We start from the raw sequence: 135066 nt of genomic DNA, 5'->3' as shown, positions 1-135066 counted from the left end.
TGGTTAGGCGTAGTTGCATAACACATTGCAAAGTGAAGGTAAGAAAATCATTACTTAGGTGGATTTCTTCCCAATTCTAATCATGTGAGATAGGATATCTCATACGGACTGCAGCCACTACTACAAAATTGATTTTTCTGGATGAGACCCTTTTTAGGTTGTAGACGGACCATAACTGCTTCCGCATGCAAAAATTCCTCCCACGGGGTCAGTTCAAAGCGCTGCATGCAAAATAACATTTGCATGCGGCCTCTTGAGAGATCCACCTATAAAAATGGAGTAACCTTTTCAGGCGAGCCCCCTAAGTGGCCTCATGCGAAAATCAGATTTTCATAGGCGCCTCCTTAAGATGTCCACTTGGAAAAATCATTGCAAACTAAATATAAAAACCAAATCCACTCCACTCCTCCACCTTCTCTTTTATCCTCTCCCCCCCCCCTCTGTTTCCCTCTCCCTCTTGTGCACGCAGCTGGAGCAGCAAGCGGGTCGGCGTTTGGTCGCGGGCAGGAGTGACTAGCGTTGGGCTGGAGTGGTAGTGAGCTCGGTGATGTGGGATCCAGCGTGGAGGACGGTGTGAGAGGCGGTGCCGGCACACTCGTATTGGGCATCGATGCCCTCGGCTACGGACTCTGATGCGGAGTACGGCGGGCTCGGGCGGCGGTAGCAACGCCCTCGGCTAGGAATTCGGCACGGATGACGGCGGTAGCGGCGGCGGCGCCCTCAGATTGCATGGTGGTGCCCTCGGTTGCAGGATGCAGAGCTCGGCCGCGGGATTTGATAAAGAGGACGGTGGGAGCGGCGGTGATGGTATCGGGCGACAATGGCGGTGTCCTTGGCTATGGGATCTGGCCGGAGTGATGAGCTCGAGGGCGACGGATCTGGCCGTGCCGTCCTCGGGGGGGACGGATCCGCCACCCTCGGCCACATAAGAGGTAACCACGACATTGGCTAGCGACAATGGATCCGATGGCGTCATCCTCAGGAGGGGCAACCAACCACCCCTGGCCCCAAGAGGGTGGTTGTCACGCCCTGAAGTTTCCCCTTTTTCTTGCTTTTAAAAAACTGGTTAAATAAATTGCCCGAAGAAATTGTTTAATTAACCTAGAGTTGAATCCCTAATTAATAAATGTAATTAATAATCGGAAATAGCATGGTGGAATTTTTCTTGAGTTCCCATGCCCTAATGCATTAACAGGATTTTTAGTGGAATTTTCAGAGCCCTATAAATAATTTTAACCAATTAAAATTCATTAACCGCAATATTTAATCTCAGGAAATCCTTTTCCTTTTTCTTTTTTCTTTCCCTTCCTTTTTCTCTTGATGGGCCGTCGGCCCATCTCTCTCCCACGCCCCTCCCTCTTGCTGGGCCGGCCCAAGCCGCCTTCTCTCCTCTTTGGGACGCTAACAGGTGGGGCCCACCTGTCAGGTCGTCCCCTACCTCCAGCCGCCCACGCCCCGGCGCCAACCGCCGCTCCCCACGCCGCCCACCTTCCCTGCCTCCCGCGCCTCTCCCGTGCCCTGAGCCCACGTTGCCGCCCACCTCCTCCACCTCTCCCGCTCTCGCGCGCACCCGTTTAGAGGCCGGGATTCAAATTTGAATCCCCCTCCTCTCTTTCTCTCTCCACCCCCACATCGCCGGCCAAATAGAGGGCCACCCCGGCCGTTTCCGCCCCTCCCGAGCCCATAAAATCACTTCCCCGAGCTCTCTCTCTCTCGTTTCCCCCATTCACCGTCCTCTCCCGTGCCCCCTACCGCGCCCGCGCCGTCACACCGACCTCCGCCGCCTACTGCCGACCTTCGGCCGTGCGCCGTCGCTGCTAGGCTCACCACCGCGCCGCGCAACCGCCGCCGCTACCTCCGCCGCAGCGAGAGCTACCTCGGCCGCCGCTCGCTTGCCGCCAAACGTCGCTGAAGCGCCGTTTCCCTTGCACGCCGGTGAGCTCTCCATTTCCGCCCAACTCCGGCCGGCCGCTCTAGTCGCCGTGGTCATCCTCCCCTCCTCCTAACCTGGTCATCGCCTTTCCCAGATTGTGCCCGACCCCGTCTGCCGTTGTTGGAAGCGCCGCCACCGCTCGTCTCTTCCCGCGCCGGTCGCCGTCATCGCCTCGGTCTGGAAACCCCTCTTCTCCTTCCTTTCCTCTCACCCGCGAGCGCCGCCACCCTCCGCGCGTGCGCCGTCGTCTTCAGCTGCCGCCGCCGCCTTCGCGCCGGTCGCCGCTGTCTCCCCGCGCCACCAGTCACCGCCGGTGACTGCGCGCGCCTCCGCCGCTAGCCATGGCCGGCCAGCCGGCTTTGTGCCGAGCCGAGCCGTGCCTAGCCGCCGCCCGCGCCGTCCGATCGGCCTCCCGGCTGATCCGGACCGTTGGTCCCGTGGACCGGCGGTGGACCACCCGCGTGGTCCCGGTCCACGGTGGACCGGTGCCTCTCCCCTCCCCTTGAGCCACTGCTCGTGGGTCCCACATGTCGGCGCCGCCCCCCCCTTTGGGTGACGTCCGCTCTGGGGATTTATTGCGCAATAAATCGAATAAGGACTTTTCTTTATTAGTAAAAACACAGTTTATCTTCTAAAATTCATAAGTAATTCATCCGAGCTCCGTTTAAGTCCATTCAAGTCTCAGTAAATTCATAAAAATCCCTAGAATCCACTAAAAATGGTTTTGTTTCATGTTTCAATAGTCTTATAGTATGTTTTTCTTGTGTGCTTTGTTTGTCGCGTAGATTTCGGCCGTTTCGTCGACCCGCGGTTTCTCGAAGACGTTGCTGAGGTCTCATCAGTGCGAGAGCAAGGCAAGTCATGCATTATAATTGATCATATTGTACCCAATTTACAAATATCCCGCATTTCTATCAAATGTTGCATTCTTTTACAATGTCATGTGGGATGGGTCCTACCACTCAGCCATTTATTGTTTGCCCTATGCCATTGATAACTTGGGTATCAAAATGGTTAGATGTTGATTTAGGAAATGCTTAGCCATGCCTAGTTCAGCTAGTACACAAATGGGGATCACATTATTACATAGACTTTGACTATTAACATAGCTTTCGATTGGTGCCACCGCACTGGTGTTAGTTAATTAAAATACACTGAATGGTGGGCTGTGGGTGCATGGTTTAGCTGGTCACACCCATGGCAGTTAAGGACCAGTTCACGGGAAACCCTGGGAGACTTACCGTGCTTACCACAAGCGGGAGTGGGTAACTTCTTGATCTGAAGTATAGCTCGACCCTTTCCTAGGCACTGGTGGCGAGGGTAGGCGTGATGGAGTTGGGTCGGCCGGGGTGTCCGGTTGTCTAGCTGCGGAATTCACCGCGGCGCAAGAGGGGACCGCCCACTGCCCGTTGGGGGTAGGGGTGAAACCTTGGCGTGGTGTGGATGCTTAGGGGAGGGTTATGCAGAGGGTCTTGTCATGATTTCCCCCTTTGCAGTATCATGGTGATACTTCGGGGCATGGCGACATGTGTGGAATCGTGTCTTGTGGGTACAGTTGTACACCTCTGGCCAGAGTAAAACTATTCGAATAGCCGTGCCAGTGGTTATGGGCGATCAACCAGATTCACCGTGATTAGTCTCACCCCTAGTTTAGCTTAATCAACTGGTGTAGTTCAGGTGGTTGGTTGGGCCTGTTGCAACGTGGTGTAGCGTTGGACAGTGATTGGTCAATATTGCTTAATTACTACAATTGTTTTACTACTTTCAACTGCTGCTTTTAAATGCTAGCTTTGTGCAAATGAACCCATAGCCTCCTTTGGTTATATCCTGCATCATACCTTCTCTTCCGGTATGACTTGCTGAGTACAGTGGGTAGTACTCAGTCTTGCTCTTTTTTCCCCTACACCAGAGCTGAAGATCTTCCTAGTGGGAGCTGTTCTGTTGAAGTTGGTTTCGTCACTGCCGTCAAGGATTGCCTGTGGAGTGGAGTCGCCCGCTGCAGAAGTCAAGAGTCCAAGTTTAGTTCGTTTTATCTTTTCCGCTGCATTTGTAATCTTTTATATTTTTGTAAGACGTGGATCTGTATGTCAACAATTGTCGTTTGTGTACCCTGGCTGGTCCTGGACAGGGATTTAATGCACATTCAGCTTAGAAATTCTGGTTCGTGAATTTCTGGGCGTGACAGTGATGACGGCATTGGGTGGAGTTTGAGGGTAGCTGATCCATCCCCCCTCCCCCTGCGGGTTGATGCGTCTTCTTTATGGATGGGCAATAAAATTTACTTTCACTTCTGACAAAGCTACGTAGTAAGGTTGTACATGGTTAGGACTATTACTAGCCATTTTTTGCGTGAGCTGCTCAGTTTTGTGAACTTCTCCTTCATGCTTGTAATTCTCTTTATAGTCGAGGAGTATCCAGACGGTACCTTGATGCTCTCTAGGCATTCAAACATACTTTCCTTCTCTTCCTTACTCAAGTAATGCTTCCTTTCTTCTTCGGTTCTGGATGATGGCCACCACGTTGTTCCAAAAGCTTGAGATCATTACGTGCTTCAAGTGTATCTTTTGACTTCCTATATACACCTAGGAAGCCCAGCAAGTTGACGCAAAGGTTCTTAGTGAGGTGCATCACATCGATTGCGTGGCGGACATCCAAGACTTCCCAATAGGGTAACTCTCAAAAAATAGACTTCTTCTTCCAGATCGCCGCGTGAGCATCTTAGCTCTCTATAGGTTAGCTGCTAGGTCCCTTTCCAAATATTACTTTCAGATCTTTCATCATAGCAAACACGACTTTTCCATTGCGATGTTTAGGCTTAGTACGGTGGCATGCCTTCTATTCGAAGTGCTTTCCTTTCTTCCGTGCAGGTGGCTTGCAAAAAGGAATCGACGATGGCCCATGTACACAATCTACCTACAATGTTTAAGAAACGTACTTTCAGTTTCATCCATGTAGTGGGCCGGTGTGTTAACAATGGAATTTTGCATCAGATCCGGAAAAGAAGGAACAAGATCGAAACGGATTTGATGAATGATCAAGTTGTATTTGAAGTCGGACCGCGCATCAGCTGGGCATAGTATCGGCTGGAGACAGAATAGAAGTTTGGCTTAGCCGATATGGCAGGTGGCCGATACGATATAACTTGGACTCGGTTTGGGTCTAGATTGGAATAATTGTCATTGTCAATTAGAGATAGAGCTCGATTATTAATTAGGATATTTAAGTCGATTTCTTAGAGATTTGGCAAGAGACTGCCACGTGGTCTTGTTTGTATCTTATCTTTAGGAAAGTTTGGGTCATGTTCATAATGGACTATGTTTGTACTCGGGTATAAATATGAACTCAGACCATTGTAATAAAGGAAACTATCCAATACAACTTCGATGCATCATCATCCTTTTTTGTTCTTCTTTTCGTTGACTTCTCTCGACAAGAGGTAACTCGTCTCGATGGCTTGTGCTATCGGGGCTACTATGTCATTTTAGATGTTTTAGTCCTTTTATCATAACCATCTGCTATCATATGCCTTAGTTAATTTAGTCTTAGTATCTCAACTTAGCTCTATCGGTTGGTACTCGTTTTGGTATTGGCTAAATCGTTTTACTAGAACTAATGCATCTACCATCTTGAAAAGTAATTAATTCCTTAATTGTTTAGAGTTTAGGTTTCTTTACCTACTTTGAGATGCATCATCCCTGGTCTTGTCTAGAACCCAAAAAACTAACTTGAAATTAATTATAGTTAGAGATAGTATCAGAGTTTCAGCCGATCTTTTTTTAATATACATGCTACTTTACTTGTTTTATGTATATTTACCACTTATATAGATAGATCAACATAGATAAATACATCAAGTCTAGATCAGTAATCAGCTAGGTCATTATCTTTACCTGGTAATTGATCTCTAATTGATATATTTCTGTAGATTGATTTGTTTATATAAGTTTGTACTAGAGTTAGAGTATTAGCTAGTACATTATCTTTATTTACCTATCTTGCTGTAAAAAATTTTCCATCGGCTATTCTCATGATATCGTATGAAATCTATTTTATCAAACTAAGCAGATGATATTTAGGGTTTTATATTCTTTGATCTACTCAGTCTATAGCCAATTTGGTCTAACCACATCGGCTGAGACCATCAACGATATGTCATCGGCCTATCGGCCGATCGGCTATCGGCTAACTCACCTTGTTTCTTTTTTCCTTGCTGGTTGCAGGAGGAAACCAGCTGGCACGCCCTTAGCACAGTCGAGACAAGTCTTAGACCTACACTGGAGTTAGGCAAATCCCCCAGGCCCGTGTTTTCCGTAAACAGGGTGTAAGCCTTATACCCCTTGTTTGACTGTCCAGATAGGTTGTTAATGGTAACAAACAACAATGCTTGTAGGTTAAATTGATTCTGTTTCTGTTTGACCTCATCCCAGACGAGGACACCTTATTTCTTCCACGCAGTTTCAGATCTTCAACCAATGGTCTTAAGTACTCATCAATGTCATTACCAGGTTGCTTTGGGCCTTGAATAATATTGACACCTTGATGTACTTCAGCTTCATTCATAGCCAAGGGGGGAGGTTGTAGATACACATGGTCACAGGCCAAGTGCTATGGCTGCTGCTCAGCTCTCCAAATAGATTCGTACCATCCGTACTTAAACTGAACCTTATGTTTCGTGTATCCTCTCCGAAGTCTTGAAATGTTCCGTTGATGTTTTGCCACTGCGACTCATCGGTGGGGTGTCTCAGCATCCCGTCTTGTTGACATTCTTTTGCGTGCCAGCGCATCATTCTAGCATGCGCTTTGTTCCTGAACCAGCGCCTGAGCCATGGTATTACAGGGAAATACCACATCACTTAGCAGCAACTCTCTTCTTCGAAGGCTGTCTGTCAACATCACCTGGATCATCTCGTCTAATCTTGTATCGTAGTGCTTTACAAACCAGGCATGCTTCTAAGTTCTCGTACTCCTCATCGTGATAGAGGATACAATCGTTCGGACATGCATGTTTCTTCTATACTTCTAGTCCTAGAGGACAGACTACCTTCTTAGCTTCGTACGTTGTTTCGGGCAATTCGTTTCCCTCAGGAAGAATGTTCTTTGCGAGTTTCAATAACTCGCCAAATGCCTTGTCACTCACACCAATTTTGGCATTCCATTGCAAGAATTCCAGCGTGGTACAACGACATTTTGTGGTCCGTTAACATACGCTCTAATTTTGTGCCTACCGTGGTACCCAACTTTTTGTGCCCCTGTTTGCATCCCGGGTACAACGACGTTTTGTGGTCCGCTGACATGCGCTCTAGTTTCTGCACCTTTTTTTCATTTTTGCAGTCCTCCTTTGCGTCACGCAATATCTGAACAAGATCATCTGCACCATCGTTATCTACAACAGCCCCGCCCACCTTGCCTGTTGTATTTTCATCATATCCACCTTATTGAGCCTAGTCCGGAATGTTCTCATCTTCTACTTCATCTTCGTCCATTGGAACACCTAACTCTCCGTGCGAGATCAAACAATTACAGCTAGGCATTAACCCCAATTGGAACATGAGGGCATGAATAGTTCTTGATGTAGAATACTCCTTCTGGTTTTTGCTCTTTTTGCATGGACAACATGTACAACCCTTATGCTTGTTAGCATTGGCCACACTCAAAAAATAATGCACGCCTTTAGTAAATTTTGCCGACCGTCGTTCCGCGGTGTACATCCATTGCCGATCCATCTACCTGAAATGCACAAAAATTGTAAAAGTAAAATCCACGAAAGTCAAACTAATTAAATAATCTTACAATAATCCAACATATTATTCATATTTTAATTATTTTTAAAGTTCTAATCATATGTTTAATGTATTGTACTTTTTTCTAACTATTTTATTAAGTTAAATTTGTTTTCTATTCTTTTTTCTTAAATTTCTATATTTTTCCTTTATCATCTATTTTATAACTTTTTTTGCTTTTTCCACATGTTTCTAATTTTAAAAGTAACTTATTTCTCTCTCATCATTTTCCATAAACCTATTTAGATACAATAATGTATAGAACCTTGGCTGTAAATATAATATACTAAGCATGCATCACTAGAGGATGGAGTTGCTAACCTTTTGGATTCCTTCGATTTGTATATTATCACCGAAACACTTTCACAAAAAAATTTGGCAGCACCTCCCTTCCTCCTCCAAATCTTTGTAGCAATGGTTCAGGTTGGAGGAGGAAGAAGAAGTATAAAAATGTTTTTATCTTTAGCCCCGGTTATCTTTAGTCTCGGTTGGTAACACCAATCGAGACTAAAAATCATAAAGTCCTATTGCCCTTTTTAACCGGGACTAAAAATGTTCTTTATTCCCGGTTTCTATTTTGTAACATACCCAAATTCTAGACCTTAAAAATTTCCTATCAAAATAGTTGGAAGCTAACTTTTCCATTTATGAGAGCTAAAAATTTCCATTTTTAACCTAGGTATGGCCAATCTAACTTGAACCTAAGTAAAATTTGAGAACAAATTAAAACTTTTTCATTTATAACCTAGGACATAAATTCGAACACGAGTAAAAGTATGCATACTTGCATAAAACATGTTTTGACTTGAGTCCTTCATGTGCATTTGAATCTTTGATTTGCATTTCATAATAGGTCTCATAAATATTAACTAAGATCTAGATAAACAACTAAACCATTAGGGCCTAGTGCTAGCTAGAGGAAGTTAAAATAGAAACCATACACCTTAAAATATATCAACATGGCTAATGTCAAGCCTCACAAAACTAATTTGGACATCCATCTGAAGACATGTCATGAACATGAAAGTGAACAAATAAATTATATCATATAGGGTATATTCTATCTTAATCATCTCTATATGCATTCTCTTAATTTAATACTAAAGTAAACTTATGCATAAATAGGTAAGGAGCTTATGACATGTGTAAGGTAAACTATAATTCTAACATATAAATATCACCTTAGGTTAATGAGAGTCCAAATATAACTTTTATAAACATTTACATGTATTTAGGAAAGGGAAACACATATAAGACATAAGTCTTGCGAATTATCTAAAATAATTCGTGCAAGATAAAATCATGGGAAAATTCATGTAGGCTCTACTCAGCACATACAAATCACTGTAATTTTGGTATAATTTAATAACTAAATTTGGTACCTCAAATAAATCAGTCAAACTAATAAAAACTAGATTAACTGTAGTTCTTAATTGGCTAAAACCATACTTTGTCTAAAAGTGCATTTAACTTCATAAAAGTGTATACGTAAAATAATTTATTCAAATACTAGGTCATTTATCATGAATAAAAATATTTTTTCCAGAATTTATCTTCTCTGTTTAGGTCTCCTAAAAATTTAAACTAGTTTCCAAAGAACCCATATTCCTCTAATTTCTGTGAGTAATCTATCCATAAATTTTGAGTGCAACCAAAGAAAATGGAATCTAGGTATCTTCATCTACCTTCAGAAAAATCCACACTAAATTATTCTACTTACAAATTAAATAATTGAATTACTAAAGTGGGAGAGAGAAATAATCCTGAAAATCATTCAAACCTTTTGTTCACCCACGTTTCTGCCCAACCCTCTCACCCTAGCTTAGTTTGCCACGACCTGGACCCACTTGCCAGCCACTCTGGCTCGTCCTCACCCTGTGCAAATCTTCTAGCCGACTAGAGACAGCCGAGAGAGAGAGATTGGCGCCGGCTGTGTACGACGCGTGGCCACAACGTGTCGACGCCATCAAACTCCTATTCTAGCCTTCTCCTCCTCCCAGCGGCATCTCCACACATCATTCTCCACCTCTAAGCCGAAGAAACCGAGGGAGGAGGCTCTCAACTTCTCCGTCGCCCTCATCCTTGCCGCCGGCCGCGAAGAAGACGACTATCGTACTCGTCAATAAGCCAGGGTAATCCCCATCTCTTTCGCGTTCCATACTCTCATCACCATGCTGAGGATTTATCCTTTTAATTTCATCCTCTATCGTGCAGCGGATCGACGGGAACGCCGTCGTGCCTACGGCACTCCGGAGCGTGCTCCAAGTGCCACCGCAGCCGACATCGTCGTCGTTCCGACCACTGTAGACCAAACCAAGCCGAGCCGTCGCGCCAACATCTTCTCCTTGAAGTCTTCCTCAAAAACCCTCAAAAATCCTAGGCAATGGCGCAGGAAGTGCGGAGATCAGCTACCGTCTTCTTCACCTCCTGTCGCCATCGCCATTGTCGATTCCGGCTCCTCCGGTGAGCCATTGTCCGATTCTTCGCGTATACACCATCCCTGGGACCTCACTAACCCCATGAAAACACATGCATGTCAATTCGATGAGTGGATCGAGCTGTTGCCGTCTTCCCGGAGCTCTACACCGTCGCCGGACCATCTTCTTCACCGCTGCCGCTGTCCAGACTTTCCCGCGCCTCGTTCAAGGTTCGGTGAGCACCCTTGAGCCCATAGGATTGCATTCATGCATTTCATTCACTTAGAATCGAGCACCAACTCAACATGCAGTAGCAGCCTAAGCACAGCCACCGCTCGGACTCGCCGCCGGCGTTACTCTGATGTCCACTGACCGAGAAAAGTAGAGGAATGGAATCGCAATAGCATGATCTTCATTTTGTCTGTTGGTCGCACCCTCAAACGAGCCACCGTTTGCCGCTGGCAAGCTTGAGATCGAGCTCAGCCTTGGCTTGATCTGCTTCAGCTCGAACCAGGGACCTCCTCACAAGAATTTAGGTTAATATAGGGTCCTTTCTGCAAAAGCTCATGACACACAGAACAGTCATAGGAGTGCGGTTTGATTTCCTGAAACCCTAGGGGCTTTTCTGCATATTGGCCTGAGACCGACAGGTGGACCCCATGAGTTTAAAATCTAATAATGTAAAAGATAATACTAAAAGCCTTTACTTTTTAACAGCAAAACACCTAAACTTGTAAAATCCATATAAAATCAAATATAACTTATTTTGAGATGATTCAAATTTCTATAGGTTCACAAAACTATGAACTTTAATGTGGTAACATTAAGCTTGGCACCCTCAGCACAGACCTTGTCTCTAAAATGGGTCTAAGATAAATCATACATAAAGCATACACAAACTTATAAAACGCATATAAAGTACATCTCAACTCATTTTGGAGCAAACTCAGTTTCTACAGATCCACCAACTTATGTTCTCCTATAAAGCAAAATGAAATAGTATACATACTATACATCAGATGCCTCTAAAACTATTACCTTTAAATGACTAGTTTTAGATAAGCTGAATTTTAGAAGTTCATATAAAATTCATCTTAGATCCTTTTTGAGTAAACCCAAGTTCTGTAGAATCACCAAAACATATACTTCCAAGTTATAAAATAAAATTATATACTTACTGTATGATAAAAGCCTCTAAATACTTATGTAAGTAATAACCATCATAGAGTAACCTTAAATTGTAAAATTTGTAGAAAATTCATCTTTAGTCTAAATGAAGTGAACCAAATATCTATAGAACCAGCAAACAGTGGGCTTCAACATAGTAAAATAAAATATGGAACCTTCTGTACAGGTTATAGCTCTAAACTTTAAATTTATAGGATAGGTGCTAATCACATAGTATCGATTGAGCAATATGTATATATATAAATGTATATAGAAATACACCCTAGCTATAATGAAACCCAAATAAAACTTGTTAGACCAGTGAATGCATAGTTCCATCCCCATCCACCAAAACTTAAGGCATTTAGCTCATATAATAATTTCTAGGTTGATATAATAAATTGCTAGCATGGACTAGAGCTCCCCTAGTTTATAAAATATGAACCTTGATAATAAAGACCATAAGCCTATGAACTAAGGTTAGATTAGTTAACTAAAATACTCATTTTATACATCACTAGCTAGATGAGGCAAGTTCTGGACCTAAACCTCTAAAGCCATGAACCTATAGAACACTATACACCTATAACACGTTATAACTTGTAAAATACATAAAGAATTCATATTAACTCTAAAAATTATGAAACCAAATGTGTTAGTCTTAGAAAACACATATCTTCACCCCAGCAAACATAAACTTAATAAGAATCACCTTACAACAGCATTTCACAATAGTACCTAAGTAAATCCTACAATACCGACGAAACTTCTAAAATTCATAATTCTCAAATGAAATGAGATAAAATAGAAATTCTTCCACCTAAATTCATTTTAGACCAGTACCTATTTACTGTGCACAAATCATGCATTTTAGAGCATTTTGGATTTTTCGTATATTTCGGTGTTTAATTGCATAACGTGTACTTTGTATAGATGATTGCTTAAACGGTGAAGAAGTGATTTAGGTGCTGACATTTTCCTGATTCAAGGCAAGTCCCACCTCCCTCTCTTTGATCACTTTGAACCTATGTTTTGGAGGTTATTGAAAATGTTTGCAAATCTTGCATGTCGATTGTACACTAATAAATTAAATTTTTTGTTAAACTTGTTAGACAAACTCCTATTGTTTGCATTCACCTTGACCCCACATATATCCATATCCCTCATTCCTAACCTTAGGAACAATATGACTATACCACTTTATATATATGAGTTTTGGAGTCACTAGGTTACTATAATGCTTAGCCATGCTTAGAATGGTCTTCCTTGTCATTATGGGCTCATTACAAACATGAAGATTGATTTTTAAATAATCTGGACAGAACTTTAATACTTGTGATTTTGATAAATAAAATGATGGAAAACATGGATTTTAGGTTTGGGCCTCAAGTGGTGCACATATGGTGATTAGTTGTGTACCGATAGGGGGAGAGTGTGCCCAAACCGACCTAAGGACTTCACTCAATGTCAGTTCATTTCATATACAGTGCAACCACATGTGCTAGTATGGGATAGCCCAGGCTTAGTAAATTATTTATAGTTTAGCCTTACATTCTGGTAGGCCGGTGTGTATGAGTTCGTATAATTCAAAGGAGCTTCCTATTTACCCCGAAGTGGTAGTTTAGGTGACTAAGCGTGTCCAATACAACGGTATTGTGCCACGTGGTGGGTTCCCGTTGTGTCCGCCACCACGGCGTTAAGTTTAAGGCGTGGGCCCGCCACTTAACGGTTCTAGGTCAAATAACGTGTATGGCTTAGGATGGGGTAACACGTATCGTGCTGGTGTAAGGCTAAATCATGAATTTTGGAAAAGCTTTGTTGTGGGTAATAAATCGGGTATTTATGTATCGCGTGCCATGCTCTTGCATGATTATTATTTCGCATCATGTGGGTAAAGTGTACAAACTCTGCAGAGTTAAAACTAATCGATTAGCCGTGCTCGCGGTCGTGAGCGGCGTGTGGATATGTATTAAGTATAGACTTGTGTTTATTCTTCTAAATGCTGAAATTTACCTTCAAATTGTGATGAGATTTAAGAATGATCTCCTTGCTGCCATGGAAGGCAATGAGGTGCATATTTATACATGATTAATGCCTACCTTGATGCCCAATATGTCAAGTACTAGCTTGCTGAAATTTATTTGAAAGTAAACCTGATTTAGAAATGTTTTATGCAAATAAAACTTGCTTTATGCTAAAAAGAACCATATTATGCATTCCTTGATTATATGTCTTGCAAGTAGGGAGTTAGGCTTGTCTTGGTGCTTGCATTCCTTGAAATAACGTACTGACTCTTGCTATTGAATTAATCTTTTGCTTGCAGGTTTTAGTCTTAGTCTTTGAGTGATGCGGGTAATCGATTGCTTCTTCTAGGACTTGAACTTAATGGGGTAAACCCCTAGTCGGTGTGCTTGTGGATTGGGTAGACAAGCTTCCGCTGTTCTATATATTTATTTGGCCGGTCGGCCAATGTAACTGAAGTAGATGTAGTTTATAATCGCTTTCATCTTATTTGTGTTTGCTATGTATAATCATGCTTGAGATGAAAGTGTGAATCTAGTGCACATCCTGGGAACTAGATTCACATGAGTATGAGTTAAGAATATTTGAGATGTTGTAGATCTTTAGCCATTTTTGTCAAATCTCCTAAATGTGTAACACATTTGGTCACCGCCTTCGAGTGGTTTGACGGGCACATCTTAGGCTGAAGTTGACTGGCAGGCTAAAGGCCCAGCAATGTCTCCAATATTCTTCTCTCGAGACGTCGGATGTTTCATTATGTTTGTTTGATGACTTGAATTATTCACTTCATCCCTCAAATATAATATTGCTCCAATATTCTTCTCTCGAGACGTCGGATGTTTCATTATGTTTGTTTGATGACTTGAATTATTCACTTCATCCCTCAAATATAATGGAAGGTCCGGAAAGCCTACGACATATTTGAACCGGGACTAATGTGATTTTCGCCGTCCCGGCGAAGATAACTTCAATAGTAGTGTTGGTAAATCGGGACTAATTTGATTTCGCCATCCCGGCGAAGATAACTTCTACAGAGTATTGGTATTCGCCATAGCAGCATTCACCGGCAATCAGGTGAGATTAGATTGGGGTTTTGCTGTTGCAGGAGGAATGACACTAGGAGAAGAGGGGAGCTTTTCTTTTACCCAAACTATTTATTCTGAGACCCGACAGATTTATTAACCAATAATAACCTCCGTGCTAGGGCTTAGGTTTAGAAAAGGCCCATGTAGGATAAGCTTGAGAGCAAAACTACCTAATGCGGCCTAATTCAAAACACATATTGCATCTAACCTACATCTTACAAGACTGAACAAAATGGTCCAGGTCCAAGTAGTGATAACAAGCAGTATCAAAAGAATTCAAATTTGGAGTACTTGTTGATTGCATATGAAATAATTGGTTATGATTTTTTAAAAAAATATGACAATATAGAATAATAATAATATATCACTCTAGAAATATGTAAGTTTAAATGCAACTTCTGCAATTTGTAAAAAAAATAACAAATTCGACTATAAATATACATATACTTATTAGAGTTTAATTTTTCGGTAACGCTAATACGCTCGTAGCGCTCAGAATAATAAGTCGAGCGCCACACCCTATCTCCTCTTTTTCCGTTTTTCTCAACCTCCCTCCCTTGGATTTTGTTATGAAATATTTGGGTGATCTCATCCATATATATGGATGGAGTAACAACCAACTCAGAGACACAACGGTTGGTCGTGCCCAACACCTCTTCTCGCCTCACGGCGATTCTAGCAACAGACGCGATGGTTCCCAAACCATTGCGCCTCCGGTTGCCGCCTCTCTTCCCCTATATATTATAACACTGTTATCAATAAAGGATCGCTCATTCATTCCCCCTACATTCTTGTGTTAAATTCTCTCTCTCGCTCAATCTCTCTCGCTCAATCAATTCTATTCACAATACGTTATCAGCACTTTCACTCAGGTAAAGGAGATCGCGAAGTGAAAGAAGGAAACATCACTTTTGATTTCAAGAAAAGCGAAAGAAACAGAAGAAACTAAAGGAAATCGCGTAAGGTACGTCTACCTTGATTTCATCCTCGATGCTGTTCTCGGCCTCCATCGCCGAGATCGCATTCATCGCCTTCGCCACCTTCTCCGTCGATTCGATGGAGTCACCACCATCGCCATGCCGGGCGCCATTCTAGGGTTGGTGGCCACCGCCACCATCCTCGGCGCCGCATTTGCCGTCGCTGCCGCCCCTCCGACTCCACCACCACAAGCGCCCGCCACGAGTGCACCAGCGCCCCGCCGCGTCCAGGTCCAAGCTTCATAGATGGACTGCGGTGGTGACGCCCGCCGGCGAGCAGTGCTCCCTACCACTGGAGATGGAGTCGCCGCCGGCACTGTTCCCCGTTCGCCGCTCGGCCTCCCCGCTACTTTCCACGCCGTTCCCCGTGGATCCCCGGTCTCCCCGCTACTTTCCGTGCCATTCCCCGTGGCTCCCCGAGCTGCACGCTCCCGAACGGAGTGGGGGAGGGGGAACGGCGTCCGAACCCGACCGGCATCTTACTCCGATGAGGAGAATGGGCCGTCGGTTTAGTCTCACCGGCGGACGACGGGGACTTCGGCTGCTGTGGCGGTGGGGGCGGCAGAAATGGAGGTGCCGGCGGTGGTGTAACAGGGGGAGATGGTGGCGCCGAAAATGTAATCGGCGGTGGATGAGGGAAGTGGTGGTGGAAACGGCGGCGAAAGTTGTGGAGGAGGCGCCGAAATGGACGGCGGCGGCATACAAGGTAGAGGAGGCGGCGCCGTCTCGGCGGCGTCATGTGCGGCGGCGGCGGCTCAAACTGCGGGGCGGTTAGGGTAATCCTAACCCCCCCACGCCCCCCCTGCGCCCTTTTCCCCTTGGGCCTGATGGGCCGGCTGCACTGTAGCGGTGGTGGGCCGAATCCTATTGATTTCGGCCCACCACCCATTTACCCCTTTATTTTAGTTTTTAATTTTATTTTAGCAGCAATTTCATATTTGTCCCTGTATTTTTATGTAATTTAGTGGAAATAGTTCATCAGTTCTACAAATTATGTAATGGTCCTATAGACCACTGATGTTATGTGTTAATTAACATAGGTGTTTATTCAAATACCCTGTTTCACTAAATTTATTAGTTGTCTTAATAAAATGCCTTTTGCATATTTTTTTGAAGACACGCTCTACTTTCTCGCTTTATTAATTTACAAAATTCTATAAATTTTGTAATTTAATTTAGCAAATTCTCTTAATTATGTAGTACATAATTAATGGATGATTTAATGCATGTTCCACTTCACACTTTGACTTGGAAATTAATCACATGTCGATGGAGTCCTATACTTTGGTCATCGTGACCATAACTTAGGTAGCGAGTATCTCGCCCATGAACAAGTGGTCTACATTTTGAGATGATTACCCGATGGAGCCCTACAAATTGGCCGCACTGGTTATAACCTAGGCAGCGAGCATCTCGCCCATCTCACAGAGGTCTACATCTCAGGATGATTACCCAATGTGTTATTTTCCGAGAATATGTTTTGAAAAATGAGATTATTTGAATTTTGGTTGAGCACAAGGTAGTGGAGTCCTAAACATTAGCTGTGGTATATTCACTAGAATATATTTGCCTGGAGACCGTGCTTTAGGCAGCAAGTATAACTTGCCCACTATTAAGAGATCTACTCCACTGTTTAATTACTTAGAGATTATCCACATTGTGCCACCTAATTTCGAATTCTAACTCAAATTGTCAGGTCTATTACCTGCATTTTTTCGAAACATTACAAAATATGAAGTCTTACATTTCGCATTGAGATTACAACCATAATGTCATGTTTTTATTAATTTACCTCTGCAAATTAATAATGTTAATCATGATTATAGGGACATGGCAACTATAGAGTTCGACGAACTCGCCCTCGATGGGAGTAACTACCCAATTTGGGCTTCCGATATCAAAATAAATTTTTCTTCTAGTGGGATTTCACATACAAATTAGGAACCCAATGATTGGGATCCACCAGTTGAGAACAGAAAACTATATATTGCCCTTTTCCTTCTGAGGCTCTACATCTATAATGATCTTAAACATGAATACATGTTGGAGACGAGCCCTCTCAACCTATGGAAAGCTTATGATCAGCAAAAGGAACTCATTTGGCCTGAGGCTAATTATGAGTGGATTCATTTACGCCTACAGGATTTTAAAAACTGTGGCAGAATACAATCATGCTGTTCATAACATTTGCTCCAAGTTGAAGTTTTGCGAAAAAGAGCCAACGGAAGCAGAGAAGATAGAGAAAACTCTATCAACTATGTTTCCGGAGGACATGATATTGAACCAACAGTATCGCACTCAAAGGATTCAAGGGAAATTCCTCGAATAACCCTAAGAATCTGACTGATAAACGCAAACGCAACAATAAGGCGCAAATCCAATGGTCGACAGAAAGGAAAAGGGAAGGGTAAGGCACCACAACCTCATGGCAATAGCAACAAGCATTGCAACAGGTGTAGATCTGACTATCATGTCGCTAAAGATTGCCGCATCAAAAAACATCTTGTTCTCCTGTATCAGAAATCCCTAAAGGAAGAAATAGTCTTCTGAGGAACTAAGATTTGAAGCTCACTTCAATCTTACAAAAGAAAGACCTGAGGTTGAGAGTTCTCACCAGGCTGCTATTGAACTAGAGAACAACCTCGCTCTTCTCCCAGAGGATACCGCTGCACTTTCTGCAATGGATGACATGCTCATCGAATACTGCTCAACGGACCCACTTGAAGATTAACAATAATCTCGGTGCGTCCCACTTAGAGATAAAGCTGCTTTAATATCAGTGTGCTTGAAACAGTATATTGATATCCTATAAGTTTGCCAAACAATATTGGTTGTAATAAGTAGATAAGTACGAACACCCTTATATTGTAAGGTTGTATGGCTTGCTAGTCATTAGAGTATGTACTATTAACATATGTAAACGTCATACTATGTATCTGATGTTTTAATTATTGTATGTATGTATATATATTGGATAAATAATTCTTAATCAAGTAATTCTTCTTTCATTATAGATGTCTAAGGATATCGCTCCGATTGGAGAGGAATTATGTCTTGTGGACAGTGGTACCACAAACTCTATACTTAGGGAGATCAAATACTTTCAAACTCTCAAAAAAGAGAGAAGGCAAAGTTTTGACTATCACTGGGCGCGATATTGTGATAGTTGGCTCAGGACGAGCAATTATTACACTCCCAATGGGTACACAAATTACAATCGAGGATGCTTTGTTGTATCCTGATTCAACCTGTACCCTACTAAGTTATAGAGATATCCGTCAAAATGGGTTTCACATTGAAACCCATATGGATAATCGAGAAGAATTTCTTCTCTTAACCAAACAAAACGGATATGGCAAACGCATTTGCGAGAAAATTCCATCTCTCACATCGGGATTGTACTATACATACATTAAGCCCATTGCACATGTTGCGTACAAAGTAATTTTTCAAAATGTTGATGCATTCCACACTTGGCATGATCGACTTGGGCACCCCGGTATTGGGATGATGAGAAAAGTTATTGGCAACTCTATTGGTCATCATTTGATCACTGATAAATTTCTCAAATCCTCTGATTTCGTATGCACTGCATGTGCTACTGGGAAACTGATTTTGAGACCATCTTATCTCAAAATTAGAGCCGAACCACTTAAATTCCTTGAACGCATTCAAGGAGATATCTGTGGCCCTATTGTGCCAAGATCTAGACCGTTCAGGTACTTTATGGTTTTGATTGACACATCTACTAGATGGTCTTATGTGTGTCTTCTATCGACACGAAACCATGCCTTTGCCAAATTAATATCTCAAATTATAAGGCTGAAGGCAAATTACCCTGAACATAGAATTCAATCAATCCGTATGGACAATGCTGCCGAATTTACATCCCATGCTTTCGATGATTATTGTATGGCATTGGGAATTCAGGTTCAGCACTCTGTTCCATATGTCCACACACAAAATGGTTTGGCTGAATCATTGATCAAAAGAATTAAGCTTATTGCTCGACCATTATTGATGAATTGCAAATTACCTTCGTCGTGTTGGGGTCATGCAGTTCTGCACGCTGCTGACCTTGTCCAACTACGACCAACTGCATATCATGAAACTTCCCCAATGCAGTTAGTATGTGGAAATCCTCCAAGTATTTCCCATTTGCGTAAGTTCGGTTGTGCTGTACACATACCGATCTCACCACCACAACGTACCGCTATGGGCCCACACAGGAAAGTGGGGATCTATGTGGGATTCAAATCTCCGTCGATCATAAAGTATTTAGAACCCTTAACAGGTAATCTATTTACTGCCCGATTCGCTGACTCTATCTTTGATGAGGAACATTCCCTGGCATTAGGGGAGACTTCAAGTACCAAAAAGAACGCTAGGAAATTGATTGGGATGCCCATGGTATTCCAGCCTCAGATCCACGTACTACTAAAACTAAACTTCTAGTTCAGAAAATTATACATTTGCAAAGACTTGCAAATAACCTGCCAGATGCATTTACCAATTATAAAGGTGTGACTCAATCTTTCATTCCCGCTCAAAATGCGCCAGAACGAGTGGAGGTACCAAATAAAACCACTCAACTTCCACTCACTAAAAAGAGAGGAAGAAGTATGGCCACTCAGCGAGAAACAATTGCTAATAAGCAAAGAAAGACGGTAAATGCAAACCAACCTTTAGTTGGTACACACCAAATTGATACTATATATCAAGCAGATCGTGATAGTCTGCAACCTAGCTCAGTGGTGCACAATGCTGAGACTAGGAATTCGGAAGACCATAGACACATTGTTTTGGGAGATCACAATGAGTCTATAAGGGTTGATGACATTGCCATCAACTACTCTGAAACTGGAGAATCTTTTGATAGAAGAGCAACAATTGTCGACATTAATTTTTCTGAATAAATTGCTGATTGCCTCCAAGTTGATCCAGAACCTAGGTCTATAAAAGAGTGCCAAAAGCGCTCTGACTGGAACAAATGGAAGGACGCAATTGACGCAGAATTAGCCTCGCTTTACAAAAGAGATGTATTCTCGGCTGTAATGCCTACTCCTCGTGGTATCTTTCCTATGGGATACAAATGGGTTTTCGTCCGGAAACGGAATGAAAACAACGAGGTGGTGAGATATAAAGCAAGGCTTGTAGCACAAGGTTTTATGCAAAAACCTGGCGTTGATTTCAACGAAACTTACTCTCCAGTTATGAGTGATATAACTTTCCGATATTTAATATTATTGGCAGTACAAAATCGTCTATTTATGCAGTTGATGGACGTAGTGACAGCATACCTTTATGGGTCACTTGATTCTAATATTTACATGAAGGTTCCTGACAGAATCGACATCCCGAATCAGAAGGTAAATCGTAACATGTACTGTGTTAAGTTGCAGAAGTCACTTTATGGCTTAAAACAATCGGGCAGGATGTGGTACAACCGATTAAGTGAATTCCTTTCACTAAAGGGATACACTAAAAATGATGATTGCCCGTGCGTCTTTATCAAAAAGTCCCCCACAGGATTTTGTATTATCTCGGTATATGTCGATGATCTCAACATCATTGGCAATACACAATATATTAATGAAGCACATCATCATTTAAAGACGGAATTTGAGATGAAGGATTTGGGTCAAACCAAATTTTGCTTAGGTCTACAACTTGAGCATTTACCTTCTAGAATCCTTGTGCACCAAAGTGCATATACCCAGAAAATTTTGGAGAAATTTAATATGGACAAGTCATATCCTTCCAAAACTCCTATGGTGGTTCGATCTCTAGACGTGGAAAAAGATCCATTTAGACCAAAGGAAGATGGAGAGGATGTACTTGGTGCTGATTTTCCATATCTTAGTGCTATTGGCACACTTATGTACTTTGCAAATAGTACGAGGCCAGATATTGCTTTCTCGGTAAATCTATTAGCAAGATATAGCGCTGCTCCTACCAAATGCTATTGGACTGGAGTTAAGAATGTCTTTCGATATCTTAATGGCACAAGAGATCTTGGACTTTTTTTAAAAAAGAACCAGGATTCAACTTTAATTGGGTATACTGATGCTGGCTATCTATCTCATCCCCACAACACCAGATCACAAACAAGATTCATATTTTTACAAGGTGGAACTCCTATTTCATGGAAGTCTTCTAAACAGACTCTGGTAGCCACTTCCACAAATAATTCTGAAATAATTGCATTATATGAGGCATCACGTGAATGTGTATGGCTTCGTAGAATGGTTAACCACATATTAACATCTTGTGGTATTGGTTCATTGGAATCACCTACCATTATCTATAAAGATAATGCTGCTTGTGTTGTTCAGATGTAAACTGGTTATATTAAGAGCAACATTACTAAGCATATTGCTCCTAAATTATTTTATCCTCATGAGCTTCAGCAACATGGAGAGATAAACATCTTGCAAACTAAGTCACGTGATAATCTTGCTGATTTATTCACAAAATCTCTACCATACTCCACATTCTTTAAATGTGTCGAAGGAATTGGTACGAGACGACTTAAAAATTTGCATGATTCAGGGGGAGTATCTTCCTCTGGAAAATAACCTATTTTCGTCGTATTATACTCTTTTTCCTTTGTATGAGTTTTACCCTTAAGGTTTTCTCATCCAAAGTTTTTAATGAGGTAATATCAACACAAGTTATATGTCTTATCATTTGGCTTTTCCCCACTGCGGTTTTTACTAAATGATAACCACAGACATTATACTATTTTTGGATCATACTATGAGCTTTACTCATTAAGATCTAAAAATAGTCAATAATATATCACGGTTCTCTCCTTATTTTTCTCACTGGGTTTTTGAGAGTTTTACGTGATGTATTTAACTATAATTATTTCTAAGATTATCTTTATAGATATCTGGAACACTAAATGAGCAATGATCAAAGCTGGATTCAATCAAGGGGGAGTGTTATGAAATATTTGGGTGATCTCATCCATATATATGGATAGAGTAACAACCAACTCTCTTCTCGCCTCACGGCGATTCTAGCAACGGATGCGATGGTTAACCATTGCGCCTCCGGTTGCCGCCTCTCTCCCCCCTATATATTGTAACACTGTTATCAATAAAGGATCCGCTCATTCATTCCCTCTACATTCTTGTGTTAAATTCTCTCTCGCTCTCAATCAATTCTATTCACAATAAATTTTTCCTCCCACCCCGTTTCCACCTTTTCCGTTTCTCTCAACCTCTCTCCCTTCCAAATTTTCCTCTCACTCCGTCCGATCAAAATAACTAGACCTCTGGCTCGTAGCAGCGAGAGTAACAACATTAGTGCTTACGAGAAAACACCGGGAGTAACAAAATTACTTATGTTCCGCCGATCCCTCCTGTTCTTTGCTAGTTGTAATATCAGGTAAGTGAGACCATGTAATTATGTAAAAGGATTATTAACAGCCTTTGGTAAACACTGAGAGTAATAAGGGCATGGTCCAGCTCCAGCTCCACCCCTCCTGGAGCTAGAGCTCAGCCAAACAGTTTCAGCTCCACCAAAACTGAGAGTGAAGTTGGGTGGAGCTCTCTCACAAAATGAACTAGAGTTGTGGAGCTAGGTTTAGGCATCTCCACAACTCTACTCCAAACCCAACTCCTGAAGCTAAATTTAGGAGTTGGATCTGTACCAAACAGGCCCTAAAATTACGTAATACCATGTAAGTAATACAGGTAAAAAGATTATTAACAGCCTGTCAAACACTGAGAGTAATAAAATTGCTGATTTTGATTTTCGCACATCCCTCATGTTCCTTGCCGGTTGTAATATCAATTACTCGCTCCGTCCCAAAATATAACAACCTTTTAACTCTCAGAATTTGTCTCAAAATATAACTTCTCCACCAACATTCTCTTTCTAACCAATCACAACCCTCCACCATCCAGTTTTTCAACCTACCTCTACTACCCATCCAATCATAACCCTCCACCACTCACTCCTATCTACTTTCTTAATAGCCATATCTAACCCTAAAATTTCTTACATTCTGGAACGGAGGTTAAAAGGATTATTAACAGCCTCTCCCGTGTCTCAAAACTACTTAGGGCTAACCGCCTAAGTAAAAAATAATATGTACACGGTAAAAAAAATATAAACACGTTAGACGGTGCCCGCAGTTTAAAAACATTGCCAGTCCCGTTGATAAAAAAAAAAAGCATCCGCTCATATTTTCTCGTTTTCTCGTCCCCTCCATTCCATTAGATACGAGAGGTAAAAAATTTACCAGATTGCTCGACATAGAAAGTAAACGATTTACCAGTCCGCTCGATATAGAAAGTAAAAAAAAATGTCAGTCCTATTGATTATACAAAACATCTGCTACCATCTATTTATCCTCGGGTAAATTTTTTAATCCTTATTTTAAGGTTATATGTTTTCATGGTAATATTTTTACCCTTGATAGTGATAACAAAACTTTGGGCTTGGCCCATGAAGGCCTAGCCCAAATACACTTATTGGATCTATCACCGAACTTTCCATATATTGGATTGCACTGTATAAAGAGAGAAGGCAGTTACTCATTGTACAGTGGATTGGAGGATTGAATAGTGAAGAGAGCCCACCCTTAAACTTTGTGTCTCCACTTTTGTAGAATTATGGGATCTCTTGGGCTACTCCGTGTAGCATGAGGGTTGCGTAATACGTTATCAGTAGAAAGCTCTACCGGAGACAAAGGTAGAAGAAGGGTAAGAAACTCGGGAATCCTCTTTACATCTTGTAGATTGAATTGCAAAAATGAATTCCTTGCATCTTCCTCGTTCCGTTTGTGTGACTCCCGACGAAAACCGCCATTGCCAACTTGGAGTCGCCGGCGTCTAGCCGATTGGGGTTTTTCTCGGCATCCTCCATCATGGTAGAGACGAAACTCGCCTATGCAAACAAGGATCGGAGACACGCCGCCGCACGGCATCACCACGCGACGTCGACCACACCCTGCACGGCGTTGCAGCCGCGCCACCGTCAGCCGCGCCCGCAAGGCAACCGCGCAGCGAACTGCCGGCCGCGCCATGGCGCTGTAGCCGCACGGCGCTAGCCGACGCACGGCATCACGTCGCCTGCACTGCCGCGAGCCGCCGTCGGCCGCGCCCCGCACGGCACCGCCGCTCGCAGTCGCGGTCATCGCGTGCACTGCTGTGAGCCGCTGCCGGCAGTGCCCAGCACGGCGCCGCCGTGGCAGCCGAGCACTGCCGTGAGCCGCCACGGGCCGCACCCCTCACGGCGCCGCCAGCCCAACGCCCAGCACCGCGAACCCCATACGGCGCCGTTGCGAGCCACCGCGTCCCACGGCCGGTCGTCGCACGCCGCCGCTGCCCGTCCCCGCCTCCCCACCCCCCCCCCGCACGGCGCAGCCGCCGCCGTCGCCCTCCGCTGCTGGCCGCACGACGCAACGGGCGCCGCGCGCGCCACCACACGCCGCCGCGCACCACCACGCAGCGATGCCGGCCGCGCCCCGCACGGCGCTACCGCACGCGCCGCCGCTGCCGGGCGTGGCCCCCACGCGCCACCGCGTGCCACAGCCGGCTGCACTCGGCATGGCGCCGCCGCACGCCCCCGCGACCGCCGCGAGCCGGCGCCGGCGATCACGCGAAATCTCGGGAGAGAAGAAAAGGAAAGAAGAAAGAAGGAAAGAGATTGGTGATGTTGCGAAAAAGCCCCTCGATTTTCTGAAAATTACGCGCATATCTCCCAGCATGAAAATCTTTTGCGCATAGGACCCTAGAATTTTGGAAACGTTCATTTCTAACCATTCCCAGTATGGAAAACTTATTAATAGGCCCTTGAATTTTGCTAATGTCGCTTATATTCCATATTTAAGCATTTTATGTCTTTCGTTTTCAGTATTTATATGAATATATGCAACCTTTGCACCTTTTTTTATGAATATGTGTATGCATTTTAATATGAAATATAGTATTTCTTTATTCAAAATTGCATTTACTATGAATAACATGCATTTCTTTGAATAATTAGCAATTCCTTTGCATAAGAAATATTGGAAAAATCATGAAATATTTGTACTCATATTTGCAACCATGATAGTAGCAAGTAACACTTGAATACTTTGTCGTCTTTGTAACAGAATGTCAGGAATCACGAACAAGGAGTTCGCTGAACTGGCCCCGTATGGCCAGAACTACCGGACCTGGGCATCCGATGTCCAGAATGTCCTCAGGGCCAAGAGGCTCCTCAAGACAACTGGGATGGGCACAGTACAAGAACCTATGCCAACACCTAATGAGAACGATCTGGCGATGTACCTCCTGTGACACCACCTTTGCACCACACTCAAGATTGAACACATGGCGACAAAGGGTCCGCTCGCTCTTTGGACCACACTAAAGGAGCGGTTCGAGGAGCGGACTTGAGGTTTGCCAACTACAAAAAAAGCGTTACCGAATACAACTCCGCCTTGCATCGGATATGTATCAACCTCTCCCCTAGTGGCAAAGTAGTCACAGACAAGGAGAAGATTGAGAAAACGCTCTCCACCTTCCACCCTAGCACTATGCATAGCGCTCGTAACTACAGGCGGATGACATACAAGAAGTATGATGAGATAATCAACATCCTGCAGATGTTTGAGTCCCATGACAAGGTTCTTGCAGCCAGCTGGCAAGAGTGTTGGCCTTGAAGTCAATGCTAGCAGTTACAAGAATCGCAAGCCCATCCAAAAGAAGAGGGGCAAGCGAGGTGGGAAGAAGGCACCCAAGAATATGCAGGAAGGAAGTTCAGATGCCCAGGGAGCCCAAAAAGCACATGAAAGCAAGGGCAAATCGAAGGCCAAGGCATCCACAGAAGCACATTTGGTTCCAAGCAACAACACTGCAATAGTAGATGCCATGGCAACCCTTTACATCACCACTCCTATTGACATCCCCGCTCCTGCCATAGTCGTAGCGAGCAAAGAAAATGTCATATTGGAGAAGAGTTTGCAAAGATAGACGCTTCCCCGAACTCCGTCTTAGTCCTTGATGCAACCATCTTATTTTGGTTGCATTATGAACATCTTTGAATAATGGATATTGTAAACTCTATGAGAGCATAACATTTATTTCGTGATTCGCCATGCATGGCTAGACTTTATTTCCAATATTTTGTTGCATTTTGCGCTATGATAAAGTTTACTCCTTGTCTTGACATAGTGATGTTTTATATATGCCACTAAAAATCGGCTCTTTCCCTCTATGCCACTAGTTCAAAATTATCCACCCTCATGTGCCACTACTATCACTCCTCCGCTCTTCACTGTTAATAGGATGGGGTTAGTTGTCATTTTTTTGCATAAATGACAAAGATGCCCTTTGGCCCAAGTTGAGGACATGGCCCAAGTGAAATCATATCAGATCGAACTCACAAACCCAAACCACACCAGCTATCCCCAAACCTTAGTTTGTTGTCTCGTATCGACGGCGGCGGAGGCGAGGTGGGAGGTGGCTAGGGCAACGGCCAGGGCTCGCGCTCGGCTCGAAAGCGGCGCCTGGAGGCAGCGGCTGCTGCTGCGGCTTGAGGCGGTGGCTGCGGTTCCCGTGGCGGTGACGGCGGACGGCTGCTGCTTCGTGGTAGCAGCGGCTGCTACGGCTTGAGGTGGTGGCTGCGGCGGCCACGGCGGCTGCTGCTGCTGCTGCTGCACCTTGAAGCTTTGGTGCCCGCCGCGGCAGCTACTGCTGCCCCCTTGAGGCGGAGGTGGCGGTGCCCACGGTGGCGGCCGCTGCTGCGGCTTGAGGTGGTGGCTGCAGCGGCCACGACGGCTGTTACTGCTGCTCCTTGACGTTGTGATGGCAATTTATGGTATAGTGATGCATTTTGGTGTTATATGCACTATGAATCTGTGATGTGATGAGAGATGATGCACTCTGTGAGGTGATTTCAACATTTATATCATGACTACGTAATATTTACAGACCTCAATATTTAATGCATGTTCAGGCTTTTGGTGGAAAATTGGATTTTTCATGCTTTTGTTGGAAATTCATATGTCCTGGTACTGCATGTGGAAAATCGGATTTTTCATGCTTTTGTTGGAAATTCATACGTGATGGTACTGTATGTGGTGATGCAAAAATTCATTTTTCATATCCAACAGCTATATTAGTACTAAAATGCTACATACATATGCATATCAACCAACTTTATTTTGTCATGCAAATAGCTTGCCAAATTTCACCTAATTGCTACAACTAGGCAAAGACATCTTTCTAACATCCTATTAACAGTGAAGAGCCGGAGGAGTGATGGTAGTGGCACATGAGGGTGGACAATTTTGAACTAGTGGCATAGAGGGGAAGAGCCAATTTTCAGTGACATATGAAGGAAAGAGCTAATTTTCAGTTGCATATAAGGAATTCTCCCCTATTTTTCATATGCAGTTTGGCTCCCTACACTGATGGAGAAACCCTTTGTACTCCCGGTTCGTAACCCCCTTTAGTCCCGGACTATGAATCTGGGACTAAAGATCGATGTACCATTTTTTTTATTTGCATGGTCCTGTTTGCTGCATGGTTAATTATATATATATATATGCATATATATATGTATATATATATATATGCATATATATATATGTATATATACATATATATATATATATATATATATGCATATATATATGTATATAGGCAACATATCCTATGCACACAGGCCCTCACGTGTACACACGTGCACACCAACTAAAAAATGTCACCAAAAAATCTAGAAAAAATCATACACATACTTTCAATTGTATTACACCTAGGGTTAAAATCTTAACATCAAATTCATTATATTTTAGCCGTAACAAAAAAAACAAAAAATCTGACAGTTTTAAGGTTGCAATTTTGTCAGAATTTTATCTTTTTTGTTATTCTCTATGTAGAATGAATTTGAAGATGTGACTTTGCACGTAGATGTAATACTATTGAAAGTACATGTATGAATTTTCCTAGAATTTTTTGTGATTATTTTTAGTTGGTGTACACGGTGTGTACACGCGAGGGCCTGTGTGCATAGGATACGCTCCCATGTATATATATATATATGTATGTATGTATATGTGCATATGTGTATATGTATAAATACATATATTACACACGTGTATAATTTAAAGCACTTAACATTTTATGTGCATATATGTTACCAAAATATATATTTACACTAAAGTAAATGTGTACATATATAAATATATACATGCATGTATAGTACAATTCATTTGCTCGCTAGCTAGCTACGACTTCGACGCCAGCGTTATGTCAGAAGAGGAAGGACTGACATTATGAATTGTCGATCCGTTGTAGTAGAATTCACCAGATTTTGGGCTTTCTAAAACCTACCATAGCGACTCCCAGACTCACATATCAGCAACTGTAGCTGGATCTATGGGCTACATTGACCTTGAGTATGAGCTTCTTTGAAAACACTCTTACTTTTATGTTGTGTATTCATATGTTTAAATGATTCAATGCAATGTTATCCTTAACCACTTGGTGCAATCATCATGTTTATCATTGTGGGCTATTTTTTAGGTACTATGTCACCGGTAGGCTCACTGAAAGAAGTGGCGTATACAGCTTCGGTATTGTTTTACTAGAGGTAACTAGTGGTGAACCTCCCATAATACCTGGAAATGGTCACATTATTCAGCGTGTGATGCAGAAGATGGTCACTGGCAACATCAGCTCAGTTGCCGACGCACGTCTGGGAGGTTCTTATAATGTCAACTCCATGTGGAAGGTTCTTGATGCAGCCATGATGTGCACAGCAGATATTGCTTCTCAAAAACCAATGATGTCCGCTGTGGTAACGCAATTGAAGGAAAGCCTATAATTGGAGGAAGCTCCTGGGAACAAGGGTGACATGGAAAATGTAGCAAGAGATGACACGTCTTCGATGTTCATGTTTAGTCCGTCGGAAAGATGAAGAAACCATTGATACATGGATTTAGGACATATAGTTGATGCTGTTTCAAGTCTGAAATAAAACTAGTTTTCATAGACGAATTTTTGTGTGTTAAGACATAATAGTTTATATAGCTTGTGTTCATAAAACAGAGCCGACAGATCCTTTATTGGTGCCTGTATTGTGATGCAATAGTTTGCTTCAATGTGCAACAGTAAGCTATTTGTGAGATTCCTAACTCTAGTGTCATTGCTCAAATAATATGTACCAAAGATATTGAAATGTTTACACATTTCCTTAATATTTCGATTTTGTGTTGATTTTTACATGTCATTAGGAATTGTTTACTTCAAATTCTAAGTCAAAATAAAGAAAACTACAAAACTTCAGTTCTTTGGGTGATTTGCCACTTCCTGAGTTTCTTTATTTTTTAAAATCAGTGACTGACATGTGAATCTGCGTTTCGGTGAGATAAGCCCTGGAAAGTCCAAAATATGCTACTTTAGCCGATAAATTTAGACCTAAGAGAATATTGCCAGACTTCACATCTCAATGAATTATTGGCACCTTCGACACCGCCAATGACGCAAGCATGGTGTATAATCTTGACGCCTTATGCTCCGCGGCCCTGGATCCCCCTCCCTCACCCATCTCTGCCTCACTCGCATGGAGGTCGGGCAAGCTCGCTGGCTGCCTCCCCCTCCCTCTCCTGCCTCCACCTCCCTTGGCCATCTGTTAACGGCAAAACTTGGCAACAGACTCGGACATGAGAGAAAGAGGTCAAGACGGATCCGGCGCCAAACCGTGGACAGACTCATGTTTGGATTATGCATTGGCTGAAAACAACATCGGTTGGAGATGAGGGCTGAAGATTGACTCGGCCAAAAGGACGAAAAGCTAATTCAGCCGATGCGGCATAACCCGGGTTCGGCGTGGGACCCATCTGGAATAACCGTCATTGCCAATTAGAGATAGAGCTCGTTGAAGGCAATTGTATCTATTAATTAGGTTAGTTATGATATTTTTGGTAAGTTTTGGCAAGAGACCGCCATAGAGGGTCTCGTTCGTATCTCTATGTTTTAGAAGGTTTGAGTCATGTCCATAATGGACTTAATCTGTAACCGGGGTATACATATGAACCTCGTAGCACTGTAATACGAGAGACAATCCAATACAACTTCGGCGCATCGCCACCCTTTTTACTTTTGCTTTTGTTTTTTACGTTCTGGTGGAACTTGGCACCTGATGCGGGGCTGCATCGGCTTCGATCTCTGGCGAATGGGTAAGTCCTACGTTCTGCCGGGCTAGGTGATTGTGTCGGCTACATCGGCGTCGTTCAAGGCTGCATCAATACATTAGATCTCCCTGATTACACTGGTTTGGTTTACATGCTTTGCCTAGTTTTATCATATATCCTGTCTAATCTAGCTTGGTTGCTTGATTTACTTGTATCGGCTGATATTCGCTTTAGGTTTGATACTGGTATCGACTAAATCGCTCTACCAGATTAGATTAGCCAGGGTATCTACCACACTGAATGCTGGCCGACAACTTGATCGTCTATACCTTGTGTTTCTTTTCATACTCAGTGTTGCATCAGTTATGTTTGATTTGCTAAGTTGTGCTTAGAACCGTAAGATATAGCCTGTCTTCGGTCAGCCCTAGGGGTAGAGTCAGGGTTTAAGCCGACCTTATCTGATATGCTTGTTTCATAGATCGTCACTGGTGTATCCGCCACCTATACAGATAGATCTTGCTATAACATTGCACCGAGCCTATGTCGTATCAGCTAGAACTCTATTTTGACTATCGGCTTAGTCTCAACGCCTTGTTATAGCTTGGTCTGCCTGTATAGGTCCGTGCTAGAGTATTAGCTGGCATGTTATCTTTCTACTCTAATTTTATCGTATCGGCTATCCTTACTAGTATTGTCTCAGTTTCACATGTTTAATCCTTATGGACAGTGCTGCAGCCGACAGGGCATGTTTAGGGCATTTATATTCTTTGATCTACACAGTCTGTAGCCGGTCTAATCGGCTAAGGACCACCAATGATACGCTGTTGTCCAGTTGGCCGATCGGCTATTGGCTGACTAACCCTGTCTTTTGTTTCCTTGCTGATTGCAGGATCAAATCAGCTGGCACGCCCTTAGCACATCGAGGCAAGCCTTGGACCTGCACTGGAGCTAAGCAGATCTCCCAGGCCGCGCCTTTTTTCTGCATTGACATCATCCCCCAAGGCGGCCCATAATGGTGGCAGCCCGTGCCTCGACGACCTCTCCCGTGCCCTCGCCTCCTACCACCCACCATTGCCTGGAGGCCAGGCGCCTAGGCGCCACAACTCCAAGAAGTTGGGAACAAGCTAGGCCAAGGCGCCGTCACCGCCGCGGCCGACTCCTCCAAGCTATGAAGGCCACTCTTGTCAACACTGGCTCGTTAACCATATCGCCTGCACTACACCAACCGTGCTCGCCATATCTCCCAAGCTGCGGTGGTCGCGCTCGCCGGCAGCGCCTGTCGACCCCTGACCTCGACTTTGGAGAGTAGAGAATGCAAGGAAAGGAAAGGAAAGAGAGAGGGGAGGTGGCCACTTCCATGTGGGTCCCACATTTTTTTGTTATTATTTTGCTGATGCCACATCAGTGAAACTAGCCATCCATACTGTCTTGGGACTTAATTTGAACAGTTTTGTCAAGATGGGTGGAGGGTGAAAATCTATGGTATTACGGTTTAGGGATGACAATTAAACTGGACGAAAAGATGAGGGTCTGCACGTGGACTTATCCCCCTTCTTGTATGACAGGCTGTAAAATGGTTGGTAGGTAATGGCCTCTTGTGTGCATAGTCGCATCCGAAACCGATGGGATGAGGAAAAACAGTGTCATGCGTTTAGACTAAATACAGTACTATTTATGCACCAATTATATTCACTGCTGCATAAACCCTCTTTACCCCCGGTTTGTAACCCCCTATAGTCCAGGGTATCAAACCGGGGGTACGAATCTGGGACTAAAGATGGCGGTTAAAATACCTGGGACTAAAGATGGCGGAGCCATGTGTCGGACCAATGCTATGAATTGTATATTCGTCGTAGTAGAATTCACCCTCGAGATCAAGAATTTGTTTGTTGATAAATCCTATCAGTTGTTCTTGAACATCATTGATAAAATCTGTGTGGGTGAGGTTGTCCCTCATGTAAATAATCTATCATTTGAAAAAAAAATGAGATATGAATATATAAAATAAACAAGAAATCAATACATAACTAATGTGGGCCGCCATAAATTGGGTCACTTCTATTCTAGCAAGCTCGTCGTCCAAGGTGATCCTAAATGGCAGGGCAGGGACCGGCCTTCAACATGACCGGGGTTTACGTCATGGCAACCCTCTCACTCCCTTGTTACTCGTCCTTGCGATAGACCTGCTGCAAAAGCTTTTATCTGCAGCCCAACAAACATGTATTCTACAGCCCTTGCACAATCGAAGAACACGGTTCAACATAGCCTTATACACAGATGATGCGGTGGTGTCCACAAGACCGGACAAACAGGAACTCCAAGCGGTACATGCCATTCTACAAAATTTCGAACGTGCTACAAGGATGATCACGATCTGGAAAAGAGCAAAGTCTATGCATTCAGGTGCGACGACCACAATTTGCAGGATATTCTCTCCCTATTCCCAGCCCAACAAAAAACTTTTCCCAGCTCCTACCTCGGACTTCTGTTACACATCAGGAAACTTCGTAAGTTGGATGTCCAACCTTTAAAAAATAGACAGGTTCGCAGCCAGACTACCGACGTGGAAAGGGAGGTTGCTTCAGAAAACAGGTCAGTTAGTGTTGATGAAGTCCACCCTTTCAGCCTTGCTGACATACCACCTCACGGTTTCCCGTAAAGAAGTGGGCAGAAAAAAAGGTGGACAAAATTCATCGAGGTTTCCTCTAGACAGGTTTGGAATAGGCGCACGGTGGGCATTGCTTTGTGAACTGGAAAAGGGTATGCTAACCAAAAAATTAGGGGGCATAGGTATAACTGATTTGGAATGTTTCGGCAGAACTTTGCGACTAAGGTGGCTCTGGTTCGACCGGACGACAGATTACAAACCATGGTAAGGTTCCATCCTACCTTGTGATGAAATGGACAGAGAGTTTTTCAAGGCATTGACGACCATCACTCTAGTTAATGGAGGTAAGGCCAACTTCTGGCTTGATAGATGGCAGGTCACCCAAGGAGCTAATCCCATGTCTGGATCAACTCACGACCAGAAAAAAAAAAGACAGTAGCACAGGAACTCCAAGGTCATCTCTAACTCGACTACTCAAGTTAGAGAATTCATTCTCCTGAGGCAACACATTCAACAGGTGCACCTGGACGAGGAGAGAGAAGACAAATTAACATGGAGGTGGACATCAAATGGCGCTTACTCAGCCAATTCTGCTTACCAGGTCCAATTCCTAGGAAGCATACATGATGATAGGTTCAGATACATTTGGAAAGCGAAGATGGAAAATAAATGCAAATTTTTCGGCTGGCTCATGGTGCAAAAGAAAATCCTATCCTCCTACAAACTATAGATCTAGGGTTAGGAAAGCAGCCCAATTTGCTCCCTCTGTGGGCTTGAGACAGAGACAGCTAGGCACCTATTCATGGATTGCCCTTTCGCGAAACAGGTTTGGAGCATGATTTGGCTGAGACTGGGTCTCCATATGCCAGCCACATCTCTATTTGATGGGAATTTATTGCACTAGTGGGAAGTGTGCCAGAATGAGATGATCAAAGAGCAAAAAAGGATTTTCGATGGCATAGTAATATATACTACTTGGAGTATCTGGCTTCAGAGAAATGCGAGAATTTTCCTTGTGCTTACGGCATGGTTCAGCAGGTGGTGGATTCCATGATCTCAATGTGCAAGTTGTGGGAACAGGCCCAGTGTAACACAATGTAGATGATCTGACGCCATTTGCTGATGTTAGTTGCTTTCCATTTCCTAAAACTCCCTGTAACCACTCTGCTTGTTACCCTGTTCAGACCTCCTTGAGCAGATCTGAAACTGTTGTATTTTTCTCCCCTCTTTTCATTGAAATAGCAGAGCTCCTGCTCGTTCATAAAATAAAAAAGAAGTTTAGGATTGTGTAAAATAGACTTTTCTAGAATAATAGCACTACTAAATTAGTTTTCGGTTTATACATCTGTGTTTATCTCCTGTTTTAAGATGGACAATTATTGTAGGAAAATGGTGCATCCAAGTGGCACTACTAGATCTGTACCTGTAACTACTACAATTAACACTTCAAAAACTTCAAAACTGCCAACTTGACAAATTGCCAAATAAGATATAGACTAAGGATTTTTAGCTGATGCGAAAGGGAACCTAATCCTCCGACTTCAGATGGGGAAACAGAGAGATGCTACATTAACATGTAGGTAGCATAGTATAAATTGCACTATATCAAAATCGGTCTTGTCTGTTTGTTGTGGATGGGATCGTTACAAATGTGGATAGATTAAATGGTTAATTACAAACTCTTCCTGAAGTGACTACACTGTTCACATTATTTGCCTTTCCGCTGTTGAAGTTAGACTTTGGATCTGAATTTATTCGGAAGAGTGGTAGATCCAGGTAAGGCTTCATTCCGTTTGAAGGGGCTTAAGGTAAAATAATTCCACATCATAATAGTTGTAAAATAAATCCCTCTAATTCTTTTCTCTTAGAAATTAACCGAAAATGGCTTGAACACCGGTTTCCTTGGTCAGTAACCCTCCCGTGGTTAATAGTTGTCACTTATGAAGAAGAGTGATCAAATATGAGTAATACTGCAAGCAATCACAAGAGAAAGGTGTAGAGATCTTTCTCAAATATTTATTATCACACTACTGACAAAAAGGGATTTATATTTAAATCAACATAGTCTATCAAGTACTTAGATACCAGGGATATTTATGCTAAGAACAACCATCCTAGTTGTGATGAAATGGCTGTGAAATTGCTGGAGATAGCTAGTTCTAAGGTCATCCCGAAATCAATTCGCATTTGGATTCCGTGAAGCCATTCAGTAATTTGATCTTTACTGTCGAAACAAGATTTCGGCAATACTAAAAGGGGGTGGCTATCAAACTAGAAAAGTGGATGAGTTTGAAGACAAGGGATTTTATACTGGTTCAGGCCTTCTTAATCAAGAAGTAATACCCTACTCCTGTCCGGGGATTGATCCGCCGAGTGTATTATTAACCGTATGATCTGGGAGAAAATCGTGTCCCCAGAGGGACCCGGACCCCTCCTTATATAGGGGAAGGGGTCCGTATTACAAAATACAGTCCATATCCCTAACAGGATATGTGATTACAGATAAAATACAATCATAACCGACTAGGATCCCGGATATTTCCTTGACATACAAGTTTAGAACCTAACCCGAGTCCTCTTAAAGATATTCTATCTATATCTGGTACCCCGTACCCAGTCGGACTATACATGCCGTGTAGATATGGGGTATCCATAATCTCCACATTTACTTCTTATTGGGAAATCCAAATGACACTATTTGTTGCATTGGAAGTAAACTTGACAAGATTTTCAGTGATGTGTATTATGTATACTACTCCCTTCGTCACCTTCACTAAGATGCACATATATCTTATTAAAATTCAACTCTTTAAATATTTGACCACTAAATATATTTTTTTGGGGGAAGGGAAAATATATTATTCAAATCAAAACATCCGCACAGACAAGCTGTGAAATGAAATTACAACCCCCTTCCAGCCAGAATTCATTTAGAACCTCAGACCGGGCTTTATTGGCTAAGCTATGACTAACCTGGTTCTGAGCATGATGGATCTTCCTGACAGAGATTTCCCTGTCCCCGTCAATGAGCCTCCTTATCTCCATGACTAGGTGCGCAGAGGCCGACAGGTCTTTTTCTCTTGATTGCAGCATCTGTGTCAGCGTTAACCAATCAGTTTCTACTTCAAAAGGGAGCATAGTCCAGTGAAGCAAGCGGATTTTTTAGTCCGCTTATTTTACTTTTAGTTTCTTTTTTTCTTCTAAAATTTATACTACCTTGTGAGAAATGAACTAGTGGGTTTTATGCTGGTAGCAGGACTACCCACTTACATCTCTGCCGCCATTACAGCGCTCGATAAATCTGCAGGCAGAAAAGACCATGGCCCCATTGTCATCTCTCAGGATCATACCGATTCCCCCTGCTCTTCCACTGGATCAAAAGAGCCATCAATATTTAGCTTTATCCATCCCCTTTGGAGCTTGGTGACAAACCGAATTACTCCCTCCGTCCCAAAATATAGTAATCCTTGTACTGGATGGGACACATCCTAGTACAACGAATCTGGACAGGGGTATGTAATCTTTGTGTAATCCATCCTTATCTTGATCGTCAAGTTCTTCGTTAATTAACATCTAAAATGTCCACTTTAAATGTGAACACAAATACGATCAAAGTCCCAGATTTAAGTATTATATATATAATTCTCACCGATATCAAAATATGTTTTAGATAAGAGGGAGTTCACCTTTTGTTGTAGCTTGCTTACTTGGGTGTGTAAATTGTAATCGGTCAGCTCTTGGGTCTGCGTAATTGAATTGGTTGTTGAGTATGCGTGACCTCTCCATTTGATGGTTTTGGGCAGCGACCATGTTTCTTAATTTACACGGCAATGATGAATGATTACTTCGTAAAGGCAGAGGTGTTGGCGGAGTAATCTGTATCAACAGCTCTAAATATAAGATAGAAAAATACAATTTATTGTCCCTTTTTATCTACTCGGTATAAAAATGAGTAAACCTCGCCGAAAACTATCAAAACTAGTTAAAAAAAATAATCTCTTTCACCTATTTAATGGCGATATTGACCCGTATAGATGATAATTCCACTTTTGTTAGAGAGTTGTTAACAGTGAAATTTGGTAAAACCCAAAGAGAGTTATCACGTCGTCAATAGTCAGATTCCTGCTATATTCGGTTAAGGAAATTAATCTGTTAAAGTAAGCTTATTCAGAAGTGACCGAGTTTAAGGAGGATGCGGCATGGCTATTAATTAGGCACCATTTGTTAGTTTCCTTTTATCTTTAGGAAATTATGTTTAGTGTCCTATGAGGACTTTATGTTTTCTTTTATCTTTTAGGAAAGTTTCTTTCTTGTCGTACAAGGACTAGTATCTCCCCATGGGTATAAATATGTATACTCGGGGTCATTGTAAACTATCTCTCGATCAATACTACTCACGGTGCATCGCCACCCTCTATCCTGAGGTTTTTACTTATCAACCGGCGGAATTTGGCACCTGACACGGAGCTGCATCGGTTCAGTTCGATCTCCGGTGAAGGGGTAAGTCCTACGTTCCACTGGCCCAGGCAATTGTCTCATCTACGTCGGCGTCGTTCAAGGCTGCATCAGTGCATTCGACCTCTTGAATTGCTACGGTTTGGATGATATATTTGTCTGCCTATTTGTCATATGTCTTAGTTAATCTAGTCTTAGTATCTCAATTTAGCTCTATCGGTTGTCTCTCGCTTTAGGGTTTCTGCTGGTATCGGCTAAATTGTTTTACTAGATTAGATTAGCTAAGGTTTCTACCACCCTGAAAAATCAGTCAACGGCTTGATTGTCTAGATATTATGTTTCTTTTCATACTTAGTGCTGCATCAGTTAAATTGGATCTACTAAGTCATGTTTAGAACCATAATCCCAAGCCTGCTTTTTGATTGCCAATAAAGGGTTTCATCGGGGTTTAGGCCAATGAATTATCTGGATGTTGCATTGGCTTACAAGGATTGCATACAAGTTGGATTTAGCCGATGGCAACAAAGATTTCTTTGTTTAATCTAATCTTGTGGATTTTATGACATCGGACTTCCAGCCGATGCATGCTTTAACCTTTGGATCAGTGCTTATTCTATCGTATCATTATTAGACGATTGGTTTCTATTGGATTATATTATTGTTATATTTTGCCATCATCAGCCGATTGTCTTTATATAATTATCTACATTGGAAATATCGCCGATTACTCAAAACCCTATCACTATCAGCTGGTATCGGCATCGGTTGGAATTATCCCATCGGATTGTCGGGTGATCGGCTCATTGATCTGCTATTTGTGTATCTTGTCGGTTGTAGGATCAAACTGACTGGCACATCCGCACCTCACCAACCTTTGGTCCTGCACTGGAGCTAAGCAGATCTTCCAGGCCAGTGTGTGTTTTTCGCATCAACAAGAGTAAGAAACAAAGTAGAAACAGTGCACTCGCATAGCCAATGGCAGCTTGGGGAGCTATGGCTCATGGATAGGAAAGATTGACCTTTGTTGTTGAAAGACACGACAATTGTCCTTAATTAAAACACTAAAGTATAATATTGAATTTCGAAACTCTGTTCTTACAGCCTACCCCTTCGGAAATTCTTTGGTACCTTATTAATTGCTTTGACGAGAAATGGAACCCCCATTCCCATTTCATCGACACCGCCGCCCGCCGGATCTGCACTTCAAAATACTACAAGAAAAACGTTTTCATAGTCGGCCAAAACATGGCTTGAACATTTTTTGACATACGACTAGTCGCGACTATCGACGGTCCTTAAATCATAATATATGACCATCAATACCTACATATAATAGAATAAAATATGGTATTCAACTTAGTGGTAGGGTTTATAACTAATCATTTCCACTAGCGTTGGTATATATTTGGATGCAGGTGACAAACAACTAAAGTTGAGAGGAAATATACAAGAAGAAAGAGGAGAATCAAACACATATCCAAACTAATGGAGTTTTGGACCTAAAAACCCAGTTAAACACCTCCAAATGGGCCCAACCACCATGCTCATGGACTAAGTGCCTCAAAATTAGTGTCCTTGAGGGAAAACAGGGTCAACGGAGCCGTCCCAGGTTCGGCCGAACCTATCTAGAGGCCGTTGATCACCATCTTCCATGTGGACGCTCCTGATTTCATCTCAACGACGGTTGGAGGGTAGTTTGGTCATTTCCCATGCTGTAACCGTCATTTGGAGCCTTTAAAAGGAGGAGCTCACTCTCATTCATCACACACAACTTTGAGCTGAATTATAAGAGACTCTATTGTATCTTTTGTACATTAGAAAAGAGGTAGAGTGTGAGGGGAAGCTCTGGAGGGGTGCCCGGAAGTTTGGCACTCTCTCGGACTTCTACCTCGACGAGTATAGCTTTCTAGGAGGAATTCGGGACGAGTACCTGAGCTCGGTACACTCTGCTACGGGTTCGAAAAACTTTTCTATAAAGTAAGCATTCGTGATTCTTTCTTACGTTAATTTAATTATTTATTCTAAGTGAGATATATTTACATCATTGCAGGTTCATTATTTAGTATTCATACTAAGTGCTCTAGTACTAGGACTCTGGATAATGAAGGAAGTTCATGCATAAGTATTAGAGTAGTAATTAATAACTTAGTTGTGGTGTCTAGGTTAGAGATTACCTTTGTTTGTTGTGTATGCCACGGATTCGTCAGAGGTAGACGGCAGGTGGTGACAGCCCTGAATCCCATCGTTGAAATCCTCCACGTTCAGATACATCATAGAGCTATAGCTGGAACCATGCTGACAGACCAGCAGGGGTCGGTGCTCGAAGCAACAGATAGAAAATTACCTTTAACTTAGCTCAGATAAATAAAATACATAGAAAGTCCTCCCTAGCCTAACTAGCTAACCTATAGTTGTTGTTCTTCGATAGTCTTAGCCTTAGGTAGATTATACACGTTCCCTAAGTTCGATATCCTTTTGGGTCACCCGAAGATGAAGTGCTACTGTGGTATTCCGTGCACTTGCGGATTTATCTGTAGTCTTAAGAATTACCAACAAGCATTTCTAGCGCTGTTGCCGGGGAACGGTTGCTAATTTATCCGAGTTTAGGTTATCCTCGTATCTTTATTTTATTTATTCTTCTTTTATTCCTTTCCTCGATGGAGTAGCCCACAATTCAAAAGCTTTCTGCTCCTCGGCTTGATCTTTGTGAGCCATCATGTTCTTCAAAACCAATCCTTTCGGATGGTTACGAAATCAGCCATTGCTTTATAGCCATAATTCGAGGGCAAACCTTCTATGGTGGTATTCGTGAAAACACATACGTCCATCTTCGGGACTTTAAGATAGTGTATTCATCCCTATCCATCGTAGGCATGATACAAGAAACTCTAAAGAAGAAATTGTTTCCTTTTTCTCTTAGAAATGAAGCGAAGCAATTGTACACTCTGTTTGTCAAGAAATTCCATGGAGAATGGGAGGAGCTAAAGTGCAAATTCTGCCTTGCTTTCTTTTCATTAACCCGTGTAATTAATCTTCGATTAGACATCTTCTCTTTCCAACAGAACGAGAAGGAACCTCTAAGTGCTTCCTAGGCCAGGTTCTCACTGTTAACTCTGTCTAGCCTAGACTTGTCTTTACCCGACCATGTGTTGTTACAAAATTTTCGATACAGGTTAGACAAGGAGTCTTCCAAAAATCTCTATATTTCCACCGGAGGATCGTTTGCACACAAGATAACCACCGAAGGAAGAGAACTCTGAACGATTCTTTTTGCCAAAGCGAAGCCGTCCCAGAGGTCGAGATTATCCATGAGGAACCTCTGCACGTGGACTTGGAACCTGACTCAACTGCCAAATCCTCATTCCAGTCGCTGGAGCCGGAGGAAGAAGAAATTCATCCTCCGGAAATTCCATTACAATTTAGGGATGATCTTAACGAAGATTATGGAAACACGCTGAATTATTCTAGCAAGAAGAAGCCTCATCCCAGGCATGAGCTGTTCGAGGAGGTGCTGTTTGTATCTTCGTTCGTTTCTTTTGAACCTATTGTCCATCTTCATGAAACTGAACAACCCTCATCACCCTTAATCAAGCCTAAGCCTTGTCCCTCTGGCCCTCAGAACGTTGCTCTTATTTATCATGAAGAAACGACCCGGTTCTTGCATGAAGCATCTCTTGAAAAGAACCTTCATGCCATGGATAAACTAGAGACATCGACTCTGGAGGACGAGAGAAAACATTCCATAAATGAGCATGAAAGTTTGTCTTTCAAAATTCCCCAGGGTTCATGATCACATAAGGAATCCCTAGAGTCATGTCCGATTAGTGACGCTTCTGTGTGCGAGGACCACAACCACCTTACAGTCCCCATTTCTAACATGTTTAGAAGTGTGGTTGTGGATGCTTATATTTATCATAAATACTGCAAGTCTCGTATTTGTTTGTAGCACTAATCTTGCAACACGATATCCCCATGGTCGAGCTTGTGACCATAAACAAAGCATTGCCGGGAGATAGCCCGGATTACTATGGTATGTTTTCTTTCTAATAAAAGCAAAAACCAGTTTTTAGGATAACATGCACCTTCGGGTATTCTATCGCTAACCATTTCAGGTTGAGATTAAGAATGAGGGTCATGCGATTCCTAAGAACATGGTAGCTGCATCAACTTTACATTTTGGTGATCCTCGATGTTGGAACACATTCTATAGGAGAATCCGACATCACACACTTGGTTTGTGGTGTCTTGCAATACAAAAGTCCACATGTGGGAGGAAAGATTGACGAGCTTGTCATGACGAGTTCCATCAACCAAGGCCATCTTGGCTTAAAGTTGGTGTTAGCCCCACCTTGCTAAAAAAAGAAAAACAAAGAAGTTAAAAAAAAGAGGAGAAAAGAGAGACAGAAGAAGAAAAAAGATGGGAGAAGAGGAACAGAGCAAGAGAGCCGATGAGCTGTATCTAGCTACACCTAGTCCCTCTCTCGAGCTCATGTGCCGCCTTGGCTTAGCCTTTATCCACTCCCAGCTGTGCACAACTTCTCGCTCCCGTAGCATCTACGCGCATACAAGCAAGATGAGATGCCCTATTCTTTTCTAGGCGTTTGCTGCTGCACTGCAGTTGGCACTTGCACATTTGACCAAGAAGAGATGCTTCCTTCGTCTCTACAGCATTGTGCCAACGGATCACGCCTTCAAGGCACAAGGTTCTTGCACTCAAGATGTGTGCATAACCAAACCACTCGCCTGAGTTAGCATGGTCAAGGTGCCTTCCTCCGCTACAATCCACATTGAAATGGAGGAGAAATCACCAATCATATGTGACCATGCCACTACCCCAGAGATTTTAATAAATCCATCATGCAAGTGGTAAGTACACTCATGTATGCGAAAGATAAAACATGATTCTCCAAACCTTTACTCAGTAGTACCACCATGTGAATATGGCTTGATCATGTATGATTATATTTCCTTTGTCTATTTTCATATACTCTGGTTTGGGTGTTTTCGCGAGACACCCATAGACTTTTTAAATTAAGCATGGTGCTTAGGTTAAAATAGTTTGCCTTAATCAAATTAGACATGGAGTCGAGTTTGATTAATGAACCAACAGAGTTAATATGTTCATGGATATTGGATGTGTATCTTCTATGGTCTAACTCCTACAGGAAAGTTTTTCATACCGATGGGTGAGACCTCAAGTTTAATTCGCACTGGAGGTACGTCAGGGCTCGTGAAACAAATCAATAAATTGCTAACAAGCAAAGGAGGAACACATCACCTTTCTAGGTGGACGGTGAGTATATTGTCAAATGCTCCTTTGATTATTTTCGTGCAATTTTACCTTAGCCCTATATGAGTTTTGCTTAAATGAAAATTTGGTGAACGATAAAATTTTTTAAAAAAATGTTTTCAGAATAAAAGAACTGTCTCTCAAAAAAAATGATGGCAAACTTGTGGGATCCAATTTATCTTTAGCATGGATGTGAACAACTAATCTTGAGGCTATGATAAAATATGTTCAATCATTTGTAGTCTCTCAGGTATTTGTTGTCCACTATTCTTTTGCAATAAATAAAATGACAATAAAGGAGCAGTGTATAATAACATCAAACACTTATATCATGCTCCTTGGACTCATGGGAAAGAGATGCATAAGGAACCAAGCAAAACAAATGCAAAACTTGTTGCATTTAATTGAGGTCTAAGCTTGGTAAAGATCTATCGGTAAGAATGTTCAACAACTTGTGCATCCTCATCCCATCCTGCCAGGATACCCACCATATCCATTGTTGCCACAAAAAAAGAGATAAAATAAAATAAAATTGGCTCCTTGGTCTTCCAACCAAGTGAGTCTTTTTTGCTTCACTCTTGTTTTTGTTTTTCTTTTTGTGTCCAATAAAGAGTCCCAGGTATAAAGACAAGTGTGGGGGTGATCTTGCACATCAACACCGTAACCAAAGCAAGATCACTCTAGAAGTGATGAGCCATGAAAAACCACACAAGAGAAACCGATCCAGTCATACCCAATGAGGGGTCGGCCAAACCACCCGTTCGGCTGAACCACCTTTACCATGAATTGTTCTCTGTTTTATATAGAGTGCAGGTTTGCACAATTTTTCCTTTGGACATCCATTCTATCTTGAGTTTAATTTGATTATCAATTCTAAAATATCGAAGATAATTAAACTCAAGCTATGGATGATACAATTAGAGTTCATACTTTCATGGTCAAGATCACACACTCTCCACATACATGCACATATTGTTGACTTCTACACTGAAAGTTAGCATTCATCATTTGCCATTCAATTCATCCATCGTCCATAAAATAAATACCCCACCGTCATTTATGCCTATTCCTCCAAAGTTCTTTCAAAAGAGAGAGAAAGATAGAGAGAGAGCAGGGGGGCATGGCTATGCAAAATGAAAGAAAAAGTCTTGCTCATACAAGTATGGAGCATCATGATTAAAAAAAGAAAAAGAAAAAAAGAGACAGCCATGCATTCTCCCTAATTTCGAAAAAAAGAAAAGAAATGGAGGAGAAGGTATACAAAAGGAGTTATTATTATTAGTATTTTTCCTTTTCCACCCACAAATTTACCATACATACACACATGCACATTCTTGACCAGAAAAGTATGTTTTGTATTTCCGTGGATACATTATTTGACTTTGCAATATATGCGATGCAAGTAATGCTCTACTCTTTTCCATACCCTGAGATCCACATAAGCCTTATTAAATGGTAGGAAAAGAAAATGCACAATCATTTGTCTTTGTGAGGAACCATACACCTTGAGTGATCGAGAGAATCAATTGAGGAGCAAAGCAAAGTTATAATTTTTGTGCTACTTGAAAAACTCCAAGTTGTTCTTCATGAAAAGTTAGGATGACTTGAGTCAAGATTGTTCTATTTCTCAATTGCCGAGGATCGCATGGTAGACACTACAAAGATCCACAAGTACATATATGGCTTTGAATAATTTGTTTGCATGATTTTTGTAGGGAGGTCATAACTCTATTGTAGAGTACATAGCCTTCACTTGGGACAAGCAAAGGTTAAGTGTGCGGGTGTTGTTGACGATGCTCAAATCATAATATATGACCGTCAATACCTGCATATAATGGAATAAATTATGATATTCAACTTAGTGGCAGGGTTTATTTCTAATCATTTCCACTAGTGTTGGTATATATTTGGATGCAGGTGACAAGCTACCAAAGTTGAAAGGAAATATACATGAAGAAGGAGGAGAATCAATCACATATCCAAACAAATAGAGTTTTGGACCCAAAAACCCAATTAAACACCTCCAAATGGGCCCAACCACCATGCCCATGGACTTAGGGCCTCAAAATTAGTGTCCACGTGGAAAAATGAGGCCAACAGAGCTGTCCCAGGTTCGGCCGAACCCGTTTGGAAGCCGTTGATTGCCATCTTCCACGTGGACGCTCCTAATTTCATCCCAATGGCGGTTGGATGGTAGTTTGGTCATTTCCCATAGCTGTAACCGTCATTTGGAGCCTATAAAAGGAGGAGCTCACTCTCATTCATCACACACAACTTTAAGCTAAATTATAAGAGGCTCTATTGTATCTTTTGTACATTAGAAAATAGGTAGAGAGTGAGGGGAAGCTCTGGAGGAGTGCCCGGAAGTTTGGCGCTCTCTTGGACTTCTACCTCGACGAATGTAGCTTTGTAGGAGGAATTCGGGAGGAGTACCGGAGTTCGGTCCACTCTGCTACGAGTTTGGAGAAACTTTACTTAGTCTAAGTGAGATATATTTCCATCTTTGTGTGTTTATTGTTTAGTATTCGTTCAAAGTGCTCTAGTACTAGGACTCTGGATAAAGAAGGGAGTTCATGTGTAAGTATTAGAGTAGTAATTAAGAACTTAGACGTGGTGTCTAGGTCAGAGATTACCTTTGTTTGTTGTTTATTCCATGGATTTGTCAGAGGTAGTAATCCTCTACGTTAGGTTACATCATAGAGCTATAGCCAGAACCACGCTGGCAGACCAGCAGGGGTCGGTGCCCAAAGCAACAGATACGAAATTACCTTTAACTTAGCTTAGATAATTAAAATACATAGAAAGTCATCTTTAGCCTAACTAGCCTACCTGTGGTTATTGTCCTTGGATAGTCTTAGCATTAGGTAGATTACACACGTGTGTTCGATATCCTTTTGGGGTCACCCGAAGGTGAAGTGGTACAACAGTATTCCGTGCGCTTGCGGATTTATTTGTGGTCGTAAGAATTACCAACAGCGACGACTGTAATTTAAGACGTAAAGTGATCTGCCTAAAAAAATGTTTTTAGAGTGAAAAAGAAATCCCGCAGATTCCAAAATATCCCCTATGGCAGATCCAAATTCCCCTAATCCCCTTGACACTCATAATCCATTCACAAACTTATCACAATCCTCAAAATCCATTCAATAAATTTATCACAAAAAGAGATCAAAGAGTAAAATCACAAGGCTGGTGAGTGGATCCGCGCTTCCGAGGCCGGTGGGTGGTGGATCCATGCTCCTGAGGTTAGCTAGCGTGGACTCGAAGCCGTTGGCAGACCCGCATGCTTGGGGGTGGGGGTGGGGGTGGGTGTGGAGAGGCAGCGGTATCTGTGCAGAAGGGGAGGGGGTGCCGGATCTGTCCCTCCTGCTGTTGTCGGCGGTAGGATGCCTCTCACCCAAGCCTGCCTCCGCCGGAGCCCGAGCCCGCTGTTGCCTCATTGGGTGAGGAGGTACTTGCACCAAATCTGCACCCGTCGAGGTCCCCCTTGCTGGATCTGCCGCCTCCAACGAGCTCCCCGCCGCCTAATCCGCTGCCATAGAGCACCCTGCTGTTGGAGTCTGCCAGTCAAACTATGTTTTATCTGGTTAGACCAATCATTTGTAGGCGGTCACATCGGGCCTATATAGGTGATCAGACTAGACTCTAACGCAGAAGTGCCTTTCCAAATTTGGCTTAAGCTTGATATTATCTCGTCCAAGTGTCAAATTTTCTCATCAACACGAAGATGTAGGGAGTGGATAGCGGGAAATGGAGGATGGCTTAGGACGGGCTATTCTCGTTCTGTTCCTCCTCCCCTCTGTCCCTTTAAAACCTTCTCCTCTCACCCTCTCTCATAGATCTATGAGGAAGAGGAGTAGGGTCGGCGGTGTGGACGCCTCTAGATTCAGCCTACGCAAGGTCGGAGATGGCTAGATCCATTAACCATGAAACTAGGGATTCGTCAACCATGAAACCGGTAGCAACATAAGTCCCATGATTTTTCTCACCTTTTTCTTATCTCTCTCCACTCTATACCTTCTCCTTTCATAGATCCAAGCAGAAGATAGAGCAGATCTGCACGACAACGGTCTCGAGTAGGCGGTAGCAGTCTAGGGCGGATTCTGGCTAAGTAGTGTCAAAGAGACATCGGGTGCATAACTAGGTCGCAATTCGGTTGGACTTGGCTTTGTGACATATAACACGTTACTCGTCCTGGTAACATAGTTCCTATCCTAGGACCATGCGAACTATCTCATCCCTCCTGTGTCAAAACCTAAAAAAAATTATTGTCTCACATGCATTACTCGACTTTGTGACATAGAGTAACACTATTTGCCATATGCAGTACTCCCACCATTTCATATTGTAAGACCTTTTGTCTTACCTAGATTTATGTGTTGATCGATGTATATGTTTTTTATATATGTCTAGATTTATTAGTAACTCTATGAATTTGGATAATGCTAGAAATTCTTACATTGTGGAACGGAGAAAACAGAAAGCAAGAGTCAAGTCTGTCAAAGTCCAGAGAATTAATGCTTTAACAAAAACTCCAAGAAATCAAAAGCCAATCAGCTTGGGCACCAATGAGGTCGACAGTGAAGTAATAATGAACCAGGGCTTGAACCAATAATGGATGCAGCCAATATATATAGTGACCGAGATGTACGCTGCGGCTTGTAACAAGTAAACGTACGCCAGTCGGTAAGTCTCAACATACCAAGTGTATGCAGTGGAGATATAGCTAGTTATTGGTCACGGTCGAAAGTCCGATAGATCGCTCCTGGGTTAATTATCAGGAATTCAAGACTCCATGGGGCTCTTGGCTCTCGTTGTTGTACTACTCGTGCTGGAATCAGTGGTTCTTGCAGTCGACCAGCCAGCAGGTCTCTTCTTTCACTTCTTTTTTTTTTTTCACTAATGCGTCTGTTGATCGAAACTCCTAATGGGCGATCGATCGCCCCTAGCGATCGGGTCGCCCCCCTCTCCTCCACGTGGTTTTCTTTCTTGGCACCGCATTACTTCCTATTTTATTAAATTTATGTACCTAAAGTTTGTACACCTCAAATTTACACATATAAAGTTTAGAGATCCAAAGTTTACAAATCAAAAGTTTATATATCCGATTCAAATTTGAATTTGAATCCAAATATTTTCATATATAATATTTGTATACATCTAAAGTTTATATCCTAAAGAGGATGGAGGGAGAGGAGTGTATAGGGGGGATGGGGATTGCCCATAAGCCACGCCCGTTGTTGATCCCACCGGCAATAATCCATCTATCTTTTAAGGCTCGATTTATCAAGCATGGTCATTAAAATTCTAATTTGACTTTATTAGTTCCTCACATGATATTTTTTCTACGTACATAAACGTTGATATGTTTTAATTTTGAACAGCCTTTCACTACTGCAAAGAGCATTTTTTCAAATAGTCAAAAATGTATTTTCACATGCAGATCCGTGGCCTGCCTGTAACTGAACGATCATAAAATTTCGACATTTTTTAGGCGGTTAAGCACATGCATGCATGTGAAAATCATTTTTGACGCGCATGCCAAAATAAAAAATAAAATAAAAAACTAGATCCTACAATATATAGGCTCCAATTCAGAAATTTACAATACAATTCTACAATCAATCACCGCTGCCGAATCAGTCGATTTAGCACTGCTTTCCGATTCATCAAGAAGCAGGAAACCAACCAAAACTTAAAGCCGCAGATTAGGGGCCTCAAGGCCCAAGAAGGTGAGCACGCGCCATTGTTAATTGACGCTGCACCCACGCAAAACAAAACTTCAGCAATGTTAGACCCTATTTAGATTGGACTAAAACTTTTAAGTCCCTATTATATTGGATGTTTGGACACTAATTATAAATATTAAACGTAGACTATTAATAAAACCTATCTATATTCATGGACTAATTCGCGAGATGAATCTATTGAGCCTAATTAATCCATGATTAGCTTATATGATGCTACAGTAAATAGTATCTAATTATGGATTAATTAGGATTAAAAATTTTGACTTGCAAATTAGCTTTCATGTATGTAATTACTCCCTCCGTTTCACAATGTAAGACTTTCTAGCATTGCCCACATACATATAGATGTTAATGAATCTAAACACATATGTATGTCTAGATTCATTAACATCTAAATAAATATGGGCAATGCTAGAAAGTCTTACATTATGAAACGGAGGAACTAGTTTTGTAGGTAGTCTATATTTAATACTCTAAATTAGTGTCTAAATATATAGAGACTAAAGTTAAGTCTCTGTATCCAAACACCACCTAATTTAATAGCACCGCGATCGACAAACGTAAAAATTGATTTTACCCGAGCAACAAAAAGAAGGAAGAGAAAAGCCAGCCATATATTTATATCTTTCGTATTTTCTTAGCAGCAACAGCACACGACTGTGTGTGTACGTGCAAGTCGTCGTTACGCGGAGGAGGCTCCTCTAACTTATATTATAGCTCCTTCTCTACCTATTAAGGACCTACGTCTCTCTAACTTAAAAAGTCAGAGGATACCTTCCACGTTACGCACACAGTCCTTTCAGAAGGAGCACAATTTGTCAATTTGCTAGAGTCAGTTAAAACCCGTACGGAAGGTCATTAATAACCTACGTTTACATATGATGTACGCAGCTGAGAAAAAAAACAAATAATTCAGTCATTCGATGCTCCACAGGGTTACTCTTGTAATACGTAATTTAATACTACTCTTACATTTAGAAATGGAGAGTTTATGTGTGTGTATATATATACGGTGTAAACTCGATAGCTTCGCTCCAGCATCTTCCCAGGTGATCACTTATCAGGTCTCCATGGCGCTCCTGGTTTTGCTCGCTGCAGTACTCGTGTTAGAAGCAGCGGTTCGAGCCGACAGCCAGACAGGTCACCTTATTTTTTATATTCTGTTGTCCTTTTCACTACAAAACTCTTAGTATTATCTAATTTTGCAAGGCCTGGTTTCATCAAGCATGATCTTAAAAAAATGTTCTATGCACATACAAATAAATCAGTAAATTTCATAAAACAATAGATATTATTTTATAGATATTTTTTGATAAAAAAAATACAAATTAAAGATTTAAAGTGGTGGTGTATCACGAAACTATGTACATACATATTTAACATTGAGTTCATCGTGAAAAGTCTCTCTCTCTGTGTATATATATATATATACGGTGGCGCTACATAGCGCCACAGACGCGCTACGGAATTAGTAGCGCTCCTCCTCCTGGTTTTCCGTTTTCTCTGACTAGTCCATCTCCTATCTCTTTCCTCTATTTTGTTCCCACCCTTCTCCTATCGAGTTAAAAAATTACCGGCTACCTCACATAGCACCGCATTTCCGGTTATTTTGGTTTTTCCTGCCAAAGTACTTCCTTCTTCTAGTCTCCACGTGGCCTTCAATATCGGTTCCCACCATAAGTAAAATAATTACTGACTAAAAAAGTTACCAGAGTAAAAAAATCATGTCTATCTTTGCATGGAGTAAAATTTTTACTCCCGTAATTACTGAGCAAAGTCAGGGCTCGATAATAGTAGGAGTATAGTAAATTTTTCACTCCTGTAACTCTTTTACATTACTCTCAATTTGTTTGCAGTAATATTTTTATTACATCAAATTTTTGTAGTTATTTTAGTTAGTAATAAATTTGCTTAATCATTCCATATTGAAAAATATGTGTAAAATTGTTCAGTCATTAAAATACGAGTATCATGTTCCTTTTACGTGCATATTAGCACATACAATCAAGATTATGATGCATATTATTTTTACATTCACTCATCCATATCGATCATTAAAAAAATATCTCCCGGGTAAGAAACTACATAACGTACAAGGAGGAGAAAAAATACGCATCTCCCATGATTATATATACAAGTGAATATATGTATATAAAATTTCAATTATTGCAATATGTGGATAGCATTTTTTTTACCACGGACTTTATTACTATTAAAAATCAAAATCTCACCGGGTCAAAAACTTACACAGATGAAATATGAATAGTTATTTTTTTACTGATAGACATGAGTACGGAGATGTCTATTGACCACGACGTAGCATGATAGAATTGAACCATTAAAAACAGTAGTTATGTTTTTACTCCACTGTCCACTATTATACGAGGGAAAATATGTGTTGTAAATTATATGTGTAGTGGAAATTTAAAAACTACTGTTAGCTTGAAAAATAGACATTTGAGATTTGTCCATGTTATTATGAGTAAAAATTTTACTCGTAAATTTAGTTATGAGTAAAATTTTATTGGCAGTTAAACTTTTACTCATGGTGACGTGGACGAATCTCACATATTTATTTTTCGATCCAATAACAGTTTTTAGGCTTTTATTATACATGTGGTTTGCATTACATATTTTTCAGTCACATGTGGATTGTACAGTGAATCACATGTATAAAGAGGGTTACACGTAGTAAATTTTTTTACTCCACTGTGATGAATCACATGTATACACACGGGAAGAACGAAGGCATAGATGGCTCTCAGTGGCGTTCAGAACGAGAAAGCAAAACCAGCGGCTGTGGAGCTGTCTTCCTCTGTTCCCAACAGAGAAGAAGATGAGCAAGGCAGACCTAGTCAGCGCGGTGATGAGCGAGGAGGCGACGGCGCCGGTCTCAGCACCGTGAGCATCCCTATCGCTCCAGCGCTGCGAGCAGACCAGATGCCCCTTTCTCTCCCAAGCAGGAAACAACGCCGGTGGCGAGGAGGTGGATGTGGATGGCACAGATGAAGGCGGGCATGGGCTGGATGGGTCTTGGCGGCGGAGACTAGAGACAGATGCGGTCGGAGCTCCAATCCCAGCTCAGCCATGAGCAGTTGTCGGCGTCCAATCAAGAGCAGGGCTCGGTGGGGGACTTGTCCCATTTGGAGGGGCAATGCGCGGATGTGCACGCCGACGACTGCGCGGGGCTGCGTCGGGGGAAGGTGACACCGACGATCAGGATAGGCTTCCTCTGCACCCCTGATTCTGTTGATGCCGGCGTCGCCCATCGCAACACGGGTGAGGAGTCAGATCCGGCGGTGCGCTGTCTCCGTCCACGAGCTGCCGCCTAGGCTCACTCTCTCGGAGCAAGCCACGTCGCTGGTGTAGGGAGGCGTTGTCGCCCCGGTGGCCGATGATGCTGCCGGCTGCCCCTAGATCCGAAAAAAAAAGGATTGAGATTGGAGAGTGAATGGGGACCAGTCCCCGTCTAGTGCCCGGATCCACCGTCGATCGCCGGCTCGCCGCCTGCATATTGGAGGTTTCCGTCAGCCGTCGTTGCCTGCTCACCGGAGGCCTCCTTGTCGATGTCGCTGGTGTCGCTCCTCTCATCGCTGCCGTGGATGCAAATTGCTAGATCCGAAAAATTAGGATGAGGAATGAGAGAGAGAATAGGATATGATAGATCAGCATTAACAACTAATATAAATAGACATGCATCAGTAAAAAAATTACTTATAGGAAGATGAGCAGGATGTGTGGGTGGGAGAGTTAGTAGAGGAGTAAAAATTTTATCCATACAAATAGTGAGTGGTTGGGTGGTGTGAGGAGAGCCATTTAGCTAAATGGCACGTTAGGGTGCCATATAGTAGTTCTATTATATATATATATATATATATATATATATATATATGTGTGTGTGTATGTATGTATGTATGTATGTATGTATGTATGCGCGCGTGTGTGTGTGGGGGGGGGGGGGGGGGGGGCTAAAACTATAGATCGAGCGTTAATTTATGAGAAAACTGCAGTGGAGCTGTTCAGTGGGACTAGTTGCAGCTTCCTGGCTCTGCTGTTAAGGTGATGACTTCAAATGTAAATGTTAAGGGTTATCAACTATAAAATTATAAAACTATAGATCTTACTTAGCTGTACAATTTTGATATAGAGTTTGTGTCTATTTCAATTCATTTGAAAATTTTAAAGTATTTATCAATTAGATCTGATAACTTCTATCACATATATGACCATATAAACTATGTCAAATAAAAAATTATTCAGCAACCACGTTGTAGATCTTGTCGAGAAACATAACTTCCGCATAAAGTTTATCTTCATCGACTTCATATAAAAATATTATTATTAATTTAATTATTTTTTACTTCAATACTCCGTTAATGGTGGGCCAGATTATGTGGTCCGTTAAGCATAGTGCCAGTTTCTATTATGAACCAGCAGTGATATTTTCAATTCATACCATTGATGGTTGGAATTTTCAAATCATATCATTCTTGGTTCATATTGAGAACCGACCGTGATAGTTGAAGTATCATTACTATTTATTGTTATGAAACGGCAATGATACATTAGTGTTGGCTCGGAAGGCCATTTCTATGCTATAGTGAGGACATGTTAGTAGAAAGAAGGAACTGTACCGGCGTTGATGAGGTGGGAGAAATCAGTACCATTGAGTTGAGACCTAACATCTGGAGAATGTAGAATTAGAAGAGTATTAGACCTATATTTGTGACATTTTGTACAGAGGCTGCCTTAAGAAATTAAACAAAAAAAAGTTACCCCATTAGCTTCTATTCTAACAGGTGGAGGTTAAATTTTTTTATGCCATTTTTCTTTGGTGCGCGCAATAGGTTTCCTAAGCATTGATTGTGGCTTGGAGGCAGACGACAGCTATCCGGACGACCTAACCGGTCTCACTTACGTCCCAGATGGACGGTACATTGACGGCGGCGAGAATCATAAGGTAACCACCGTATATCGCAATAAATGGTGGGGCCCTGACACACGCACTCTCTACACGGTCAGGAGCTTCCCATCTGGCGAGGGTCAGCGCAACTGCTACTCGCTACCCACCGACATCGGGTCCAAGTACTTAGTCAGGCTGGAGTTCTTGTATGGCAATTATGACGGCTTGGACAGCTTGTCGCTAAAATTCAACCTTTCCCTTGGTGTCAACCACTGGGACACCGTGAGTTTGGACACCATCGATGGAAATGACGATGGCTATAATGTTTATGAAGTGGTGTTCGTGGCATGGGCGAGTTGGGCGCCGATTTGCCTCGTCAACATCGGCCAAGGCACACCGTTTGTGTCCACGGTGGAGTTGAGGCCTCTCGGTATCTTGCCCTACCCGGCTGTTATGGGCAATGTGTCACTGTCCATGTATGATCGGTGCAACGTGGGATCGAGCCCTGATGATGACGAATTAGTAAGGTATATATGTTCTGAATTTCCTTGGATCTTGTACATTTTGCAGCTCAGCTAGCCAGTTATACGTGAACCAATATATCACTTGAAGCTGCTTTCTGATTTTATTAATTTAGCTAAACAACGCACTACAAACTGGGGATTACTGCCGGTTCCACACATTACCAGCTATATATGTTTGGGAGACGACCAGCAGCGATACTGAATTTTACAAAAGAAAATAAAATGATTTTAATTCGTACAGACAAAAAAAAACAAAATGCACACTGATTCAAAAATAGATTCAACATGAAATTAAAGTATCAGTCCCGTTTTTTCGTGTGAAACTGTAGTTGCACTTCGTTTGAATCATTACATATGTCATCTTGATTTAATAAATCCAAATTTGAAAAATATAAAAAAGTAATAATCTAATACCAAATATCGATTTCTTGTTGCTGTGGAGTAATAATTAGTTTTTTTATGATTCAATAATTTGAAGTTTAAATTAACACATATTGTGTTGTTCTCGGTTCGGCAACTCAATTGTCATGTTTGCATGATTTAATAATTGCAGTCTGAATTAGTAAATACCTAAAACAATGGAGCTCGTGCGCTGCATTGGTTAATGGCTAGTATTCCTAGTCAATTTGCTTTTCTATTAATTGGTAATCGTCTTATATTCCAAATTTCACACGTAATACAGGTACCCTGATGATCAGTACGATCGGTTCTGGTTCACAGATGCATACACAGAAGCTGATCCCTTGTCGACAAACATTTCCACCCAATCTACCATCCAACCTAGCACCGAATTTGCGGTGCCCTCGCCTGTTCTCCAGAAGGCCGTTGTGCCGAGTGGCAACTCCACAAAACTAGTATTCTTTTCGGACCAATTAGACGCCCTCCTTCATGACCACTTTGTGATCCTGCATTTCGCTGACTTCCAGAACAAGAAGTCCCGGGAATTTACAGTTTCCATAGACAACGGTGTGCAGAGCAGCCCATACAGTACACCGTACCTAAAAGGTTTGTCTGTCACCGGCGGCTGGTCCAGCAATTCTGAAGGAAAGTATAACTTCACCATTGCTGCAACTGCCACATCAGCTCTGCCCCCGATCCTTAACGCTTATGAGGTCTACGGTCGCATCATCCATGATAATCCAACAACGTTCTCCCAGGATTGTAAGCTAGCTGTATCTATTGGTCTTTAGTGAGGTACACTAAACAATTAAACATTGTCAACTCTCCCTCTTGAACTCCTATTTTTTCCTCATATATATGCTAGTTGATGCGATCATGGCTATTAAATATGAGTATGGAATAAAGAAGAACTGGATGGGTGATCCGTGTTTTCCACCTGAATATGTTTGGGATGGTGTGAAATGCAGCGATGCAGGTGATAAAATCATGAGGATAATATCTATGTGAGTATAGTATGGATGATCTAAATGTACTAGCATTATTAATTGTATACATTTGCTAAATTTTGTTGGATTATTTGAAATTATTATGCAGTGATCTCTCCAACAGCGAATTGAATGGGTCGATATCTAATTCTTTCACATTGTTTACTGCCCTCAAGTACTTGTAAGTATATCTGAGTGCCCTCTGCCTTTGGTTGTTCTGCATTTAAAACTGCCAATCGACAGGACTAGGCATCATATCTTCTATTATATACTAAAAGTCCATTAAACCTCCTACAAACACTCCTAAACTGCCACATGGCATCCTACAAACGCTCCTAGGCTGCCACTTGGCATTATTAAATCTCACCGTCGATTTTCACTTAAATTGGTGGACCCGTTATTTTATACCATTGGATTGGATCTATTATTAAAAAATTTCAACTTTCTCTTTATATGATTTAAGCGCTACTACTGTTGTCATGTACGTACAGGTTTATACGATGTCTTCTCCTGTACGTACTTACGTGCACAAAAACAAAACAATAGTTTACGTACTATTCGCTGGAAAGAAAGAAAAAACCATACGCATATACATAAAAAAGACGACAAAAAAATACATCATAAAAATCGATGATCTTTAAATAAAATATAATTTTCTAAACTATATTACATCACAAATATAAATATATATAGTTAAACTAAGATCTATAATAATAATATAAAATATCTAATCAATGTTCCTTGGACCATCTTCTAAATTATTTTTAAATTATATATCTAATTTGTGATTCCGTTGTTTTCCTTTAATTAAATTATAAGTTATATTGTGGTCTTAAATATATCACGACAAACACTCTTATATTGGGGCTGATATATAATAGTTAGTTTTTGATAATCTATTATATACTAAAAGGCTATTAAACATCCTTAAAACGTTCTCAAACCGTTATATGGCATTCTACAAACACTCTCATCTCACCATGTGTCACTCTAGCAAATTATAGAAAAAACAAAACATCTAGCCATCGATTTTCAATAATATCCGGTGCACCCATATTTTCTACCCTCGGATTTACTTAAAGAAAAAAAAAAAGAAAGACCCACACCCCACCGCTGCCATCCATTACGTTACGTTAGGTACATGTATGTAGTTACGTACTCCCTCCGTTTCACAATATAAGTCATTCTAGTATTTCCCACATTCATATTGATGTTAATGAATCTAGACATATATATTTATCTAGATTCATTAACATCAATATGAATGTGGAGAATGCTAGAATGACTTACATTGTGAAACGGAGGAAGTATCATATATCCCTGCCCTCACCCTAATACATAAGGGCAACATGCCCTCCTATTCTCAAGCATTTTCTTAATTAATATTGGAAAACATACTTTCTAATAAATTATTTTAAACAACTAAATCATCTAAATAGCTATTTTCTTATCCGTGCACGGGACGAGATTATTTACAATAAAATTTAGAATTCAATACCTACATTAACTACATTTTAAAAGTAAAATAAATGTATTTCTTTGGGTCATATAATGCTAGAGACTACCTATTGGTCACTTGATACATATCAAGAAAAATCACATAGATTTTTAAACTATATGAGTGGCAACATTTAGCTTATATTAGTAAATACAACACCCGACACATTTTCTAATAGGTCTAAAATTATATCTATATTTTAAAAATAGATAACTAAAGACTACGACCCGTTGGAATATGCCTCAGAAAAAAAAATCTCCATCCCTTGTCCTGCTGTACATATAACTCATTTGATCCTCTCGCCTTATATTTTTTAACTAACAACCTAATATTAAAAAAAACATAGCTAAATGGCTTATAATTTCTAAAATTATATTTGATTTTTAATTTGTTTTAACTATTGTTTTATTTACAGTTAATTAAATAATTCAATATCCATTATAGTTGTATTTTACTATATAGAAATTAAAATACTCCTATGCAGGGCAACTGAAAGAAAATGAAAAATTATAACAGAATGAAAACATGTATTATTTCATATTAAACAATCTACGCAATGAAAACCAATTAAACACCTTTAGAGCACACTTAAGTCACCATATGTCACATTTTAAAATTATAAAATATTTCAATTAAATCGATGGACCCATTATTTTCAACCATTAGATTTAATTTACGAAAAATCTTACGCTGCCACGTGTCATGTCCTGAAAATCATAAATAATCTTAGAAATTTTGAGAAAAGATTAAACGTATCATCATTGGTTTTAAGTTACATTATTTGGAGAAGTTATAAAAATAAATCGCATCTACCTCCTCGCCCCCTTCACATGCACGCAGACCACTGCCAATCCCATCCCTATTTTTGGGTAGGAGTAAACTAAAAGAGAAATAATCAATATGTTAAAACAACCATAGTTTTTAAGCTACATGTCTGATTTCTAATATAATTGTTGCTCTATTTATAATTAAACTAGGAATTTAAGATCCGTATCCTTATATTTTCCTATATACAAAATATGGCATTCGACCACATTGTTGACGACGAACCCAAAAGTAAGATTTAGGACCTGCACTGGAGTTAAGCAGATCTACCAGGCCATTGTGTGTTTTTCACATCAACACACATTCAGCCCGTGTGCTTTGCATACCATCCAAATATGATTCAAATACCTTAAACAAGTTGGGTGCACATATTACATCACTATACATAATTCTGCAAACATGTATAGCTAAATTAAATCAATAGTTATCCAAACAAAAATTACAAAGTGAACTATGAAACATTTTTTTTATTAAGGAAGAACACCCTGCCCTTTTACGTGCCATTTGAATTGCTGTAAAAGAATTACGAAATAATCCAATACAGGTTGCATCATCATACGTTGTTTGTCAAACATGCATATAGCTAAATTAGATGGCAACATATCCTATGCACACATGCCCTCACGTGTACACACGTGCACACCAACTAAAAAATGTCACCAAAAAATCTAGAAAAAATCATACACATACTTTCAATTGTATTACACCTAGGGTTAAAATCTTAACGTCAAATTCATTATATTTTAGCCGTAACAAAAAAAACAAAAAATCTGACAGTTTTAAGGTTGCAATTTTGTCAGAATTTTATCTTTTTTGTTATTCTCTATGTAGAATGAATTTGAAGATGCGACTTTGCACGTAGATGTAATACTATTGAAAGTACATGTATGAATTTTCCTAGAATTTTTTGTGATAATTTTTAGTTGGTGTACATGGTGTGTACACGCGAGGGCCTGTGTGCATAGGATACGCTCCCAAATTAGATATACACTGTCTAAGCAAATACAACTAACTAAAATATGAAGTCCAAACCACCAATGCATAGAAAATCCAATGGCTTTAGTTAGAGAAAATCCGATTACTTCATGATTTTTTTTAAAATATGTGCTAAAATAATCCAAGCAAGCTAAATGATCTTCCGTGTATTTGCTTTAAACTATGTTACCATCTAATTGACTTTAGATGGTGCTTAATGCACTTTTAGTATACCATTGATATATGTTCAAGCGTGTTGTTTTGGCCTTCTAAGCATTTCGGGTAACTCCGTTTATTTTCTTTGTGCACAGACCATTCAAAAGGTGAATCATCCCTATATATGAACATTAATCGTCTGCAAATATATTTTGTTGTATATATATATATACTTAAATGATTAACTTTGGAGTCCATTTAGATTTTACGATATAACAAGACATGGAAATAGGAGTAACTAAGCTTGACCAAAAATGTGATCACAACTGCGATGAATCACAAGGCAACCTCCGTAGGTGCAATGATCACATCTCAACACGGTGACTAGGAGCTGCATAAAACCGTATGGCGGGAGAAAAGGAACAATGAATTTAGCTAGGTCTTACATTTTCATCAACAGGGCCCAAAGCATTCAACAAAAAAAGAAAAAAAACTACCTTGCTTTTAATTTAATAAACATGTTTTCTAAACAAACTAGGCCTAACTCCTTTTTAGATGATGATGAAGATTATATATAATTGCTTATAAATATTAATTAAATACTATATAGTATATAGCATAGAGAAATTATCGAAGTGATGCAACAAAGAATATTTTATGAGGAAATACACTTCCAAAACATGGCGAAGGCTATCTGATAAATATGATCTGTTTTCAAATACAGTGCACGATACATGCCTGCGCGAATGCGCGGGCTACCTTCCTAGTTACATTAAAAATGAAAAACACGGACTAAATATTATCGAAAGTGATCGCAGCTTTACTTTCATAAAGTGGTAAAAATGAACTAAAGGTATGATAACTAGTGGTGAGGGCTAGTGGAGGTATTTTGCGTGTAAATTAGACATTCGCTGGCTCGCTGCTCTTGGGCTACAAGCTACCCCCCTTAGTGAAGGAACATGGAATTAAATTTGAAAATATACCACTCATATATTCTTTCTTAGAAATATTAGGAATTCAAATTGTTTGGCACAAATATACTATCGATATCACTTAACCATTGTGCGAGAATGACGTGGACCGTCTCGCATGGCCAAATACCGACACCGTTTTGAAAATTGATTAACTGTCATGATTACCGATTGATTAATAATAATTAGTGATTAATCCACCTAATTAGCAGTTAATTAATTATTGATTAACCACTAATCAAGATAATTAATCACTAATTAAGCCATTTGAAATGACATGATATTCGGTCTCGCTGTTAGGTTATGCCAGACCACTCGGTCTCGCGCCTGCGCCGCGCGAGAGCGAGCAGTCTCGCGCATCACTGTGTGACACCGCCGGAGTCATCACGTCCACGTTACGCGCATATGTTGAGCGATACCAGCGGTATATCTGTGCCAAAAAATTTGAATCCTGAATATTTCTGAGAAAAAAACAAGTGAACAGTATATTTTCAAATTTAATTCAAGGAACATGTTGTTTTGGCATTCAACAAAACTCTATGCTTGAGACTGTACCACTTAGTATTTATTATTTTTCATTTAGAATCATTAAATCAATTAAAGTATATAATTGAGACTTCAAACCAAGTACATGCAGATCTCAGACATAGATATGATAGATGGACACATATAATTTTAATTAAGATAATTTTTTTTTTTTACTTTTCTCACTAGTGTGGGAATTTCTAGCTTTTATTTCCCAATTAATTTGGGGGTTTTCAGGAGTGCCACTAATTAGTATATATAAATATATGTGTCTGTAGATAGTTTTTTTTTTCGAGATCGTTGATTAGGTCAATGTGGTGTTGCAAATCATGCGGCTTCATGATACTCAGAGGAGTGTGTTACATTGTACTGGGCCATTTTAACTTTTACCACCAAATTATGATATATAAAATTACAACTAAGCCAATAATAATACATTTGACAATTATTTCAGTATATCATACTCCATGGTGAAAGTTTAGCTTTCAAAGATATACATTTCTAAATAATAATAGAAATGTTTTACAGCCCTGGCCTCTCACAGTTACACAGTCAACAAGTTCTGTCCTTAGGGAAAAAGGTTGGTATAGAGTGATAATACAAAGCCCAAGTTCTCAAATAAGTAATAGCTGACTAAGAAAAAAAATCATGAAAACTAAAACTAACTAGTACTCATCTGTAAGACTGTTATCATAGTTTTTTTTTTTAGGTCATTCATTAGGTCAATGTGATGTTGCAAATCATGCGGCTTCATGATACTCAGAGGAGTGTGCTATATTGTACTGGGTCATTTTAACTTTTACCAGCAAATTATGATATATCAAATTACTACTAAGCCAATAATAATACGTTTGACAATTATTGAAATATAACATACTCCGTGGTGAAAGTTTAGCTCTCGAAGATATCCAAGTCCTCAAATAAGGTAAGAGCTGACTAAGAAATATCGCGAAGACTAACTAGTATCCACCTGTAAGACTGTTATCATAGTTCTTCTGAACCTATAAAAGAAATAGTATCATTTGAAAAACAACAACATCAGTAGTTTGGCCACGTGGTACTTGTCTTGTCCAAATTCGTGATACTAGAATGTGTCAAATATCGTAGTTTTTTTTTTATGGGACAAAGCTAGTAATTCTATATGTACTACCGTATCCAAAGCTGAACATAAAGACTCTTGATACTTTTTAAAGATATCTGAGTATCTGACGGTAATTAAAGTGGTTTGATACTTTATACTTGGAACTTTACAGTGTTGTTATCAAAGTTTGCAGATTGTCAACAAGCCATAGACTTATTGCTTAATCCGTAAATTGTATATCACTTTGTACAGAAACTTATCATGCAATCAACTTAATGGGACAATTCCAGATTCCCTCCTCAAAAACAACGGATCAATTGATTTCAGGTTTGGATATTTTTATTAACGTTGATTTCTTTCAGTAATCTTTAGGCAATTTAACACTTAACTACGATTCTTTTGAACCCTTCCGGGCTGATAATTTTATGAAATTTCAGTTATGAGTCTGATGGAAATATGTGCAAAACACATGCTACTCCATCCCTGTCAAGAAATAGAGCCGTTACCTTGGCTGTTTCAGTAGTGGCTCCAGTGCTGGTACTGGCCATACTTGTTCTGGCATATTTGATCTGGAGAGCCAAAAGAAAGCTCAATAGTACGTATGCTCTGTTAAAATATATAGTTTGTACTGAAAATAATTGACTCTTATAGTTTAATAACACAATGTAATATTGCTAATACTTTTCTTTTTGCACTAGCTTCTTCAACTGATCTTGCCATGGTACCAGAACTCATGAGTGCTCCTGGACATATCACAAATCATTGGGACCATCTACAAAAACCTGAAAATCGCCGATTCACATATCAGGAGCTAGAGAAGTTTACTGAGAACTTCAAACATTTAATTGGGCATGGAGGCTTCGGGCATGTGTACTACGGTTGTTTAGAAGACAGTACTGAGGTTGCTGTGAAGATGCGGTCTGAATTATCTTCGCATGGGCTTAATGAGTTTTTAGCTGAGGTAACAAATTCAGTTACCACTAAGTTCACTACTGACAAAATCAATATTGTCACTGCATATAACTTAATCACAGCCACAGTGAGATTTCATACACATTAAGGCTGTGTTCTTTGGTGAATGTTCCCAACTTTAGTCCGTCGTTTTTCACATGGAAGTTTCCCAAACTGACAAATGACGTATTTTTTACATAAAAAATATAGAAAAGTTGCCTTAAGAATTATATTAATTAATCCCTTTCCAAGTTTTTTAGCTAATACTTAATTAATCACGCGATGTACCTCCGCTCATTTTGCGTGTTGTGGGGGAGGGATTCCCAAGCCCCACTATCGAACACAGCCTAAGAGACTTATCCTTCCTCTTGCTTATAATACAGGTTCAGAGCTTGACCAAGGTGCATCACAGAAATCTTGTTTGTTTGGTTGGATACTGCTGGGAGAAGGAACATTTGGCACTTGTCTATGAGTACATGTCTAGAGGCAATCTTTGTGATTATCTAAGAGGTTTGTCCATTGCGAACTTCAAAGTATTGAATGTTGCGAAATCATAGGGAGGATACCTGGACACAAGTGAGCACCTACACATAGCGTAAACTAACTTAATATTCTACATGTTCCCTCTAGACGGACGAAGTAGTTCGCGTTGAATAGTTGTTTGCAGCACAATAACTACTATAAGTACTTATTGTCCGGAGAGACCACTGTTACAAGCGAGAATTTAACTATCACTTTATTTAGTAATGTACCTATATTGTGTTTATTTAAAAATAAAGAGACTCATGTTATTTGTTTGGTGGCGGCATATGGTGATCTCTACATAAGGAGCTCCATGGCCTTTGGTAAATTAAACTCATTATAGATACCACGACAAATTTATTTGTCATCTTTAAGGAAGTATCTTGATCTTGTATTTCCAAACGTTTGTAGAAGTTTTGTCGTAATTGTTCATTGTTTCATTCTCAACATAATTGATTGACGCAGCATGTGATATTTGATTCTCTTAATTTCATATGGAATAATTGTTTCAATTAGTTGTACCTGAAAATCCAGCTTGACTAATTTTCAAGACATGAATGCCTATGTGGTGTACAAACTTTTATAGGTGTAGTCCACATATGTGCTTTGCTAGCTAGTCCCTAAAGTACAGAGTGATATCTAGTATAATTCTTACAGATCACCGCATTTACTCCTTTTTGTTATTAAAGGGACAGTACTATTTTTATTATTTATGTTATTGCTCCCCCTGCCGATGTGTGGTCACACACTACACACACACAGCAGATGAATGTTGTATAACTCCCTTAATTGCTATTTGAAGATGCTCGTAGAATTCTTTTCTAATTGTTTGTCTTGAATATATTAAAAGGGAAAACTGGTGTGGGTGAAATTTTGAATTGGAAGACACGTGTAAGAGTTGCACTTGAAGCTGCACAAGGTATTTTATAATGGCAATGCAAACAAAATTAAGCAAAAGTTTTATGGCTCATCTTTTCTTCTAACTATAGTTTCCTTATATGTAGGCCTGGATTATCTTCATAAGGGTTGCAACCTACCAATAATTCATGGGGATGTGAAGACGAACAACATTCTGTTGGCTCAAAATTTTAAAGCAAAGATAGCAGATTTTGGACTATCGAAAACATATCATAGTGACTCCCAGACTCATATATCAGCCGCTGCAGCTGGATCTATGGGTTATATTGACCCTGAGTACGAGTCTCGATCTACACACTATTACATTTGTACTACTACATTCATATATTAGATTGATTTCATGCAATTTTCACCTTAATCACTTATGCAATCTTTACATATATTAACACGGGTCACTTTTAGGTACTACACCACTGGTAGGCTCACCGAGAGCAGTGATGTTTACAGCTTCGGCGTTGTTTTACTAGAGATAACAACTGGCGAGCCTCCTATAATACCTGAAAATGGTCACATTGTTCAACGTGTGAAGCAAAAGATTGTCAGCGGTAACATTAGCTTAGTTGCAGACGCACATCTTGGAGGTGCCTACAATGTTAGCTCCATGTGGAAGGTTGTTAACATCGCCATGATGTGCACAACAGATATAGCTACTCAAAGGCCAAAGATGGGTGACGTGGTTGTGCAGCTGAAGGAAAGCCTAGACTTGGTAGAAGTTCATGGGGACAGAGGAGACATGGAAAACCTAGCAAGTGACACCATGTCTTCGATGTCGACATTTGGTCCATCGGCAAGATGATTAAATACTACATACCTAGCCTTGGCTTTCACTACATTGATGGATCCCTGTGACAAGTCTATACGATACGATGTGCGTGCACAGACTATTTGTTTTGTTAATTTCAATAATTGATACAGCCGGTATAAAACATAGATGTCATGGTAGGATCATGATAGGTGTGTATATGGTCCATAATATAAAGTTTGCGTCTACATATGTGTGTGAACTTTTACTCACATTAGCTTCGATATTCTTCTGGTACTACAACTCCCATTAATCCATAGAAAAGATTGTTTGCTCATTTCCTTATTGCTTCATATGTCCTATTTCACATAATCTATCATTAGTACTTTTGTGCTCCCACACTAGTACAGATCTAGACATTTGTGATGAGCCGTTCGTGTTGAGCTAAGGTGACTCGTTTGTGCTGCATATTCATATATTTTAGTGATTTATCTACAAATTTATCCTTAATCACTTGGCGCAATCATTATGTTTATCAATGTGGGCCATGTTTAGCCACTACGTCACTGATAGACTTACTGACAGCAGTGACGTCGACAGCTTCGGTGTTGTTTTACTAGAGGTAACTATTGGTGAACCTCCCATAATACCTGGAAATGGCCACATTATTCAGCGTGTGATGCAGATGGTCACTGGTAACATCAGTTGCCGATGAACGTCTTGGAGGTTCCTATATAGTCAATTCCTTGTGGAAGGTTCCAGATGTTGTGATGATATTTCTTCCCAAAGGCCAACAATGTCCGGTAGTCATGCAATTGAAGGAAAGCCTGGAACAAGAGGAAGCTCATTGGGACACGTCTTCAATGTCCATGTTTGGTCCATCGGCAAGATGAAGAAACCATTGATACCTGGCTTCGGGACATAATGATGGTTCTCTGCTTCAAGTCTAAAATAAAACAACTGATTTGCATAGACGATTAGTTCTGTGTTAAGACACAATGATTTATACAGTTTGTATTCATAAACCGAGTCGATAGGATCCTTTATAGGTGTGGGTATTGCAATGCAATAGTTTGCTTCGGTGTAACAGTAAGCTGTTTGTGAGCTTCCTAACTCTCAGGTATCATTGCTCAAATAATATGTAACAAAGATATTGAACATGTTTACACATTTCATTATCATTCCCTTTTTGTGTTAATTTTTACATACTCATTAGTATTTGCGCACTTCAAATGCTGTGTCAAAATAAAGAAAATTTGAAAACTTCAGTTCTTTGGGTAATTTGCCCCCTCATAAATTTCTTTACTTTTAAAAATCCAAAATTATACTCTTTAAATTTTGGTTGTAATTATACCTCCTATTTTGAATTTAGTAAAATCCTGACCTAGCTACATCTATGTAATTCAGACTCAGCTTCCTATTAATTTTTCTCATCTAGGGTGAATCAAGATAATTTGGTCATACTGAGAAAAAAGAACTAGCAAAAGTGGTATGGGGTATCATGAAATATTCGGAGCATTTCAAGTGTAGAGTAATGAAGAGCAGACACTTCATATAAAAGGGTTAGCCAGGCGTACTATATATGGTTGGAGCCCTCATCTTCACTTTGTTAAAAGCGTTAACCCTCATCCACCTAAACTTTTAAGGTGGCACTAAACCACCACTACAGCCACATGGACCTCAACTGCACAAATACAGGCTGCTAATGGGCTAGGGTGTTTCATTTTCTCTATTAGTTCATTTTTTGTATGATTTTTTTAATATTATATACTTGTGCAGCTGAGAACTCAAAGCTCAAACTAACATCCATGACGATCTTCAAACTTGTCTCATTTGCAGGTAAATTCCCCAGTGATGCTGTTGAGAGTTCTGATATAAGTCCATGAGTGTAGGTCAGCCAAATGCTGAGAAGGTGCTTGTTTACAAGGCAGCAGCTCATGACAGAGCAGAGCAGGATGAGGACGTACTCGACCTTGAAACAAGAACAAAATATCTCATTATTCCCCTTTCCTCTTTTTTGGGGGTGGATGAGATGGACATATATGCTAGATTGCTAGTTCTCCAATGTGTAGAACCTAGCTAGATGTCCTTACTCTCACTGGTCCAATGAAGCAGTCATGAAACCTACAATCTAAAGACGTGTTTCGTGGATTTTGGTTAGGCAGAGTTGCGCTTAACGCAATGCAAAGTCAAGATAAGATAATCTTCACTTTGGCGGATTTCTTCCTAATTCTAATAATGTGAAAATAGGGGATCTCATACAGAGTGCAGTGCAAAGGCATTTCTAATCATGTGACATAGGAGAGCAAACCGAGTAGAATGCAAATGCATAGGATGCAGGAATTAATCTAGTAACTTTGCAGTACCAAAATGAGGTCCAGAAGACACCTTATTTTGCTTCCACACAAAAGAAAACTAATCCACCATCACAGTGCATGCATACACAAGCATACATCACTGTTCCATTACATGAAAAAATATAGTTTATCAAAGCCAGCTGCAGCTTCATCTTGCTGATGGACCAAACCTGGACGTAGAAAATGTGTTATCACTGACTGTGCTTGTGCTTCCCATGAAGCCACTGTCTTCACGAGATTCCTCTAATGCCAGGCTCTTCTTTAGTTGGGCAACCACAGTGGCCATTGTTGGCCTTTGAGCAACAACATCAACAGTGCACTGCAATGCAGTGTCCACCACCTTCCACATGGAGCTGACGTCATATGCACCATCGAGCTGTGCATCGGCAATCAAACTGATGTCACCAGCAACAATCTTATTTTTCACACGCTGGACGATGTGGCCTTGACCCGATATTATGGGTGGCTCACCGGTGGCTATCTCTAGTAAAACAATGCCAAAGCTATACACATCACTACTCTCCGTGAGCCTGCCGGTTTGGTAGTACCTACAAAATACATTATGTCAGGAAATATGAATATTGCATTGTATTTCAGAGGAACCTAAATGGTGCATTAATTACGTGGATATAAGGTAAAGGCAATGAGCCCAAAACCATGTATTTTTTAGTTTGGATCTCCCAACTTGTCTAGATAAGGCATTAGATGAAAATATTGTTAAGAAATGAAAAAAAATTGACACAAATATACATACTCGGGATCAATGTAACCAGCTGTCCCGGCTGGAGTGACTGATATGTGAGTCTGCGTTTCGCTGAGATAAGTCTTGGAAAGTCCAAAATCTGCTATTTTAGCTTGTAGATTTTTACCTAAAAGAATGTTACTGGTTTTCACATCGCGGTGAATTATTGGTAGACTGCAACCCTTATGCAAATAATCCAGTCCTACATATATCAAATCATATCAAGAAACTATAGTGAGAGAAGGTGTGCATGCACGAATGAACAAGTGTCATTTTGGACATTATTGTCATAGATAAACTTATTTCATTGTTAAACAGTAAATTTCACAAAACTATAACTATTTGATCTAAACTGTTGCTTTGCTACAATTTTAGCTAGATAAATCACAAAAAATGATGCAACAATATCAAATGAATTTTATGATGAAACTGCAATTTTATTCTTCTATAGGTGTTTCAGATGTCTTGAGTCTTGACTCGATGCAAAATATTGTCAGTATCTCATGGATGTATAACATGTGGTATTGAACCTATTGTACGAAAAGAAAAAACTCATGCGTTAATATTGAAGTTTACTAGAAATCCTAGCTAAAGACTTCTCACAATATTCTTTGAGTAAATTTATCAAAACTAAAGATATTTTGACCAGATTATCATAAAACTACATATTTAGGGTGATATACTATAGATTTAACACTAAATTTCTCAAAAAACTACCGATTTAAGATTTAAGTTGGAGTATCATAAAACTATAGATTTAGTAATAAAATTGTCAAGTAGTTTTAGTGACAATTTAATCACAAAACTTACACGTTTATAACTCAAACATAACACTAGTGCTAAGGATTTAAACTCTAAAATCTATAGTTTTGTGATAACTTTGTTACTAAATCTGTAGTTTTGCGAGTAATTTTGTGATAAATTTATTGTTAAATCTGTAGTTTTGTCATACATCAAAATTTGTAGTTTTGTGGTAATTTGATCAAAGTATATGTAGTTTTGTGAAATTTACTTATATTTTTTTTCTTCCAGTGCCATTTGCATGTGACAATTCTAGCTACCATTTCTATATATCATCTATAGAAGCTTTAAAATATTCATAGTACATATATATAGGAAGACAAAAACAAATGATAGATCTAGATTTGCCTGTCTTTTTTGTTGGCAGAATACCTTGTGCCGCTTCAACCATAACTCGGACACGTGTTCTCCAATTCAAGGTTTCACTAGCACCATTATTACCTTCGTATATGTGAAAAGTGATAGTTAGAATAGAACAATGTGATGCATGCTGATTTTCAACAAAAATGTTACCTACAGTGGAATATGTTGATAAATTTCATAGCAAAGTTAATTCATATTTTTTTTGTTTAAGGTACACATATATCATTAAAAAGTCACTAAAGTCCAAGTAGCACACACAAATATTATCTCTTAACTAAGGCCAAGAAACTGGAGTCCATAAATAATCAAGGAAAAGAGCTGCAAGCAGCAAACCTCTCAAACGATCACAGATACTGCCTTGAGCCATATACTCATAAACGAGTGCTAAATGATCCCTTTCCCAGCAATAACCAATCAAAGAAACTAAATTCCTGTGGTGCACCTTTGTTAAGTTTTGAACCTATAAAATGGGACGTAAACATAAATCTCATCATTTCCACCAGTTGGAATTAATTTCATTGTGAATGTAATAAGTTTAACCAAATTTCCATTTTTCTTAAACAAAGTGAAAGTGCTAGCTAGGTTACATTGTCATATCAAAAAAAATGGAATGATAATATATGTTTAAATTCATAGTGAGTTCAATACCTCGGCAAAAAATTCATCAAGCCCATGTGACGACAATTCAGAACGCATCTTGACAGCAACCTCAGTATTATCTTCTAAACAACCATAGTACACAGGTCCAAAGCCGCCTTGTCCAATGTGATTTTCAAACTTATTAGTGACCTTCTCGAGCTCAATGTATGTAAATTGGCGATTCTCAACTATTTGCAGGACATCCCCATGATTTTGACTTTTTTCTAGGGAATTCTCAAGTTGATTTGATCGATCTCTTGTAGGATCCTCAGTAGAATCTGGTAACAACAATAGCAGTTACATGAAAATCATATCAAGTATAAATTACATAATAAGTCATCATAAAAGTATATACCACCAACCCGAATGGTTAATAAATTTATTGAGTTCATAACAAATTAACAATAGCAGAGAATACGTACAGTTGGAGTTTCTTTTCTGTCTCCAGATCAAAAACACAAGAACAAGAACAACAATCACCGTCGCAGGGACCACTATCAAAATAGCTAAGGTAGCTGCTCTATTTGACCTTTTTCCTGGCGGAGATGGGACTATTATTGGTTTGTTGCACATATTTCCATCAGAATTGAAGCTGAAATCAAATAAGACAGTCAGTTCATGGTATTCTTTGGTGCAAAAGGTAAAACAGTCTTCAATAATGACCACCAGCTCAAAATTCATAGAAAAAAATGAACTACATTCTGTAACTTGGATACATTACGGAGAAACATTAACACCAATAAGGACCCAAACCTGAAAATGAATGACCCTGTGTTATTTTTACGTAGAGAGTCAGGGACTGGTCCGTTCAGTTGGTTGCATGACAAATTCCTGTGGTTTCATGAAGTTTAGATATCAGTAATATGTCTAGCGCTGTTTAAATATAGTAACATAATTCCTTAATACTCCCTCCATCCCATAATATAAGGTATGCACGTATTTCAAGATTCAACCTTTAAAACATTTGACCAACACTTAGTATAATATAAAATAAATTTTATTCGTTAAAAATTATATCATTAGATGGAGATTTAAATTTACTTTCATATGGTTATAATTTTGTTGCTACAAACATTAGAGTATATGAGAAATTATAAGTTAAAGATTAGTTTTAAAGACTGTGCCAACTTTGACCACGCCTTATATTATGGGATAGAGGGAGTAACAAGTTATAAACGTAGGATTGGAAAGGGGGCGAGCATAAGGTAAATCCCTGACACTACATATGTTTATGCACTTATTTTAAACACGTTTAAAATTCAAGTATAAGTAGATTATAATAACCCACAGCGTGATTTACGACACCACGTCACCTGGGATTATCTGTCTTTATTGTGAAATTTTTTCTGCATCATTTTCATTTCTAATTTTGCTCTATTTGATTGAGAAGTAATGACACATGAGAGGGCCCTAGGAAGCCAAGTATGTATACGATAGTTTAGATCTTGGTCAAGATATATATATATATATATACGTATAGACTTTAAAGAATAAGTTAATTAAAAGGAAGCTATGTATATATCAAATATGCCTCTTTATGAAACAAAATGAATTGTTTAGATATGTACAAATATTCGAGTGCCGTGAGTAATGTGAAGTTATTAGATATATCTCCATGCAAGTTGCTGTTGGACAGATCCCTGCATGTAAATTTTTAGGTGATCCAACATTAGTCCCAAGCACAAATTCCGAGCATAATACTGGTGATAGAATTTCAAGTTATACTTACAAAGAGATGATCCTTGCAGTGTTACTACTTGAATTGCTGCATTTTACGCCTTCCCAAGCAAATTTTTCAGGGAAACATGGATCACCCATCCAATTCTTCTTTATCCCGTACTCGAGTTTGATTGCCATGATGGTTTCAACTAGCATGGGCCAAACAAGGAAAGCTTGATGATAAATTTTGATTCAACGTCCACAATGCAAATTTAAAAAATAAAAACAAACACAAAACCTTGAAACATTTACACATATTAAGAACACACTGATCCAAGAAAATTTCTCAGTTGTAAAATTTCTAAGAATTTTATGAGATAGCAAGTAGTCAAGTTTAGCTGAAATATAACGTGTATGCAAGTTTCTGTATAAGAAAAATATCAATTAAATCAGAGAAAATAGAGAGGAGTAGATGATAGAGGAGAATGCTTACAATCCACTGGAAATGTCGTTGGACTGTCATGGGAAATGAGAGTGTAGATCTCTAGGGCATTGATCATCGGCGGTAGCTTGGACGCAGCCGTAGGCACAAGGCTGATGTTGTAATTGCCATCGGTGGCAATTGACCATCCAGAGTTATACAAGACACCGGTGGTTAGGTACGGTGGACTGTACTGGTATGGCTCAACGTCGTTGAAGGAGACATTGAATTGCCGAAGCTGGCTGTTCTGGAAGTCAGCAATGTACATGAAAAACTTTAAGCCACGACCACGAGGCGTTTGATCTTGCCATGTAATGTTCAGCATCGTGTTGTTGCCGACTGCCTCAACGGCAGTTTGGATAATGGTCAAGGGCACAGTGTAGATGGAATCTTGCGTGATGGCCGAAACAGTGGAAAGGTTCTTCCACGTCGGGCTACTGTATCCTAGCTGCCACCAGAACCGGTCAAATTGATCACCCGGATACCTATGTAAAATAAAAAAAGGTAAAAGAAAATACACAACAAAATCATAGATAAATATAGGCTGTTAAACAGATATGAATGGTTTATATGTTGTATGTTCGAAAGGCACAAACTGAGAACAGTAATCCATGAATTATATTTACCTGGAATTAATGCTTCTTGATATTTGGTATTGAACTACAAGAAAAATGATTTGTTTGAAATAAGATAACAAATAATGTGTACATGTTCCAAATTTAAATATTTCACGTTGTATTCAAACGAAAGATATTGACAATTGTAACAATGTCCTCCTCGTATTGATGTAATTGCAAAAAAGTTGAGATTTTTTACGAGAGCTAGTGATGCTGGTAGATGTGATAGAGGCTGGAGCAAGGATCAGCTAACTAACATAGCCAGTATGTCTACAAAGTATAGGTCAACATGACTAGATTTCTCATTCTTAGCCTATTTATCTAAAGTTGTAGAAAACAATGCATGCACACTACAAGCCATAGCCAAATTTTAGAATAAGGTTGTATTTTGTAATTTCTATTTTACATAAAAATGACAATACCTCCTGTCGGGTGTCCTACCCAAGGATAAATATCGGACGTACCACTCTTCCCTATTTCTCTCTTGACCCTCTCACCATGTTCCCTCACTTCACCTACTTGCCCAGCACCAAGTCTTGCCAGGAACCACAGCAGCATCGCCATTATGCAGATCATTGCCACCGCCTAGTCCAACTGCCACAAGAGGTACCTCCTCGAGTGGCGATGGCGGCTGCATCTGACGTACCTTCTCCCAAGTTGTCGCTCTCTCATCCACCACCACCACCACCTTCATGGCAGAGGTGATCAGTGAGGTTGGTCCCCTTCCCAACACCTAGCTCAGGCGGCCTTCTGTCACTATATTGATGGAGTAGGCCTTGCTCGGTTCCGATGCTAACCTTACCGTCCACACATCTCATCTTGAATTTAACAGTGTTTATCTTTTTTATTTTCCATGTTTAGTTCATTTCTCAATATGTTCTCTGGTTGTCTTTTTTCTCCATATGTTTCGTTGACTCGATCTTCTGTTTCATAACATACGATTTTGATGATTCAGTGGTGGTGAATTAAAACAGTTTGGCAGCTTGACTTTTAATTGGTTTGGATTAGGCGGCCAATGCCTAGTCAGCAGCATGCGAAAATATCAAAGGGAGGAACTATTAGTGATATGCCCTAGAGGCAATCATAGAGATGATTGTATCACATACTATGTTTACATATTTATTCGATATTGTTCCTTAAAATAAATAACTTATTATTGGTTAATGAATATGTGATTCTTTTACGAGACTCTTTATGTTGAATGTTACTATTTCTAAAGGATCTCTGATCAAATATCATATGTAAAACAAATATGTTTAAATGATCAGCACATGTATTAATTGATGATCATATCTTATGGATCATGGTATAGAGATACCGAATTAATAATGTGGACACATATTGGGGAACATGTTGTTGGATAGACCTAACATGAGACACTGCAAGAGCCATATGTGTTGTGTCATCAGTGATCTCATTTAGTGTTGGTGTTGAATTCTTAGACCTTGAAATTATCATGGTTCCTAACAGGTGTAGTAGTTTACTTAGGGATTGCTAATTAACGCTACTCCCTCCATCTACTTTTGATAGTCATATTTCATCTTAGCACAAAGACCAAGGATAAGTAATTCTACTTATCATCCATTTAAATATGCTACTAGTTATTCCTCGTAAATAAGCGATTCATTAATATTTACATTTCTCAATGCACATGTAGCCAATCTTGTATGGAAGAATAGAGAGTCACGCATTAAATTCGAGAAAGTCATTAAGGGGATAGGTTGTTGGATTGAAATACGCCTATCAAAAATAGATTTTTCAGATTTGAAAATATGTCTATTAAAAATAGATGGAGGGAGTACTTCGTAATTCAGTAGTTATAAAAGTAGTTTTCGGGTATGCTATGAAACATGTAGTGGGATATGAATAATCAAGATGGGTTTGCCCCTCCTATGGAAGAGATATATTTGGGCCCCTCGATGTTATAGATTATGGAAGTGCATGCCTGCATAGCTATACCAAAGGTGATTGAATAGTCAATCACAAGTTATATAATCTATCACAGGTTCGAGTTAATGATTGAGCTATTAGAGGATGGCACATATATAGCCTTGAGCTTAATCGATATCGTGAGGCAAAGGAATTCTTACAAGTATACACTAGAGGTTCAGCCGATATTATCTTTATGTATGCCCAGTGGGTCAATACGTTCTGCTAGGGATTGCTGTTGACACGTGGATCGAAAAGGAGTTTTCGGGTTACAGCCGAGTGTGCATGAACCTACAGGGTCGCACGCTTAATGGGCCAGAATAAGGGGATTGGATGGAGATCAAATATGAACTTAATTCGGATAGAGATCCGAATAGGAGTCCTATGGGCCTTGGAGGCCCAAGTCATGGATCCTATATATTCGTCAGGGGTGTTACCGGCGGATGTATTGCATCAGCGAGAAACCCTAGCCGTCACTCCCCTCTCCCCGAGCAAAACCCTAGCTGCGCGCAGGTGCTAGCACATCTATGCGTGGCATTCCGTCCCTGTACATGTGGACACCGGCAGAGGCGCCGCTGTTCTGTGGTGCTGATCAGCGTGGGAGTACGGCGAGGAGAACGCACGAGGAGGAGAAGGTCGAGCCGCTGCGATCGACTACTTCCTCTACATCGACACGCGCTACATCACGAGGGTTCCTTCGCCTTCTTAGCGCTTTCTTCCGCTGCGCAGCGTGTCGAGTGGTAACGATCTATGATCTAATACTTGCATAGTTCCTGGTTTACGTGGTAGAAAATTTTGAATTATGCTATCGTAAACTACGCGTATCCCAACAGGAACAATGCTAAATATACTATCTGTCCCATTGAATAAGGTACGATCAAACTTAGTACGATCTTAAAAAAACAAACATTTACCTTCAAATTTATTATATACTATAATGCTTATCGTAACAAAATCATAATCATGTGAAAGTACATAAATTAAAATATGGATCTAATGATAGTATTTTCAGCAAATAAAACTTAAACTATAATAAAATAATTATTGGTTAAATATTTAGAGAGTCAAATCTTAAAATACATGTGCGTGCGCTTATTAAGTGGGACGGATGGAGTACTATTGATTGTACTAACTAGGAAAGGAAAATAAAATGTGCTTACCTTGTGATAAACTTGTTATTGTCCCCGATGCTGCATCGTACATACCTCGCCGTGGACTGGTTGGCCATCACCGACGGGTAAAGCGCACCGTCGAGCGGCCTCAGCTCTACCACCGACACGAACGGCGTGCCGCTGCCGGTGTTTATCAGGCACACCGGCGCCCAGCTCGCCCACGCCACGAACACCGCCTCGTGGGCGTAGTCTTTGTCCACGGTGGCCCAGCGGTCCACGCCGAGGTACAGGTCGAAGCTCAACGTCGACCAACCGCCGCCGCCGTCGTAGTTGCCGTGGACGAAGGACAGCCGGACCAGGTACCTGGTGCCGGCGCGGGTGGGGAGCGTGTAGCAGTTGCGCACGCCGGACGGGAAGCTCCGGAGCGTCCGGAGGTTGGTGTCGCCCCACCTGCTCTCCTGGTCGGCGGCGATCCTGTGGTTCTCGCCGGAGTCGACGTACGGCTCGTCGGAGACGTAGGCGATGCCGGTGTTGGCGTCCTTGTAGCCGCTGTAGTTCGCCTCCAGGCCGCAGTCGATGCTAAGGAAGTCTGCAAGCGTGCATAAACATTAAACAATATCAAATCATGGCCGGCTATCAAAATTCACCACAAATTCACATGTGATCTCGACGAAATTAAAGTGAATATATGCATGAAAATAGTTTTTGACACAGTGAAGCACCTGCAGGCTGAGCAGCGGCATGGAGCGCTGTGTTTAACACCAGTGTTGCAACGAGAACCAGGAGCGCCATTGACGAGACAACAGCTTGCTGAAAGCCTGAAACCAGCGCATCGCCATGACCAGCGAGCTGAATTATATATATACTTTGGCTAGCTACTTCGTGGGCAGCACATTCTTAATATTCTAGAAAAGTCAATCAGTCCACTAGTTTACCTCGGAACGCTTAATTTGCGGGATATATGTCCAACTTCTACCACGGCACCATCAACGTTAATTATGAAAAAACAATAAAAAAAATCAATCTTCACAAGAATAAAGTTAATTAAACCGGGTCAATGCCGCATGATTAGCACTTAATTAATAAGTACTGAATGTGGTTACAACACAAACTCACAAAAAGGTGCTAGCTGTTGGCGGTTCCTCAAGGATATTTTATTATACGCTAAGAAGTTAAATAATTAATAAGAAATGTTCTTGTGCTGATTTGTCCTACATACTACCTTCATTTTTTAATAGATGGCATCAATGATGATTAAAATAACATTTGATTATTTATCTTATATAAAAAGATAGTGTGAATGTGCTAAAGTATAAGTCAAACTTAAAGTTTCTTTAGTGATAAAATATGTCACAATAAGATACATAACATTTATATAACTTTTTTAATAAGACGAACAGTCAAATGTGATGTTAAAAATTTAACATCATTATCTATTAACAATCGGAGTGAGTATAATATGGTATGGCCGCCTCGTAGACTTGGTTGTGTACTCCCTCCATCCAAAAAAAATGAATCTAGAACTGGATGTGACATATTTTAGTATAATGAATCTGGACAGGAATATGTCACATCCAGTAGTAGATTGGTTTTTTATGGCACGGAGGGAGTACTTGCTTGGGGTGGCATGGTTATAGAAAATTGTTTACTCAAGGAGCAAGGTCTCACTATGTCGGGCACTCAATGATTTTCCCCTGGACGAGAAAATGTACGATGATTCATAGAGATGACTTCAATTGCATCTCACCGCAAGACCCAACGTTACTTTGGTGCACGCTAGAAGCTTGGACTGTCGAGCTTGCGGAGGAGGTAGATGCAGCAGCTTTGGAGATGCTTGCCTAGGTGGCTGAGTCGCTAATTAGCGCGGGAGGCGGCGTGGGGCCTGCTTCCGTACGTTGCGAGTATATAAAGCTTATACATAATATATATTTATATACTAGAAAAAAACCTGTGCTTTGCAACGGTAAAAACGTTTTTTATCCTATACATTATACTCCCTTGGTTTTGGACCGAATGCTTCCTTTGTTTTGGACCTAACACTCATTCCTTTTTTCCTTTTCAGCTACAGTCCTAGCTCAGTCCGATACCTCCCTCTGCTCGGCCTATCTCTCTTCGGCTCTGCCCATAAGTGGACTCGTAGGCCCAGCTCAAACAGTCCCGTGCCCGTACCACGACGGAGCCGATCCTTAAAATCTGGTAACCTAGTCGAGCTCGCATAGTCTTGTGCCCGTACGTTGATGGAGCTGATCCTCTCCATCAAATCCTGTCGAATTTTTCTCGATCTCCGAAATTGTTGAGGGATTTTGATCCACTTGATCTCCTTTTTCTGTTTTTTTATCAAAATCTCACAAATTGTTGAGGGATTTTGATCACTCGATCTCCTTTTTCCGGTTTTTTATGAAAATCGAAGCAATCCTATAAACTCGGGACAAAAACCGATGACGGTTAAATGGAGATTTAGTCCGGTGAATTAAAGCTGAATTGTAAAGTGAATTCAAGGGAAAAATGATGAGAAAGTAGTGGGGAATCGGTTTTTGCAATCAATCGGAGGAGGAAACGCATGGGGAGGCAAATCGATGTGGCGGCGGCGCTAGGATTCGGGTCGACGAAAAAATCCGCCACAAAAATAGCAACAAAAGGAAAAAAGCGACAAAAGAAAGAAACCGGAAAAATGGTGAAAGAAGAAAAAAAAAGGAAAAACGGCGAAAGGAAAATAAAATGGAAAAAAGAAAAAAAGAAAACAGACAAAAATTATAGGCGGGAGCTTTATGTAATTTTTTATTAGGTATATAGATATAGATACATATGTAAATACGTATAGAGTACTAAATGGGGAAATTGACCTTACGGGGCTGCACCCGCGCGGCTGATCGCCCATCAACAGTCCCCGATGCTCTTTGCGCACACGTCGAGATTGGCGGTACACTGGTACATCGGCTCGGCAGCAGAGGAGGATATGAGTAAGTGGTATTGGAGTTCGCGGGCGATCATATTGGACACTGAGCTAATGAGCGAGTGGAAGCCGATAACAGAAGAGTGGTATGTACATCACTCTTGGCTCGCGCTAGCTCCCTTGGTTCCCAATTCATGCTCTGTGTCTGGCGATGGCGACCGATCAATCGGAGTGACAGGGGATCCAAGGGAGTGCAAAATCATCCTCCTTGTCTAGCAAATTAGTCCCTGATTCGAACCAGTAACAGTGGGAGAGGTTTAGAGTACTAGGATGTAATACATCCTTCTACTACAAATAGTAGGTTTAGAGTACTATGCTTTCATTATCAACTCATATAATAACAACTAGACTGATCTGCAACTCATGCTGACTATGAAACAGCCAAGCACCAACTCCAAAAGTTCTTGCCCTGTTTGTTGATAAACTGCTGTTTTTTAGGTATGATATGGCAGTACTTGCTGGAGGATCCCTCCTCTGCCCGATGGATGAGGTGGCCGGAACTGTACTGGACGATCCCTCCGCTGCACTTCCGCATCATCTCAACTTTGCTAACTCCACGGTTGCACCATCACCTCCAACTTATGTACCGAAAACATATCGGATTCTGTCTCTTCGGAGACATCCGATAAAAAAGAAAACATATCGGATTCATGGTCTGCTCTATACCATCGTGACAACTACATCATCCTCATCTCCAGCAGTACAGGGTTAGTTCATTTCAACCATTACTTCGGGTTTTCAAGGTACTGACAAATTTTAGGCACAATACAAATGATTCAGTTATTGAACTCTGCCACCTTAATTGCAAATAGCAAAGTTTGAGAAAGGTTCCGCGCCTCGTCGACTTATTTGCTACCAAAGTTTGAGACCAATTGCTTTTTGCTGGAGATGACAAATGCGTATTTTTTCTATCCTTCAACACGGCTTGCCCCTCTGCTCGCCGCTGGGAAAGACCGATGCACTGACGAAGTGGCCTATGCCGACTGCCCAAAAACACCAGATCCAACACGTACCAAGCATTCACGGCGACACATCGTGGATTTCGCTTCATGTTTCCTTTTTTTTTTTTTTGGTCTGTGGATGTGTAATTTTCTTACCAATACAGTGACATGTTGATCATTTACTGCTAATTTGGTGAAAATGTTGATCGTTTACTCCTAATTTGGTTTCTCCTGAGTGATTCAGTGAAAAATACACCTGACTGAAGTAAAAGTATTACTTCACGTGAAAAATACACTTGAGTAAAAGTATTACTACGTTATATGGCAGTATGGTTAAAATGTAAATTTTGTGCCATTGGATGTGTTTGGTCGAAGAGTAAATCTATTACTACTACATTTGCAACTCTACCTGATTATACAGAAGTAATCTATTTACTAAGAGAAGATGCCTCTAAACTGTGTAAGAAGAACCCTATATATAACCAGTAGTATTATTTTTACTGATATGATAATTTTTGCGTACTTCATTGCAAAGGGAAAAACAATGTCTACCATAAACCCAATTACCCTATATAGAACCAGTAGTAATTTTTTTACTGATATGATAATTTTTGTGTACTTCATAGCAAAGGGAAAAACATTGTCTACCATAAACCCAAGTAAATTTATTACACAAGGCTCCACGGGAAAAAAAGCCCAATTAGACCTTGTTCAGTTCCTTGGGATTTAATCCCCAAGTGGAATATATCCAAGGAGGGATTGAGTGAATCTCTCCCATGTCACTCAATGTCACTCAATCCCTACGGGGGTTGGAATCTCTTGCTCTCTGCTATTTCCTCTCTTAAACCCCATGTTCATTTTAGCCAGGGATTTTAGCTATCAAAATATGATAAATCTCATGGTTACTCCTCCGAGCATACCTGCTTTTGTTCTATCAGCCTTCTGTAATCAGACCTAAATTACATCAAAGCTTTCATTTGCAATGGCTGTAATGAGCAGCTAATCTGAGCAGCGACGCTTTAAAGCTTGCCGGGACAGTATTGCAGATTAGAAGCACAGGAAAAATAGTGATGGGTACAAAGAGAAAAAAATGATGTCAACAGTATCAAATATCACACATTTCACTGTGTGGGGGGAGCACTTAGTTTAAACACATTTTTTGTAACTCAGATACATCACAAACTAAACAGGTTTATGGGTGGAATGAGCTGAGCAGCAGGAGATACTATAATGATGCCTTGACTTTCATCATGCTGTATGAAGCAATCAATCTTTAGCAACTTCAGAAAATTGCTACCATCAAATAAATTATCGAGTAAATTGCATTTTGGACCACCTTTTATTACCAAGCTTTCACTTTGAACTACCCCTTGACCTATGTTTTCAGTTTGGACTAGTTAATATTTCCTTTTTGTTGCACTCTAGACCACCCTCTCTCTTCATCTCCTTCACCCTGTCTTCTCGCAAACTCCAATCACCAAACTCCTCCATCAGTGGCAGGCTTCATGTTGGCAATGGCACTTAGCAGCAGCAGGGCTTGGTGAGTGAGGCACACTCATCTACTCAGTGGTCGATTAGAGGAAGTGAAGTAAGGCAAGGCAGTGGCTCTTGGTGATGATAAAGGCAGCAGAGAGCAAGGGCCGGGCAATAAAATTATTCTTTTTTGCCTCCCCCTTGATGTTACATTCGCTTGATTCCTCTCCTAATTCCATTCGTATTATTTCCGCAAATTTTCCACCAAACCAAGATCGCAAGATCAGGCGCGCTGAGACAGGTGCCAAAATCAATATCATTGGATGAGCTATCTGGCTTTACCTCCATCTTCACCAGCCCTTGCTCGTGCTAAGCTGGTCCAACATCCCCATCACGATATCGGCAGCAATGAAGATAGAGCTCAAGTGTGTACAGTGCTAGCAACGTGCTCAAGCATGACTTCTGCTGCTGCCTGTAGTTGCAGGGGTGGGGAGGTCGGGATTCTCATGTGATTACCGGTAGTAGAGAGAAGAGAAAGAGAGAGGGAGCTAGAGGAAGAAGAAGCCTAGATTGAAACATTTTGGGAAAAATACCTGGTCCAAAGTGAAAAGTTTAGTTTATCCCTAGTCCAAGATGCAAGACTGGTTAAAAAAGGTGTCCCAAAGTGCAATTTACTCTCAATTATCTGGAATTTCCCTACCAGTCGATTTCAAGGAACCTACAAAGCACAATGAGTAAACATCAGCTTTCCTATCTCACAAACAGATAAAAAGAAACAAAACTTGAGATGATTGAATTTTCAGAAGACGAAGAAATCATGTATAACAAATATATATGGCCAATGCAGAAATCATGTTAATTTTGAAGTTGTTTATGTTGACTTGTCTGCATTTTCAGAAGATGCAGAGATCATATATACTAGCCACATGGTTGCGCTTTGCGCAACTCTAAATACATGTTTAAGAACCTGTATCAATGGCATTCACCCGTACACAAACACAATCATCTGCGTGGCCAAGACCTCTGAGTAACAGCTTGATCCTAAGCATTTATATTTGTGATACGTAGTAGTACATTATAATGTACATGCCTCCAAAAAATTTGATCCCAAATCTAATAAAATAGCAAAAACAAATGTAGTAGCTTTAATTTGTGCTCTTCCACCAAATGCATGGTGGTACCGTGGTATTCACCTGGAAACATAAAAAAGATAATATTTTTTAACAGTAACTCATAGATTAGCAAGGCCAGTTGATTTATGTTCTTCCACCAAATGCACGTTGGTATTCACCCACAAAAAAAAATATGAAATTCTTATGAGCTAATCTCATATGAGAAGGACCAGTAAGGACATAGTCTCATGTAAAAATGATAGAAAGATATGCTCCTCAATTTGTACAATGATTAATGAGTACGGAGTACTACAGTATTACAGATATAGATAGGTGCCATATGATAATCTAATATCTAAAACTCTGCCAAATATTCCAATAGCAATATGCGTGGTATTGCCTTTGGATTGATAAGCAATGCACCTAGGCTTATTAGGACAGTAAAGAATGTACGGGTTCGTGGAAATTACCATAATGCCTTTAATCACAAAGCTGGCAATTAATGTATTATAATTCTTTCTTGTAAATATGCCTTGTTTAATTTTAAACGAAAACACATTCTTCCTGTCGACACATCATTCACACTTCTACACACAGACAAAATATCATTGAAACTCATTGCACTTATAGCTCAATTTTATGCTTGATGAAGTAGTCTAAGACATTTTACTGGCACTTGGAAAAATAAGGATAGGTGCAAATATTACTTACCGATGGTCAGTACAGATAATTTATTTCTCCCTCCTCCGCTGCCTACCCAAGCATAAGGCCCCACCACTGATGTCGATGATTTAATTACAACGCTGCAGCCGTGCAGTGCCTGCTGATGCAAAATAAAATAGGATCAGAATGAAGCATCCTAATATGGGCCGATGTTGGCCAAAACTACATCTTATGTGAGTTAACCTTTTTTGTTTAAACAGTTAGGTTATCCCTATATCAACATGTGCTAGTGAACTTTCTACTGTTGCAGGTGCAGGGAAAAATAATTTCAGTCGAGATGTCTTCAGTAACAGCGATATAAATAACTTCTAGAAAAAAAAAACTAAATAATAGGAATCAGGAAGGCTATAGCAACTAAAGCTGGTACCCGAAAAATTAACCTTTTTAATAGTATTAGTGCACATAATTTAGCAACATAAAAGTGTATACATATTATTGCAAGCCTTAGAAAAGCACATTATGTAAACTGTTGAAATCCTTTCCATGAGCAAATATTTTTCTAATTCAGTCATAAATGAAGATAGTAATCCACTCTCCATGAATAGATTATTAGTGTAATTAAGCATTGGTGACTTGAGCTGTACTGTATATGCATCTGTGAGACAGAGTGCTCCTAGGACCATTCCTGTAAATTAAGACTAACTATAATCGGTTTACATGACTCTCTAATTTGTCTGGTCCCTCTGAAGCTAATGCTGGGATTTTTCTTTTGGTGTATTTGTTTGTGATTCATGAAACATTTAGATACACTTCATCATCTGTTGTGCGATACCTTAGAGAATCATTTACTTTGAGTATAAGTAAACAGATGTACATTGTACTAAATATTTTAATTTGCTGATACTTGCAGTTCTACTCAGTTGTCTCAAACTTGATTTTCTCAATTGTAATTATAGCCAATCATGGAGCATAAATTGATACGATTTTTGGGCTTATGAAATAAAGCCTAATCAAGATAATTAATATTGGAATTCATAAGGTGCATACATATAATACAAATCAATATAGTAGTATTTGAAAGGCTAACACCCGATCAACAGTCAAGAAAGGAAGATAGAGAAAGAAACAGAGAATGAGGAATAGAGAAGAAAGTGACCTTGGTTGTTCTGCCCTGGATACCGATTTGGTGAATAGGTGTGGACGCAGCTCCTGCGGATACCCTCCTCCTCGCCATCGCTATTCATCTGTCATCCCTTTCCCCCCTTCTTCAGGGTAGCGGGAGATTAGAGGTGGATGTGATGCGCTGGTGCCAGTGGGGTACACGGCGGCGGCAGGGGTAGGATGGAGCCGCGGTGATGAGGGGATGAGTAACGCTGGCAATGGAGACGGAGAGGACTAGAGAGGGGGAGGTAGCGGCGGCTTGGGAGAAGAGGCGGCGCGCGGCGGCTGGGCCTCAGGAGCGGAGGTGGCGTGAAGACGAGAGGAATCGCATTCTTCTTCTTTTTTTTTCCCGCAGGGACGTGGAAGGACCTCATTGTGAAATAAATTTCTAGAAGGACTAAGAAGATATTTCGCCGACCTAAGGATCTAACGGCCTGAAACTTTCTGAATAGGAATCGGACGGTCCATATTTTGTTGATGACGTGGCTCAATGTTGTTTTGAGAAACTTTAGTAATTTCACTACTTTAGATACTACTTACATAGATATACAATAAAATAATAATTGTCAATGCACAGCTACATGTTTTTTTTTTGACTTTGTATTGCAGTACAGAGAATTTGATATTATTCAGGCAGTTTGGTCTTTAGATTCTGGTTTTGATGATCCTGCCAAATGCATCTCTTTTAAATTGAAAGTGCTAAGGAAAAAACTCCTAGCTTGGAGTAAAAATATGTCTAAATTGATGGGACTTTTAAAAAATTGCAACAAAGTGGTGGACTTTCTGGATTTAGTTGAAGAAAACAGAATGCTCTCAGTCTATAAGTGGAATTTCAGAGAAACTGTAAAAGTGCAAATTTTGAAATTGTTGGAGTTCAGGAAGGCCTATTGGAAAAAAAGGTGTACTAGATGGATGATGCTGGGGGAGGAGAATACAAAATTTTTCTAGTCAATAGCGACTGAAAGATTCAGATTCAACACTGTCTCACAAGTGCTAGATCACAATGGACAAACTGTGCATTTGCATGAGCAAAAGGCATTTTTTCATCACAACTTCAAGAACAGGATGTGTGTTTCAAATTCCTTACAGATGGCTTTTGACCTAGATACTATTTTTGACAGACATACAGATTTGAGTAGTCTGGTTGATCTATTTTCTACTCAGGAAATTGACAGTCTCATCTCCATTGTCCCAGCTGACAAAGCACCTGGACCAGATGGTTGGCTATTTCATGAAAAAGTGTTGGCACATTATAGCCCAAGATTATTACAGACTGGCAGCTCATTTTCATCCTGGATGTGTTGATTTGGAGATCCTATATAGCTCTTTTATAACCCTGGTCCCAAAGAAAAGCTCCCTAGAGACTATTAATGACTTCAGGCCTATTTCCCTCATGGGAATAAGCCTGAAAGTCCTAACAAAGTTAATGGCTGATAGGCTTCAAGGGGTAATCCTCAAACAGGTGAGTGATAATCAATATGGTTTCATTAAAGGAAAAACAATACAAGACTGTCTTGCTTGGTCTTTTGAATATATTCACCAGTGTCAGCAGTCTAAGAGAGAAATTGTCCTCCTAAAATTAGATTTTGAAAAAGCCTTTGATACCATTGAGCACTCTGCAATTCTCTCAATTCTGCATCATATGGGTTTTTCACCAAAATGGATTGAGTGGGTAGAAATGGTTTTCTCTACTGCATCTTCTGCTGTGCTTCTAAATGGGGTGCCAGGGAACTCTTTTAAGTGCAAGAGAGGGGTCAGACAAGGAGACCATCTCTCACCTTTGCTTTTTGTGCTGGGTGCAGAGATGCTGCAAAGGATAATCAACAAAGCCTTCCATCAGGGTCTTCTCTCAAAGCCAATTAATGAAAGCAGTGGGGATGGTTTCCCAATCATACAGTATGCTGATGACACATTGATCTTGCTCAAAGCATCCCAAAGAGAAATCTTTTGTTTCGAGGCTATGTTAAATATGTTTGCTCAATCCACAGGCCATAAGGTGAATTTTGATAAATCAAGCTTGTACCCTCTCAATCTCTCACAGGATAAAGCTGATTTGTTAGCTGGCATTCTGGGATGTCAAATTGGTTCTCTACCTTTCACTTATTTAGGATTGCCTTTGGGCACCACTAGACCTAGAGTGGTGGATTTTGCACCTTTGGTAGACAGGGTAGAAAGAAGGTTGACAGCAAGCTCCATGTTCCTGCCTCAAGGAGGAAGGTTAACATTGATCAATTCAGTCCTTTCATCAATCCCAACCTACTAATGTCCTCTTTGCAGCTACTAGTTACAGTCATCAAGGCCATTGACACAACTCGAAAGAACTGTCTGTGGAGAGGAAATAACCCTTCTTCTACAAGGAAATCTCTAGCCTCTTGGGACAGGGTGTGCACCCCTAAAGAGAAAGGAGGACTAGGAGTGATCAACCTGAGAGTTCAAAACACAGCCTTACTCCTAAAACACATGGTCAAATTATATAATGGTGCTGATTTACCCTGGGTAAAACTGATCTCACAAACATATTATGATTCTAAAGTTCCACACTTAATGGTGAATAAGGGATCATTTTGGTGGACCGATATCACATCTCTTGCGGATATCTTCAGGGGAGTAGCCAAGTGTGAAATCAGGACAGGAACAACTGCTCTTTTCTGGAATGATCTATGGAATGTTGATTTTAAATGCACTATCTACCCCAAACTTTTTGCTGCGACCATGCATAAAAATGATTCAGTGAAAGCCATGTGTTCAAGACCTTTAGAGGATTCTTTTATTCTACCTCTCTCAGATGTGGCCTTTTCTGAATTTCTACAGCTAGAGGAAGTTCTAGGCCATCTGAACATACAGTCAGGAAGGGGGGATGCTTGGAGTTTTATCTGGGGTTCAGACAAGTACATAGCTAAGAAATTCTATAAGCTCATTTTATCTGCATTACAACCCCCAGGCCCATGATTTGGTTGTGGAAAACAAAATGTGTCATGATGATAAAAATTTTTGCCTGGCTCCTGTTCTGTGACAGACTCAACACAAGAGATAGGCTGGATAGAAGGCACTGTGCAAAAGAAGATGATGACCTCACATGTGTTTTGTGCAATGCTGATCACAGAGAAACAAGATTGCACCTTTTCTTCTCCTGTACATTCATTATCAGGTGTTGGCAGCACCTGGGAATTGAGTGGAACCATAATTTGGAGTTCTTTCAGATGATTGCCCTAGCAAGACTCAAGTTTGCTCAAAAGGGCATCCTGGAGGTTTTTTTTTTTTGGCAGCTTGGCACATATGGAAGCAGAGGAATGGTTTAATCTTTTAGAACATTCAACCCTCCTTCCAAGCCTGGAGATCACTTTTTGTGAAAGAAGTTCTTCTGCATATGTGCAGAATGAAGGATCCTTTAAAGCAAACTTTATAGTATTTGTTGCGGTTTCTTTCTGTAACTCTGTAACTTTGTAAATATTTTTAATTTTTATAAAATTATACTGCTGGGCAAAGCCCTGGCAGTAATTCCTGTCAGAAAAAAAAATGGAGACTGCTATGTTATCTAGCAGCTACAGGCAAAAGGTCAAAAAGGGAAAGCAACATGTATACTGTATTAATTAGCAATTTACTATAGATAAGTATGGTCAACATTTATGAAGAACACACTTCAGTAATTAAATTCAAATGAAAAGTAAACAGTGGTAACTATGGCTGAGGAATTATACTTGTCCTTAATCAGGGAACAACCTTTGTGCATGGCTTGTAAAAACTAGGATTTGCATCAGTGTAGGATACATACAAGTGATTTTAGGGTATCTAGAGAAGAAAATGAACTTGGTGACAACTCAAAGTTATGAACAAGACATGAACTAGGATCATCGTCTACTTTTGGCATTCTTAAACATGTTGGACATGACATGAAGTAGAATCTGTTTCAATAACTAGAATCTGCTTCAACAATTTTGGCCGTTCCTGTATCAAAGTGCAATAGAAGATACCAAGAAGACCTAGTTTACTCAAATACAGAAAACTGAATTGTTGGCTCCTAAAATTTGCCTTGTTGATTTTTTTCTTTTGGGAATTTCAGTTATGTTCATATTGGCCATGAGTTGCGGCGCTAAACTTATCATTGGCACAAATGACTTGAACATGAGTTCTCAAAAAATCTAGAACCATAAAACATACATATCTATCATACAATACCAATCTTGGTATTCAGGTAGAACTAGTTCTTGGTGAATCAAAGACAAGGAAAAAGGAAAATCTCAGCACTGCAAGTCTGCAACTATATCTACATGACTTTGAATTTGTTCAGATTTTGCAATCTTGAGAAGAATCAAATTCGAACCCTGCAACTTTGGAAAGTAAAAGAAAGAAGAAACTCCTCTGTACTGCACCTGCAACTAGATGACTCTGAATTCCTTCAGATTTCGCAAACCTGCGGCTGCAACTACATCTACATGACTCAGATTCCGACGTGGAGGGTGCTGACACTTTGAAAGCTACGGGCCAAGAACCAAGAACCCTCTAGCCTTTTTATTTTCTTATTTAATACTTATCTCAATTTTTTTACCCTAGGAACGGTAGGTGAGAAAATTAATTAATTATATAGGTCTACTCCATATTCTAATTTAAGATCCATCTCGTAATTGTCATAAACTGCCTCTTTTTTCCCCCAAAAATATGTCATAAGATAACTGCAACTTAATCATATAGGCCCATCTTGTTTTTATCTCCGTTTATTAGTGCAGCATTCTTATCCACTCCTTTCCCACGGACAGAAGACCAGACGAGCGGAAAAAAAAAGAAAAACTAGGAAACGGGATTCCATTCAACGGGATAACCTACATACATGCAACGGCTTACATGGAGAGGTCAACCCAGCTCTATACAAAAGGCAAGGGCCCACATGCATGTACTATCCTTTTTTTTCATCCATCCATGCAGCTTATGGGCCCATGTGCATGTGCGTACATGCTTGACGTTTTGCTCCTGCATGTACGGTGCCCACATGACTTTGGCAGAGAGGTCAATCAATCATCAATAGTGAATACACTTATTAGATCACTAGTACAAAAATATAATCCATCATACCTAATATGTATTATAACTAAAAATATATAGTGCAAAAAATGGTTCCTTGGATCCGACACCTACATATATCGTAACTGATATCTCACAAGCATCATCACTAGTACCATGTATCATCATCAATACCTGATAGGTATCATCACTAGTACCTACATATCATGACCGATACCTCACATGTATCATCACCGATGCCTGACATGTATCATCAATTGGTACCTATAAGTATCTTCACCGATACCTCACAAGTATCATCACCGGTACCTACATGTATCATCATCGGTACCTCACATTTATCATCACTAATACCAGACAGGTATCGTCATTGGTACCCATGTATCATCACCGATACCTGACATGTATCATCAATTGGTACCTAAATGCATCTTCACCGATACCTCACAAGTATCATCACCGGTACCTACATGTATTATCATCGATACTGGGTATCGACCAACCCAGATTGTTACAACTGATATCATAGGTACCATCGAGATACTTGGTACCTATATCAGCATGATTCCCATATGTACCAGATCTGGGACTGGGTATCGGGTATGTGGGTATCAAGTACCTGGTACATAGATTGGTCTGATACCTATAGGTACCATACCTAGTGTTAACAGTGAAATTTGGTAAGCTCGGAGTAGTCATCGGCTTAGAGTTAGCATCGGCTTTGAAGTCCTGAGATTAGTCGATGAGAGTAGTCAAGTCGGCAGTTGTCGGATTCTTGCTATATTCGGTTAAGGAAATTGATCTACTAAAGGAAGCTTATCCAGAAGAGACCGAGTTCAAAGAGAATGCGGCATGGCAAGTTATCTGTTAATTAGGAATAGTTTGTTAGTTTCCTTTTATCTTTAGGAAAGTGCATTTAGTGTCCTATAAGGACTTTATCTTTTCCTTTTATCTTTAGGAAAGTTTCTTTCTTGTCCGACAAGGACTTGTATCAACCCATGAGTATAAATATGTATACCCGAGGTCTAGGTAATCTATCTCCACGATCAATACAATTCGGCGCATCGCCACCTTTTACCTTTTCTACTTTATTTTATCGTCCGGCGGGACTTGGCACCTGACGCGGGGCTGCATCGTCTTCGATCTCCGGTGAAGGGATAAGTCCAATGTTCCGTCGGCCTAGGCAATTGTCTCATCTACATCGGCGTCGTTCAAGGCTGCATCAGTACATTCGACCTCTTGGATTGCTCTGGTTTGGATGATATATTTGCCTACCTATTTATCATTTGTCTCTGTTAATCTAGTTTTAGCATATCAATTTAGCTCTATCAGCTGCTTCTCGTTTTAGGGTTTCTGCCGGTATCGGCTAAATCGCGTTGCTAGATTAGATTAGCTTAGACATTTACCACCCTGAAAATCAATCATCGGCTTGATTGTCTAGATATTATGTTTCTTTTCATACTTACTGCTGCATCAGTTAAGTTTGATCTACTAAGTCATGCTTAGAACCATAATCTCTAGCCTGCTTCTTGATTGCCAATAAGGGTTTCATCGGGGTTTCAGCCGGTGAGTTATCTGGACGTTGCATCGGCTCATAAGGATTGCATATACATATAAGTTGGATTTAGCCGATGACAACAAAGGTTTCACTGTTTAATCTAATCTTGTGGATTTCATGACATCGGACCTCCAGCCGATGTGTGCTTTAACCTTCAGATCGATACTTATTTATCATATCATTATTTGCCGATTGGTTTATACTGGATTATATTGTTATTTTATTACATCATCGGCAGCCTATTGCCTTTATATCATTATCTACATTGGACATATAGCCGATTGCTTCTATCGCTATCGGCTGGTATCGGCATCGGCTATTATCGGCTATCGGCTGGAACCACTCCATCGGCTTGTCAACCGATCGGCTGTTTTAATCTACTGTTTACATATCTTGTAAGTTGCAGGATCAAACTGACTGGCACGCCCGCATCTCATTATATTTGGACCTGCACAGGAGCTAAGCAGATCTCCCAGGCCGATGTGTTCGATTTTTTCGCCAACACCTAGTACTAGGTATCAGGGTACATGAGGTATCATATACTCCCTCCGTCCCATTATATAAGGGATTTTGAGTTTTTGCTTGCACTTTTTAACCTCTCGTCTTATTCAAAAAATTTATGCAAATATAAAAAACGAAAAGTTGTGCTTAAAGTACTTTGGATAATAAACAAAGTCACAAAAAAATAAATAATAATTCTAAAATTTTTTGAATAAGACGAGTGGTCAAACAGTACAAGCAAAAACTCAAAATCCCTTATATTATGGGACGGAGGGAGTACCTGATACCACGTGAGTATCGGGTACTAGGTACCTGGTACCTGAATTGATGTTGAACAATACCTATTGATATCGGGCCTGGTATCAGATATTAGCTTTAGTATTAGGTATCAACTCACATGCCACGTCACATGCATGCATGCATGCATGCAGCTAGCAACACAGCCACGAGTAATCAATAGAACACTACGTGAGAGGAAGCAGGTGGTGGGGGCCCTAGCGATGCGAAAGGGTATCTTGTTCCCACGGGATCCGTGGTTTAGCTATCCTAAAAAAATCAATTGCTTTGCTATTTTTCCCCTTCCTTCCCAAATCACACGGATGACGAGCGAACGAGGCTGGCTGCTCGGCTGCTCGATTGCTCGACTGCTCCGCTCGCCGCTGGCCGATCCAATGTATAACCCTCACCATCAGCCTCAACATCCAGGCGCAGCCGAGGACGTAGAGAGGCGATGCGATCAGATCGACGCGACCAGGCGCAAGAGGGTTTCCATCTCCATCCATTGGCACCGCCTCTCGTCTCCCCCTTATACGGCTCATGGTCGGGTGAAGCAGCCCGTGCAGATCAACACGCTACCACCCCCTCCTCATCGTTGCACGAAGCAGGTGCGGCGGCGTGGATTCTTTTTTGGTTGGATTTTTTCCCCGTATTTTTTCCTCCGCTCGTGACTGTTCTAGATGAGATCACGCATTTTGTAAAAATATCCTCTCAAAATTTCAATTTACATTTAGGCCCGCTGGATTTTTTTTCTTGACCGTTGATATGTGATCGAACGGCTACGGGTAGATGCGAATACGTGGCACGCTTCTCTGGCCAAGAATCCGGTCGGCGCTTTATTTGTGGTGCCACGTGGCCCAATGAATACACAAGATTCTAGCCTTGAAATCAGTTTATAAGATGGGCTGGCTTGGATGAACAGGCCAAATGGTCCTTTGGACCATATGACCAATCAAATAATTTTAATTAAGGGGATAAAGTTACTTTAGATATAAAACATTAAATTAGTTAGCAACAATCAAAACAATATATAGAAAAAAAGTAACTTCTCAAACATATCTTATAATATTATAATTACAACCATGTTGTGTAATTTTACTTAAATGTAGACCCAAGAACCAAGGGAGTAGTGAAATAGTATAATTTTGGTTCTTACGATAATATCACAAGTTTAGCATAATCATAGTAAATTATTTGTTTTCATGATAATGCACATTTATTACAGATCAAGATAAAATATTTGTGTTGCACCTAGACTTCTTGCCAAATACTCTCTTAACATTAATTTAAGTTTGTAAAACAAAATTATATTTGTCAAAAGTGGGAGGATAAATAGAAAATAATAAGAAGATAAGGGGTTGTGCAACAAAGAAGAAGATAGGGGGGCAAGGTGGCGACTCAAGTGGCAGCAAAAAAGGTGCTAAGTGTCACGGGAATCGGAAGGGGGAAACGACATGGAGAATATGAATATAAATCCTAAGCCTATACGATGCGCTCGCCATTTTGTTTTAGCCGAAAGGTGGGCTATTTATTGTTAATTGTTATTTAACAACACTTAATAGGCAGGAAGATTATAGTTGCACGAATGCATGCTTTAGGTTCAGCTGAAACACCACCTGAGCTTATGATTTCTATTAGAAAAAAAATATTATGTGGCAACAATTGAAATCAAACATAAATACGTAAAAGAAATACCTTTAGAAGTGAAAGAAATATCTATGAGTTGGGAGAATAAGTAGTGGTTTCAAATCTAATGTATAATGTCATTAATAATTTTTTGACATACCATTCATATTAGATGGTCATAGTCGCACAAAGGTGCGACTTAATTCACTAGTATAAATGAGTGTTCTTCACATGATAAATAGAATATCACTGCCAGCTGCATTAAAGAACCACCACTGATGCAACGAACAAAGGAATGCCAACAGTTTCATCTCGCTGATGAACCAAACGTGGATGTTGAAATAGAGGTATCATGCACTTGTTGTGCCAATGCTTCCCCTGAGGCTAATGTTATCATGAGCTTCCGCCATTGCAAGGCTCTCCTTCAGCTGGACAACCACATCAGCCATTGCTGGCCTTTGAGCACCGACATCAGCCGTGCACAACAGTGCAGTGTCCACCACCTTCAACATGGAGCTCACCTCATAGGCACCTTTGAGCCGTGGATCGGCAACCAAACGGATGTCACCGGCATCAATCTTTCTTTTCACACGTTGAACAATATGGCCTTGTCCAGGTAGTATGGGAGACTCACCCGTAGCTATTTCTAGCAAGACAATGCCAAAGCTGTAGACATCACTGCTCTCAGTGAGCCTGCCGGTGTAGTAGTATCTGAAAAATGCATAATGTCAACAAATCTAAATGGCACATTTTACTTCACCATAACCTAAATAGTGCATTATGCGGTTAAGATGAAAAACTAACACACATAACATAACATATTTTTAATTTTAAGGTATTGGATAAAAAAGTAAGTTAAGAAAGGTAAAATAATGGAGACAAATATACGTACTCAGGGTCAATGTAACCCGTTGTCCCAGCTGCAGTGACTGATATGTGAGTCTGTGTTTCGCTGAGATAAGTTTTGGAAAGTCCAAAATCTGCTATTTTAACCTGTAGATTTTGACCTAAGAGAATGTTACTAGTCTTCACATCCCGGTGAATAATCGGCAAATTGCAACCTTTATGCAGATAATCCAAGCCTACATATATCACATCATAAAAAAACTACAGTGAGATTAAATGTGCATCCATGCGTGACGCGTGCCATTTTGGACACTTCATAAATGGGCATGTCTCATTTTCATTTATTCTACCAGTAAAATTTACAAAATTGTAATTGTTGTATGATGTATCAAAACTATTGCTTTGCTACAACTTTAAAGCCAAATAATTCACAAAAGCTAGTGTAAGATTAGCAAATATATAGGTTAACAGTAAACTTGGTTTGTCTTTCATCTGGAAACAAACAATTGTGTGAATATTACATGTTTGTATGATAGATGGGCTACAACCTACCATTTAAACAAAGTTGTAGTTTTATGATAAAATTGATTTTTAAAAATGTCAAACTATAATCGTAGTTGCATCACAATAATAGTTTTACGAAGTGATCGTAGTATTTTATTTTTGAAAATATGACATTTTCTAATTATTTGTGTATTTGTTATCAAAGTTTTTCTATATATTTATCAATCGAAGTTTTACAATATCCACTCCACATCTTATACAAACAGGAGCCAAACAAAGACTATCATTTTTTTTTGTGGCATACCTTGTGCCGCCTCAATCACAACTTGAACGCGCGTTCTCCAATTCAAGGTTTCACTAACACCATTATTATCTCCATACATGTATACAAAACGATAGTTAGAATAGAACCATCGGAAATTTGCCAAATTTGAAAAAGCTTTAAGCTATCAGTCCCAACAAATATGCAGATATTACCAACCATGGTAACTTCATATTTTCTATTTTGGGTAAAACAACCCATTAAAATGCTAGCTCAAATGGATTGTAGATATTCTCTCTTGACCATGGGCAAGACCAGCACCCAGACAAAAATAAAATAAAATCGAGGGTAACAGTTGCAAACGACAAACCTCTCAGGTGGTCACAGAGACTGCCTCGAGCCATGTACTCATAAACGAGTGCTAAATGATCATTCTCACAACAGTAACCAACCAGAGAAACTAAATTCCTGTGATGCACCTTTGTCAAGCTTTGAACCTATGAAATGGGACAAACATTTGGTACACAGATTGCATTCAATCTGACCACAAATATGAAATGTTCAACTGAAAATTATTCAGTTTTTCTTAAACAAAGGGAGAAATGGTAGCTCAGCCACATTGTCATATGAAAAAAATAGGATAACAAGATCTCTTTAAATTCTGAGTGAATTGATCTACCTCCGCAAAAAATTCAGTAATCCCATGAGATGATGATTCAGAACGAATCTTGACAGCAACCTCAGTATTGTCTTCTAAACGGCCAAAGTACACGGGCCCAAAACCGCCTTGTCCAATGAACCGTTCAAACCTATTAGTGAATTTCTCTAGCTCATTGAATGAGAATTGGCGATTTTCAACCTTATGTAGGATATCTCCATGAGCTTTTATTCTGTCTGGGATATTCTCTACTTCTGCTTGATCTCTAGGAATATCCTCTTCAGAAACTAGTAGCAACAAAAATATCAGCCACATAAAAAATATCATCATGAATTATGCAACAATCATTGTAAAGATATATGGTACATTAATGGTTAGTAAATCTATACAGGTCATATAATAAGCAGAGCATACATACAGTTAGGCTTTCTTTTCTGTCGTCTCCAGATAAAAATCGCAAGAAGAAAGACAGCAATCACTGTCACAGGAACCACTACTGAAATAGCTAAGGTAGCTGCTCTATTTCCTTGTTTCACTAACGACGGTGAAGGAACTATTATTGGTTTGTTGCACATATTGCCATCAGAATCGTAGCTGAAATCACAAAAGACAATCTTTTATGGTTAAATAGTAGCCGTCCCAAAGTTCATGGGGAAAGCTATATTCTGCAATTAATTTGGATAAAAAAAATCGAGGAAATGTGAATGACCCAAACCTGAAAACAAACGACCCTGTATTATTTTTATGGAGGGAGTCAGGAATCGGTCCATTCAGCTGGTTGCATGACAGGTTCCTATGGTTACATGAAGTTTGATATCAGTAATGCACCTTGCTTCATTATCTTAGGTAGTAGATTATTATTTAGGCAACTGTGGTTTCATAATAAAAAATTGCAAAGTTTATGGAGTACCGGGTGCCAACCGGATTAGAATGTCGTAGGGTAAATCCCTAACACTTATACACAATTACAGTGTTATGATATGTATGCACCTATTCAAACACAACGTGAAACAAAATACACTAGAAAGTGTTCACAATATCGCCCAAGGTGGAATCCTCATTTTCTCAAATAGTATAGTCATATTTTTTTTCAAAATTATGGAACTGCTAAAGTATAAATCTACCGTTCAAAAAATTAAAAAGCAGTATTTGACCCACACATTAAGAAAGAAAAAGATATATCTGAAAAGAGAAAACCATGATGTTTATTCTTTTTTGTCTGAGAAAATTCCTTATATGCCCTTCAAATTTCAGCTGATCCCTCATATGCTCCTAAATTTTGTTGGTTCCATTGTATAGCCCTGAATTTTGCTTTTGATCCCTTCCATATCCATTCTGTTAGTTGACCACCTAATACCCTATGAAAAGGTCCATTTTTCCCTTTTGCATGGAGTAGAGATTTATGGAGTATATTGTTGGAAATGCAAAAGTTTGTGCATGAGCATATTATATTCTTGACTCAAATTTTATTGTTCAACACAAATTTTATTTTTAGATGATGATGAAAAAGTTTAATATTTTCAAATTTATTTAAAACACTATATTTGGCGCATTTTGTAATGCTGCATCCAATTTATAGATTTGGCACCTGTTCTATGTATTATCAAAAAGAAATGTTATACCATCTTTAGAAAATGTTACACATACTTTTTTCATACAATTTTCTACTTTCTCATACGACAAACTTAATATTACAGTCACATATATAATAAATCACTATATCAATGGTAGTTCCATAAATTTCTATGTTCCTTCCATACAAGGAATATTCTCATTCTTTAAATTTAGAGGTGTGTTTTAACTTGGTTAACTTGGTTATTTTATGACTATTTGTATTATATTGTATTTAACAAGTAAAGAAAAATGGTGGATGAAAGTGCACTTCCAATCATAATGGGTAAAACCCACCACAAGCCAATTGACTGGTTGTAGGAAGAAAACTATACCATAGTTAAGGTTTCGATCAAAATGTATGTATAGGCTTTCAATGATGAATTAAAACAATCAACCAAATATGCCTCTTTTCAAGAAAAAACCAATCATACCGACACATACAAATATTGGAGTGCAGTGAGCATTGTAAAGTTATTAGATATCGCCCCACTCAAGTTGTTGTTAGAGAGATCCCTGCATATAGATATTTCAAGTGGTCCAGCATCAGGCTTATGCATGAATTTTATAGCATAATTATGATGAAAGCATAAATTTTCAAATTATACTCACAAATATATGATCCTTGAGATATTATTACTTGCCGTGCTGCATTTCACACCTTCCCAAGCAAATTTTACAGGGAAGCATGGATCACCCATCCAATTTTTCTTTATCCCATACTCAAGTTTAATTCCCATGATGGTTTCAACTAGCATGGGCCAAATAGGAATTTTAAGGAAAAAATTTCATAATGGAGATATAAGAAATAAAACTATACACAAAACCTTAACACTTCTACATATATTTGAAACACATTGTTCAATAAAGAATTCTCAGTTGTACAATATACAATTAATTTTGTGATGTTGCAAGTAATCAACTTTAGCACTAATATAACAAGTATGCACAATTCACTCTAAGGAAACCAGCAAACCAGAGAAAAGTGCAAGAAGAAGGGCTATACGCAAAGAAATAAATTCTTACAGTCTGCTTGTAAAGTTGTTGGACTGTTGTGGGATATGAGACTGTAGATCTCTAAAGCGTTGATCATGGGTGGCAGCTTGGACGCACTGGTAGGCTCAAGTCTGATGGTGTACTCGCCATCGCTGGCCGTTGACCAGCCAGAGTTGAACAAGGCCTCGGCTGTCAGATATGGTGGGCTGTACTGGTATGGCTGGGCGTTGTTTAAGGAGGCATTGAACTGCCGGAGCTGGCTGTTCTGGAAGTCGGCAAAGTGCAATAACAACTTTATGTTATGACCACTGAGCATTTTGTTTACCCATGTAATGTTGAGGATCGTGCTGTTGTCGATCGCCTCGATGGCTGTCTGCATGACAGGTGAGGGCACAGCGAAGTTGGAATCTTCCTTAACGGTCGACAGAGATGAAATGTTCTTCCACGTTGGGTCAGAGTGCCACATTTGCCACCAGTAACGGTCATATGGATCATTGGGATACCTACGCAAGTCAAAATGTTAAATGAGATATAGTAAAAAACCACAAACTAATTTAGATTTATTGAGTTGAATTTAGCTACTACATCCGTTCCCAAATAGATGATGCAGTCAAATATTGATGTCTTACATCAGTAATACATCCAAAATAACATAATTTAATATATATAAATGATATCAATAAATTTCTAACGGGGACATGGAAAAGTACTCCCTCCATACTCGTAAAGGAAGTAGTTTAGGACAATGTTTAAGTCAAACCTTGGGAATACAAATCATTAATAACTCTCAAGTTGTTGAGTTTGAAAATATAAAAATTATATGAATAGATTTGTCTTAAAAAATACTTTCATAAAAGTATACATATATCACTTTTCAATAAATATTTTTATAGAAACAAGAAGTCAAAATTGTGTTTTGGAGACCGTGTCGCTGTCCAAAACGATTTCTTTTACGAGTACGGAGGGAGTATGTGGCAAATTTGCCCCCCAACTTTGTGGCCTTCTAGAAGTGGCAACAAACTTTCTGGCGAAAGAAAAGATGCCCTCCAACTATGTGGCACAAGAGCAATTTCCACACTAAAATTTCTATTTTGTGTGAACCCTTAATGATAAAAATTTAAAAAAATATAACATAGAGATGCATAAAAACACATACAATGTCTTAACACATTGAAATACAATTCACAGTAAGAGTTATGAAAAAAATATTTCATTTCTAATGCACAAGCTTAGGTTATGTGTTGTACAAGATATGTGTGTGTGTGTGTGTGTGGTTCGTTAGCTCTAGGTGTTCAGACTAATCGTGTACTGAAACATTCTGCTGCATGCATGGCCTCCAATGATTTACTTGATGTTACTACCGATGCCAGCAGAGCTTCTATTAGGACTAAGAGCCTAAATAAGATTCTAACTGTTCTAGGCTTCTAATTAACCATGGATTCAAGATTCGTCCTGTACGATCACAAACCGAACCTTGCATCAAAGAAACTATTTACACATGCAAACCTGACCTTACGTTTGTTATATGCTGCTCTTCTTACTGCTATCAAGCTATTTGATGACATAATTAATCTTTTTATTCAGAATAATACACTATATTTGCATTGGTTTAGTGCACTTAATTTTGAATCTGCCTCTTACTTGTTGATCTATATATGGTTCTTCCATTGAATCTGGAGTGACGACCTTGTCTATTTTGGAAGGCTGATGCATACACACAACTCCCTAATCATACTAGAACATGTACAGGTCAAAGTGGATACCATGCTTTGATCATCTGTCTTCAAAATTTTACCTTTGGTTGTGTTCTGGTTCGATCTGGTGCTGAGATCTATGTATCCATTGATCCATGATATACTAAAAGTCCACTAAACTTCCAACAAACACTCTCAGACTACCACATGGCATTATAAAAAGAAAAGAAAATCCAAGAAATTTTAAGAAAAAGCAAAAACATCTTGTCCTTGATTTTCACTTAATACGATGAACCCATTATTTTAAACCAATGGATTATATCTTGAAAAAAAAAGTTACCCACGTAATATGCTGTGTGTATGTACGAGAGAAAAAAATATGTACCTATTGACCGGAGAAAAACCCAAAAAGGAAATCTCCTGTGTTATGTACGTACGGGAAAAAAATCACCAAAGCAAACTATGTGCATACAATTGGAAAAAAACAATTAATACTTAACCTATAATCCTCACATTAACTATATTTTGATTATCATTTTTATGTCATTCTTATCCAAGTAGTATTACAATTAGTCAACACATAAATTTAGAAACATCGATTATTCCATCATATATTACCTACATCAATGGCTCTTTTTAGGAAACATCAATAGCTAAATTAGATCAATCATACTTGGGAACAAAATATGAAAACCTAATTAACTCATATGTTTCCAATCCATTGTTGCTCGAACAAATATTGTTTTCACGTGGTTCTAGCCAAGGATTCTTTTAGATTTTTTTAGACGCACATTGTAATTAATTTGGACAATGTGCTTAAATGAAGTGTCAAATTTTCCTTTAAAACATATCAACTACTATGCTTTGATTTAAATATAGCATGTAGGTTCACATTCTAGCCCTTCACATGTTGTCTAAATAGTTATAAAAAGAACATAGATTATGCTGTCATACCTTAGAGACATATATGGTTGAGTTAAAATGCTCAAAGTTGAAATAGTAATAGTTAACACTAACAAATATTTTGAAGTTCCTACAAACGCTCTTAGACCACCACGTTGCGATGGAAGAAAATAGAGAAAATCTAAGAAATTCCGAGAAAAAAAAAGCAAAACATTTATCCCTTTTGCTAAGTTTATAAAAATGAATACATTCTTCAATATTATAAAGATATCTCGTGTAATCATGAACAACGAGTATTGAAAACAAACCATACGCTAGACTATAATAATGGTGCTTTAGAAATTATCATAGTGGTATGCCACTTTAGCTATTATTTTTTGAAGTAGTGTCGAATGATCAACCATTCGGTTTTTTCAAAAGAGAAAAACTATATATATACACCATAAAAATTTCAGTAGAGCCGATTAACATTTTAAAGAAATTGGGTCCACATATACAATAAATCGACTCAAAATATTTTTAAAAAACTATTTGCATCAACTGCATTTTCTCTCTGGGCTTCCCTAAAGAGTTCAAGTATGAACAATAAAGCTTGCAAGCTGTTGTAAGTATCGCGGGGGTATGCATATAGCTAAGTTGAGGTGGCCATACTGGTAGGGCACTGTTAGCAATTAGAGCTCAATTTACCGATGCAATCCTGAATGAGTATGCAGAAATAGTAAACTGTGCATCAATATTAAGCTCCTTGCACGCAGGTCTCGAGGGGATGATTATATAGATACGGGATCATTGTTTTAAGGCATTGGAGAACAAAGCCTTGGAAACCACCATGGCTTTGCCCGTTAGAGGGGCATTCATTTCTAAGTTGAATACTGTTGTCCAAATAATTAGTGCTGTATTTTTGGAATATTTACACGTTGATTTGGACATAGGTGAAAGTTCAAACATGAAAACTTAGGTATGAAGAGGGGATAAATTTTATTACTGTATTAATGATGTATTAGGATTATTTTGGTCATAGAGATGCCGTTTCATCTATTAAAAAGACAACCAGCTTTCTAAAATATGATAATCAGTTATGGTGATATAACCGGCACAAAGTGGCCTTTTTTTTTTTTTGAAGCCGAGAGATGTTCTTATATCATTAATGATATCAAATTCTATGGTCTATTTCATGGCATAAATATTTCTTCTTTCTTTTATGGTTTAAGATAATCTACAACATTTACAGTAAATATGGTAATCTGGTAGTACTTATTTTAGAATTCTTATTTTACATACTCCCTCTGCTTCATCATGTTATAACACGTTTTGCCTTTGGTCAAAGTCAAACCACTTTAAGTTTGACTAGTTTTATAGACAAAAGTAGTAATATTATTAACCCAAAACAAATATATTATGAAAATTTGTTCAATTATAGATTTAATAAAACTATGCTGGTGTTGTAAATATTACTACTTAGAGTAGTTTGACTTTGTCCAAAGTCAAAATGTCTTATAACCTGAAACGAAGGGAGTAATAAATAAGATGGTCGTGCATCAGTGCGGGCTTCCTTCCTAATTATATAAAAGATCACAAACTGTTTAAATTTTAATCTTTTAATTTGTATTGATCAAACGCGCAAGGTTTTCCAATTCATATTGGTCTAATGAATCAATAGCACGCTACACCTCGCAAAAAAGAAACAGAAACACAAAACAGTAACAAAATAGACAAGACTGAAGAAAGATTAACCTTGTAATGAACGTTTTGGTCTCCCCAAGGCTACACCGTTCATGCATCGACAAAGACTGGTTTGCCATGACCGTCGGGTAAAGTGCATCTCCGAGTGGCCTCAGCTCCACCGTGTTTACGAACGGTGTGCCGCTGCCGGTGTTTATCAAGCACACTGGCGTCCATCTCGCCCATGCCATGAATATCGCCTCGTAAACGTGGTCACTTGGGTTCTCCACGGTGGTCCAGAAATATGCCCCCAGGTGCAGATCAAACTTCAACATCGACGCGTTGTCCTCACCATCATAGTTACCGTAGACAAATAATAGCCGGACGAGGTACTTGGCCCCTTTACGGGTAGGGAGGGTATAGCAGTTCCGTAAGCACGATGGGGGGAAGCTCCTGACAGTCTGGAGATCGGTGCTCTTCGTTTTCGCTTTCTCATTGGTAATCCGGTGGTTCTCACCGGAGTCGACGTACTGGCCGTCGGGAACGTAGACGATGCCGGTCTTGGGGTCCGTGTAGTCGCTGAAGTTGGCCTCCCGGCCACAGTCAATGCTTAGGAAGCCTGCGTATATCCATGCGTAAAGAATCAGAATGTTATCACAATTCACTGAGTGATGTTGGTCTTATTCCTGACGAACAGATGAAGTGAATCTGTTAGGAATTTAGGATGGTCGAAGCGACATCACCTGCAGGCGGACCGCCGGGTGACTGACCGACGGCCTGAAGCGCTGCTGACAGTAGTGCAACAAAGAGAAGCAGGAGTGCCATTGACCTGCTGAAACCTGCTCATCGCGATGGCTACCAGAATTCCATATATATATATATATAAGTTTCACGGATGCTGCTTCTAGTTGTTGCAGCGATTTTACGACATGCACTAATTAATCAAATCAAATACTCCCTCCATTTTAAAATGTTTGACACCGTTGACTTTTTAGCACATGTTTGACCGTTCGTCTTATTAAAAAAAATTTGTAAAACTATATGTGTACATGGAAGTATATTTAACAATGAATCAAATTATATGAAAAGAATAAATAATTACTTAAATTTTTTTAATAAGACGAATGGTCAAACACATACTAAAAAGTTAACGGTGTCAAACATTTTAAAACGGAGGGAGTAGTAACAAAAAATAACACTGAGGCATAAAGAGATATGACTTTGCATTCCGCACACTGATTGTCGTGCCGGGTTGGCATGGGATTTATTCTAGGCTGAGTTCGTCATCGATAATCTAACCAAGATTTTTTCTATTCAAATGTCGATTGTTCTTCTGCCAGCAGTTTTAGAACTTGTCTCAACTTGCCAATTGTAATGTACATTTAACATGATATTCATTTGCTAACTAGGGTGATCATACAGTTAATGTACAGTTAATTGCTAAAGCAATTCTACGGTCCTTGAGAAGGTAACATAAGCTATAAAAAAATTTAGTGTAAAATTTGGTACCTCTTGATACCTAGAGGTACTAAATTTACAATAGCAAAAGTGGTACCTCATGGTACTTTCTCAAAAACCGTAAAATTGCTCTAATTGCTAACTAGCATGATATTTGGTGCCAAGCAACCTTGGTTTAGGTCCAGGAATGAAATATGGATGGTTTAAAAAGTTGAGAAAGTAATAGTTAGTGCTTTCATAATTCACAGAAAAATCGAACCAAAGTGATATAGGTAGTGTTTGGATCCAGAGATTAAATTTTAGTCCCTGTCACATCCGTGTTTGGACACTAATTAAAAGTATTAAACACAGACTAATAATAAAACTAATTGCATAAATGAGAGCTAATTTGCGAGATAAATTTTTAAGCCTAATTAATATATAATTAGCACATGTTTACTGTAGCATCGCATAGACTAATCATGGATTAATTAGGCTCAATAGATTTGTCTCACGAATTAGTCTAGGGTTATGAAATAGGTTTTATCATTAGTCTATATTTAACACTTTTAACCCTCTGGGGAAATTGCAAATATACCACTACTTTCTCCCCCCTAACTCGAAATAGCCATTAAAATAACACGAACTGTAAATTTGCCACTAGTTTTGGTTTGGGTTGCTTCCGTTTGCCACTGCCGTTTGATTCAGGGCAAATAAGTGGAAGGAAATAATTCATAAAAAAGAAAAAAAAACATGTTAAGACCATCTTGTCCTTAGCCAATGTTGATCCCCACGATGCCCATCTCTTCCAATCAGTGCTCTTTACTCCACCGTGAAGAATCAGCTCCTTCTCTCTCTCAGAACCCTAATCCGCAAATCCCCATTACTTTCTCCATATCAAAAGCAAATCAACCAAAAAAATGGGTCAATCCCCTCAACAGCGGTGGCAGGGCCAGTAGCAGCAGGCGACAGGGGTGGCGGCGGCAAGGGAGCAGCAGCTGCCGGCGGCGGCAACAGCAACAGCTGGGTGGCGGCAGCAGTAGCACGCGTCAGGCGCAAAAAGGCAACAACAGCCAACAGGAGCACCAACAGGAGCACCATGGAACGGTACATACTCCACATAAAAAATGCTTGCGACCCTGTAGGTATGTTTATTGTGTATGCATTTATATGTGGATTTTGATTCTGAAACGATCCTTCTTGATCTACTAGCTAAAACATTCTTCATTTATATGTTGTAGGAATAGTCCGGCTTCTTAACAATTATTCTTAGAGTAAAATCTCATTTGACCACATCAGTTTTGAAGGGCAAATCAATATGTAAGCTTTTTATGGCGAATATCATTTCAATCTTGTATTTTTGGTGCGCAGGGGCATCCTTGTCTTAATTTTTTCTGAAAGCCAACATTCTAATGGTGTTAGTCTAATCTATCAATCTAGTGGCAGATATGCTGGGTTCTAACCTTTTTATGGCAAATATGCAATTACATTTTTTATAATGGCAAATCCACAATACCGGTTCAAACCAGTGGCAAATATGCATGTGGTATTTTACCTTTTGAAAGGGCTCTACATGATGTAATCATCGCTAGAGCTTCATCTATTCTAATCACTAAACTATGGATCAAAATGTTGCCGCTTGAAATAAAATGGACTAACTGATAACCGTTGCACTCCAGTCCATATCACCGGGCTGACTCTCAATTTGTACAAAAATTATACGTCACATCGTAAGTACTAGAGTTTGCACGCAGTTTAGCACACTGGCCCTAAAACATAATACGTTGAAATCATCATATATTCGCTTCTGCTTTAAAATTAACATGTTGACGACATATATTAAAAAATAACGTTTCAGTTGTTAAGCGTAGTCAAGATCTAATTAGCCAGTGTAATGTCATAACCAATGTTCTCACGAAACTGAACTTTGTGGTTATTTATCCATGATACTACTCTGCTCCAGTCTCCAGACCTGCCTGCCTAGCAAAAACACAACCTTCTACCTACTCACTAATTTAGTTTTCTGCAATCGTTTGATAATTTAGTTTAGTATATTCTCCTTAACTAGCTAGCTAGCTATCATGTCAGGGTAGCATCGATGCCAGGGAGAAAAAAAGAGAAACGAATGACTGATTCGCTAAGAGCTGCTCACTAATGTGATGCGCTCTTTCAAAGTAGGATAAATTTTACAGATCTTAAAGAAAGTTTTTGTGTACCTCGAGCTACCAAAAATTACATTAAAAATATGGTACAATGGTGTATTAATTACTGCTTTCCTTTTAATTACGCTCGTCTATAATTGGATTTTCTTCATTGGATACGATCCAGACAATTAATTTGGTGGAGGGAGTAGTTGGGCTGTTAACGGTGTGAAAGATGTGCAAGGCGAGTTTAGGAAGCGTGTGCCACTGTAAGTTTGCTCGGCCTTTTGGATCTGTTGGATAGCCTAATTAATTATCTGTCCGAAAGATAGCCTAATACTCCCTCCATACTCATAAAGGAAATCGTTTAGAATAATGTTTAAGTCAAACGTTGGGAATATAAATCATGAATAACTCTCAAGTTGTTGAGTTTGAAAATGTAAAAATTATATGTATAGTTTAGTCCTGAAAAATACTTTCATAAAAGTATACATATATGACTTTTCAATAAATATTTCTATAGAAATAAGAAGTCAAAGTTGTGTTTTGGAGACCGTGTCGCTGTCCTAAACGACTTCCTTTACGAGTATGGAGGGAGTACAAGGGCACTTTGGTGGCCCGACATTACCTATTTTACAGCAATAACTCCCATCATACACTACGCCGGACTAGGTCATCTCTGACGGGCCCAAACCCTCACCTTTGACGGGTTTGGTCTTGGTCAGTGATTAGTGGTCACTGATGACAAAATCACCTGTGACGGGTGAAACACCCGTCACAGATAACTCATCTCTGACCAGTATATAAGTCATCTCTGACGGGTTAAAACTTGTCACCCGTCACAGATGAGTCATCAGTGACGTGTCATAACTACCTGACCATCACTGATGACTAGTCTCTGACGGGTTGTAACTTACGACGCGTTACTGATGACAAAGCAAGAAATACAATTTTTGAATTTTAAACGCAACAAAACACCTCAAAAAAATATTTTGAATTTTACTAGCCATCCTATACATGGTTACACATCACTACCTACAAATTTACAATTTCACGCAATATAACTTGTATGCTAAACATGAGATTCGAACTCAAGACCACAACCTCCATAGAGAGCTCCCTTACCAACTCACCTACTCAACACATATTGACTATCCACCCAATGTTATTATTTTGTCTATGCTTGTCTGAATCATTTAACATATATTTAACACCCTAAATGACTTCAAATGAAAATATTATCAACTAAATAGTTATAGATCTCATCGTGTTTTATAACTTTTACATAGAAAATATCTTCATCCGATGTTGTTTGAAGAATTCAAATTTTCATTTTTCAAAATAGATCTCACTTTATAACATGTATTTTGAACATGTAAACTTTGTCAAATGAAAATATTTTCAATTATAATGTTGTATATTTGGTTGAGTTCTATGACTTTGATATGGGGCATGTATCCATCCATGTCATTTGAAAAAAAACTCAAAATTTTGTTTTTAAACGTAAGATCTCATCACTTGTAATGCATGTTCGGGGATGTAAACGATCTCTAATAGAAATGTTGTTAGTTATAAAGTTGTGGATATCATCGAGAGCTACAACTTTTATATAGGACATGTCTCAATCCGAGGTTTTTTGCAAAATTTAAAAATTTGAATTTTCACTCATCACTGACGGGTCATAACTACCACCCGTCAGAGATAACGTTATCTGTGACGTGTGTTAGTTAAAGACCCGTCAAAGATAACGTTATCTGTGACGTGTGTTAGTTAAAGACCCATCAGAGATGAGTGGTCTTCTCTTTTGTGATGGTTCATAATACTACACCCATCACAAATGGCATGTCATCTGTGACGAGCCATGGTTATGATCCATCACAGATCATCTGTGACGGGTTACAAGTACAAGCCGTCTATATTGAAGAGGATATTTTTTCGGCCCGTCAGAAATGACTCATCTTTGACGAGTTGCGTTGGCCCGTCACAGATAACCCGTCACTGAAGCCTGGATCTGTAGTAGTGATACTAATATTGCAAAGTTAATACAAGTAAATGTTTAGTTAAATGGACTTCTTAATTGTAAGCACCTGACAATAGGAGTTCAATTATACAAAAATATTATAGTGGAAAGGCACAACCTATTCTATATATACTTTATTAAGCCAACAAAGGCCATTATGATAGGAAAGTTTGTCTCTTACTTCAAACCAGAAAGGTCTGCAAACCCATAGACATGCACCTTATTATTGCTATCACACAAAAGCAAAGTAATCCATCACAATCCATATGCGATACGTGTGACCTTCATGATTAATAGTTTATCAAACCAACTGGAGCAAACAACCATCACCAACACAACAAAACAAAGGAATTGCTACAGCTTCATCTTGCTGATGGCGAAAAAGTGGTTGTCGAAAACATGGTATCACTCACTGTGCTTATGCTTCCCCTGAAGCCACTATCACTGCGAGCTTCCTCCAATGCAAGGCTCTCCTTTAGTTGCACAACCACAGTAGCCATCGTTGGCCGTTCAACACCAATATCAGCAGTGCATGACAATGCAGTGTCCACCAACTTCCACATTGAGCTAACATCGTAGGCACCTCCGAGCCGTGCATCGGCAACCAAACTTATGTTACCAGCAGCAATCTTCTTTTTCACAAGTTGAATGATGTGGCCTTGTCCTGGTAATATAGGAGACTCACCAGTGACTATCTCCAACAGAACAACACCAAAGCTATAAACGTCACTACTCTCCGTGAGCCTGCCAGTGTGGTAATACCTAAAACAGTCCAATATTAACAAATTAATACCTAAAAACAAGAATGGTACGTTAACACAATCTTATCAGTTTTTACATCAAACACCATTTTGTCAGCTTTACTTCCCAACTTGACAATCTCGGCTACTTTGAAATATGGTATTTGATAAAAATTCAGTTCAAAAGAATTATAAAGTATGCACAGAAATATACATACTCAGGGTCCATGTAACCTGCTGACCCAGCTGGAGTGACTGATATGTGAGTTTGTGTGTCACTAAGATAAGTCTTGCAAAGTCCGAAATCTGCTATTTTAGCCTGTAAATTTTGACCTAATAGAATATTTTGGGTCTTCACATCTCGATGAATAATTGGCAAACTGCATCCTTTATGCAAATAATCAAGGCCTACATTTATCACAACAGACGAAATTATCATAAGAATTATGTGTGTTGGACATGTATATATCAAAAACATATCGTGTTTGACATTGACAGAATTAATATTTCTTGCCAATACTTTTCACCAGTATATGATAATATGTACAAAACACACTTTTGACGATAAATCCATCGATGCCACTGTGATGTAACTATGCTTACCTTTCTTCAACACTAAAAAGGTATAAAATATTCACTACAAATATTCCACGACAACAAATAGAAGAAGGGTGTATAAAAGTACGCATCCTTTTGTTGCAGCATACCTTGTGCGGCTTCAACCACAACTCGAAGGCGTGTTCTCCAATTTAGAGTTTCACGAACATCGTTGTTACCTTAATATACGTGCAATGTGATAGTTAGCATAGAAGCAAGTAACACAAGTCCACATTCAACAAATTATACCGATCAGTCCAATAAGTTGAACTACGAAATATGTGATTATTTCCTACCAAATATTTTATGTATTTCAGATACACACTTATCATTAGAACTTTGCACAAGATATAGCTCATGTTCAAATATTGTATAGATGTAACCGTTAATCAAGTACAAGACTAAGTTTGCAATCAACAAACCTCTCAGATGATCATAGAGGCTGCCTCGAGCCATGTACTCATAAACCAATGCTAAATTATCCTTCTCCCGGCAATAACCAACCAAAGATACTAGATTCCTATGATGCACCTTTGTCAAGCTTTGAACCTATGAAATGGTATACAAAACATATAATAAATCCATAGTTTAGTGATGTTATTGTGAGTGTGACGAAATTTAAGAAAAAAATATATCCATTTTTGTTCAACACAAGTGATAGCATGCATGGTAGAGCTATATTCATTAAAAGTAATAACGAATTAGGATTTCTTTAACTTCCAGATGATCAAATTTAATACATACCTCCGCGAAAAATTCATCTAGCCCATGAGAAGATGATTCAGAGCGCATCTTGACAGCGACCTCGGTACCGTCTTCTAAACGACCGTAATAGACAAGTCCAAAACCTCCTTGTCCAATGAACTTCTCAAACTTGTTAGTTAACTTCTCAAGCTCCTTGTATGTGAATCGACGATTCTCAACTTTTTGTAGGGCATCCCCATCATATTTTCTAGTTGCTGGAGCAATCTCAAGCTCTGGTTCTCTAGGAGGATTAGCTGAGGAAACTGGTTGCAGAAAATACCAGTTATATGAGAAATATGAGATATAGTATAAACCCTAAATAAACAATAAGTTAATACAAGTCAAACAAACTAAACAGGAAACGGAGAACATACGCACCGTTCGACTTTGTCTTCCATCTCCAGATCAAATACACAAGAACAAGAGCACCAATTGCAATCACAGGAACCACTACTGAAATTGCTATGATAACTGCTTTGTTTCCTTTCTTTGTTGGCGGGGGTAGTGGATTGCACTGATCTATGTTATAATCAAGGCTGAAATCACACAAAACAATCAGTTCAGGGTTTACTCTGGTGCCAAAAAGGAGTCCTCAATGGTCATAATCCAAAAGCTCACATTGGACTGCAATATTCTGTAATTTGGTAACATATAATACAGAGAAGTCAATAAAACCCAAACCTGAAATTGAATGAGCCTTTACTATTTTGACAGAGGGCGTTAGGAATCGGTCCGCTTAGTTGGTTTCCTGACAAATTCCTATCATTACACGAAAACAAGATATGAGCAATGTTCCTTGTATTTTCTTAGGAAATAAAATAATTTGCAGGCAATTGATCTTTTCCTTCAATATGCAAGCTTAGTAGAGAACTGGGTACTGACATATAGGGATGTAAAGCAAATCACTAACATCATACACAATTACAGATATATATTATTATTAGGTAATATGGAGTGAACAGAAACCCCGGCCTCTGCATCAAATTCTATATGAAATAAATTGTACAATGAGCTAGATTGTATAACGGTGTAGCATGATTTGTATATGACACCACATCATCCAATCATTGATTGATCCATATATAAGATATAACAAAGTAAAGACAGATCATAATGGACCAAACCCCATATGAGTGGTAGGGAGCAATGCATATCGTGCATATGTAGTTGAGATTTGGTCAAAGGTCACACCATAGATATGTATCACTTTAAGGAATGAAAAACATTAAAATAGAGGATATGCCTCTCTTGCAAACAAAATGAACCAACTACATATACATACAAATACTCGAGTGCCATGAACAATGTAAAGTTGTTAGATATGGGCCCATGCAAGTTGCTGTTGGAGAGATCCCTGCATGAAAATTTTCAAACATAAGGCAAAGCATGAACCATATATGGTATAATACTGGTATATGCATCATGTTTTAAATAATACTCACAAAGCTATTATCTTCGTTGTGTTACCACTTGCATTGCTGCATCTCACACCATCCCAGCCAAGTTCTACAGGGAAACACGGATCACCCATCCAATTCTTCTTTATCCCGTACTCGAATTTAATTGCCATGATCGCATCAACTAGAATAGGAAAAATGAAGAACAAGTTTAGGGGCGTTGTTTGATTAAATTTCACAAACAATGCAGATCTAAGAATGAAAAAGAAATGCATTACTACACACATTAGAAACACGCCCAGTCGCTGATTGATCTGTTCGACTTGGGACCTGGTTCTGCTCTCGGTCTGCAGGTGCAAGGAGGGGGGCTTGCCTCCTAGGCGACACCTGGCTAGCAGGTAGCTGGTGGAGACAGCCCTACCTCCTGCATGCTTGGACGCTTAAGCTGCACAAGGCGGAAATGGAGGCAGCGCTCTGCTATGAGGAGGTAGTGGTGCTTGGTCTACACCACCTGCAGGTCACGGTGGCAAAATGATGAGGCATGTGGCGCACCGTGACTAGTGATGCACGTGGGTCGGGCTGGGTCGACCTGAGGTCCGACGCATAGTACCCAAGGAACTAAATGATGGGCCATGGTTAAGGCTTACCCATGTATCTTGCTTGACGTCTTTACACCATGTTATGTGGATTGGGCGTGGGAATGATGATTTGTTCAGATATGATGTTGTAACTGTTATTTTAGTTGAGATTGTGGAATATTGGTATTATACTAAGAAGGACCAAATAACACTTTTACCTTATGGCCTAAGACATGGGATTCAAAGTGAACTCTGGTGGGAGGATTTGTTTACCCACAATTCAATAATCAGACTAATGATGCAAACAAGACCTTTTCTTTTCATTGGTCACAGAAGTGTATTATTTTGGGAGACAATGGATTTTGTGAGATTGCGAAGTGATTAACTTTATATGACAAAAATGCATAGGTTCAAAACGAAGTGCGACAGAATGGTGGGACTCCCTAAGCTCTTTAAGGTCTCTTGCTTTGAGAAAGAAAATCTTAGGGGCCGTGTTAACCACCTGGTGGAATGTTTGGTTAGAGCGAAATCGCAGAATCTTCCAGCACATTTCACAAAACGAGTTACAAGTTGCCTTTACCATAACGGAGAATATAGGCCATCTAATTAGTTCTAGACTCTTTTGAGCTAAAGACTGTGGAGTGAGGCACAATTGTTTTATTCTGCCTCTGCTTCATGGAAGTCTGTAACTTTTCTGTACTCTTTTATTCCCTCTAATATATTCGGCAAGCCTCTTGCCGTTATCCGTTTCAAAAAAATAATGCATAGGTTGATTCAGACATGGAAGTCATGCAACAAAAAACATACAAGGGATCAAGTAAATAAAAAAGAGATTTCTTACAGTCTCTTGGTAATGTCCTTGGATTGACATGGGAGATGCGAATGTAGAGCTCTATGGCGTTAATCATCGGTGGCAGCTTGGACACGGTGGTGGCCTGAAGAGTAATGTTGTATTCACCATCATTGGACCTGTACCATCCATTGTTGCTCACAACAAAGGGGGCTAGGTACGGTGGACTGTACTGGTCGTCCCTAAGCGTGTTAAAGGAGATGTTGAACTGCCTGAGCTGGCTGTTCTGGAAGTCTGCAAAGTGCATATACACCTTGTACTCATACCCGTTGGACCCTTGGTCTTTCCATGTAAAGGCGAGTGTCGTATTGGTGCTGACCGCCTCAATGGCAGTCTGGATTACGGGTGAGGGCACAGCGTAGTTGGAAGCTAGATCGATGGGCAACGCGGTAGAAATGTTCTTCCACGTTGGGTTAGATGGCATCGGCCACCAGTACCGGTCATATAGGTCATCCTTGTACCTGTATATATTCCAAAGGTAAAGAGAAATATATAATAAATGTAATGTTGCAAAACTCAATGGGTTTAAGTCAAAATATCACAAAAAAAGTAAATTTGCCAACTTGTCACGAAAATAAAGATTTGTGATAGTATATCTAATTTTTGTGAAGTTAAACTAGAAAATAAAATTGCACTAACAGAAAAACACATATTAGATGAATATACATGAGTAGACGTTTTCAAGCTGATAAATAATACTACCTTCGTTTTAAAATATACGACTCTATTATTTTTTTTAACAAAACGTTTCATTTGTCCCCTCTTAAAAAAAATTAGTTTCATTTGTCCCCTCTTAAAAAAGTATCATTTATTTTGTTATGACTTATCACTAATTTTATCATTATAGATATTTATCTCGGACTTATGTTTTTTTATATTTGCACAGATTTTTTGAATAAGACAATTGGCCATATCAAATATATGTGAGTACAATATACTGTTAGTCTCCTAAGAGTACAAACTTTCTCTATAGTCACAAATATATTTAACGTTTAGAACAAAATTCAGTCAAATTTTTAAAATTTTGGTCATTAATAGTTTCTTAAATTCTTCGTTTATATAGATTTCACATGAAAAATTCTACTCGATCCGTCCGAAAATATAACAACTTTTAACACTCAGGATTTGTCCCAAAATATAACAACATATCCAGCAATATTCCCTTCCCAACCAATCACAGCATCTTCCTATTTAATTTTACTTACTTTCTTAAAAACCATGTCTAATTCTAAAACTTCTTATATTCTGGGACGCAGGTAGTACCATATATTATAGATTTATTAGATTTTATAAACTTATCATAATATAGAATTCATTAATGTCATAATTTTAAAATAATTTTAGAAGTTTGGCCCAATCTTGTGCTAAGCGTTGAACATTTATTATTTGATCAGGGAGTATATCTGAAAAAATATGTATCATTGGATAAAAATTGATGTATGAGATATGTCCATGTCATTCCGAGTAAAACTTTACTCATAGTAAAACTTAGATATGTGTGTATATGCAATCCAATTAGTTATTAGTGTAAAAAAGAGGGTTGCAATATATGTACTCTATAACGGAATTGTTTGAGCCCATGTTTTTCCGATCGGTCATGTACATGGACTCATTGGCCATGAGGTCCGGATAGAGGCCGCTGCCAAGCGGCCTCAGCTCCACCGACGACACGAACGGCGTAGCGCCCGGGCTGGTTCTCACGAGGCACACCGGCGCCCAGCTCGCCCACGCCACAAACAGCGCCTCGTGGAAGCCCTTGCTATCGCCGTGCACCGTGGTCCAGCGGTCCACACCGATGTACAGGTCGAACTGCAACGTCGACGAGCTGTCCTTGCCGTCGTAGTTGCCGTAGTAGAACGACATCCGGATCAGGTACTTGGCCCCGGCGACGGTGGGGAGCGAGTAGCAGTTCCGGTCCCCGGAGGGGAAGCTCCTGAGCGTCCGGTAAGGACGCTCGACCTTGCTCTCCAGATCGGCGGCCACCATGTGGTTTTCCCCAGTGTCAACGTATGAGCCGTCGGGGACGTAGAAGATGCCGTAGGTGTCCGTGTAGCCGCTGGAGCTGGATTGCAGGCCACAGTCGATGCTTAGGAAGCCTGAATTGATGGATACAAAGATTAGAAAATCGAACTGAAATGATTTTAATCTCAGTTCTCAACGAGGGAATATTGATCTGTTGTCTTAAAGAATAATCATGAAGGAGGTGAAAACATATAACCTTTCTGACCGGCGGCACCACGAGGTGCAGCTAATAACAAGAATACAGCGAAACAGACTAAGAGCCCCATTTGTCACCACTGACCAGCTAGCTAGCTTAGCTCTGAATCCCCTTGCTCTCGCTAGCGAAATTCCACATATATATACTGGTACGTGTGTAGCTGCGCATGCATTCATTGGTTACATATGTACTTGCGCTTACCTAGTTATTATATATACACATTTCTAATATTAAAGAGTATATATATATATATATATATATATATATATATATATATAGGTCCGATTTACGAATTTGCAAAATCCAACTTTCAATTTCAGCTTATGAAATAATCGAAAATTCACCTTTCAAACAGTTAGATTAGGTCAGGTTCACAATTAGCACTTAAATATACATATTATCAGATATAGTCACACGAAGATATGGTAATGTTACAGGATTTTACTACAGTAGTAATTACCAAATCAAATTAAAAAATAAATGCTATATTGTGCCTAGCTTTGTTGATGGAAATGGCTGAGTACTTGTTCTAATTCCATCTCCATAACTTTTTTTTTTAAAAAAAAGGACCAGGGAAAAACAGATAGTCGATCAGATACGTACGTGCGCTAGAACTCGTCATAGGCTAGGTTAAGTTGTACCCTAACTCTAATATATAGGGACGACTTTTTGCATTTCGCACACTGATTATTCACTAGGAAGGGTTCGCCGTTGATCATCTGATTATTCTCTACATAAATTTGTGTCAGCATTGGGCCTTTATCAATTCTAGAACTAGTCTCAACATCCCAACATGCTAATTGTATAATACGAAAAAAAAATTTATAGATAATTAATTCTGCAACTGTTATATGGCGATATATTAATCCTATAAATTATATATATAGCAGCGGTGATTTGGAGCAAGTAGAGATTATATACTTTAGACTTTTCAACATTAGACTAATTGATTGCCCTGCTTACCATTTTTTATTACAGTCAATTCCGAGAGTGCATCCTGTTTCGAGCAGTGGAAGGGGATGGTGTTCTACTATACAATAGTAGTTTGGGGGCGGCTAATGGGCGGGTGACCGCTCCGGGCGATTACCCCCCATCCTCCCTATATACTCCTTTTCCCCTTCCTCCTCCGATCCCCTTCTTCTCTTCCTACTACACAATAAATTTTAAAAAAATAAAAAAAATGAAAAAATTTATGTATAGAAAATACTATATATAAAAAATATTTGAATTCAAATTCAAATTTAAAACGGGTATGTAAACTCTTGATTTATAAACTTTGGGTTTATAAACTAATAATTGAATTCAAATTCAAATTTGAATCGAGTATGTAAACTTTTGACTTATAAACTTTAGGTATATAAACTTTAGATGCATAGAAATACTCTATATAAAAAAAATTAAATTCAAATTCAAATTTGAATCTGATATAATTTAAATTCAAATTTGAATCGGGTATATAAACTTTTGACTTATAAACTTTGGGCCTATAAACTTTAGGTGTATAAACTTTAGATGTATAGAAATACTATATATAAAAAATATTTGAATCCAAATTCAAATTTGAATCGGATATATGAACGTTTGACTTATAAACTTTGGGTCTCTAAACTTTAGATGTGTAAATTTGAGGTGTGCAAACTTTCGGTGCATAAATTTACTAAAATAGAAAAGTAATGCGGTGAAAAAAAAACCACGTGGAGAGAGAGGGGACAGGCTGAACGCTAGGGGCGATCGATCTCCCCTTAGCCTTTCCGTTCCCTTTTTCAAAATCTCTGATTACTAAGAGCAACTACAGTAATAAAGCTACTGCTAGCTATAGCCAATGTCCATGTCATCACTTATATCCAGTGCAATAGCTGGCTTCTATAATAATCAAATGTTATATATTAATTTTTTTAGGACTTTCTAGACCCACCACCATATCTCCACAGTTGTAATGAAAGCCCACAAAAATACTGTATCTCCTTTTCCTTTTTACTATAGCCTGACTCTAAATTTTGCTGTACTCTATTTTTTTTTCCTCGCCGCCTCAGATAGGATTGTGCTGACATGGATCTCCGTAGCCTATTGAATATCCTTATTATTGGACTGCTCTTAAATTTTGGTCTAAATTTTACTCCCTCCGTCCCAAAATAAGTGCAGCCATAGTTTTCCACGCCCAACTTTAACCGTTCGTCTTATTTGAAAATTTTTAGTAAAAAATTAAAAACATAAGTCACGAGTAAAGTACTATTCGTGTTTTATCATCTCATAACAACAAAAATGCTAATTATAAAAAAATTTCAAATAAGACAGACGATCAAAGTTGGGCGCGGAAACTCATGGCTGCACTTATTTTGGGACAGAGGTAGTAGTACCGTAGTACCACAGATAGTGCCCGGACAATATATATTCATAACGTGTCCAACTTGAAGGTGTCCTTGTGTTAACGACCAAACTTGGTAAGATGTGAATCAGGTTCAATATTAGGATCGAGGCGGATTCGATGAAGAGATCGATTCGAAGAACAAAGTATGCATCGACTGCGAAGGTATCGGCTGGAGTATACATCGGCTGGGACGGATCGGACAGAGGGTAGCCGATACAGCCAATGGAGGTAATGCAGCCGATGACGATGAAGTCGGTTTCAAGGTTGTTTCTAGAATCGTTCAAAATGCTTCACAGGGATTGCTATGATGGAGATAAAGCTCTCGGTTTAGGCAATTGTATCTATTAATTAGGATATCTTATATAATTTCTTTAGAGATATGTTTGGGTAAAAGTCTGCCGCAAAGACTTATGGTATCTTAGAGTTTGTTACAGATAAGTGTCGCGTCCGAAAAGGACATATTTTGTATCTCGGGTATAAATAGAGCCCGAACCCATGTAATCAAACAACACACGTTCAATACAATCTCGGCGCATCGCCATCCTTTTACTTTCGTTTACTTTCGACGAGTTCTAGCTTTCGAGTTGAGCTGCATCGGTTTTGATCTTCAGCTAGAGGTAAAACTTGTTATGGCGGCTTGCGTTCTCGGGATTAGTGCTTCCATCTTTATGATACTCTAATCTTGTTTATGTAATTCGTCGAGTTATCACATATCTTATATAATCTTTGACAATATTGTTATTTAACCTTCAATCGGCCAACATCTATCATAGGAAGGCAGCCGATTAGGTTAAATATCAATGCCGACTTAGATTATATAGGATATCCACCACCCTATGAAGCATTCAAAGGCTTGATTGTCTAGATATTGTCCTTCTTTTCATACTTATAGCTGCATCAGTTGAGTTTGACCTTATAAGTCGTGATTAGAATCTTAATCTCTAGCTTGCTTTTGGGTTGCCGATTAGGGTAGCATCAGAGTTTCAGCCGATCTTACCTGATTTAACTATTTTATATATTATATGCTTGATTGACATCTTAAATCCGCCCTTTATTTTAGGATCTTGTCGCATCTAGGTATATTAAGCTTCCTGTTTGATATATTTTGCTTGCTTTAATATCTTAATATAGAGTAGTATCAGAGTATTAGCCGATACATGCTGGATCTATCTGATCGGCTATACTATGAATGCTTATAATCTTCTTGTTAATATATATTTCGATTTAAGTGATTTATACTGTCTCGGCATGGCGACCGATCTATCCCAATCACTTGATTTAAGTATATATCGACGGAAGTATTATATATCATTAATATCTTCAGCCGATCGAATAGATTTAGTTCTTTCTTACCTATTTATGACTGCCGATCGACTTAAAGATGACATCGGCTCAAAGATAAATGATACGTCATCGGCGATTGGCCGATCGGCTATCGTTTATAGATTTAACCGCTATTTTCCTGTCTTTGTTCCTCGTTGATTGCAGGATCAAATCAATTGGCACGCTCACGAACCTAAAAGCAAGATTTTTGGACCTACACTAAAGTTAAGCAGATCTTCCAGGCCTCGTGTTTTTCGCATCAACACGCTTTTGGCACGCCCGGTGGGACCCGACAAACATGTCAACAGACAAGCCACCTCCGACGTCGACGGGCAAGTCATCAGACCCTCAAACCAAGATTCCAAAACTGTACTAGGTCCGACGTTAATGAAGGGAACATTGTTCCGGTCACTGTAGACAAGCTTTCACCTGAACAAAAGAAGGATTTCGAATTAATGAGCTGTCACCATCAGCGGCCCACCTCTCATCCGAAGCATATAACCCCAAATAATTATATCCCGTAATCTAGACACCACGCCTAAACTACCAGATACTACTCTAATATCATCGCCATGACATAGAGTAATTGCATAAGCAAATACTATACCCGTACCGATGCATCTCCCAGATAAGCTAGCAGTATAATCAGTATAACATGAACATAATGTAAAGTTGGCATTCATATACTTGGAAAGTATTTCAATACCATAAATGTATAAAGAAGAGTATTCTAATAAAAGTACAAAGCTTACAAAAGAGAAGAGGAGAGCTACTAGAGCCATACCCGAACTCTTCCAAAGGCTTCCAGACTCCGATTTCTACTCTATTCCTATTCCACTAGCTTAAGAACAGTAAACTAAACTTGAGAGAATATGAGAGCTTTGCTTGAGGTGTGTGATGAAGTAAAGAGAGTGAGGGGTTTATATAGCCTCCCAATGACGGTTGTGACGGTTGGAATGGTCGGAAATACCCTCCAACCATCATTAGGAGCTAATCCACACCGTCCAGCCGCAACCCTGCATCCAACGGCGCCAGGGCGGGTTTGGCCGAACCCCCTGGTTCGGCCGAACCAGGAGCCGGCCCAACCAGCCCAAGTTTTGGCTGGCGGCCTCCTCCATTGCTTCTATTCGTAGACTTCTGAATTTTGGCTCAATTCATCGTATCAATTCTGAGTTCTTGGCCCATTCATGCGTAAGTCTGATTCTCGACATCGTCCAATTGATTTATCGTTTGATTTGATGTCGATTCTCCTCCACTTAATGATTATTCTCTGCAAATGGTTAGTGAACCAAAAACTAGTGGAATATTATTGTTCTAACATCAATATACATTGTAAGCATAACTAGTTCTCCTCTACTTTGGTAATATTGACGGTCGAAACTGATCGCTAACGACCGTCAACAAAAACCAAGAGTACAAAAACTTCCCTCAAATCATGCCAAAATCGCTAACGACTGTCAACAAAAACCAAGAGTACAAAAACTTCCCTCAAATCATGCCAAAAGGACGAATTATTCCCAATTCTCCATGAAGAAAGGCAAAGCGAGAAGAATCCAATGGTTTGGTGAAAATATCAGCAAGTTGCAACTAGTATTATCACAAAAGAGAGGTACTTTCTCAAAAGCAATATCATAATCTTTTAAAGTTTCTAAGGATGGTTCTTTCTAGGGTGATCCCTAGTCGGTTGCCTGTGTGGTTTGGTAGATGGGCATACTAAAGAACTTATGTATCTTCATATTTTTCCGCTGCGTTTATACTCTTTTATTTGGCCGGTCGGCCTAACTACTGTGTAAGACATTTACACCGCTAAGTTATAAAAGCAACTTTTTCTACTTGTTTGTCACGTATATTGTATGGATGTGATAACAATGTTGTGGACGCATGTACTAGCTACTGATCATGGGACTAGTACAGTGTACGCTCCAGGTATTCGGGAATTCCATCCTTGGGTGCCGACACAATCGTTCGCTTCGCTCCCATTACGACTGAGGGGAATGTTAGAAGTATAGATATGTCGGTTAGAAATAAGAATCAAGTACAAATTATACAAATAAGATATAATCCTAGAGAGAAAATAGAGTTCTAGAGATAAATCTTGTATTGTACTTCAAGTCTCTATCCCCTATGTACTCCTATATATACCCATGAGAGGGTGGATGTAATACAACAGAATACAACATATTATATTTTTCTGCACCTCCTAGTGTGGATCGAACGCAACTGTGGCAGCTGCTCAAGCAGCGAGGGCGTTAGTGGTCATCAGAATCGTGAGCAAGGTGTGGGTCTGCTTCTTGTTCTTGCATCTTGAGCAGAAGGCTGGGTATGTTCGTGCTTCCCATTGGAGCGATTATGTGTCACTTAGATTCTTAAATGACGCATTTTGTTTTATTGCAATCCGATGCCTTGGTTTTTTGTGTTGTTCACCTCGATTTGCAATGGGGAAACATAGGGTTTTGGACTTCTGGTATCGTCTATGATTTTTGGCAGTAGTGGTATTGATTTGTGTATAGGAATCCCAGTTTCTGAATGGAACGACTCAGAAAATTAATGGAGTTACATCTATTTTTGTTTAATTTCTTGAACAAAAGTTCTGATTTTCATTCAATCCTTCTACCTCTGTTCTGCATTGTTAAGCTATGATATGTCAATTCCTATTGTCAAATTGTTAGTATTTATGCATCTCAGTTAGCACACCTGCTACCTTCAAGTACATGGTCCTAAACCTGGGAACCTAATGGGCCGGTTAGTTCCAACAAAGAGGGGCGGGTCAATCAATCAATGTCCCGGTTTTAAGTGGTTTCCAAAATAAAATGGGTCAGAGGGTAAGGGGCCGGGTCAGCCCGTCCCGCGCCATTTGCAGGCTGACATGGATTAGGGGCACCAACACGTGTAGGCTTGCACCATCCAGCCAGGCATCCTCCTAGAACAACAAGGATTTCCCATCACCCAAGGAGCAGTAGATGGAGACGACGGTGCAAGCCAAGGACTTCATATCCCCTCTAACTGTTCATCATCGAATTAGTGTCTTCATATCATCGAATTTCTAACCGATCTTCGGATATCACCTCTGTCCCTTTATTATCCCTTTTTGTTTCACTCGACGCTGCCAAAGGCCTGACACAGGGATACCTGATTCTTGCATCAGAAACAAATCAATCCATCACAAGATGGCGCGGCTGATTTCACTTGCCAGGTCCCAACATACCATGCATCCTTAGCACTAATCTTTCCTCTCACTCCATTGCTCACTACAGAGTACACACCACGTACGGCAGCAGGAAATAGAACACAAGAAATGTCACAACTCCTACAGCAGGAAACACACATAGGACATTAATCAAGATATATATGTAAATCTTAAGTTAATTGATTAAGGGACTTCTTTCTGACTCGAATCATGTAACAAGTACAGGAGATCAAACGAAATACAGTGGAAATCCACAGCCCATTCAGTACTTCGTTAGGTCTACGTGCTCAGACCATTGTGACGAAGGTCGTATTTTACAGTTGCACAGCACACATAATAGGAAGTTCTGCAAGCTCATTGGCATGCACCTTATTCTTGCTTCCAAACAAAAACAAACCGATCCATCATAATTCATAAAATATACATAAGTATTCTTCATAAGTCAAATAGTTTCTGAAAACCACCTGTAGCCATCACCGAGGCAGCAAAGGCATGAACATCTGCACAGCTAGCTTCATCTTGCTAATGGACCAAAATTCGAAGAGGAAGCCATGCTATGACTTGTTGTGCCTGTGGTTCCACTGAAGGCACTATCCGCACGAGTTTCCTCCAATGCAAGGCTCTCCTTCAGCAGTGCAACCACAGCAGCCATTGTTGGCCGTTGAGCGCCAATATCGGTGGTACACAGCAATGCAGTGTCCACAACCTTCCACATTGAACTGACCTCATATGAACCTCTGAGTCGTATATCAGCAACCAAGCTGATGTTACCAGTAGCAATCTTATTTTTCACTCGATGAACAATGTGGCCAAGTTCTGGAAGTATGGGAGATTCACCTGTGGCTATCTCTAATAGAACAACACCGAAGCTGTAAACATCACTGCTCTCAGTAAGCCTGCCAGTGTAGAAGTACCTATAAAGTGGCTAATGTTAATAGACCTAAATAGGGGCATTATGTGATTAAATTGATAAGTGTTTCTACAGCACCATTCTATAAATTTGTTAAATGAAATACCACCTTATCAGTATTGATTTCCCAACTTGGCAAACACATTTAAGTTTATAAGGTAAATTAAGCTAGATATGCTATTGGACGAAAAGTAAGTTAAAAGTGTAAAGATATACATATAAAATATACGTACTCAGGATCCATGTAACCTGCCATCCCAGCTGGAGTAACTGATATGTGAGTCTGTATTTCACTAAGATAAGATTTGGAAAGTCCAAAATCCACTATTTTAGCTTGTAAATTTTGATTTAAAAGAATGTTGCTGGCCTTCACATCTCGATGAATTATTGGTAGACTGCAACCTTTATGTAGATAATCCAAGCCAGCATATGTCACATCATATACATGAACAATAGATAGTGAGAAGAATTGTGCATGCACGTGCATATGTTTGGAGATTATCTAAGTAAACATGGCATGTTGTACATTGTCATAAACATACATATTTTATTGTTATTTCTCAATACTATAATGTGTTATGAAAAGTATTACTTGTATCGATGTAAATGTTATACAGTAACTACTTATTTTCCTTTTCTAAATCTGTCAATGCCATTGTCATGTAAATGTTGTCAACTCCAACCTTTACTCAACAAATCTATCAATGCCATTGTCATCTAAATGTTGTAACTATCTATTTGTGAACTTGTTGTAAAAGTTTTTAAAATACACACAGCACATATGACAAGTAAAAAGAGGGTGTCTGCCATTTTGTTGCAACATACCTTGTGCTGCTTCCACAACAACTCAGACGCGTGTTCTCCAATTTAAGCCTTCACCAACAGCATTGTTACCTTGATGTATGTGCAAATTGAAAGTTAGAGTAGAACTATGTTACACATGCCAACATGCCAATTTCCAACTAATTGTTCATATCACTGCAGTAAATGGAACTTAAAATATGCAAGTTTTTCCTACCAAAGCTTTTTTTTTTTGTTTCAGGTACAGAAATATCATTAGAAGATATTTCAAGATGTACAACAGTACAAGAGGTCAAATAGTGCATAGGTATTATCTTTTAATCAGATACAGTACTAGCTTTTTACAAAAAAGTAAAAAATAAAAGACAAGATTTCAGTTTGCATTAGGAAACCTCTTAGGTGATCACTGAGACTGCTCAAGCCATGTACTCATATACAAGTGCTAAATGATCCTTCTCCCAACAGTAACCAACTAAGGAAACTAAATTCCTGTGATGCACCTTTGTCAAACTTTGAACCTACAAAAGAGCAAAAAATATATTAAGTAAATCTCATAGTTTGTATTTAGCGATATTATTGTGACTGTGGCCAAGTTTAACGAAATGTTTTCCTTTCTTCCTTTGACAAAGGCATTAACATAGCTTAGCTAAATTCACATATAAGCCATGACAAATGGGGATCCAAATATGTATTTTACTCTCAGCTGTATTCAATACCTCAGCGAAAAATTCATCAAGCCCGTGAGATGATGAATCTGAACGCATCTTGACCGCAATCTCAGTACCATCTTCTAAACAACCATAGTAAACAGGTCCAAAACCTCCTTGTCCAATGAACTGTTCAAAATGATTAGTTAACTTTTCAAGCTCTTTATATGTGAATTGTCGACTCTCAACTTTTTGAAGGGCGTCCCCATGATTGTTTATACTTGCTGAAGCATTCTCATTCTCATGCTCTGGCTCTCTAGGAGGATCATCTATTGAAATAATTGGTTGCAACAAATACATGTTATGTGAAAGAAATATCAAATATAATAAATCATAACATCATGAAAGGATAAAAACATATTATAAAGTACAAACATGATAACCAAAATAAAACTAGTAGAAGTCAAAACAAATTAACAAGAGCTGAGCATACGCACTGTTGGGTTTTCTTCTCTGTCTCCAAACCAAATACACAAGAATGAGTATAGCAATTGCCATCACAAGAACCACTACGGAAATAGCTATAGCTGCCCTTTTTGATTTGTTTCTTGACAGAGATGTGTCGATAGTTTTGTTGCATACATCTCCATCAGAATCAAAACTAAAAAAACACATCATTGGACAGATCAGTTCAGTGTTTAGTTAAATGCAAAAAAAAACAGTCTTTAGACATGATGGGTCACCAGCCCAAATTTCACAGGCAAAGAATATTCTGAAAGTTTGGATACATTTAATAGAGAAAGTGTCACTAAGATCCAAACCTGAAAACAATGGACAACCCTGTATTATTATTACGGAGGTTGGATGGAATTGGTCCGTGCAGTTCGTTACATGACAAGTTCCTGTTGGTACATGTAAAATCCATATCAATAATGTGCCTTGCTTCATTTTCTAGGACAGTAAAATAGTTTTTAGACAACCATGCCTTTAGATAAGTAAAACTTGCAAAATTGGTAGAGAACCAGGTACCAACCGAATTAATTTGATGTAAGACAAAACCCTAGCATCGAAGTTACCGTGTTATGTATGTAGTTATTTTAAACTCCCTTCGGTGATAAATATTTTATGTTTAGGGAAAATTTTCATATTTTCCCTTAAACTTTGACCATAAATATCTTCTCAAATGAGTTTTAAAAATTCTATGTGTAGGTTTGACTTGAAAAGTACTATCATACTATTATAAAATTGATAAATTTTATAAACTACTAAAGTTTTAAAAAATTTGAGTCTAAATCCTGTTCTATATGTTAAATATTTATGATGAGAGTACTCTTCAAGAAATAAAATGTAAGAAAAGCTGGCTTGTACTCCACAGGTCATTAGAAAGGTTGTAAGACCCAACTATATATCCATACATATAGTGCAGATTTTGGTCAAAAGACATGTGCCATATATAGGTCTAGACTTTAGAAAACAAGAGACTAAAGAGAATCGATCAAATATATATGCCTCCGTTTAAAACGAAAATCATTCACTATATACATAAATACATACAAATACTCAAGTGACGTGAGCAATGTAAAGTTATTAGATATCGCCCCGTGCAAGTTGCTGTAGGAGAGATCCCTGCAAGTAAATTTTCAAGTGATCCAAAATTAGGCCAGCTAGGGCATGACTTTCATGGCATGATAATAGAAAATGCAATGATTTTCAAATAATACTCACAAAGATATTATCCTCGCATTATTGTTGCCACTCACATTGCTGCATTTCACACCGTTCCAAGCAAATTCTGTTGGAAAACACGGATCACCCATCCAGTTCTTCTTTATACCATACTCGATTTTAATTGCCATGATGGTATCATTTAGCATGGGAAAAAGAGTAGAAGTTCTAAAATTTCACCAAATCACATATCGGAAAGAGAAAAAAAATAATACATAAAACCTACTTGACAATATTACACATGTTAGAACGGCACATAATTTCCTTGCTTTTATCAAGCCTTGAACTCAAGATCTCTTGGACATATCATTTTTATCTTCAATACACTAACCAACTCAACTCTATGTCATTACTTGTACGTTTGTGCCTTTAGTTACTTATATTTAGTTTTTTATACACATTATCATTCTAAGAAGTGCCTCTACATAGTTTAAAATGCCTCAAGAAAGTGCCTTTACATATCAGGCACATTTTTAAGTCCCGAAAGAATGCCTTTACAAGATAAAATCTAAGAAAATGAGCTGAAAATGTCTCTAGAGTAAAAGTTTTCTAGGCAATTTTTAAAGTGCCTCTATAAAGTGTCTCTACACTATAAAATTTTAGATCTTAAAAGCAATTTGCAAAACGCCTCTACAAAAATGTCTCTATATGAGGTTTTTGTTGTAGAGCAGTGAGCCAACCTCACTCCCGTCATTGACCTCGTTCAACAAGAGGAAGTTGATGATTATTTTAGAGTAAAATATACAAGTCTAGTCTTTAAACTTGGACCAGGGTGTCACTTAGATCCGTAGACTTATAAATCACACATCTAGATCCATATATTGGTTTAATCTATCACACAGTTGGTCGGAATCACCTTTCACATGTCTCGGGTGCCAACGTGGTTGTCCATGGTAGCAAACGTTTCTCATTTGGCCCCCTCTGAAGCCCCATCGTGGCAACAAATTTGCATTACTTTATCCCCTCTAATCCAAATTTTTCTCCCAACTTGACTCATCTCTAGTAGTTTATCTCTCCTTGTCTTTGGCATCAGGGATAGAAAGTGGTGGTGGCATGAAATGCAGGGAGAGCAGGGCTGCACGAAGACTACAAGGGAGGTGAGGGAGGCAGATAAGTATAGCGTGTTTTCATTTTTGACTTGAAGTAGCATCTTTCCATTGTCAACATTGTGGCTTCTCCAAGAAGCTCGTTGTCACTGCAGGAGAAGCCTGATAACACCGCTAATATGGGGACCATCTATAACTGCTCGGGGGTAAGGTCCTACGTTCCGTCGGCCATGGCAATTGTATTGGCTTCATCGGCATCGTTCGAGGTTGCATCAGTACATTCGACCTCTTGAATTGCTCTGGTTCGGCTGATATATTTGCCTACTTATCATATGTCTCTGTTAATCTAGTCTTACATATCAATTTAGCTCTATCGGCTGCTTCTCGTTTTAGGGTTTCTGCCGGTATCGGCTAAATTGTGTTGCTAGATTAGATTAGCTTAGACATCTACCACCCTGAAAACTCAGTCAATGGCTTAATTGTCTAGATATTATGTTTCTTTTCATACTTAGTGCTGCATCAGTTAAGTTTGATCTACTAAGTCGTGCAAACCATAATCTCTAGCCTGCTTTTTGATTGCCAATAAGGGTTTCATCGAGGTTACAGCCGATGAGTTATTTGGACGTTGCATCGTCTTACAAGGATTGCATACATATTGGATTTAGCCGATCACAACAAAAATTTTTATTGTTTATCTAAGCTTGTAGATTTTATGACATCGGACCTCCAGCCGATGTATGCTTTAACCTTCGGATCAATATTTGTTCTATTATATCATTGTTAGCCGATTGGTTTCTATTGGATTATATTGTTGCTTTCTTACATTATCATCAGTCGATTGCTTTTATATTGTTATTTACATCAAGTGTCAGAATCTACATCAGAATTATAACCGATAGCTCAAAACCCTATCGCTATCGGCTGGTATCGGCATCCGTTGGAATTAATCTATCGGCTTGTCAGCCGATCAGCTCATTGATCTGCTATTTGTATATCTTGTCAGTTGCAAGGTCAAACTAACTAGCACGCCCGCATCTCATCAACCTTTGGTCCTGCACTGGAGCTAAAGCAGATCTCCCAAGCCAGTGTGTGTTTTACATCAACAGCATCAGACAATATGAACTTGTAAAATGCTCATTTTGGTGTATGAACTTATATCTAATGCATGTGAACCAAGGCCAAAAGGAAATGACATGGCCAATTTTACCAAGTTAGATGCTAGTCGCGCTGCGTGCACACATGAGGTGGGCATGAGACATGCTATATATGTAAACTTGATTCTTTGTTATTTTTTGTTCTACTCCTTGTATCATTTTTTAGTTTTATAATGTCTTTCTTCATGCAGTTGTTAGGCCTTATTCTGAATATATGTACGTCTATGTAATGCCCCGAGTTTCAAATTAATATATTTCGTGGAATATTAGAACAAACGCACAAAAGTTCAATTTTTAAACCGTTGTTTGAATAGACGATTAGGAACCGCGGATGCGTAGAGCTCGCCGAGTAGTGCAAAATAGACTATAAGTTTATAGTAATCGGAGTCCGAACGAAATCCCGGTGATCGAATTAATGTGGGCCGTTCGATCTTCATTAGTCTCTCTATTTAACTAACCAAAAAAAATAAAAAAAGAAAAAAAAATGGGTTGATCGTAGCAGCTTGCCCTAGCCGCCATTGACCCCAACCCTGCCTCTGCGCCGCCGCCGCCGGTGCAGCCGTCGCCGGTCGCCAAAGCCGGTCGCCTCTACCGCCAATCCATGTTGCTACTACCGATCTGATCCTTTCCTGCTGCTGCCGCTGCTGCTTCTGCTAACCTTTCCTTCCTGCTGCTGCTTCTTCTGCATGGTCTGATGCTGGTGGCTGCTGCATCGATCACAGAGGAGAAGGGTGCAGAGAGTAGAGCAAGCAGGACAACAGGAGGAAGAAGAAAAGGTGTGGAGGGTTCCAACGTTGGAGGAGTTGAGTTAAATTATCGAAGAAGTTAAGGCTAGTACAAGATGGACTTGTTTGATGGATAAACTGTGTTGCTTTGTTGGTTTCATTTACCCAATTATTATTCGAAGCTTCCTAATATCAATTGTGTGGTTTTGGTATTATACTACATATTCATATTTCACTTCATGTTTAAGTTCACGACGTTATTCATGTTTCATTCTTCTGGGAGTTTTTGTTTACATTATTCAAGTACCATACGTAGTCATGGGAGTGCAATTTGAATCTTTTTTTGTTTACATTATTCAAGTACCATGCGTAGTCATGGGAGTGCAATTTGGATCTTTATTCATGATCCTTGAGAAGCGCTGATCACGCTTGCTCGGCTTACCGGTAATGCTAAGAGGATATTCACACCTGCCTGGGAGGGAACTACTACTTTTTTCCTCCTTTGTTTTAAATTAAAGGAAGTCAAATGTTTTATATTGGTTTTCTTATTGCATTAAACATGTGTATGTTTTACTAGTTCAATATTGTACTTGCTGAGTATACTTTACTCACTCTTGTGTTTAATTTGGTTTTTAGGTACCTAATGATTTTGATCGGCATGGGACGGGAGTAGCACCCTTGAACTACACGTTATTATTGCACACTATTGAAATTTAGTTTTAGACTATGTTTCTGCTTAGCATAAGTTTTGCGTAGAACTTGTAACGGTCATTTAAGGTTCTGGTCCTTATTTTCACGTGGAATTTATGGAGCTAGGATGGTTAGCAATGTGTTGGTTAATTCGTTATTGATCTATCTTGTAACTATCTGTCGTGGATGTCCGTATTTTTAGGAGAGACTTTACCGAAATTTCTAATAATTTCGGAGTTAGTGGTTTCGAGTGTTTTTTTTAGTGTGGCACTCTAGGTACGTGGCTACCTGGGGCGTTACAGTCTATGTAGCATTCTTCTCACGTACATGCATGAATCGACACTTAAATTAGCAAGATTAGCCTTGTTGCGTTCTTTGGGCCAAGGTTCACACGCAGCTGACAAGTTCGTGTACCAAAACGAGCGTTCTACAAGTTTATATGCCAGATTGTATTCACTTGATAAGTTTGTGTACCGCCAACATAATTTAATATCTATTATATTATGATTGTACTTTTAAAGGCAAATTATGGATATCGGTTTTAACTAAGCATTATGATTTTTTTATGATCAAATTTCAAAAGCTTGACTAAATTGTGTCCTAAACAGCAAATAGAGGGAGTAAAAAGTGTACATAAGTCCAAACATTAGAACAAAAACTATGGAGAAGGGAGTTTTTGTTTAAAGAAAAATTGAGAATGGAGCAATAAAAAGTATGAATTACCCCTGAACTATTATAGCATCAGAATTACCTTCCTAAAACTACAAAACCAGACATTTGACACCCCCCCCCCCCCAACTAGAAATGGCAATGAGACCCTGTTCCTTGTTTCCTATGGGGATATCTTCTATTAGTGGATAGGGTGATTGGAATCGGGAAATCGAATGGGAGGATAATGTCCCCTCAAAAAATGTCATTGTTGGGTTTCGATGGGTGGGGATGATCCTCCATTCCTCATCCCTGTTCACCACGAGACCTGCAAAGATCTAAGTTCAATGTTTTTGTGCTTGTGCCATGTTATTGTGTTACTTCTGATCTTTGATAAATGACAATCTTGTAGTTTTATGATGTGAATTAGTGGATATATGTTGATATATTGACATGAAGTATGGATATATGTGTGTTCCTCTATATATATAATTTCAGTTGTATATGGATTTTTAAACGGGACAAGGACCTTGCATTGATTAATTCGTCGTGCAGATGTAGGAATTGGAACGAAGTTCCCCCGTTGTATTTGGCGGGGGACGGGATTTTTTTTAGTCTTTGGGATAGGAATGGGGATGTATTCCCCATTAGCATTTTGACCCACAACTTTTCAAAACAAACCAAACCAATTAACCCCAGCCCCCCCCCTCCCACCCAACAACATTGTTTCCGGTCGATTCAGCCTAAGATAGCACACGTGACACCAATGTGGCTATGCAATTCGCTCAAAATATTTTAAAGAATCCGTAGGCCCACTGTCATATCTCCTAACTGCACCCCACCCCAATCTCTCTCTCTCTCTCTCTGTGTCACAGCTTGGCAACTGACGTGGGTGGTGGACACCATAGCTCGTCTAGCCATCTCCTACTTGAGCTTGGTTGGGTCTAAGAGGTTGGTGGACGTATAGCTCTAGACAGCAGTGGACCATGGCGGGCCTCACCTGGTGGTAGATAGATGTGGAGCTCGAGGCTTTCTTGCTATAGATTTACACCCAAGCTGCCTTCTCTAGATCTGCGCCCAGACTGCCACCTGTCGTTATATCTCCTATACCTCCTCATCGCCTTGGGCAGGGGCGGACCTAGGACTGGCCCAAGGCCCGGACCAGCCCATGGAGAATATGGCCCAGCATGATTATTATATGGTGGAAAATAGACTATCTCCATGGGCGCCTTTAGTCCTAGGCCTCGGGCCTAGGCCTAGGTCCGCCCCTGGCCTCGGGGGAGATGAAGATACGGCAGCTGAGGCCTGCCCCAACATCATTGGCCCACCTCGCAATAAGGCAGAGAGACAAAGAAAGTAAAAGGGGCAGCAGCATGCAAGGCTCACCTCACAGCAATAACCATCATCGCCTACCGTTGTTGAGCCCACGGAAGAGGGGAAGAAGGGAGAAGCGCTGATAGGTGGGCCCCACTTTTGTAAAAATATTTTTGGGTAACTTAGATTGCCATGTATATGCCATGTAGGACCAAAACCGCTATGGATTGAGTTGGGGAGTAATTCGTCTGTTTGAAGAGTTTGGGGTGTGAAATGTGTATATAGTACGTATTTAAATTGAGGGGGATAAATACTACTGTATAAATTCAGTTGGTAATTTATATGTTTTTTTGTAATGAGAAAGAGAATGCTTACAGTCTCTAGGGAATGTCATTGGATTGTCACGGGGGATCACAGTGTAGACCTCAAACACGTTGAGCATCGGCCGAAGAGTGGACTCGGAGGTAGACGTAAGAGTCATTGTGCACACACCACCGGTGGCCTTGTATGTACTGTGGAGGGTGTCGGTGGCTAGGTACGATGGCCTCATCTGGACTGACGCTTTCTTGTTGAAGGAGATGCTGAACTGCCGGAGCTGGCTGTTCTGAAAGTCTACAAAGTGCAAGAACACTTCAAGCTGATCCATTGGTGCTTTGTATTCCCCTGTAATGGCGAGAGATGTCTCATTGCTGACCGCCTCAGCGGCGGTCTGCATAACAGGCAAGGGCACAGCGTAGTCCAAACTCGTATCCTTGATGGTCGACGCAGTGGAAAGGTTCTTCCATGTCTGATCAAGCCGCATCCGCAACCAGCGTCGGTCATATGGGTCCTCAGGGTACCTATATATGGTTATCCCAAAGTGTTAAGAAAAAGTAAATTTTGTGAAACTAGATATAATTTGATAGACCATTATACTACCTCCGTTTTAAAATATAAGAACTTAGACCAGATTAAACATGTTATAGAACTACGAATCTGGATAGGCCGGGAACCTGTCCAAATTCATATTACTATGAAATATCTCATCCAATCCTAGTTTTTTTTATATTTTGGAATGAGTGTAGTAAAAAAACCTACAGTATTCACTAGATTTTATATATAGGCCTGAAAATTTAAAATTCCAGTCACCAAAAGTTGCACGTTGCTAAGTTCATTTTGACTGCAATATTTCATTGTTATCTACTCCTACATATAGCTTTGTAAATTATTATGATTGTAAGTTTGTTTCAAGTATGGAAATTTTTATAGATTCAGAATCTAAAAGAAGAGACTTTGTTCGAATAACTAATATGGATTGATGAGAACCATTGAATGGTCATCCAAGGGATAACAGAAGTGATGCACTAATAACAGATGCTCCTTAAACCTAAGATCCACTAAAATAAACTCATAAATTTAGATTGTATTTGTCATGAAACTAAAGGTTTAGAATTAAATCCGTCATAAAAGTAAATATCTATGAAAATGGATTTCATAAGGTTCTATGCTCAAACGAAAAGAAAAAGGCTGTAAATAATAATTTTTTTCTTACTAAATTCTTATGTATCATGCTACGAATGCATCTAGGTTTTTTATAACTTCTATCTACCTAAATCAAACGGTTGAGATGATTGTTAATAAAAATTTAATAAGAAAAATTTAGTACGTGTAGCAGTGCTCGAAAAGGAAAAAGCCAACCACATTGAAACCCAAACTGGCCGGCCGGAAAAGATGGCGGGCGATGCACAAAGACTAACATGTCAGGTAGATCTTTCTTTTTTACTTCCTCCGTTTCAGGTTGTAAGACGTTTTGACTTTGGTCAAAATCAAACTGTTTCAAATTTAATTAAGTTTATAGAAAAATATAATAATATTTATCATACTAAATTAGTTTCATCAAATCAATAGTTAAATATATTTTCATAATAAATTTGTCTTGGATTGAAAATGTTACTACTTTTTTCTATAAACTTAGGCCATGTTTGATTCAGCTTAGGATTATTATAATATAACTTATTAGGAGTAAGCTGAAACAAACAAGTAGATTACTGTAGCAGATTATTATAATCTATAAGCTAAATTATTATAATCTAATAAGCTGCTCTAAAGGAGCTTTTTTTAGATTATTGAGTGGCTAAAGACCCACTATCCCTACATACTTGAGAAAAATTACCCACCTATGCCATCAACCGAACAGATAGCTGAGGGCATTATAGACTTTAGCCTTTCAAACCCAATAATCCATGCCTCCAATAATCCAGACAAACAAACAACTCACAGCTTATTTTATATCAGCTTATTATAATCCAGTTTATAGCAATCTGGTTTAATAATCTAGATTATAATAATCATAAGCTGAAACAAACAGGGTCTTAGTCAAACTTAAAACAGTTTGACTTTGACCAAAGTCAAAATGTCTTGTAACTTGAAACGAAGAGAGTACATACGTACTGTAAAATACGTGATTTTGATGGGCCCATGTTAGTTCGTTGAACCAAGCGCATGGACTGGCTCTCGATGGCATTGAGAGCCGGGTAGAGCTTGCTGCCGAGCGCCTCAGCTCCACCGCGGACACGAACGGCGTGCCGCGGCCGGTGTTCACCAGGCACACCGGCACCCAGCTCGCCCACGCCACGAACATCGCCTCGCGGAACCGGTAGCTGGATTTGCTTACGGTGTCCCAGTAGGTCGCCCCGAGGTGCAGGTCGAACTGCGACGTCGACGACGACAAGCTGTCGTCCTTGCCGTCGTAGTTGCCGTAGTAGGACACCAAACGGACGAGGTACTTGGCCCCGGCGACGGTGGGCAGCGAGTAGCAGTTCCGTACACCGGAGGGGAAGCTCCGGACCGTCAGGTAGCGGCGCTCCCTTTGGCCCTCTTCCCCGGGCAGCAACCGGTGGTTCTCACCGGTGTCGATGTACGGGCCTTCGGAGACGTAGACAAATGCCGGTGCCCTTAGTGGTGTAGCTGCTGCCCTCCAGGCCGCAGTCGATGCTTACAAAGCCAGCTGCACACATGAACCACGAACCTGATGAGTTTCTGAACATGTGATTATCCCCTGCAGTCTCAGAGAGAGTAGTGAAAAAGTGAGAGAAAACCTTTTTGGCCGACGACGCCATGAAGCGTTGTGGCTAACACCAATACAGCAAAGAGCAACGGCGCCATTGACAACAGCCGAGCCCCGTTGCAATGGCTTAATTAGCTAGTTAAGTAGACTATAAATTCCATATACATATATACTGCTTGCTTCATGGGCAAAGGTTTATCTACGTGCATTTATATATGGATGCTTACGTACACGTCCTAATATATTAATATGGTGATGATAATTAAGTCCAATTAATTAATCTACCTCTGGATTCTTTCCCGTATACAACTTTCACCCATTCAATCTGGTTAAATTTCAACACTGGCACCTACTGAGTACTTCCTCCGTTTCATATATTATAAGGGCTTATTCGGAACACTGGATTGAAAAAATACAAAAACAGAAAAAACATAGAAATATGATAGGAATGTACATGCAAAACAGAGGATTGAAAAACATAGGAAATCTGTAAAGATTGGTGTTCGGATTAGCTGCATGTTTGCCTCGATCCTATGCAAAGAAAGAGAAAAATGAGCTCAGAGTGAATGGAAAAAATCCAATGTTTCTCGCTTAAAATCTGTAGCACGGGAAAAATTCCTTGGGCATTCCTGTGACTACTTCCTATGAACCGAATGCTACTACAGTGATTGAATCCAAAGGATCACAAATCCTCCATTTTTCCTGTGGTTTCCCTCCAATCCGAATGAGCCCTAAGACTTCTAGCATTGTCCATATTCATATATGTTAAATGAATCTAGACACATATGAATGCGGACAATGCTAGAAAGTCTTATAATATGAAACGGAGGTAGTAACTAATTAGGAATTGGTAGAACAAAAGGAAGTGAGGGACTTCATATAGGCCTATGTCCCCACATGGATGACTGGGTTGGCGTCAAAACCCTAGCTGCTGACACCCCCTCCCTTCCTCCTCCTCTGCTCCAGTGGCGGAGCCACCATGATTCCCGGGTATTCCCGGGAATACCCAACGTTTTTTATCAAAAAAAACAAGTATACTTCTAGT

The 135066-nt window shown here is 39.7% G+C and overlaps 5 protein-coding genes and 1 pseudogene across 5 annotated transcripts; 2 read left to right on the top strand and 4 right to left on the bottom strand.

The window, feature by feature from the left end:
- The first annotated feature begins 9884 nt into the window (after positions 1-9884).
- Positions 9885-12269, top strand: LOC127783610 (uncharacterized). The gene is made up of 3 exons (XM_052310799.1): positions 9885-10176; positions 10263-10360; positions 12231-12269. The coding sequence occupies exons 1-3, from the start codon at positions 9885-9887 to the stop codon at positions 12240-12242; spliced, it is 402 nt and encodes a 133-aa protein (XP_052166759.1). The 3' UTR covers positions 12243-12269.
- A 35309-nt stretch (positions 12270-47578) lies between these two features.
- On the top strand, positions 47579-64897 carry LOC127784217 (probable LRR receptor-like protein kinase At1g51890). Its single transcript, XM_052311404.1, has 12 exons — positions 47579-47741; positions 53471-54053; positions 54733-55211; positions 55315-55453; positions 55545-55616; positions 61719-61793; positions 61904-62061; positions 62165-62427; positions 62801-62927; positions 63790-63858; positions 63944-64133; positions 64260-64897. The coding sequence occupies exons 1-12, from the start codon at positions 47669-47671 to the stop codon at positions 64651-64653; spliced, it is 2622 nt and encodes an 873-aa protein (XP_052167364.1). The 5' UTR covers positions 47579-47668; the 3' UTR covers positions 64654-64897.
- Positions 64898-67028: 2131 nt separating this feature from the next.
- Positions 67029-76091, bottom strand: LOC127783717 (probable LRR receptor-like serine/threonine-protein kinase At1g51810). Its single transcript, XM_052310900.1, has 12 exons — positions 76022-76091; positions 75348-75888; positions 71654-72126; positions 71231-71369; positions 71070-71141; positions 70255-70332; positions 69924-70093; positions 69511-69779; positions 69196-69322; positions 68872-68940; positions 67711-67900; positions 67029-67504 (listed from the first exon to the last, which is right to left on the bottom strand). Exons 1-12 carry the CDS (start codon positions 76089-76091, stop codon positions 67105-67107), a joined length of 2598 nt encoding a protein of 865 aa, XP_052166860.1. The 3' UTR covers positions 67029-67104.
- Positions 76092-92929: 16838 nt separating this feature from the next.
- Positions 92930-102540, bottom strand: LOC127784918 (receptor-like protein kinase At3g21340). Its single transcript, XM_052312337.1, has 12 exons — positions 102474-102540; positions 101788-102334; positions 97487-97959; positions 97073-97211; positions 96905-96976; positions 95565-95642; positions 95268-95443; positions 94871-95136; positions 94562-94688; positions 94234-94302; positions 93472-93661; positions 92930-93290 (listed from the first exon to the last, which is right to left on the bottom strand). The coding sequence occupies exons 1-12, from the start codon at positions 102538-102540 to the stop codon at positions 92930-92932; spliced, it is 2565 nt and encodes an 854-aa protein (XP_052168297.1).
- A 5135-nt stretch (positions 102541-107675) lies between these two features.
- Positions 107676-114507, bottom strand: LOC127785149 (putative leucine-rich repeat receptor-like serine/threonine-protein kinase At2g04300). Its single transcript, XM_052312571.1, has 12 exons — positions 114438-114507; positions 113775-114315; positions 112211-112680; positions 110837-110975; positions 110677-110748; positions 110076-110153; positions 109773-109930; positions 109395-109657; positions 109073-109199; positions 108761-108829; positions 108272-108461; positions 107676-108075 (listed from the first exon to the last, which is right to left on the bottom strand). The coding sequence occupies exons 1-12, from the start codon at positions 114505-114507 to the stop codon at positions 107676-107678; spliced, it is 2577 nt and encodes an 858-aa protein (XP_052168531.1).
- Positions 114508-121829: 7322 nt separating this feature from the next.
- LOC127783716 (probable LRR receptor-like serine/threonine-protein kinase At1g51860) lies at positions 121830-134073 on the bottom strand (annotated as a pseudogene).
- Positions 134074-135066: the final 993 nt, after the last annotated feature.

This window comes from Oryza glaberrima, chromosome 9 (genome assembly GCF_000147395.1).
Source record: "Oryza glaberrima chromosome 9, OglaRS2, whole genome shotgun sequence".
NCBI lineage: Eukaryota > Viridiplantae > Streptophyta > Magnoliopsida > Poales > Poaceae > Oryza > Oryza glaberrima.
This window is presented reverse-complemented; position numbering and strand designations above follow the sequence as displayed.

Coding starts and splice junctions, on each gene's coding strand:
- LOC127783610 (XM_052310799.1), top strand. CDS start 9,885: ATGCTGAGGATTTATCCTTTTAATTTCATCCTCTATCGTGCAGCGGAT. Junction 10,177..10,262: donor TGTCGATTCCGGCTCCTCCG/GTGAGCCATTGT, acceptor CAATTCGATGAG/TGGATCGAGCTGTTGCCGTC.
- LOC127784217 (XM_052311404.1), top strand. CDS start 47,669: ATGGGGCTCTTGGCTCTCGTTGTTGTACTACTCGTGCTGGAATCAGTG. Junction 55,212..55,314: donor AACAACGTTCTCCCAGGATT/GTAAGCTAGCTG, acceptor TATATATGCTAG/TTGATGCGATCATGGCTATT. Junction 62,062..62,164: donor AGCCAAAAGAAAGCTCAATA/GTACGTATGCTC, acceptor TTTTTGCACTAG/CTTCTTCAACTGATCTTGCC.
- LOC127783717 (XM_052310900.1), bottom strand. CDS start 76,091: ATGGCGCTCCTGGTTCTCGTTGCAACACTGGTGTTAAACACAGCGCTC. Junction 70,333..71,069: donor CTCACGGCACTCGAATATTT/GTACATATCTAA, acceptor ATGAAACCACAG/GAATTTGTCATGCAACCAAC. Junction 67,901..68,871: donor TATGGTTGAAGCGGCACAAG/GTATTCTGCCAA, acceptor TGATATATGTAG/GACTGGATTATTTGCATAAG.
- LOC127784918 (XM_052312337.1), bottom strand. CDS start 102,540: ATGGCACTCCTGCTTCTCTTTGTTGCACTACTGTCAGCAGCGCTTCAG. Junction 95,137..95,267: donor ACAGAAAAGAAAGCCTAACT/GTATGTATGCTC, acceptor TGTTGCTACTAG/TTTCTGAAGAGGATATTCCT. Junction 94,689..94,870: donor TTACTGAATTTTTTGCGGAG/GTAGATCAATTC, acceptor CCCATTTCATAG/GTTCAAAGCTTGACAAAGGT.
- LOC127785149 (XM_052312571.1), bottom strand. CDS start 114,507: ATGGGGCTCTTAGTCTGTTTCGCTGTATTCTTGTTATTAGCTGCACCT. Junction 110,154..110,676: donor TTCATGGCACTCGAGTATTT/GTATGTATATGT, acceptor GTGTAATGATAG/GAATTTGTCAGGAAACCAAC. Junction 109,200..109,394: donor TAGATGAATTTTTCGCGGAG/GTATGTATTAAA, acceptor ACCATTTCATAG/GTTCAAAGCTTGACAAAGGT.